General features: G+C 47.3%; 1 protein-coding gene across 3 annotated transcripts; it reads left to right on the top strand.

Annotated features, from left to right (window-relative positions):
- Window positions 1-30,817: 30,817 nt before the first annotated feature.
- On the top strand, window positions 30,818-114,756 carry TIAM1 (TIAM Rac1 associated GEF 1; the record flags this gene model as incomplete). 3 transcript variants are annotated; one of them, XM_084272003.1, is made up of 25 exons in its annotated part: window positions 30,818-31,786; window positions 47,232-47,679; window positions 50,002-50,174; window positions 54,366-54,590; window positions 56,015-56,200; window positions 58,630-58,776; window positions 60,831-60,905; window positions 61,917-62,087; window positions 67,925-68,029; window positions 71,866-71,947; window positions 77,023-77,109; window positions 80,210-80,434; window positions 91,998-92,101; window positions 100,190-100,369; window positions 100,796-100,864; window positions 101,207-101,332; window positions 103,011-103,119; window positions 105,980-106,159; window positions 106,291-106,409; window positions 107,621-107,729; window positions 109,261-109,319; window positions 110,277-110,379; window positions 111,102-111,189; window positions 112,061-112,233; window positions 114,272-114,756. In XM_084272003.1, the coding sequence occupies 25 exons, from the start codon at window positions 30,818-30,820 to the stop codon at window positions 114,754-114,756; spliced, it is 4,797 nt and encodes a 1,598-aa protein (XP_084128129.1). The 3 variants fall into 3 exon arrangements, with proteins under 3 accessions (XP_084128129.1, XP_084128128.1, XP_084128130.1); XM_084272002.1 differs by having other exon boundaries at window positions 91,995-92,101; XM_084272004.1 differs by lacking the exon at window positions 60,831-60,905.
- Window positions 114,757-142,443: the final 27,687 nt, after the last annotated feature.

Here is a 142,443-nt window from a genome sequence, read left to right as displayed (position 1 = left end):
CAGCCACTTGAACTGGGTAAACCCATTGGCTGTCTCCCTAGGAGCCCCTTGTCTTTCCTTGTCGGAGCAGCCGGCAGTGCGGGCTGTCCCCCCTGGCAGGGGGAAAGCTGGTGCCTCTCTGCTGAAATGTGGCCTCCAGCCTCTCTTTGCAGCAAGGGAGAGGGAGGAGGTAGAGGGCAGAGTGGGGGCAAAGTTGCACATCTGCATAGGTACTCAAACAGCTGGAGTCTGTATTTTGAAATAACATTAAGTAATGTGGGGAGTAAGCAGAACGTGGCTCTCTGGGAGCATGAGAAAACCGCGGTACCTACCACAGTCAGCTTTTGATTCATGCTTCCAGGCAAGAGAAAAGAAAGAAATGTAGGCTTTTTTGGGGGCGTGACTTTGAGAGTAAAAATGTCTCCAGGGCTGGGGGTGCTGAGGCTGTGTTGTTGGGAGAAGGGGCAGGATTGTTTTGAAATAGAGGCTTTGTGAGGAAGGTCTACCTGCAGCCTTGCCGGGCTTACCGGGCTTCACAGCTAACAGAGAAACCTTGTGTTTCTTGAGGATCTTACAGCTGTTCTCATTGGGATCTCCTTTTCCAGGGAAAGGTGTTTGGTAAGAGGGCAGGGAAGAGCTGGCAGTGAACAGACGGTGGGGAAAGGCAAGGATTTGGGATGGGATGGGATGGGATGGGATGGGGCTGGAGGCGGACAAGCCAGAAGTAGGTGTTGGTCTCTGGACAGGACATATTGGCCAATGCTGCAAGGGGCTGGAGTCTCAATGAGTGTTTTCCTCTGGAAAACAGGAGGCTGAGCCACGTTACTCCTGCCGGTAGCCTGGTTTCCATTGCCAAATGGTATGGGCTGGTTCCCCCAAAATATAAGTTGCTACATGCGAGGGGAGCTGGGACTGCCCCGTTGCACGAGACATGGTCTTGCTTCTAGCTTCCCCCACCAGTAACCAGTAAATGGCAATGAAATAATTGAGAGGCCTGAGCCTGTGATGCTGCAGATGACAGCTACAGCTTTGTCCGAGCTCCGGGACCAAGGATCATATATCCTTGTGCGACTGTGAAGCAGCCAGGAGCTCCAGTTCCAGCCCACACTGGAGCTTTTAGGCGCATCTGCGATCGGTATAGATGCAGCAAGGTCCGTGGCCATGTCTTGGGAGGTGAATGGGCTGGATGGTGTCTCAGGAGGAGAAACATTTCAGAAGAACATGCCCCTTGTGTGTATAAAACACAGCTATCACAGCTTGCTAAGCATATAGGAAGTATGTCAGTGGGGTATGCTATTTCTGCATAAACGTGGAACCTCGGAGGAATGTGTCTGGTGAAGGCAAACAGTGACGTGCTCTGACAAATGCTTCTGTGGTGCCCAGCACAAGTGTGCAGGGGGAAAGGAGGCTGAAGCCTTTGAAGGCTGATTGAAGGAGCCCAGTAAAAGTACAGCTCCCAGACAGTGGGTGGTCAGGCAGGCAATGCTGCAAATATATCTGTTAAGGGAAAAAAACCCATCCTATATACTAAAAGTTGCAGAGCTATAGAGATGGAATGACAATAAAAGGCTGGGGACATTTTAGTACGTGGTGGACATAGAGGAGCAAAGAGCAATGAAGTCACTATCCAGGGATGGCACCTTATTCCTTGCAGACTGGCTTTCCTTCTGGAGCTGCTGACCGAGGCTGTGTTAGCTCAAGGGCTGGGGTGTCGCTTCACAGCGGTAGTGATTCTGGGGAGGTAGAGCCTTGTGCTCATGAGATGAGCACGTAACACTAACACTAACTTACATGTACTGAGCGATGTTATGCAAGTAAACCTTCAGGTGCCTGATCTGCACTCAGGGCTTTGCTGGAGTCCTTTCCCTCACCAAAAGCTTTACTTTTAAATGGGTTTCACTGTTGATTTCCTGCAGTGATGAAAGGGGGCTGCCTCCAGCAGGGAATGTGGTCTGGTGGTCCAAGTAGGAGATCAGTATCCACCACTGGTGACTTGCCCAGAGTTCAGACGTGGTTCCTTGATGCCTCGGTGCCTCTGTAGAGGAAGGTGGCTCCTCACACACAGACTTTGTGGATTAAGGAACATTTACAAGGGTTTTCTGATATTTCTTGAAGGTCACTTGCACGTTTCCAGTGCATTGTATAGTAAGTTGTTTTAGCCTAGAGCTGTTGCCTACAAGAGGTCTGAGAAATTGACTTTGGACTCCATTTGGGGTTCAGATAACCTGATTTCCAGGACGTTGATCTGCCTGCTGGCCCCTGTCAACACATGTACCTGCACACTGGGACAGGGTCTTAGTCAGAGCTCCAGGGTTTCCCAGGGCTGGGAGGCGAGATCCTGGTTGCCACCAGAGCCTGCTGCAGCTTACCTTGCCGTGCTTACCCCAAGCTTGTGGGTCAGCCATCCTATTTTTGTATTAGCTCCCCAGCTCATGTTGGCTGAGATGGCTGGATATCCCCATCCAACCGGGCTTTTCCTCAGCACCGCGGGTTCAGGAGAAGCACAGTGGCCATCCTTGCCTTGCCTGTAATTTAGAGGAGATTACAGGCGCGCTGCAGATAGCCAGCTTTTTAAGAGCAATCACAAACCTGTTCATCAGGGTGTGCATCTCACTTCAAACTTAGCAAGACGTGCCAGCTGCAGAGGTCTATTTCTGTACAGGAATCCCTTTAAAGTTTAATGTACTTTTTGCTCACTGAACCCCAAAATGAGTCACTTAAGGGAGCCGCCTCGGATTTTTGAAACCTCTGCCCACCTGTTGCTTCTACTGACTTTTCTGCAGCATGCTTTGGTCCTAGATTATTATTCAGAGAGAAGTAAACCAAATCCATCAGAGTACGGTTTTGGCAACGTGTAATACCAATGAAAAGGAATTAAGGATTAAAGCATCTTCAGCAGGTGTTTAAAATTATACTTTTATCAAATTCTCTTAATTTTTTTTTTATTTAAATATGGGAGGATAAAGGCTTTTAGAAGGTTTTATTCCTCCCAGAGCTACTGATTCATTCTCTAAATGGTAATAAAACTTCTTGCCTCGCTGCAATCTGCAAAAAGATGTTAGTCACATCTTAACATTACTCAGAATTTCGTACAGAAGGAGAGACAGCAACTTTATCGACTTCATGCCTTCCTAGCAGCTCTTGCTTTTCACTACCATCTTTGCACCAGAATGTACCACAACTTGTTACTGTGAGGTTTTTGGTGAAGTTCTCCGGGGGGGAATGTCTCAGAAATGAATACATTTCTGTGGAGGTTTGTCCAGCCTCTTCACTCTCCCACTTACTTGACTCCCCACTTGAAGGGCTTTCAAAAGCTGGGAGGATTGCATGGATTGAGCTGGTGGGTGCTCAAGGTTGGGCCCACCGCTCCTGAAGCTCAGTGAGGCTCCCAGACAGAGCTCTTGAGAGGCAGAGGTTTGGGATGGTGGCACATAACAGTAATTTTTTATTGCTAAAGCTGAACCAAATTTCACATTTAGACTCTCTGCTAGTAAAATTGATAGAGCAATAAGAGGATTATCTTTGCCTGACCTCTCTTTTTTAAACCTATTAGATGAATGCCAGGGGCCAGGGATTCATATTCCACCACGCCTGACCTACAATTTATTGCAATATTATCTCAAAGTAATTGAGTGGGTCCTACAAGTCTCTATATCAGACTAATTCTGGTGGTCTCTTAAGGAGGTGCATATGATCCCTTTCACTTCATTTTAGAGAGGCCTTTTATGCGAAGCAAAGGGATTTAGTGGTTTTTGATGCTCTGATGAAATCATGAGGTGTTGAGCACAGTCCCTTCTGCCTAGCTAGGTGCCTGTCACTACTGCATCACCTGCTCAGGCACCTCACCTGTATAAGTGGATTTATTCTGACTTTATTTCACTGATACAGGAAAGTAATTATTCCATCTGTAAAGGGAGGTTTGAGACACGGGGAGATTTAAGGTACTTGCCCGTGAATCCGTGGAAGTTTGAGAGCGGAGCCCTCACTTTTGCTGTGAGATACAGCCTCCGTTGAAGCTTTGCAGCTAACTAAACTAATAAACCTGTCAGGAAGCCTGGGTGCCCTACGCCAAAATTCTTGGCTTGCAGTTGAACAGAATCCTCTAGAAATTAAAAATTCAGAGGAAAGGGGGCCTCGGCTCTAGAGGCACAAGCCCTTCTTTGAAAAACATCTCCCCCGCGCATCGGATCTGACTGTTCTCCTGAAACCCTGTTGAATACGGGGAAAATAAGCGGCGGTGTGAAAGCGTAAAGAAAACAACAGGCACCCGAGCATGCCCGCTGTAAGTACTGCTGGTTGTTTCATCAGGCTAATGACAGAAAATGGGTCTGCCCGATGGGACAGCATTGTATAATGTTGTCAAATTTATTCAGCGGTACAGAACGTGATCTGAAACGCTACCTGTTAGCAGTAGCTGTTTCACTCTAAATGGTGGGTTTGAAGACTTGGGCTTTGTGGTTGTTTCTGGCTGAATGTGATTATCTCAATAGCTACACTTGAGAGCCATGATTTATTTTCATTATGACGTTGTAATAGAGCTGAAGGGATTAAACACAAATGTACGTGAAAAGCTTGACCCTAAGAGTATGAGACAAAATTGTCTGCCTGGGCAAGGTTATCATGATTTCATATAGAAATTGAGGGTTTGGGGTTTTTTTTTTTTTGACTAAATGACTATTTATGCTTCCAGCTTGTTATAGCCCGGTGCAGATAGCCATTTTCGTTTAGCTTTTGTCAAGGATGTGAACTGGGCTGTGTCCTTGGCAGTTGGGCAGCCAGCTCTTGAAGGCGCGAGGATGCACAGAGGGCTGAGCCAGTGCCGTGTCCCTCTGGAAATGCCTGGAGATCCGTAAGTCTCCCAGCTTGTGGTGAGGTCTCCCTTCAGTGCCATCCGTACCAAGAACATCAGCGGAGTTGATTTTTCTGTGCAAAGGGGATTCAGCTGCAGCAGCAGAGGCACCTGTACATTGATACCACTGCATCTTTCTCTCTGCAAAACCACTGTAGAACTGACTTTTTTTATTTTGCTGGCAAAAAAGGTTATATGGAGACCAGAGTTCAGGTTTCTTCATGCCTCTAAAGCTCCCACCAGCTGAGAAGTGTTTGAGGTGTGTGCTGGAGTAGCCACAGGGCTATAGGATCCAGCTGGGGCAGCAGCCGTGCATGGAGCACTTGGTCCTCCAAGCACAGGAGAAAAGGTAGCTAAGGGTGTTGTCTTCTGTAATAGCAAATTAAACTGGGCACTGAGTCACCGACTGCCCGCAGCCATCTGTACTGGTCCTCTATTGGAGGTTACCGCCCCTGCAGCAGCGGTGGTGAAATACAGCATTAAGCTGTACTGCTCAGCCTGTATCCCCACATTAAAATCAGAGCAGGGCACTTGGGTACACCCATGGGGATGGTTTTACTCGCCGCACCCTAAACCGGCCTCCTGTTGTTATTCATGATCCCTTGCTAATAGGTGAAAAGATGAAGACAGTGTGATGAAAGCACAAAATGGAAGAGTGAGGAGAAAGGAGAAAATGCTGCGTTATCTAAAATTAGTGCTAGTAAAATTTTGTATTTGTTGTATTTTGAACCTCACTTGAACTATCTGATCAAGTTCTTTTAGGTTTTCTTGATGGGGCTAACACTGGGGTGGTTTTCCTCGCAGCAGGAAGCCTCCTGTACCTTACAGCATAAGACCCTAACAGGTTTTTCTTCTAAGTCCAATAGATTGTTCTTTTAATTAAAAATGCAGCAGATTTAAGTGCTTTATTTTTAAGGAAGAGAGCATTGGAAATATTCTAAATATAATTCTTTGTTAGCCCAACATGTGACCGTTCTAATTTGAAATCAACAGAAGTTTCATCTGGGTTTCCATAACAATTATTAGTTTTTAATTAGTTTTACCATTTTCCCTGATGAAAAATGGACTTATTACTCCTCTAATTCTAAATCTAATTCTGATTACTGACTTGGAGTATAGAGTTGGTTCCTGGTTTCTTTCATGAAAGTCGCTATAATCTCCTTGGAAAAGCTGTGTGGCTGTTGAATCGATGCTTCTAAGTGGATTTGGAAAATACTGGTAGAATTTTGAGGTTTTATTTAAGGCTGGTCTAACTAACAACCTTCCAGTGTATTTAAGCCTGACACTGAAGCATCAAGCTAGTTTGTGTGACATTAGTTGCAACTTTGTGATCAGTCTTCTAGTCCAGGGTGTCATGTTTGGTTATTACGTCAGCTAAATTAAAATGTATGGCTACCTGTCACGGTACCGAATGTGATTTATCCTGATTTCTTCTCCTCTGTATGCAAATCCAAACCCATTCTGCTGCGCATCGCCTGTACTTCAGTGCAGTGGCTTTCACATCCCTAAAGCTGTTCCAGAGGAGCCCAAAGTCCCTTAGAAGTCATCAGTGGGCAGCGTGCTGCTGCCTGGCAGCTGTGGCTGGGCTCTCCCAGTCCCCTTCTGCAGATTCCCATGGGCTGCAGCAGAGACCACAGCTCAAAGCCCACCGCAGAAGCTGCCGATGTGTTTGAACACATGGAATCGAGGTATCGCTCCTGTGCCGTTGGCTAGGCTGGCTTTAGTGTTTCAAGTGTTTCCTTGTGTATCTTCAGCTAGTGCAGGGATGGTCCTTGTGAATTACATCCTTTCCACAGGAATTTATCAACCTGTTACACATGACACAGGACAGAAACTTTGGGGTTTTCACTTTACATTAGTACCAAGAACCCTGTGCATTGTTGTTCTGTTTGATTTTTAATGCTTGCCTTAAATACAGGCTAAGTTAGAAAATACATCTGGTGGGACATCTTACTTATCCGTTCACACCATGTGACCTCTGAATACTTCTCTCAAACTCCATTAATGAATTAATTGTGCAAAATCACCCATGGCAGACAAAAAAGTTCTGTTTCATTTTGATAGATTATGTCTTTAAGCAGAGGCACGGCAAGAAAACACCTAAGTAGTGTTCTTACAGGATCAACAATTCATAATTCAATTTAGTCCGGAGTCAGTGGCTGACAGGCTAAACTGAGAGCTGTCCTCTTGTCTCCATTAATCTTCATCTGAAAGTTCCCTGGAAAAAAATGCTAGCTGGGGAATGGTTTCATTGCTGATAGGCATGCTAGCAATCCTCACTTCGCATTGATCCACATTTTGAGCCACTCACTCGAATTGGGGACTAATTCTGCCTGGAATTCTGCATAATTTTTTAATCTCGTTTCTTTTTAATAAAGTTACTTGTCAGGGTGATATGTGAAATAATGACCTCGGTGTAGCATTGTGGGAAGATACTTAATTTCAGTCACACGAGCGCTCATATAAAAACATCCCTGGAGTGCAGAGGGAGCCGACTTCCATTACAGCAAGTGCTGAGCTTTGCTCGGGTCTCGTGTTCTGACATTTAAATATCTTCCTTGGGGGTGAACGTCAGATTTCTCCGGGGGGAAAAGAAGATGGATTCTGGAAAACTTGCATAAACAAATTACATTTGGCAAGAGGGATGCTGCTGTGTTTTCCCTGCTTGTTCGAAGTTCCTGTATAAAGGCTTGTTGATGAGACAGAAATATCCCAGAATATAAGCTTGGTCAGAAGAAACGGGGAGCCAAAGCAGGGCCGTACCTTTTTCCCTTTGAAGCACCATCCCGCCTATGTTTGCATTTTCTGCATTTTTCATGATGTATTGACAGAGAAATGTGAGGATAGGTTTCCTGAAAACAAAGGAGTGAGTGAATAGAGCCTTTTTCTCTATAGTTCCCAGGGACCCTTTTTCCCCCTAAGCCTGTTAGGTTGGGCTTTAAAAAAGAAAGCCCAAAGCCCAAACAATACAGCAAACCTAAAAGCGCTGGAGCAGGTGTTGCCCACTTGTTAAGGCAGGTATGGGATTCGTTTCCTTTTCAAAATGTGGTTGGAAGTCACGTTTCAAGGGGGAAGATCAAAATGCAGCTACTGAGCATAAACTTACAAAGTTGGCCCGTGCCCTGAAATGGTGTATTTACATGCGGCGCTGTAAGAAGAGCGAGTTATTAACCTCGCTGAGCTCCTGTGAGCGCGTATATATCCCCCCACAAAACCCTCCTAGAGTTTTCCCAGCCTTTTTGCCCGTTAGAAAGATTAACTACAATCCTTTTCCCCCCTCCCATTTCGATATTCTGGATCTCGTTAGCTGCTTCATCGTCTGGGCTCTTCTCAACGCTTCGTGCCTCAAATTAAGCACTGGCTGTTATGAATGGCTCCGAGATGCACTTGTGCTACTCGGCAGAGAGTTGGCGTCGCTTTCTGCCTGCCCACAACTAAATTATTCCACAGGAGACTTTTCCCTGCCAGCATACGCACCTCCACGTTGCAATCCTAGAATGGTCTGGGCTGGAAGGGACCACAGGAGTCATAGAGTTCCAACCCCCATCCCACAGCCAGGGCCATCAGCCTCCAGGCATGGTCTAGACAAGGTTGCCCAGGACCCCATCCAACCTGACCTTGAACACCTCCGGTGTTGGTTAGAGCCATCCAGGTTGGGGGGGGGTTCTGCTGATTTTTTTAGTAGATGCTGAAAAATGGTCACGGCGCATGTTGGGTGTGCACTTCTGCTGGGTGCTGCAGGGGTTGTTTGACCAAAATCCTGAACTCAGCAGCCTGGGATGCATTTGGGTGTGTGTTTGTCTGGAGCTTCTCGCATCTCCCGTGTAAATGAACTTATTTCTAAAAAATTTCACCTCCATGTTCAGATTTCACCGGTGCATTTTTCCTTGCTGGTATCGAGAGCCGTCAGCAGAGGCCTCTGCCTCGTTTCCCAGTGGGGCCATGGGAAGCTGTTTCCCTTGCAAACTTTGAGGTGCCCGTTGTGTAAAAGGTTTTGAGAGTTTCTGCTGGGAAAAGCGCATGGCGGGGCAGACTGTGCAAGCTGGAGCAGAAAGGTACCCTGCAACAGTGATTATACATTCCTTTGCGTGGTTTTTTTGTTGTGTTTAGTGTTGGGTTTTTTTTTAAGAGGCAGAGAATGCGTCCAGGCATGTTAAAACCTGCGTGAGAAGCGATAATCGAGTGCCTCCCTCCTTTCCCACAGCTGGGCGTAGATAAGACGCGCCAAACTTCGTGTCTGGCTTCTTTTGCTGGCAGCCTTCTCCCGCGGGGGCTGCTGCGTGGCCTCTGCTTTGAGGCAGAGAGGGGTGAGGTGGTCCAGAGGTGTGTTGCCCCCCCTCCATCCTCCCACAGCACACAAGCACCCTGATACCCATGCAGCACTAGTGCCCATCCTTGTCCCCATCCCGGGGGGGGGTCGGGTCTGCCCCCTCCCCTCACACCATGGTGCTTGCTGTTGACCCCAGGTGGTAAAAACCAGCCTCAAACCCCATTTCCAGCCGTGGCTATAGTAGTTTATTTGTTATATTTTGAGACCACTGCAGGCATGGCTGGTTTAAATTACTTCTCCCTTGCGACCTGCCGTGCCGATAAGTGGTCAGGCTAAACAATACCCCGCACATTAATTGGTGCAGTGGGATTTCGGGTGATGCTTGGAGGCGCGTCACTCTCGGGTTTAACGTTGTTACTCTTCAAATGTTTTTATTATCTTTAAAAGGCTTTTACTGCCTGCACACACATAATTATTAATCTAATAATTAAATCTGAAATGAACCCTGAAAGTTGGTGAATCTGTCTGAAACACTGCAAACAAAGGGAGCCTGTCAGCTTTCTGTATCTTTTATAAATAGAAGCCTCCAGAACAAGCGAATAGACAGAAATCCCACAAAAAATGTCACAGTTAATGGATTTACAGTTTGCCACACTATATAAGATTACAGAAGTAGCTAATTAGCTACTGGTAGGTAATTGCAACCGTACAGATGTCACCAGGAGCACGGTGTAGTGGATGCTGCAGCGGGTAAGGCAGGCTGTAAGGCGAGGTGATTTTTCTCCGGCCTGCACTCCTTTCCTTTGGCTCTCAAGAGTTTAAAGCAATGAACACTTTTTGCAGAAGTACAAGAGAGCTTGGTTGCCTTTTGGGTACTCTGCCTGAACGCAGCTGCTGTGGGAATTTCAAGTATTTTTGAAAATACATACATAAGAGTGTTTTCAAAAAGCTTGTTGTGATTTTCCTGTAAAGAACACTTCTTTTTCTTTTTTTTTTCTTTTTTTAAATGGGAAGGTGAAATGTGCTGCACTGAGACTGCTACCTGGGGTGATGCTAGGAGCTGCTAGCCAGGGAGAGCATCAGTGATGCCTGCCACCTTCGTTGCTTCTTCCTCCTCCTCCTCCTTGCTGGGACCATTGAGTCTCCCAGGGAGAAAGGGAGAAGGGGAAGGAAGAGGATGAGAAGGATGAAAAGGATGATGAGGAGGAGAAGGAGCAGCCTTCCCTGCTGTCAAACGCTGGTGGAGCAGCCCTTGGGAGAGGGGTGAGTGGAGCTGGCTTTAGAGGCACAGCCTGGCTGGTGAGGGGTCTGTGGGCCAAAGAAAAGGGTGCTAAAAATGACCACTAGGGAAATGTTTTTTAAAAAAAAATCAGAGAAAGAACATCTTGTTTCTCTGAAGTGCTTTTTCTTCTGTTCTTTGTGCTCTTTTGCCTGTTTCTTTTTGGTGTGAAAGGAGGTACCCGACGCAAATAAGAATTTCCAGTTGCAACTCAGAAATTGTGGAAGCCAGGCTAAGCCTTCTGGAACGTCATTACTTGCTTGCCGGCCTGATCCAAAGCCCACTGAATTAATTTTCCACTGATTTCACAAAGGCTTTCCTGGCGGGTCGGAAGTGAGGCGGTTAGGAGAGCTTTCTGCGGGCGGGAGGGTGTTTGGGTCACTCATGTAGTGGCTTGTTCTGAGTGAGACCGATAAGCATAAGCTTGACGGCTTCCTTTTGAAGAAAAGGATGGTGTCAGCACTGTGGAGGGAGACACTTTTTTCTTCCCCGATAGACCAGAGGTTTCTGCTCACCCTCAGCTCAGCCAGAAGCTGGCGGTCTCGCAGGCAGGGAGCGATGGGCTGCAGTATGGCAAAAAGAAGCTCTATCGTTCCCCTTTTCAGCTGGACAGAGGAGAAAATACATTTTGAGAGGTTTAGGAGTCAAGATAAGGACAGAGAGAGATCATCCCGCAATCAGCATCATGGTACAACAGATTCAACACAGAATAAAGGAAACAAAACTCTCTAATTTATGACACTGCACTGCACACCCACTGACACCAGAGTCGGGTAATGAGAAGTGTGACCAGATCTTAAAGCACCTTACCCCCGCCCCCTTCTTAGGAGACTTTAGTCAGGATTTTGCTCCCTTCTTCCCCCTGATTGTGGCACAGGGAGGGGCAGGGACTGGGGGAATGGGGGTTTTAGTCAGTTCCTCATGAGATGTTTTCCTTCTTAGCCCCGGGGTGGGGTGGGGAGGCATTCCTCACACCTTTCTGCTGCTGCAGTGTAGGGTCCTACCCACGGCAGACAGTCCTCCACGAACTTCTCAAACGTGAGTCCTTTCCCATGGGGCTTCAGCTCTTCACCAGCTGTCCCAGCGTGGGTCATTGCTATGGGGTGCAGTTATAAATCACAGAATGTCTCTCAGGCCCAGACTGCCCCAGCCTGGTCCTCCCTGGGGTCACAAGCCTCCCCCAGCAAACCTGCTCCTGCGTGGGTCTCTCTCTCTCATCTCTGTGTCTCTGTCTCTCTCCATGGGCTGCAAGTGCTGGCAGGGGCTTGCTCAAACGCGGGTCACAGCATCTTCTGTATGTCTCCACCTGCTCCAGTGTGGGGCCTCTCCACAGGCTGCCGGGGCATCTTTCTCTCCAGCACCTGGAGCATCTCTTCCCCAACTTCTCCGCTGAACTTGGTGGCTGTAGAGGTTCTTACATCTTGTCACTCCCTTCTTTGGTGACAAGAAGTGGCCCCTTGTGTTTCTTTTCATCTTAAATGTAATTCCCAGAGGCGCCGTGACCGTCACTGGTGGGCTCGGCCTTGGTCAGTGGCGGGTAGGGCCTTGAGCCAGCTGGTGTTTGGCTCTGTCAGGCCTGCAGAGAGCTTCTGGGTGCTGCTTACAGAAGCCACCCTGGCAGCACCCTTCCTCTGCCAGAACCCAGCCACGCAAAACTATGACATTTGTGTTGCTGTGTGTTGCAGCGACTGGAAGCTGCTTGGAGCAGTCCTGGCTTCGTGCAATGGGGAGGGACTGGCAGAGGAAAGAGTGGCTTTCGCCTTGTAGCAAGCTGAGAGCACCAGGGCTGGTGGAGGAACAAAGAAAGAACCTGAGGGCAGGTGCAGGAGCTGGGGTGCAGCAGCAAGGCCAGAGAGGTGTTAAGAGCACATGGCTGGCGTGGTGCACCAGCACAGCCTTCTCACAGTTGTACAAAGGCTTGTTCATGCAGCTGGCACTTATGCCAGCAAAGTGGTGCTTTTGCTGGAAGAGTTTACCCTAAGCTTGTTTTCCTTTGGGAAAAAAAGAAAAAGAAAAAGAAAAAGCAAGTGTTACTGTAAGTCATGTCACAGTTTTGCTCCTATAACTGTATTGCGGTGGCCTCTGCAGGTATCATCAGAGGTCATGCTTCATCAAATCTGTGACTGACGTATCTGTGCTGGCAAATGCTTGTAACTTAGGTCTGGCCTGACTCTTGAGACAGTGCTTAGATACCTGCATTGCAAAGAGCTGTCTTTCCTCATTTAATCTGCAGGGAATAATTTTCCTGGCAAAGATTTTGTAAGATTTGAGGTGATTGAAAACTGTACACAATAAACTGCAAAATGCTGCCTTTCCCTCCCACTTCTCCTCTTTCCATTTAGGTGTGTCAGCTCTGAAGAAGGGTGGAAAAACCCATGTAAACAAGAAGGGAAGGGAATTGCATTTGAAGTGTTTTGATTTCCCTCTTGGGTGGCTTGGAGGGATGTGCGGCCCATCAGTGCTGAGTGACATGGTGATCTTTGATGATGGGGAAGACTTTCTCTGATGGCAAAATGTCCCGAGGTCACCAGAGCACCTGTAGGCCAGACTCTACAGATCTGAAAACTTCAACACTAGAGACCTCTGAACCAGCACAAAGACTCTTGTCTTTCAAAAAGAGGTGCAAAGGCTGGTGCAAGCACTGCAAAACCAAGACGTCTTTGTTTAGCTCAATTGTAAAGGTGTCCTTCTCTTCTCTTTTGGCCCCTCTTTAAAAGGGGTTCGTTCCCTTTAATATTCCTTTTTGAAATGGCAGTAGTCTCTTCTTTGTCTTTGATGTATATCCAGTTGCTGCAAAAAAGTTACTCCTTCTGCCCTAGGTCAGTGGGATCAGTGTGGAGGTACTGCGAGGCTGCGGCTGCTCATGGAGTGGACAGCGTGGGGGCATCACCTCTTCTGGTGGCCTTGGCACAGGAGGGAGGAGCCGTGGCTTTAAAGAGGGCTGAAATTCAGGCTCCCTGATTTATTTATTTATTTTTAACACCCATTTGAGTAAAAAACCCTTTATCCAGTAACAGAGTGGGGGCACTGTGCAATACAGGCAAAACCCAGTGCTGGACAGTTACTGGGAAAGCGTGGTCTCTCTTGCAGTTTGGCATTGGTTCCCTTTGTCAGACAGATGCCACTTGTGCGAATTCAATAACTGCTGCCAGCTCAGGCGGGCTGAACAATGCACTTGTAAGGTGGGCATAGGTGAATACGGTCAGTGTGCCCACAAATACACCCTGTGCACACTTACTGCAATATTTGTTTTCATTTGGGCTGGGAATGGTGCCACAGAAAATATTGGTAGCTTTCTCGGCTACTAAAGTCATCTACTACTCTTTAAATTTAAAGAGGAAACCAGTTGTTTTCTTTTAGGGCTATTTTGGGCTACAAACCAACGTGAAGCATTGAAATGATGGAATGACACTTACTCCTGCTGAAAATGCCAAGTGCTGTGTAGATCTGCTGTGTTTTCATTTGATTGTGTGGCTGGTATTTCACCAGCCTGGCATTTTTTAAGGGGTACAGCTATTGTTTTGTGAGATGTTTGCATCTCTAGCGCATAATTTCAAGTTCCTAAAAAAAAAAAATCCCACTTAAGCACATTATAATATTTTAGCACTGTATAATGTTTCGCTTATGTGGCTGTACCCTGCAGTAACTGCCACCAGTAAGAAAAATACTCTTCTTATAAATATTAAGGCAGAACATTTTATTAGTGATCTTCTTTGGTAAAACAGGCATTGAAACAGAGTTGGCAGTAAGCAGTTTTCCACCTATGCTATGATCGTGCTTCGGTCAGGTGGCATCTGTAAGGACTTTCTCTAAGAAATATCTCTGCCAGGTGACTTTCCAGTAAGGTTTTGCTTTGGGATAGGCAATCAATTTTTCTTTTTGGTTATTTCTTCTCCCCCCATTAATGGTTTATTCACTGAAACGTGGGGTTTTTTTGAGTTTGGGACAGCTAAGAAACTCTGGAGCTGGTTATAAGCTACAGAGAGCTGTAAACAAGTGATGTTGTGTCGTTGGAGCTCCCAGGCTGGGTTAGGCACACGTGTGGTGGGACCTGAGGTGCTAAGCAATCACTACAACCACAGGTTTGACTTAAACTCACCTCTCCCCCCTGCATGCATGCATATGCCCACGTGCTCTTTTCCATCCTGTGCCCAAGAGGACGTCAATCCTCCAAAACCAGGGAGATCCAGATGAAAGTCCTCTTTCTGATGAACCTAAAATCTCCCATTTTCCACTTCTCCTATGGGAGGCACGTTTGCAGGAGGTTTTCCTGAGTTACTACATGAACAGATGCTCCTGGAAGAGTTGTCCTTAGTTTGTCTTGTAATTAGTCGCTTATGCTTTTTGTGTAACATTTAAATATTGAGGCAGTAAGAGAAAGTGAGAGCTTGGTGCTGAAAAATTCCTGTTCAGGGTTTGAAATACCTCTTTTCTCTGGTGATACTTTTTGAATTGTTTTCAAAAGAAGAAGAAAACTGAAGCTTCTTTTTGTTGGTCAGGTCTTTAGGATCTCAAGAGCTGAAAGGTACAAGACACACAGCCAGCCATCCATCACTGCTGGCTTTGCATGATAGCTTGTGAGTACCAGCAGCAACATTTTGCCATAGTTTGCAAAGCCAGAGGAGAACTTGAACCAACTATTGTGCCTGCTAAACTATGGAGAATTAGCCCAGCTTCATCACTGGTTTGGTTTTTTCCTTCATATTTCTCAGATAGAGCTTGAGTTTCACACTTTTTGAAAAGTTGAGCTCTCTCTCTTGATGGAGCTGTGGTCCATGGATCCCACCAAGGTTGGTAAGTTCATGAAACCCAGGGCATTGATGATCTCCTGAACAAGCCAGCTGGATCCACTGGGGTTGATGGTGCACAAAGCTGCCTCTCGGTTACATGCTCGTGTCCTGTTTGACTTCAGATTTGTTATTCTAGAGGCAAAGTTTAGCCTGTCCAAAAGACACTATTGTGCAAAACTTGTACAGTCTTCAGTCCTTGTCCATTGCAACATGTCTGAGATAGGGATCACTCTGGCTTGCTCCTTCAGCTCCCTGGGCCAGCACCGGTCATGCTGGGACGGTGGGAACCTGCCTGCCGTGCATCTCCCTTGTCCTGCGTGATCCCCCGCACACGCTGGCGGCTGGCTGCTTTTGGGCAGGTCTCCCTGCCGGAGACAAGTACCAGGGAGGGCTGCCTGTCTTGAGGCTGTTTGCAAAGGGGAGAGGGAGCAGGAAGAAGGCATGCTCTGTTTTAACCCTGCCTTGCTTTTCCTGTTAGGATGAAATTACTATGAATGCAACTATTTGAATTTATGATATCTTTTAACCTACCCTTTTCTGGCAATGAACATAAATCACATCCTTTTGCAGCCTCTTGTTTCCCCACATGAGGCAAGTCTTGTTGTGTTCGCCACTCAGAGCACAGCTCTGTGCTTCATTGTGCCTGCCTTGCTTTTCTTGAAGGTAGCCTGGCCCGTATTAACCTTTGCCATGGATGACGAGGATTGCGCATGTTATTCCAGATGAGGTCAGTGTCTTCTGTGGCAGTGTTCACTCCTGTTTCTGCTGGGCAAGGCTTGTTTGGTACATCCTTTGATTTCATTGGCTTTTTTTCTCACTTCTATCACATTGGGGCTTATGGTCCTCCGGGATCAATACAAAAGGTCTCTGTGATTGCCTAGCTTTGTGTCATCAGCACAAGTCTCTGGTACATTTTTGTTCTTTGCACGTCATTGCCAAAATCATTAAAAAGCCTGGTCCCTTGAGCCAGATAATTCTTCTCTCAGCACAACCTCTTTGCAGAGTTTCTTATGCATATCATAATTCCTATGCCAGGTTTTGTCATCTTCAGTTTAACTAGTAGTTTCCTGGAAAGATCTCTTCTGCCTTTTCGTCCCCTGGAAAATGGCCATCTTGTTGAAGAAAGAGATCGGAGTTCCGTGCCACAATCTGTATCGCGTTTTCCTCAGTTTCCCTTTCTTCCCACGTTGTTCCCTTTTCCGTCTCTCAGGTGCATTCTCAATCCTTGTGTGCCATTGAGGCCAGCCAGATGTCTATGTCCTTGCTGGGATCACTTGTTTTCCAGTCCCAGGATCCTGATCTGCAGGTTTTAACGTAAAAATTCTTGTCTGTACCCCTGTGGTTGCTTGCACCACTGCTCTCGTAGCTTTGGGGTACGGATTCAAAACTCCCCCTGACCGATACATTTTAAACTCTTTGAATCTTGCTCCTCGGATACCTCAGAGGTGGTGATTCACATGCCTTGCTCCCCCGTGCCCTCACTGAAAGTGAAGGCAAAGTGTTCGTTTTATTCCAAGGCCGCACTCAGGGCTGATGGGCTCATCATGAAGCTGCTTTAGTCTGACTTCTGATAGCGTTGGCTTTTCCTCTGCTGATCGGTCCATTCCTCCACTCTGTGGCTGGACTCGGTCCTCCCTGCCTGCATTTCTTCAGGGTGTGGGCGCACCCCCTGAGCCCCAAGGGTGTCTTCTCCCAGGATTACTACCTCTCATGGGTTTTGTCCCCTCTTAATTAAAGAAACAACACCTGACATGTGGCCTTTGGCGCCGCGCCGCGTGTTCCTCCGGCGGGGGAAGAGCTTCCAGCAGGAGCTGTGTCAGGAGATGTGATGTACGAGTTGTGACTAAAACCGGTAAACCCAGATAAACTTCACTGCGGTGCGGATGCATCTCCGGGACGGCGTTTGAGCGATCAGGTTCTGTCAGGATGTGCGAGATAAAATCTGAGTGCTTAATTTAACTTTGACAGCGGCAAACTGGTACAGACCAGCTGAGTTTTGCATGAAGGCTTGCTTTTTTTTTCTTCTTCTTCCCTGCATGCTGGAGAAACGGCAAGGGTTTATCCTGTGGTAATGCCAGGCTGAGAAACCTGCTCCTTTGTGGCTGGTGTCATCGCACTAGGTGAAAACAGCAGCCATTTGGTCACATGCTCGCTTGCCTCTCCTCCCAGGCTCTGAATAAGCAGTAGTTGTAATTCCCAGTGTTGAGTTTTGTGAAGCACAGCTGCCTCTTCACCTGGGGCTCCTTTTTGTTTCTCCCGTCCTCTCCGGCAGTGCCAGCGGCAGCGCTCTGCTCAGTGCAGGCTGAGGCTGGTTGTCCTAGTGGGTTTTGGCCTGAGTGAACTCCTGGCATCAGGCGTCTCCACTTTGTCCTCTCCCACTGCCACTTCTACCTGGAGATGCCAGAGCAACCCTGCCAACATGCCCAGCAATAAACTCTCTTATTTTCAGGAAGCGTGGGATGTTTAACATGTGCTTTCTGCTGGGTAAATGTGGCTTTCCTCCTTGGAGTTGCCCTGTGTCCTTTTAAACTGGGGGTATGGCCACCTTGGGTCTTTCTGCAGTAGACAAGGGTGCTCTATATTTGTGATTAGCAGAGAGGAAAGGAGCGATGGGAAATTCTGAGGTGGCAGAGGAGGCAGGCTGCCAGGCGGTAACAGTGCCCTGCTCTGCCGCACGGCAGCTGCCGGCCTCTCCATCCCAGCCTGGGCAGTGGCCACAGCAAACCGGTTCAGCGAAGACCCAATCTTGCGGGGTACTGATTTAAAAGCAGGAGCTCACAGGAAGAGATGCTGGTACCAAAACTTGCACAAAGTGTGCTGTAACCTGAAAAGGACATCCTCTGCTTCCATCCTTTTCCCTACTATACTTCCCTTGTGGCCTCATCCTGGAAGTCGTCGTTACTTTTATGTCCTATGTACTAACTATACAGTATACTCTCTAATGCTTCTGTACCTTAGAGGGGTCTCTGTCAGAGAGACTGTGGCCAAAATGTGGAAGCTACTCTGATAGTTCATCCACCAGAGTTTCATTTGCTGCCTGTTTTTCAATAGACCTCTGGAATCCCTTCCTGGTATTTAAGTCGGGGTGTCTAAAATTAGATACTTGTCTTCATATCTCAGGCACCATCTTAATGATCTGTGTGAGGTCTTTGGCATTGCTTGAAAATCAGATTACTTACCTCTGTGCTTAAATGAGGATATACACGAAACACTTCCTCTCCAATTCCCCCCTCTCCCAATTATCAGCCTTAATTTTCTTTCCACAACATTTTAATCCTTCCCGTCCTGCCTGCAGAGGCTCCCTGGTCAGTCAAGCCAAGGGTTTCAATTTTTATTGCTGGAGATCCTGGTGCTGGGTGGTTCTTCTGTGCATGCATGGTCTCTGCCATGTCCAGCTCTGCTTCTCCCTCCTCCGCCTGCTCATCTGGAGACAGGACAAGGGGCAGTGGCCTCAAGTTGGAACACAGAAGTTCTGCACCAAGATGTGGAAGAACTTATTCACAATGAGGGTGACAGAGCCCTGGGACAGGCTGCCCAGAGGGTTGTGGAGTCTCCTTCTCTGGAGATATTCAAGACCCGTCTGGACACCTGTCTGTGAGACCTGTTCTAGGGAACCTGCTTTGGCAGGGGAGTTGGACCCAATGATCTCTTGAGGTCCCTTCCAACCCCTGCAATTCTGTGATTCTGTGATCCTTGGCTGTGCAGCGGATCCATTCTCTGATGGATCCATTCAGGGCTCTGCCTCCTGCTCTGAACATTTTCTTGTTACTTCTAAATAAAGCGTTGGTTTCTTTAATGTGTTTGGCACATCCCATCCTCACTGTGTATCAGCAGTTCCCTGCTCGCTTGGCTCAAGCAGAAAGCGAAGTGTAATAACAATAATGCATTACCTTAAGGTAAATAAACAAACCACACCTTACTTCTATTCCAGCTGCGTTTTGGGTGTTCTTTTTATTTCAGTAAATGCACACGCAGCCCTTGTAGGAACCTCTCTCATTCTCACCCTGCACGGAGGCCAAGTGGACTCCTTCCTTCCTGCAGCCCCTTACTGCCTTACTGCTGGCTGCAGCTTTCCCCCCCCCCCGCAGCCCAGAGCGAGTTATAAAACCCCTCCCACTTCCCAGGACGCAGCACGCAAGCTGCTGTTCGTCTGCCCCACAGGCTCCAGGGAGTTGCCCCTCTGGCTTCCCATAGATTTGCTTATGTCTGATGATCTGAAATTAGAATCCTTTCCCTGCTTTGCCCTTTTCTGTGAACGTGTAAAACCTTGCAGATTCGCCCTAGGGAAGAAAAGGGGATTTTCCCACCATTAAAAATAAAAGGGAAAGGAAGGAGAAAGACTTAAAACGCGCGTTCAGATACTTGTAAAAATGATTTGAAAACAAGTGAACCCACAACCATATCAATTATTCACATCCCCTGGTATAAATATAGAAACGCTGAAGAAGGGGCTTTCCCTTGGGCTACCTGCGTTTCTCTTCCATTACTTTATTACCAGGGCCCCCCTGTGCTGTGTCAGGGCCGTGTTTCTGGCTTTGTTTTCTTTAGCTGTGATTGGGGGATGGCTGACTGTTGGCTATGCAGCAGTTTTAGGTCTCCTAATGGACCTTACTCCCTCCCTGTCTTTTTGCCCTTTCTTTCTTTCTTTCTTCCCTCCCTTAGAAATTCTCATAGGCATGGTGCTGCAGCTGGAGGAACAAGGCTTCCCACATCTTTCCTTTATGAGATCTCCACAAAGAGAACGTGGGTTTATTTTTCTTTCCCCTCCTCTTCATCTGGAGTGATCACCCAGCATTGTTCTCTTAACTGTGACAGACACGAAGGTTGCACATTAGTGAGACAGTTGCAGGGGGGGTTTGGTAGTTCCAGCTCTGAAGGCTGATTCTTGCAGAACTGCGGATGGTCCCTCCTGCCTTGTCTGGACAGTCATTGTTGTCAGACACGGGTTTCAGGAGCAGCCGTTCACTTCGACAGGTACTCTAAGCCATGCTTGGTTTAAAATTTGTTTTTATTACAACCTGAAGGTTTCTATGGCATTTTATATATCACAGAAAGAAAACAGAAAAAGGACCGTGCTTTTCATTTACTTTCACTAGTTGGAAAGTCAGCCAGCTTCTGCAATCCGTTAGAGTTGGTCTTGGAGCTCAGTGTCGTTCTATACACAGTGTCGAGAATGGGAGAGCTTGGGACATTTCAGAATCACACTTCTGAATCCATGTGTGCACCCAGCCCTCTCATGGAAAGCCCTCTCAGACAAAGATCTGGGCATAGAGCAGCCTCCACCATCCCTCCCTCCCTCTACCCATCTCTCCGCCCACCCACCTGTGGATTGCAGTGTGTCATTTTGAGGAGGGCAGCCCAGGGTTATGGGATGGGGAAAGCCGGAGTTGTCAGGGCATCGGGCCCCTGGAGCATGCTAGAGCACTTACCTTCTTCTCGGGGTAGGTGATTTGATAGATTGATTTCGGCAGCAATCCATATTAACTAGAGGTAATAAAGGCTAACAAAATGTGCCCTCCAGTGATAAATAAAGGACCTGATTCTCCATTTCAGGAGACAGGATCGAACAGCGGAGTTACAGTGGTGTGGAACTGGGATTGTGGGAGGGGAATGCAGCCCAGAGCCACTGATTAGTAGTAAATAGTTTCTGTAGGAAATGACTACTGCTTTCTTCCTATGTATATACATCCTGATGGCTTATGTTAGATTTACTGAGGGCTTCTCAAAGCTTAATGACCAAGTGATCTCACATCTGCAGTTGCATTTGCGATCTGACAAAAAAAATGATGCATCATAAAATCAGGAAGTAAAAATAGAATTGAGAGAGAGCTGTCATCCTTCTAGCCAACTCCTCGTGTTCACCGGACAAGGGGATATACTTGCATACTAATTTTTCCTAGCTGGAAAGAAGAGGTTCTGCTTTGGAAAGACGGCTTTCAGAAAACTACAGCTTCCATAGTTTCCATCCATTAATCTTCATGTTCAGTGTCCACAACCAGAAAGAAAACAGGTGTGCCAGGTTTTTCTCCTAATCTCTTGGCATGGCAAACTCCTCCCAGCATGCGAAAGTCAAACCTCTCTTTGCCGTACCTAGAATCGCCGGTAGCAGATGTGATGAATAACAAGGAGCTCCTTTAATTTATTCTGCTTCCCGACCATGCATTCATTTAATCCATTCATGGTGGTTTGCTGCAAGCTTCCTCAGTTTGGATTGACCTGAGTTGCTGTGTGATGAGCCCTGTGGGAACTCCTTGGCCTGATTTTTCAAGGCGCCGGTTTGTGGTTATGGAATAAATACAGCTGTGCTACTTCCAAACTGCCAGAGAACGAGAGGGGATGCACTGATGTATGTAGATGTCGGCATAGCCACATGCATTCATGCATCATAGATGCAAACATACATATGTGAGTGCACATGTATGTTTGCAGGAGTCGGCTCTTAAGGCTGAATACTTTGTCTTGAGCACAGAAGTTTGAAAATCGTGGTTTGATGATTCTTTTTTAATGAGATGAGCTGTGCTATGTCTGAGTGTTTAGGAGTGTCCATCTACCCTGAGAACAGTTATGGGCAAGTAACCAGTGGTCTGAACATGTGGTCGGCTTCCCTCTTGGTCAGAGCAAGCATCCACAGGAGGAAATGCGTCCTGTGTGGGAAAGGGCTTTGTGCTGGGAACCAAGTAATGGGGCTGTGCTCATGTTTGCTTCTGCCTTTCCTCCTGATGAAGGAGCATGGTCATCCCCTTTTGTCAAGACTTTGTGAGGGGGGGACCTAATCTGAGGCTGCTTTGGCACTTCAGACCTTCAGAATTGCTTCTGTGGCCGCTCTTGGGCTGTTGGGTGAACTGGAAACACAGGGATAAGGACCATTCCAATGCGTATTAACCACAGACAAAGTATGGAAAACTGCTGTTCTTCATGAAAAGTGTGACTTGTTTACATTTGGGAACATCTCTCCCAAGTTGTAAAAGTTATTAGGAACAAAGCTTTTCAGGAAGGGATCTATGGAAGGTGAGAAGGATGGTCACAGCGAAGGATGTTGCCAGGCCTTCAGATGTACTGGAGAGTAGTAAGGATTTGGATAATCTGGTTCCCAGTTGTAAACATCTACTTTGGATCTCCCCACATTTTTAACAAACAACTGCAAGAAGTATTTGCATGAGAGGCACAGGCAGTGTGAATGACATTGCATTTGGTTTCTTGCAGAAGTGACCAGAGTTTGCTCCAGCCCACAGCAGATTTTTCTGAATGAGTTACACACTCATCAACAGCCTCTTCAGGGTGGAAAATAATGCTTGGCTGTGTCTGCTTTGGTTTTTTTCTACTTTTGGACAAGTTTTCTGGGGCAGCAGCAGGCAGATCTGAAAAAAAGATGGTTGCAATGCCTGTTTCTTTGGAGGTGAGGAGCACACATCGCAGGGTTGCTCATCATGCAGTGGATGCAGGTGGGAAGCCTCTTGCCTGTAGGACCTTGTTTTGTCAGCAAGATTCCCGTCTTGCAAATTATTGGCAGCTGGCATGGTAATGAGTCCATTTCAATATAAATGAGCTTCATTTTATTAATTTCTGTCAGCTCCTGAGCAATTCATGAACTGCTTTTCAGATCTCAACCAACAGCTTGGGGGAAGAGAGGGAGGTGGGGAGCAGAGAGGGGAAAAGAAGGAGGGGAAAGAAAATGAGAATGTTTTTAATTTAGAAAGGAGCCTGTGACTCTCATCTCTTTTGAGATTCTGGCCAAGGCTGAGAATCACAGTTTCCCCACCAAGCAGCTCTAATAAGATAAAGGGCATCGGTAATCTCTTCCAAGGTTTCCTGTTCCTTGAGACGACTCTTGGAAAAGTTTGTAACTCTCAAAACTCTGCACGCAGCATCAAGTTGATGCTTCACTGCCTGTGTTTGGCTGGGAGAAGAGAGAGTTGGGTGACTTGACAGCCGGTTTGGGCAGAGCACCCAGCCCTCCCGTGGGTTTGTGGTTCTTGGTATCTCACAGGACCCGACCTCGAGCTGATGCACTTGCAGGTGTGCTTGCCATGGGTATCAAGCCAAGAAGGGGCTGGGATTTGGTACCCACGTGAGTGCACACTGCTCTTCTGAGTTGTCTTGGAGCTAAATAGGCGCAGACCTGTCTCTCGTGTCCCCGCCTCAGTGAATGCAATTAACCCAACGGATCCTTTCACTGTGCACAAAAATGCATGTAAATGCTCTGCCCTACATGGCTGATTTGCCCTTGAAAAATGTTAATGAAATCCCTGCTCAGATAACTGCCCTTTTCGTAAATGAGGTGGTCTGCACAGAGAAATCTCCGCTGAGGCCTTCCAATTTCAGGCCTATTCCCTGGGCGCTGTGGTTCCCCCCTTTGGGGCCTGAAGTTAAACTCCACTTTACTGGAAGGTGCCTTTCTTAGCAGTCATCCTTGGACCACAGGTGTGTCATTGGACCTGAGGTTTTCTAGCTCTGCCTTAGACAGACTGTCCTCAGCCACAGGGTCTTAATGTCTGTGGGGATTCGTCTTCGGAGGCGGGTGTGTTATCAGACCCGAGGTTTTCCAGGCCTGCCTCAGCCAGGGGGTCTTAATGTCTGTGGGGATTTTTATCATCTGGAGTGGTAGGAACAGCAGCTCTCTGCATTCAGTACTTCGGGCTGATGGTGCTTGACTGGGCTTTTCATTTATTCCACCATCAATCAGAGACAACATTGGGTTTTAAGCACAGCACTTGTCTTGTGTTACACAGTGTTTCTTAGGTAAGTGATGATAACAGGGCCTGTGGAAGACGCCCTCCTGTACAGCCCATTCCTGCTAACCCTTTGTCTGATTTATTATTTTTTTCTCTTTTCTCTTTCTCCCCTCTTTCTCCCCAGGTTTTTGGCATATAGTCATAGACTCTGACGCGAGAGTAATGGAGTCGCTGAGTGGCAGGTGCTGACAGCTTCTGCAGTCCCAGTAACTGTTCATTTTGGTGTCATTTGCAATTCTATACCTCTAAATGCCACAGCTCTCTTGGGGAAGGTTGCGCTGGACACCAGTACTGCCTCGGAAGGTACATGTGTGTCCGTATATTTTTCTTCAGGAGTTTGCTGTGTGGTATAATGGTTCGCGGGGAGGGGAAGAATTGGACAAGCTGCATGGGGATTATGGTTACGCCCGTTTAGCAATACAAAGGCATTTAAATGGCTATCAAGCAGCTACTGATGACATCTCTTCCTCCCTCTCTCCTCCTCTTATTTGAATTGCCTGCAGGGCCTTTTTGGAGTCCATCCCGTGCTTTAACATATGTAAGAGCGGCTTGACAAAAAAGAAATGGCTGGTTAAAAGGTTCTGATTTGAAAGCAATTAAATATGCTGCTGGAGTTTCCGAGAAACTCAAAGGCTTAGTGTGGAATTTCAGCCTCTCTCCTGCCCTTTTGAAAAAGCACATTTTAATTACAATAAAATGTGTATGTTCACACTTGGTTATTAGTATTGTACATTTTTCTATGTGGTTCTTGTGAGTTCAGTAAGAATCTTTGTTGTTGGCTGGCAGATTTTAGCAAAAGTTTATTTCTGTAGGCTCATTGCTTGCTGTGGATTTAATCATTGTTCTGGTTCTCACAGTCTTCAAGCTCCACTCCAGGAGAAAAATACAGATTTGTCACCAGGGCCTCCCACTACAATCTAATTTTAAATTTGCAATCTGTTGTCTTGCGAGGTGCTTCAGATTTGGTTGGAAAGTTAATACATTTCAGATTTTCTTCTGGAATGAAAAGGCCCAACTTTTTGCACGTTTGAGAGTTAGTAACTTCAGTTTGGCTGAAATGAGTATTTTGGTTTTGTAATTATTTTAAGAAATATTTAATTCCAGGGAAAGGGAAGATAAAGGAATTTTCAAAGAAAATCAGAGTCTTTGATAGGGCCATCTTCATCCGTGGCCACCTGGAATGTGATCATCTCTCTGTGTAACCATTTTCTATAAGACTCATCCAGCGAAAACTCAGCAGTTCAGCTAGAGTTCAGTTTGTCTGTCCGGGGTAGTTGATGGGAGCACTGTTTTTTCCAAAGCTTTCCTGTGCAACTTGTGTTCTGCCTGCTGATATCCTAATGCTCATATCGATATTAAGTTTCAGTTTTTAAAAAAAGCCCCAAACCACCACTCAAAGCCCTGTACTGTGTCAATAAGCAGGCTCGTGATTTTCTTGGCCCTGGTCCCTTGAAGACTTCCACAGTTTTGCCATTTTCCCTGCTGTGAACCATGAAGGAGCAGATCTTCTCCGGGAGGATCCTGTCCCAGAGCGGCCGGTAGTTTGATGGTCAGGCCTCTTATCAAGGATATAGAGGAACAAGTTGCCACCCTTCATTTTCCTGGCTTGGGCCGCAGATACGAATCTGGATCTTCTGAGTCTTCGCAAGCCACTGAGTCACCCAACTGGTGCCTCGTCCAGGAGACGTGCCTGTCTCCCCGCTTCGGTTTACAAGCCTATCCCTCTTGGAGCAGAGGAGCCTTTCATCAAAATCCGTCTATTCCCATGAAAAGTTTGGGTTTTGATGAATCAACATTTTCTGCTGAAACATTTCCAACTAGTTCTGCTCTGCCGTGCAGGGTCTGTGGGCGCTAATCTCTGCTGGCTTCGGAGAGTAATTCAGAACAGATTTCTGACGCGTCACAGTCCTTGGTCAAGCGCGACAGACCTGTTTAAAGTACCAGGACGTGTCACGCTTGATTTATGTTGTATCCTGGTGGTACCTTGATAGGTCTTTAATGGTCACCTCTGGTTTCGGCGGCTGAGCTAACAAGGGGAGCCTTTGTCCTACCGGCATTTGCGTGCAGCTCCCATTAACATTACTCATTTTCTTAATTTGATACAGATTTTTTTTTCATTGACTGTGCTAAATTCAGTTAAGCCGTAGACAGGCAGCATCTGGCAGTTGTAGTTGGAGCAGCTTAGGAGGTTTCTGCCCCCGGGGTGTCTGGCTGTCCCCTGGGATAGGGAGGTTGGGGCTCCCCTCCCCAGTGCTCACTCCTGCTAGCTGGAGACCCCAGCATCTGCTTCAGTGCAAATTGGCATCTTTCAGCGCTGCCTTTCCACATCTGCCTGAGCTGACCTTACAGCTCGCTGCTGCCAGAAACTGGGGGAGGTGTCCCTTGCTGTCCTCTGTTCCCCAGCTCCCATGTTACCCTCCAGCCATGCTGCCCCATCCTCACCCCACTGCATCCCCAGGTGGGCACCCTCTGGCACCTGCTAGTTGAATTCATTATCCCAGCAAAAATAAGCTAATAGAGGAAAATCTTGTCGTGTCCACCTCCCCTCCCCCCCCCCCCAGGTTTATTTGCTGCTGTTTTAGCTGACTCAGGTGCATGAGCACTTGAGCTGGTTGGTGGAAAAGCTCAGCCAGAAATTCAGAGGGGAGGCAAAAATGGGGGTGAGAAGGTAGGAGGAGGGTTCCTTCCAGGGGGAGCTGTTTTTCTCAGGCACCCCACAAGCAGCCACCTTCAGATTTACTCAAGGTGGGCTCAGTCTGTTGTGCCCTTGGGCATCCCTGATGAGGGATGGTGACAAACTACCCCTCCTTGAGTGACAAACTACCCCTCCTGGCATTGGATCAGCTGCACCATTGCTACCTGCAGCCCCATTGCACCCACCCTGTGAAGAACACACAGTGTAGTGTCGGGGAAATCAGTGGGATTAGGGTAAGGCTTCCTCAGTGTCCTAGGTAGCAATGGGCTAATTGCTGGGATAGATAGCCGTCTGGGGGATTTGCAAATGTGTCCTCACCTAAAGCACCAATCCACAGAATTAAAAAGGGACAACTCTTTACTTTGAAGTCTGTCACTTCTTGCCACTATCTGGCAGATACTTCTCATTGTGTGAAATCCCTCAGTAAACATTCCTGCCACCATCTGTGGAGAAAAGACTTTCCTCCTTCCAGGAGAGTGTTGCTTTACCAGCGTTATTTCCCCACGGGACGCACCCAGAGCTGCTGCTCCTTTCTGCGCCAAGACGTTTGTGGTTCTGTTGCTTTTTGGCTAGATGAAATTTTGCCTGGTGTGCATGGAGACCACATCGAGGTGGTGGCACAGCGCTGCTTTCTGTGGCCATGCTGCCCAGCGTCTTCATCATCAACTGTGCGTTGCCGCGCGGTGTGGTGTGCAGGGGATGCTCCTGCCCTCCAGCAGCTCTGTTTCTGCAGGTAAAGAGCCACTTTTCAATCCTTGGGGGTTTCAAGAGTACTTTCAGAACTGCTCTTTCTCCTTAGATAGGTACTGAAGTGATGGCTGCATGGCTGGAGTCTGAAGATAAATGCTTGCATGCTCAGACGGGCTTTGCAGCCGGTGGAAATCCTGTCGAATGAGAGTGTGGTTAGCAGGGATGTCATAATCAAAGCAGCTAAAAGCATTACCCCGTGAGGGTTCCTTTTGCAGGATGGGGAGTGTTGAGATCTGGTTTTAGACATCAGTGTGGAAGACAAAATGCAGCTCTTGCGCTATAAAATGTTTTAGAAGCAAAAGCTAGCTGATGTTTGTTTTTCAGTCCGCTCCATGTCAAAGGGCTGTAGCTTTTAAGGAATAATAAACCCTGTCTTGGGATTTATAATGCCGTCATTTTTTTCCAGATTAAAACCTGCCCCCTGTTCAGCTCATTTATTTTTCTAAACAATGCATGATAACCAAGTTTCATGACAGTCAATGGGAGTTCAGCCATTAATTTCAGTAGATGTAGGCTATTTCCTGGTGTACTTTACATGACATGCATTTATATTTATTTTAGATATAGAAATGCCCAGATCTTTATGGAAGTGACTGTTACTCCAGCACAGAACAGATTTTTACCCTTGGATGTGACTTACTTAGCTGGGTGGAAGGGTAGAGAAGCAGAGTCCTGTGACTTGCCCCTGTACTCAGCACTGGTGAGGCCGCACCTCGAGTGCTGTGTCCAGTTCTGGGTTCCTCACCATATGAAGGATATTGAGGTCCTCAAGCAAGTCCAGAGAAGGGCAACCAGGTGAAGGGTCTTGAGGGGGGCAAATCTTATGAGGAGCGTCTGAGGGAGCTGGGGATGTTCAGCCTGGAGAAGAGGAGGCTGAGGGGAGACCTTATCACCGCCTACAGTTACCTGAAAGAAGGTTGTAGAGAGGTGGGCAGTGGTCTCTTCAGCCAGGTGACAGAAGATAGAACAAGGGGAAATGGCACAAAGCTGTGCCAAGGCAGGTTCAGATTAGATGTTAGGAAAAAAATTTTCACTGAAACAGTTTTTGGGGCCTGGAACAGGCTGCCCAGGGAGGGAGTTGAGTCACCTTCCCTGGATGTATTTAGAAAAAGGGTAGATAAGGCACTTAGGGATATGGTTTAGCATCGGATGGGAACAGTTGGACTTGATGATCTTAAAGGCCTTTGCCAACCTTGTGATTGTGTGATCCTGTGATCCTGTGACTGTGGTCGGAAGTATCACTGCAGAAGTGCAGTTCCACCGCACGCGTCCAGGGCTGCCGACAGCAGAACTGCTGTGCCTGTGCTTAGCACAATTGATTCCTCACTTCCCGGGTAATTGGTGTAGGGCTGATTCAGTTCTGTGCAGCAGCGATAGTGAGTTTTTAGATAGCGAGGGAAATACACGAACACATTCGTTCTGTCAGCGTCTGGCTCAATACCCATCAGAGCATCCTGTTAAAGGAAATTGCCCCAAGAAATTAAAAACTCCAGACTATTTTACTGTCAGGGCAGCTTTTTCTTTTCCCAAACCAATTCTAATAGGAATACCTCCAAATGAGGACGTTTTGCCTTGGAATTTCCGTTCAAGATATAGGGACTATTTATCTTGACATAATTGTCTTGTGTGTAATTCAGGATCTCCTATTTAATTTCAGTGGCTACGTACTTTAGCATTTACTTTTCTTGTTCTTCTTGCTTGTTGGCCAGAAGGAGCCAATGCTACTGATAACGTATTTCTGACATTTGTTGAGTGAGATCACAGACCTCAAAGTGTTTTTCAGGGTTGATCATCACTCCCATCTTCTGAACAGGGAACCTGTTTCACAGCAGGACGTGTGCAACTGAATAATGCAGGAGGCTAGGTATGGAGATAGGGACAGAAACCCAGTCCCTGTGTTCCAGCTCAGTTTTCCCTTTGCTAGATCAAAGTGCTTAGATCTAGTTATCTGCTTCAGAGTGAGTAGGAAGGAAAGGTTATTTTTGTATAGTCTGAGTCACTCATGCTAATTTATTTTTCATAATATGGCTTTCTCGTGTGGGGCTCTCTGTACCTGCTTAATGTTGCGCTGGGTTTTTTTGTTCCAGAAATCAAACCTATCATTATCTTGCTGCTGAACAGCTGAATTTGTACTTTGCTATTTGGTGCTTCAACTTACAGTTCCCAAGGGGAAAAAAAAAGTGAAATCTCAGATAAAGGCGAATATCCATCTACTTTCTGGCATCGCGTTGCATGCAGATAAACAAGAGCTGTTGATTTTCTTGAGTTTGTGGTCTTGATTGGGATTGCAGAGATAATGCTGAGAGCCAAGTGAGTCTGTGCAGAGCTGAGATTGCTGGTGCGCACTGGTGGTAAACTGGCTCCAGTTCACACCAAGCTTCCAGGTTCAGTCCTTTCCTCTTTTACACTCTTCTGCTGTCCTCTGGCTTTTTCCTATGTACTGATTTATCTGAGTTGGATTTATGAATTTGCTGGTATGGTTGCTGGCTCCCTTAATTAATTCTGTGGGATTAATTGCTGCTGTTAAAGCATAAAATCATAGAATCACAGGCTGGTTTGGGTTGGAAGGGGCCTCAAAGCCCATCTAGTTCCACCCCCTGCCATGGGCAGGGACACAGTCCATCAGACCATGTTGCCCAAAGCCCCATCCAACCTGGCCATGAACACTGCCAGGGAGGGGGCAGCCACAGCTTCTCTGGGCAGCCTGTGCCAGGGCCTCACTGCCCGCACAAGGAAGAATTTCTTCCAAATATCTGATCTAAATCTGCCCTCTTTCAGCTTAAGACCATTACCCCTTGTCCCATCATTCTATCCCCTTGTAACAGCCCCTCCCCAACTTTTCTGTAGCCCCCCCTTTTAGGTACTGGAAGGCCACTATAAGGTCTCCCCAGAGCCTTCTCTTTTCCAGGCTGAAAAAGCCCAACTCTCTCTGCCTGTCTTCACAGGAGAGGTGCTCCAGCCCTTGTGCGCTCCTCTGGACTCGCTCCAGCAGGTCCATGTCCTTATGCTAGGGGCCCCCGAGCTGGGCGCAATACTCCAGGTAGGGTCTTACCAGAGCAGAGCAAAGGGGGAAAATCACCTCCCTTGACCTGCTGGCCACGTTTGGTTTTGATGCAGCAAGGACACAAGTTGGCTTCCCGGTCTGCAAGTGCGCATTGCTGGCTCATGTTGAATGTCTCATCAACCAGTACCCCTCAGTCTTTCTCTTCAGGGCTGCTCTCTGCCCAGCCTGTAGTTGTGTTTGGGATTGTGCCAACCCGGGACCTTGCACTTGGCTTTGTTGAACTTCATGCAGCTTGCATTCATGTCCTGCAAGACCTGATGGAAGCTGTGGTGTAGGTTTTGGGACAGGTTCATTAAAAAAAAACCAACGCTCTTTTCGATGTATTGGAGCATGTATGTGTGTTCTTGCCTGCATGTTTGGTTGCCACCTTTAATGGTCCCCACTCTCTCCCCTTGCAGACTGTGACACCATGGGAAACGCGGAGAGCCAGAGTGTGGAGCATGCCTTCTACGGGGACAAGCACGCCAGCCTGGGTCGCAAGCACACTTCCCGCTCCCTTCGCCTCTCCAATAAAGCCTCCCGCCGGACACGGCACGCTTCTTCTGGAAAAATTATCCACCGTAACTCGGAAGTGAGCACCCGCTCCAGCAGCACCCCCAGCATCCCCCAGTCCCTGGCAGAGAACGGCCTGGAGCCCTTCGCCCAGGAGGGCAACCTAGAGGACTTTGGAAGCCCCATCTGGGTGGACCACGTGGACATGGGCCTGCGGCCCGTTTCCTACCACACCGACTCCTCCGTTACCCCCAGCGTGGACAGCAGCACCGTCCTCACCGCTGCCTCGGTCCAGAGCATGCCTGATTCGGAGGAGAGCAGGCTGTATGGGGATGAGCCCCCCTTCCTGGCGGAGGGTGATGGGAGGTCCCATCGATACACGACGAATGGGACAAACTTCATGGAGACGGCCAGCTTCAAGAAGAAGCGCTCCAAATCGGCTGACATCTGGCGTGAGGACAGCCTGGAGTTCTCGCTTTCTGACCTGAGCCAGGAGCATTTAACGAGCAACGAGGAAATCCTGGGCTTGGCCGAGGAGAAGGATGCTGAGGCCACCCGGGGAACAGAGGCTGGTGACAGCCCCCAGCTGCTGGTCACCTGCCAGCGCGCCAACTCTATGAGCGACCTGTATTCCCCCAAAACCCCGAGCGCTACCGTCAACGGAGGCCCGCGAAATGCCTTTGGAGGGTACTGCCGGAATTTGGTGTCTGACATCCCAGATATTGGGAGCCATAAGATGGCATCAGTTGCCACTGAGGATACACCTTCCTACAGCAATTACAATACACTGCCCTGTAGGAAATCCCATTGCCTTTCTGAAGGGGCCACCAACCCACAAATTAGCCATAGTAACAGCATGCAAGGCAGAAGGGCGAAAACTACTCAGGTAAGGCGCTTCTCTTCTATGTGGCGTTTGCTAAGCTGTTTCTGTAGGTAAAGGTATTCCAGGCTGTTGTTTTCCTTCAACACTCCTTTTCCAAGAAGGGGGCTGTACCTGGGAGAGAGCTGAACTAATTGGGCTCTGGAGCTGGCTTGATCCCATCTCTGTTCCGTTCTCTATCTGCAGCTCTGTTAAGGTCTTTTCTGCTCTTCACTGTCTCTGGAAAAGAGCAATTTGCATTTGCCAGCTAAATATTTTCCTGCAGGCTCTGCAGTGCTGACGGTGCCCTTTTTCCCAGGGTAGCTGCCAAAGCTGATGGCTCTGCTCGGGGAACTTGAGTGTGATGGTTGTGCCTGCCCTCCCTGACCCGTTGCCCTCCCCTGCCTGCACACGTGCAAGTGCTACTCAACTCTTGTGTCTGGAAAGCTGCGAGTGTTTCCTCTCCTCTCCATCATATACACACACGTTGGGCAGAAATGTCACTTTTCGCGTTACCCCGGTGTTTGCATCTGTGCAGACCGTCACCCAGAAGTAGTGCTGTCCCCTCACAGGAGACTGACAGTCCTGCAAGCTGCAGTGCTTGCCTCTGGGAGCTGGAAAATGAAGGGGAATATACAGAGAAGATGGTGCTTCTCCTAGTCAGGGAGGATGTCCCATCCTTTTAACAGCCATCAGGGAGCCAAGAGGAGCTTTCCTATCTGGTACCCTCCCACGCTCCCAGCGCCATGCCTGTGACCTTTGCTTGGACGGCTTCTGGAAGGTCTTTATTAACATTGTGCAGGGCTTTTCTTGGCTGTGTTCTGCCTGCTCGAGTTACACAGCACCGCCTTGCGCTGCAAACAGCAATTGTGCCTACAGCTAAGTGACAGGCTGCTCTTAGAGAGGGGGAAGAAGGAGCTCCGAATCCTGCCCACCTGTACAAGCCGCATGTGGCATACACGTTGCGGGCGTATAGCGCCCAGTTTAAGTTAATTTGATGGGCTTCCTGGACCTTCTCCGAGCAGTGGTCCAGCTGCCTCATGGAAGATGCTGGCTGTGGGGTATTTTACGCTGACAGAACGCAGATGGAACGGTCGGTGACACGGGCCGGAGCTGCATGCCAGCTTGCACGCTTCAGCGGCCCCACTGATTCTGTTGGGTGGTTTCCCCCTGCATAGGCCGGGCAGCGCGCGCACACCGTGCTGCGTGACCCAGAAAGAGGAAGAGAAGCGGCACGTTGTGTCAAGGTCGGAGACCGTCAGGCTCGCGTCGCGCTGCCAGGCTGGGCTGTTGGCAGGACACCAGCGTTGGGGAGATACCAGGCTGGGCAGCGTGAGTCAGGCAGGTCGCAGCGTGCCGCAGCAGAGCTGCGGGGCTGCGGAGGGCTCTTGGAGGGCAAGGGGAGTGTGTGTGTCCCCCATCGGCTGGCGCTGACTTGTGAGAGCTGATGGGAAGGGGTTGCTGAGTGACGTACCGGCTCTGCTTGATCTGTGCAGCGTCGCTGCTTCTAAATATAAAAGTGTCATGCTAAAGCAGATGCTGCTGCAGCGTCCCACAACAGCAGCTTTGTACTTCAAAATCAGCTCCTTATTTTTGGAGGTATTTTACGTTGCGAGCGCAAAAGCCCTTTGGTGCTCCATCAAGGGAGTGCAGGATAAAAAGCAGGAGGACAACAGGAAGCACAAAGACTCGATGTTATTTGGCAGCCTTGAACGTAACAGCTTTCATGAAGATTGTTAGGTGCAACTGCTGCCTCCAGCCCTCTTTCAAGTGTGTTTAAGAAAAAGAGAGCAATGTCGCTGGTGAACAGCAGAGCATTTGTTTCTCTTCTTGGTGCCTATCTTGGCATTAAGAAGATCCCTCTGAGGCACTGAGTGAAAGTCACGAATTCGCGTAGCATTGTGCGAGGCTTCGGCTAAGCCCAGGGCAATCACTTTGTGGGGCTGGTTTCACTAGATGTATCTCCTGAGCTTGGAGACAGTGGCTATAAGGAGTCTCGGCAGTGATTATTGCCACATATAAATTCAACAAAATTAAAGCTTTGGAAAGGTCAAATTTCCTTCCAGGTCTTTAATCCTAGCAGCAAATAGTAAGTATAAGATACTTGTCAGCAGTGAAGTCATGTTCGCCCAAACCTACCCTTAGCAAGCTTAGGGAAATGACTCTCATTATGTGTTTGATAGAGTGAAAAGGGAGACCAAATTTGCACACAAAGTAAAAGGACTAGTTCCTTGGTGAACCTGATTAGGTGGCTTTGGATGAGGTGAGAGGAGGGAACCTACCAACCTGTTGCCAGATCTCCGTCCTGACCAGATTCCTGGTCAGACAATATCTCAGCACTTCGCACATTTCTACAACACCCCTTGTGTGGAGTCGAGTGTGGTGGCTACTCTAGCTGAGACGGTGGGAGCTGAGGCGAACAGCGGATGGCCTTACTGCTTTGCTGTTGATGTGCTCGTTGCCGCTGTGTTGGCCTCTGCTGGATGATACTTGGTCACATTTTGGGAATTTTTATTCCCCCTGCCCTTCTCAGTCTTTGAACACTTTCTCAATGGACTTCACTCCCTTGATTACCACCTTGAACATTGTCCCAGAGCCTGCCATATGTGTTCTTATCCTGTAAAACATTTCATGCTATTAGAATCATAGAATCATAGAATGGCATGGGTTGGAAGGGACCCCAAGGATCATAGAACTCCAACCCCCCTGCCACAGGCAGGGACACCAACCTCCAGCCTGGATCTACACAAGGATGCCCAGGGCCCCATCAAGTGGTTTAGTGGACTGAAGGAAAACTTAATGCTTTTTCCAACTTTTTGAACTGCCTCCCCCATCGAAATCCCATGAAATAATGGTTATAATAGGGCCACAGGGCACTGCACAAAGGTTACGCAAGGCCAGGTGTAATATGGTGTTGGACACAATTTTCCCTCTTGGCCTCCAGGCCAGGAGCGAAGATTCTGCCCCTACCATTATCTGTGGTTGGGCTGGGTGATCTTAAAGGTCTCTTCCAACCTAAGTGATTCTATGATTCTATCACTATTGCCTGTCATCACAAGAATTTGGGTTTGTATTTGCCAGTGGTTTGGTGTTTTTTTCTCCAGTTTTTGGAAATTTATAGCTGGGATATTTACATGATTCTTTTAGTCTCACCTGCCCTGGTGCTAGAAATTCTGACGGGTCCTGATAGCCTCTTGTAGGTAGCTTTTCACTAGTCTAGTTCCCACAGAGGTTCCTGAAAGCAGGAGATGCCGACTGCAGTGTAATTCTGAGACCATGACAATCAGCTGGTGCCCCTGTGTTTGAGTCCTGAACCCAGCCACAGTTCCATGCGTGCTCAACTGTATGTACATCGTGGTGTTTTCTGTACAGGCTAAATTTATTAGAGGTTGGCCATGGCTGTAATTTTTGACCACCTCTTCAGAGAAAAGGCATCCTTGAATGTGTCACAGAAAGGAGATGCCGGATTCACAGGCATACATGTTTTGTTGCAATACCATATCCATGGGTTCTTCTTAAGTATGTGGTTTACATTAAATTAAAAAAAAAAAGAGGGAAAAAAATCTCCCTTCCAAATCTAAACCTTAAATTGAACTGTGGGAGTCACTTTCCACTAATTGAGATGGAGAGGTTTTTAATCCTGGAGAGAGAATTATATTCAATATGCACAAGCCATTAATATTCACAGGGTGGCTTTGGGGCACCCACGCAGCAGTTCTGTTTTTCGTAACATTTTAACACTAAGGGTTCAGATCTGCTGAAGAGAGACTTCCCAGGGAGCTCTGCTGGGATCATGTTTGGCTTTTGGAGCTGACGTGGTGTAGGTGGGAGAAGCTTAATTGGCTGACATTTTCACCCGTGTTTGCTCGAAGGGAGACAAGCTCCCGTTGGATACAGCTTGTTCTGACTGGGGGTTGTGAGATCCCCAGGATCCTACAACCTGCTTGTTGGGATCCAGATTTTGTGAAACTGCCCTGCTGTGTCCTGCTTGCAGCTAAACATCTGCCTGCGGGAGATTCCCCTCCCCACACCTCCTCCTCTTCCTCCTCCTCATGGCGGATGTTGAGGCAAATATAACCGCATGCTCCCCTGCTGTTAAGAGTCCTAATTGAAGACTCAGGAGGGGAATTAGGGAATGGGAACCCTGAGATATGGTTTTGTGCCACTTCCAAGGCTATCTTGTCACCTCTTTATTGCACGTTCCCCCTCTGTGGGTAATTTCCAACAGTTCTCTAGACTATCAAATGGGGGGGACAGAGCTGTGCTTGGGCTGTGGGCCTCTTCTGACGTTTCAAACTCCGCTACAAGGGCAGCCAGGCGGAGACACCCAGCCTCTACAGAAGGTGTTCTAGTCGCCTGTGCAAAGGCTGCTTGCCAGGCCATGGTGCCAGCAATGTGTCCATCCATGGTGAGTGCTATGGGTCAGCACAGGCCAGCCCTACCTCATGCTATAGGTCCCACTCCTCCCTGTGTGGTTTTTGTGATGGTCAAGGTGGTGATGTCAGTGGCCATCAAAGCCAGAGATGTCTGTTAGCTTCCAGTGCCAGTATTTGCTTCATGGGGAAGACATTAGGAGTTGTCCCAGGAGGAAAACATTAGGAGTAGTCTTTAGGAGGTGTGAAGCTGTGGGTGGACTGTATTTTCCAGGGGAGTGATGGTATTTCACAAGCAGTATTTAGAGCCTGATCTGATTCCTGTGGGCATTAAAATCCAAGGAGACACGATGGCCAAAGCATTTTTGAATGGTTGTCCACTCACATACGGGAAGGTTGGCTCATTCCTCTCTGAGTTTTATAGCCCAGTTTGTGATTTCCTCTGGAAAGCTCAGTTCCAGCATTAGCATAACAATGGTGCAGTCCAGGTTTTTTACATAACTTTGGACAAGGAGCAGCAAGAAGATGTCCCTCAACTGTGCATGGAAAGCAAAGGTTTTCACTCCAGTGTTTGTTGTGAAACTGAGCTGGGGGAGAGCGGACAAGTTTCCCGCCTGACTGACTTGGAAACTGCACCTCCTTCAGCGCCAGCCCCAAACTATGTCCTTGGCGTGTTAAATCCCCTTTTGTCCAGTTTTCAAGTTTATGGCTATTTTTAGGCCTCTGTAGGTAGCCTGGAGGAATTTGGGATCTCGAGCCTTAAAAAAAAATACACAACCCTGTACAAAAAATTTTGCAGAATATGCAGGAGATGAAACCAAGGGTTTTGTGGGAATTAGATCAGGACGTGCAGAGCAACCAATCTAAAATTAGAATATCTTTCCAGTCAATATTATTTTTTTACTATCTCAGGGAATTTCAGGGCAGGTTATAGTGTTTCATTGCGTTCTGTTGGATGGCTAAGCTCCAGAGAGCTGATACTTGGTTTTAAGCCGTGTAAAACCTTTCTGCAATTTTTTTTTGTGGCATGACCTCAAAATATAAAAGGACCACACTGGGTCAGGCACATGAGAGCACCAGGCAGTACCTTGTACCCCAAATACCAAGTACTCAGGAAAAAGAAAGAAGTGTGGAAGAGTACAGGGTGAACTTTCCTTTAGGGCATCCTTCCCGATCCCAGAAAATCAGCGATTTGAGTCTTCCTGAGCGAGGAGTGCATCCAAGACTGCGGGGTTGACCTGTCCCCCATGGATTCTCTTTTCTGAAATAATTTTCTCCTTCTGGCTTCTCCTGCATCCTGTTAGCTCTCTACATAGCACTTGTAACCTTACAGCGGGCTCTTACAGCCCTCCTCGGTCATGGCTTTTCCAGGCAGCCTCTTCAGCAGCTGAAGCTCTGCTCCTATGAAAGTCATTCCGTACATCTCGGTCTGTAGTTTGGAAAACACAGCTATTCTCAACCTAAATATGATTGTTAATCGGGTAGGCCTTTCATCTTAGTCATCTGACTCCAGATGGAATCAAGGAAAGAAAACAAGACAATGTCGTGTATCATTAAATTATAATTAGTGACAAATAGTTTAGTAAGTGCCTACAAGTAAGATGTTCCTGGCTTTCTGCTGTAGCGTGCAAGAGACTCGCTGAGTCGAGCACTGTCTTGCAGTGCCTTTCAGGCAGAGGTCTCAGATATAGCCTGAGCTGAATCTCCTCATCTCCAAAAGCTGGGGATCCTTGAGTGGGATGATTTGGCCTGGATGACTCAAGAGGCTGAATACCACAGAGAACGCCGGTGTCAGCCGGCCCGTTTGCTGAACCTCCAGACAAACAACCCCATTAAAACCGAACCTTGTGGTTTTCAGCTGCAGTGGACTAAGTTGAAGGAAGGGGTGGAAATGGGCTTGGGGGAAGGGATAACCACTCATTTTGGATGCAGCCTATGCTTGCTCCAGTGTAAACTTGTGAATCCACATCTTGGGTCCTGCTGGCTGTTGGTATGGAAGTTCTCAGTGGGTCTGAATGACCAGATCCGTTTAAACCATGGCTAACTGGAAATGGATTCAGTGTGATCCTGGAGGAAGCTTCAATAGAGGGCTTCAGACCCAAACTCAGAGGTCTTCCCTGCTCTGGCACCAGGCTGCCTTTCCCTGATTGATGAGGTTAGATAAGATAATGCCTGTTCAGGGTATATCAAAGCAAAGAGCAGTCACCCTCTTCAGAGCACACAACTCTGCCCCAATATTGTCAGGGAAAGGAGCATGTGGAAAGGAGTGTTTTGGTCTCCACTGGCAAATATTTTGATACTCCTTTGAAGATTTTAATTTGTTTTTCTTCCTTCGCTCTTGGTCTGACGCCAATGGAAAGCAAATTAGCCGTCCTGATATCTGATCTAGCTCTATTCAGGCATTTTTAGGTTTTTTTTTAAACAGTAGGACTTTGTCATTTATACATCAGAGGTGCTTGCAGCATTGGCAATAACTGTATTCTCTAAATACACAGCCTTTTTTCCCAGTTTCGAGTACTTTCCACTTAAAAATCACAGACAGGTTGCCCCAGCTGCTTGTTAGCTAGGCTGTGCTTCCTTAGATGGATGCAATTTTCAGTAGTGGTCCTTTCCAGTGAAGTGCTCCATTGAAATGTTTCTTTTCAGAGAGCTTCAGCGTGTGATCCTGTGACTAGTCATCATCTCAGACAGCAAACATTTCCCTCCTCCTTTTAAGTGAGGTGATTATGCAGGTGAGCACCTCCCAGATGATACGTTTTTATTTCAAGCTGCTGTTGTAGCAGCTTTCCCCTTCCCCATTTCTACCCCCTCTGCTACATTTCTCAGGAAGAATTGCCTCTTCTTGGCACTGAGCAAACAAAGAGTAATCTAACCCTGCATTTTCCTTGGAGGATTTTGGTCAGGCGTGTTGCCATTTGTTTAACTCCAGCGCGGTTAAGGCTGCTAGCTCAATCCCTCTAGAACCTTGCTTCCTCTGGGTGGTCTGTGGGGATGAAAGCCAGGTAGGTTTTGTGGGGTCCTCAGTATATCATTTGGGAGCAGAGAGATGAAACGCTGCAGCGCTGAAGAACCGAGACTTCCTCCCACTGTTGGGGGACGGAAAGTGGGCGCCCACCCCAGATCTGCGCAGGTGCCGGAAGCTGTGTGCAGGGACCACACGGCAAGAGGCTTTACTGGATTATGGATCAATTCTCATTCATGGTTTTACATCCTTTATCAGCTCTTAAAAGTTGGGGCTAAAGCTGTGGGAGTGCTGGTTTGCTCATGTCCCATGGTGGTGCTTGGTCCCGATTCCTGCTACGGGCTCTGTTGCCAGTTGTGTGTGCCCTCACAGGCTTGGATTTCTTTCACATTATTGAAAAGCAAAATCAAAACCAAAACATCCTCCCCCTTCCCAATACTTTAGCTTTTAGGGATGTAAAGCTATCTTTCTCAACATGAACAGATCACAAACTGGTGCCACACCTGTCCTGAGTGAGTGAAGAGCTCTGCATGGTGCCTTGGAGAGAAGGGTAAAGCTGTTGCATGTGTTTCCCTGCAGTGTTATGGGGGACAGTTTAATTTTCAGCATTTTCTATTCCCACAGCTGACAGGTCCTCATGGGTTGTACTTTCCTTACTGCTTCAGGAGTCCTTGTAGGTCCATAATTTGCCTTTAAGGCATCTAAATCAGCCAATAAAACCAGAGTCCTTGGGGGAGCAGGGTGGTTTAGAGAGATTAACTTTCTGTGAGGGTCCACAAGTTAGTTGGAAGATGGCCAGGGAGTCAATCAACCATACATTGTTCCTCACCCCTGTGTTAGAGTCACCAAACTAACGTGATAGCTTGACAGGGAGCGAAGGAGCCAAGTGTAATACTGAGATAACAGCCTCAGTATCAGTCAGAGTTGCCTGCAAAAGAAACAGGGTTGATGAATGCTTGGTACATTGGTATTTGTGATCTGCCAGTCCCACAGGAGCAAAGTGGATGCACATCTTTCCATATTCAAGTATCCTCTGAGTCCCTGGCACGCAGTACCTTGTCTGTCTTTCCAGGGTGCCAAATTACACCAAGACAAGTTCACAAAGGAATCCTGGAACCCAAATCCATTGAAATCCATGCCTTAAGACTTTCCCAGGGAATAGTGCCCAGAAACCTGTGACTGTGATTCATCCTTTCATAATAAGGGTGAAGCTTAATGCTAGGAAAAATATCTAGAGGTCTGGGCTAGTAGCTTTTTTGTCGGGAGTAAATTTGATTTCAGAGAACCATGGCCAAGACCTGCTTGGTTATTAAACCACTCTGAGCGGCTTTAATGACACATACAAGGGTTTGGGTTTTTTGTTTAATTGCAACTCTTTCAGACATCTGAAGAATTGCAGCACCAGAGTGGTGAGTGTGCAGGAGCAGGAACCAAAGTTGCTTGTGCGTATCAGTATCTGATCTCCATGGATTCTCAGAGATGACAAACCCAGCATCTCAGTCTGGTATCCACATACAAATTGCATCTGGCTTGTAAGTGGACCTTACTCCACTTGGGAGCCCTGCTGGGAGGTGCCAACAAGACCCAACCAATCCAACAGAAAACTGCAGTTGACCCATGTTGGTTTATGGCTGTCAGCTTAGTTCTCCAAAGCCTGCTGTCAGTCTGGTGCATCCTGGCTCGTTCTCATGTGATACTGTCCTGGTGTGTGCAGGCCTGTGGGTATCATCAACACCTCCTCTCCCAGCATCTGGTTGAGGGGCTTTGTTCATTGCTGCAGTAGCAGATCTCCTTCCCCTCATCATTATTATCATCCCTTTGCCTTTACAGTGAGTTGCGTGGACACAAAGCAGTCTGATTCCAACAGTCTTCAAAACTGCATCCCAGACTGAAGGAGCTATGGAACAGCTTTTGTGTTTCTCCATTGCAGCTTTAAAGCCATCTCTCCCACTGAGGTGGCAATTGCAGTTTATGGTTAACCTTTGATTCTTGGAATATTTTTGACTCTTTTCAAGGCGGATACGTCTTCTAATGCCTTCACTACCAGGTGGTCAAATTACTCTGGAGAAAGGATTTTATTTTGATTGGGAGCAAGTCATACCTTAACAGACCAGCTTGACCATCGAATGATGGCAGAGTCAGTACTGAAAAGAAAGGAAAAACACTTATCAAGCCAATCTTTTTCTACACAGGAGCTTCAGAGAGGCACCAGGCACATAAAAGCATGCAAACCACCAAGCTGCTTACCCATCTCTTTTAAATCTGTTCTGTGGTGCTTGCCTAACTCGAGCCAGACAGGTTATGTGCAATTTCAGGCTGTTGCTGACTGTGAACACCTTATTGCTCTGTTGTTAGATGGGACAGGGAGCAGAGGATTTGCATTCTCTTGCAGGGAGCCCCTTTCAAGGAAAAAATACCCCGCTTGGTCGCCTTTTTCTAATGAGTACTTTTAATCTAATGGCTAATTTATAAGGAAGTATAAACCACATAAGGAACTGTTTATACGAGGGAAGTAGAGAGTTTTCCAACTAAATCAGTCCCATATGCCTAAAGTGCCCATGAATCACTGCTGTCAGTCAGGCAGGAGAAAGTGATTCACCAATCCATTTTAACAGTGGCTGTAACAGGGCTGGCTGTTGGTGAGCAGCTTAGTCAGTGCTTGGTTACTGCAGGTGCTCTGAATGTGCCCTGTGGTGAGCTGGGGAGTTGGGCAAGGCTTAACCCCTTCACTGGTCTCTTGCTGGCAGAGGCCAGTACCAAATATGTTCAACGAGGGGACAAAGATGCTTGGAACTTGCCCCAAAATTTTTCGCCTGATTTTTGCTTGCTGAAGTCAGACGTTCTTTCTAAAGCAAAAGGAGGGGTTTTTTTCTGTATACATTCTAAATCTAGGAGGCTTTTTTTGTTTAACAAACATGTCTGTAGTGGATATACAGATTCTGAGTATCACATGAGTATGCAAAAGCTACAGCACCGAGTGCGTTAGTTCGATGTGACTCGCATTGCAGCTTGATTCCCCGCTGGCCTGCTCTGCATGGAACCCAGCGTTCCTGTGAGGGCACAAGCCATCTATCTACGTGGGTCGCTAATACTTTCACTAATATTTTACCCAATTGGTTCATCAGTTAAATTGTTCTCTGCGTTTGATGGGGCTGTGATAATTCCACTTCATTAAGCTCGAATGCTATTAGCGCTGCTGTAGCCGTCCTGGCGCGTGGCCTGCCTGCTGGGCCTCCTGTGCTCCTGTTGGTGAGGACGGCTGCGTTCAGTCTGTCTCTGGTTTCTCTTTCCGGCATCAGGCATTCCACTTTTCCCTCCTGTTTCCCTCTTTTACTACCTGCTGGCCCTCCTTTCCTAAACCCTAGGCATTTACAACCAATATGGTAGCATTGCCAGAGTAAGAAATGGTGTTGCTCCTTCATCATCTTCAGCAGCGGTGCGGATCTCGGATCCTGGTGGAAGCTGTGTCACTGCTTAGTGCCTCCCCGTCAAGGCACACATTGCGGCACAGTCGCTACAGCCTGTTTAGTTCCCTTCTGTGGCCTTCATCAAGGAACTAAACAGGCTGTAGCGACTGTGCCTGCTTCCACAGCGCAATCTTAGACTAAAGGGCAAAGCTCCCTGTTTTCACAGTTTGTCGTCTCCATGAACTAGGACCCGTCGTGTTTGCAAACTGCCAAGAACTGCTATTCCCACGACTTCCCCACCTCTCCCTCTTAGAAGGAAATACGCTTTCTTTTCTTTGCTACATGCTTTCTACTTGCTGTGACCAATTTAATGATTTCCACCTCCCTCTTGCTTTGCCCTCTTGTCCTCCCAGGCCTGAAGCTAGGTAAACACCAGTGGGAAGGCAAAGAGGGGAGGCACAGATTTTAGTTCCAGTCTTGCATTTGGTTCCTGGGATGGTCTCTCCAGGCAGAACTATTTCTCTGTGTGGAGACAGCTGTTTGCCAGCCTGAAAATAGAAAATACAAGATCTCTGGCGAGGTGCAAGATATCAGAGGCAGTGTCCTGAATCTTACACAGAGCTGTGTGAAACTTTTTGAGTTTTTAACCAGTAAAATAAAGCAGAGCCCCTTGAAAGCAGAGCAATTACAGGTCCAGAGTAACAGGCTGATGATTTTTTATAGTGTGTGTATAATGTCCAAACCTGTGGGCTTCAGAAACGTGCATTCTGCAGTCTTCAGCTGTCTCCCAGCTCCCACGATGTGTGTGGCACATGCCATCGGCATCACGATGAAGAGCCGTGGGGATGCTGGGCAGGAGTCAGAGGGGTGAGTCGTGAAGGCTGAGCCATGGCTGTAGTTCACTCTCGGCTTTGAGAGTCTTTGTGTGGGAACTCCTTCTGCTGAGGACTGAAATGCCTGTTTCATTAGCAAGTGTTTGTGGTGCATCCCGTCATGGACCCAGCATGGTAATAAGTCTTCCTTGGAGGAGAGAGACGTTGCTCTTGCCCGTGAGGCTCTTTGAGAACCTAAGCAGGAAACGTGAGTAATTTTTAAATAGCTGTCATCAAGGTTAACGCAATGTTTGTTTTGCTTCTGGGCAGTAGCCTGTGGTGACCATGTCAGTAGGCACTTTGAAGCTGGACACCAATGCTAGGGGCCCGTGTATCCACATGGATCTCATTAGCGGAGAGCCACGCTGCTCACAGAGGGAGTTGGGATGCTTAATTTTCAGCATCCTTGTTAAAAATTAGCAGGAGTAGTTCTGTGCCTGCAGTGATGTGTTCATCAAACCCTACTATGGTTTGTTGCTTGACTTGGGGCTGTTACCCCCTCAGCCTCAGCGCGTTTGTGTGGAAGCACAATACTGAACCTCTGCACTTTCAGCTGAACTCGGAGTTGAATGCTCTTCAGTGTGCGGCTTATGGCACTGTGGGATGGCCAGAGCAGATGCCCACTGCTTCTTGAGGGCTTTTCATACCCTCCCATGAGAACGAGCTGACACTGCAGCAGGAGCTCAGAAGTTGGAGACCTGTGCAATGAATGCTCTTAACCCTACTAACCCCGGGACCGATCTCTGCATACAGCCGGCTTCTGGAAGCGCTAAGCTCCCTCAATGCCACGTTTCATAATTCATGAGCCAGAACAATATTAGCAGGCTGTAGGTTCTGAACCATTCTGACCTTTGAAAGCTCAGACCCTCCTCCTACCAAAGGCCTTGAATGAGTTGGCTAGGAAGTCTTTGATAAGGGATATTTAAGAGAGGGAAAGGGAGTGCGGGCAGCGGGCAGAGATTAGGGTCAGGGCTGTACCATGACTCTGAAACGCTCTTTTGACCCATCCAGCCTATCATTTGCATGGTGGTAAAGACTATAAAGACGTTTGCAAAATGTGCTACAATTTAAGCTCATGAGCGTATGTAATGTTCACTCAGAGTTTTCCCTCCTTTCACCTTTCAATAGATAGTGAGCCGTTCTCCCCGTGTATCAGTTATGAGGTATAATCCCCATTTAGGGACAGGGGAACGGGCAATTAACGCCGTGTCTCACCAAGGTTACGCAGGAAGGTGGCTGTGTCACGCTGGGCACGAGGAATCTTGAGAGCCTGCATTGCAGTGCTGTGCTGGAACACCTCTGAGAGCGCTTCTGGTTTTGAAAAAACATTCCCTCTGCTGAAAAACACCGAGAAAGTTTTCTGCATGCCCTGGCTGGCAAAATTCCAGATCCTTCTCCTGCAACTTGGTGGTCAGCTTTAGTAGCTCTTTATGTTTTTAAGCTGATGGATGCTAGTTAAAGCATGAGATATGGATTAAAGCTAAAGGAAGGAAGGAAGGTTTAAATTAGATTTTAGGGGGAAGTGTTTTACAGAGAGAGTGGTGAGGTGCTGGAACAGGCTGCCCAGAGAGATGGTGGATACCCACTCCCTGGAAGTGTTCAAGGTCAGGTTGGATGGGGCCCTGGGCCACCTTGTGTAGATCCAGACTGGAGGTTAGTGTCTCTGCCTGTGGCAGGGGAGTTGGAGCTCTATAATCCTTGGGGTCCTTTCCAACCCAGACCATTCCATGATTCTATGATATGCTCCCTAAAAGTTACATCAGTTGAAATTTTGGAGTCGGCTCTATGCATTTTGTACTGCATGGATAAAAGAATTGTGAGACAGATTGTGTATTTATTAAATCATTTACCTAAAATTAAAACAAATCTCAAAAGCTGAAATAATTTCTGTTGCCACCCTTACGTGATGTTCACTGCAGAATGCAGATTTGTGTACGCGGTACGAGTGACACACTTTTTGCCTTTAAAAAATTTATGGAGGAAGGAGGCCCCGGAAAACAAGTGCAAACCCCAGTCATCCTTGGGGAGTAACTATCCCAGTGAACCTGGGGGATCCAGTTCAGTTCTTCAGCGCTCTGGTTTTATGCCAACGTAGAGAGCGCCACATGGAGTGGCCATGCTGGTCCAGGCTCCTTGATGCGTGAGGTCGCTGATGGAAGGCTGTGATCAGAAGTTGGGCCGTCCAGCTTTTCAGGCAGGAGCGTGTAAACTCTCTCATGGCAGTGTTTTGTAAGCACTGGTTTCTGAGCAGCACCCATTACCCTCTCCAGATACCCCTCCTTTGCAGTGCTGCAAGGGGTGGGAAGACAGTCAGCTTCCGATACACAAGTATGTTGGAACGGCAGGAAAAAAACATGTGGTTGTGACAACTGCTCTGTAGGGGTAGGTGAGCACACTTCCAGGAAGCCCTGCCCAGCTCATTCACACGCGGTGGGACTAGAGGAGCATTGGCCTGCCCAGGACAGCTTGTCTATCGCTATGCCTTGTGTGAAATAACCAGAGTGACTAGGATAGCTGTGCTCATTGAGCGGGGAAGGAAGCGCTTATTCTTCCAGCTGGACTCCGAGTTTCCCTTGAGAGGTAGCCTGTATGAAGAACGAGCCCATCCGTTACAAATTAATGCCTTAAAAATTGGCGAAATTCAGCAACACCCCTCCCCTCCCCCTCGGGTTTCCTCATCCAGCTCTTGCTCCACAGGACGAAGGTTTCAGACAGCTCGGCGGAGGGTTTCTTGGTTTCTGCTGAGCTGCTCTCGGATGCAGAGAAAACTGGTGCTTGAACCAACACCTAGGGAGGCTTGTTTTCTCTCAAAATAAATCCTGCATTCTGCCACCTCTTCTCAGAGACTCCTTTTAAGAAACACTTGTAAATCAAGCACCAGCAGCTTTTGCAGGAGAGGCAGAGGCTGCAATTCCTGACGTTTTGGCTGTTTTTCTCACCTCTTTGCATCTTCCCTGGCTCGCTCTTCTCCTGAGTATCTACCATGAAATATTTGTCTCCACTTACAGGGCTCGGCCTTTATTTTTCCTCCTTCAAAAGCTGCCACCAATGGCAGTGGTTAACCCCCTTTGGGCACTAGCCTTGTTGCAGGGACCAACCTGAGCCACAAAGCCTTTGAAAACAGAATTTGGTCACGTTGTCTCGTGTCTTGCCCAAGCCGGCTGTATTCTTGTCTCTTCTGATCCTTCAGCTGGAAGGTCTTGAGGACCAGGAAGGGTCTTCTGTTGGGGTATTTTGTCACGGTCTATCACCAAGGGTGTATCACGTGGCCGATCTTTAGGGTTTGTGATGTAGAAGTGACACAAACCAGAAATAATCTCAAATGCCTTAACTTCTTTGCAGAAAAAAAATAATAACACAAAACCTTTTTAGTTATATAATTTTGAAATGCCAATCTTGGGATGTCTAAAATGTATCGTCAGCTGTAGGTGTGAATGTACAATGTCAATGTTTTCTTTTCAAAATGCGTAGGTTGATGGCTGCTTTTCTTGACACTGCCAGTTTTTGCTACCATATGTTCTCCTTTTGCAAAACCTTTAGCACTGTTAACTTAGTTAATGTAAACAGATGATGCTGCATCTTCCATTCCAAAATGCTAAGGCTTCAGAGGCACCACCTGAAATAGTTGCATGTGTGACTGGTCTTTTCTAAACTGTGCTGGAAGTTCTTCCCACCCCACCTTTTCTTCCAGTTGTTTGTCTTCGGAAGGAAAAGAGATGAGGGATTTCCAGTGCCAGACAAATTGGGGGTGGGTAGAAATGTGGTGCCACCTGGGCGTTTTGGGTTCTTTTGGTATCCCCAGAAGTCCAGGCTCGGGGCCAGGCTCTCCGTCTCACACTGTACCTTTCTTGCAACTAGGACGTCAACGCAGGCGAGGGGAGCGAATTCACCGACAGCGGGATCGAGGGAGCAGCCACCGACACCGACCTCCTTTCTAGGCGCTCCAATGCTACCAACTCAAGCTACTCCCCGGCGACCAGCCGGGCCTTCATCGGCAGCGACAGTGGGAGCAGCTCGACGGGCGATGGGCTTCGCCAGGGTGTGTACGAGAACTTCCGCCGGGAGCTGGAGATGAGCACCACCAACAGCGAGAACCTGGAGGAGGCCGGCTCTGCCCTCAGCGACGAGCAGAGCAGCGGCACCCTCAGCTCCCCGGGCCAGTCTGACATCCTCCTGACGGCTGCCCAGGGCACGGTGCGGAAAGCCGGTGCCCTGGCAGTGAAAAACTTCCTGGTGCACAAAAAGAACAAGAAAGTGGAGTCGGCCACGCGCAGGAAATGGAAGCACTACTGGGTTTCCCTGAAAGGTACAGAGCAGCCGGGCAGGGGTTGGTCCAGATGTGCGTCCGTGGTGTCCCGTGGGTTGTATGTTGCTGCAGATGAAGACACCAGTAGCCTAGACACTTAACAAAAGCTGCCATGAACTTTACTATAATTAACTTCAAGTCTGGGGAACTGTTCCTGATGTTTTTCAGAGGGAGGGGGTTATTTGATGGTTGTCCAAGACACACGACTGTGCTGCACTGAGGTGGGGTTCACACCCTGCTTTGAGTCCTGGTGGCACCACCTAGGGTGGCTTCTCTGAGCAGGGGGTACTTCCTTTAAGAAGCACATGCCTGTGGCTTGCTGATGAACAAAATACCTGTGTGCAGCCACAGGCAGGTGGGAGTTTGCTAGTGATGACACAAGCATGTGTTCTAACAGTCTTTGTGTGAGTTCTTCTTGTAATTCTGGTGGTTTGTGGCATGGACCTCTTCTCCACAATGTGCTTCGTGACTGTGCACACCCAGTGAGTTGCAACACATTGGCAGTGTGGACAGGAAGCCACAGTTTGTCATCGAGGCTGGCTGGTGACTTGGGAGACGTTGGCTCTGGCTGTGTCACCCATCTTGTGGTGGGAAGCCCTTGACATTCTGCCGTCCTGCCAACCTCTTTGGCTGCCCAGGCCACAGACCCTTTCCTCTGAAATGTTGCAGTTCCTGTTAGGAAGGCACTTTAACTCCGTTCAGGCACCAGGTCCTTCTAACTGCACATATGTGTTGATGGAGCAGCAGAGCTCAGGATCTGGCCTCTTAAAGCCACCTCTAATTAATCTTCATGCGACTGGATCAGCATGAAATGGAAAGAAGCAACGATTGCAGGGTTTGGGGATTCTCCTTGGCCACGACCAGCCTGGTCTGTGAGCCAGGGGAGGCAGAGCCATGGTTCTTGCTGTAGGTGGAATTACCGAAAAGCTCAGTATGGGTCAAGCACTGCCCTCAGAGTGCTTTTTTAGAGCATTGGGGTTTTTTTCTGTGTGCGTTTTGTTTTAAGTTTGCAGCACTATTTAAAAACTAACAGCAAAGTTAGGTGCCAGTTTTTCCTAGGGGTGTTAGAGAGACTGGAGAAATGGAAGCGGGGAGGGCAGGGGCAGGGAGAGCCCTAATCCCCTGGGGGGGACCCCTGTAGGGGAAGGTCTTGCTGTGAGAAGCAGGCAAACAAAGGGCCATCTGGGAGGAAAAAAGGGGAAGGATGAGCAAGGAGGCAATGTTATTTTAAAGTGCTTTGACTCAAGTGAAGTGTTTGCTCCTTAGATTGCTGTGCCTCAATAATGTCAGCGTTTAAAGGAGGCTTTGAAGTTAACAGCTGCTATTGTTTGGTTGGGAATAGTTTTGGAGAGGCTGGGTAACGGGGCATCCCTGGGCGGGTTCCAGTGGCAGGGAAACAGTGTGCCAGTTGCGCTTTAAAACAACTGTAGATAATGTGGGAAGGGAGGAGAGAAGGAGACCCTTTTCTCAGAGTGTCCCGAGTTGCAGGCTTGCTATGCCATCTCCCACCACCCCCAGAACTGTTAAGATTATCTTGCACAGCCAGGTGGGCTCTTCGCCGTCCCCAGCTAAAGTGCATTTTTGGTTTTGGCTGTAAGGCCTTGAGTCGGACCTGAGACGGTGTAATGGAATAAGGATTTGGTTTATGCTTTGTGCTTGTTTGTTGGGTTTTTTTTTTTCTTACTTCACTCTTTCGGGGAGCACAGCTCATCCCAGTCCATTTTTCTTCCAGTTATTCATCTGCATCCAGTAATTAAATCACTTGACCTTTGCCTTGCAGGGACTGTAGCAGCTCGCAGCTGCGGGAGGCTGAGGCAGGGCCGTGGAGGTTTGCCTGGGGGCCCGTCTGCTTAGCAGTCCCACACGTCCAGGGGTGACGCACTCTCACACCCACATCTTCCTTTTGGTCCCCTCAGTGGGATGGGGTGGCCAAGGAGGGCCCCCACTTTGGGATTTACAATGATGTTTCTCATCTGGGTCTGTATTTTACTGCCTGTGACTGTGTTGGCTCACATCTGCGGCTGTGTTTTAGCAATCCTGGGGTGAACGAAGCAGCTCACTGGGGCACAGCTTGACGTACCCTACAGTTTGTGATGTGCCCCTGTGGCATGGAAACCACCACCTTGCTGGGCTAAAAAACTGAGCCGTTTCTGGTGCTCTCCTCTGTGGGGCTGAAAAGATGAACAGGCCCTGCCAAATCCTCCTTCATCGCTGTGATGGTTTTATGGATGATTTACAGTACCAAGTATTAGCACTGAATAGATGCAGGGTGGCCCTTGGGTTTGAATGTGCTGCTTGCTAATATATGGTCATCTCTTTCAGGATGCACGTTGTTCTTTTATGAGACCGATGGCAGATCTGGCATCGACCACAACAGCATCCCAAAGCATGCAGTCTGGGTGGAAAACAGCATAGTGCAAGCGGTGCCTGAACACCCCAAGAAGGACTTCGTCTTCTGTCTCAGCAACTCCCTTGGGGACGCTTTCCTCTTTCAGGTTGGTCCGATTCAAGGGGTTTACAAATTTGTTCTCTTTCTGACCAAGGAAGAAGCTGTAGCTGTGGTTGAAGTCAGTGGAAAAATCCTGCTGATTCCAGTAGGCTGGGGGATTTCCTTTGGTAGCCCTAGGGGAAGGACACGTATTTGGTTAAAGCCACTCAAGGAGACCCACCACCGCATGTGAGTTGCTGTCAGATCTGCTAGTTTTTGTTGAATGACCAGACTCTATTTGTGTAGATGGTTGGAGCAAAGTAAGAATTAAGAAATATTCCGATATCCTTGTAAAAACTGGGAATTCTGCATGGTTTGGCAGCCTGCTTGTAAGACACAGACCAGGCTGGTTACCATATAGGACATGGAGCAGTGCATTAAATGTGCTGCAGCACTATCTGTGTCTTGTATGAGACACGTATCAAAGACAGGACCTTGTAGAGAGGGTCAGGGGGTTTACAGGACCAAGGGGTGTTCGAAGTGTGAGGGGTACTTGGACCTCCTGTTGCTCTCCCAGTGCTGTCACAGGATCCATTTGCCTCTTATTCAGGCAGACCTTGGTGAATATCTTCCTGTTGCCAGAGTGAAGACCGAAAGTGCACGTGTAGGTTTTTTACTCAGAAAAGACAAATGTCTGGATTTCACAGGGTACATGTCGAAGTGTGAGGGGTACTTGGACCTCCTGTTGCTCTCCCAGTGCTGTCACAGGATCCATTTGCCTCTTATTCAGGCAGACCTTGGTGAATATCTTCCTGTTGCCAGAGTGAAGACCGAAAGTGCACGTGTAGGTTTTTTACTCAGAAAAGACAAATGTCTGGATTTCACAGGGTACATGTTAAAAAAATCTGGTACTTCTGTCAAAGACCATAGATCAGTTTATGTGTTTCAATGAAAAAGATGTCTGTGTCTTGGTAACCGAGTGATTTTTTAGGTTGGTGTTCCACTTATTGCAAGTTGTCACTAATCGAGGTGGGATTTTTTTTGCTGTGTATAGCTGTCGGCCTGTGCTGAGGCAGTGCCATTCCCTCGTGTTTTGATTCAGTTTCCTTCATTGGAGGAATTGTTTATTTATGTCCCCTTCCTGTGACAATGCCTTCAGTTTGTTGCCTTCTTAAACCTACTCTGTGGTAGGATGTGCCCCCACATCATTGCTGCCCTGTATCCCAGAGCAAATCTTGAAAATTACGCTGCCTTGTAGGTCCTTGCAACTTTCCTAAACAAAGGGGCTAGATCCTCAAACCAAAAAAGCTGTAGTGACTCAAAGGAAATGGTGCTGGTTTACACCTTGAAGAGACTGTGTATCTTGACTGCATACTGGAAAAAAACATGTCTTTTTTTTGTTGTGGACTGGCTTCCCTGCCACTTCAGTCTGATTTTTCCTCAGCTCATAGTGTATTACTGCACTGCCCCTTTCTACTTCATGGCTTTCCTGGACAGGGTACATGTATTTTTCCACCCGGAGAGCTTAATCCAGGAGGTAAGTGTGGTGCTTATGGTCTCTGCATGTGCCTGAAAGGTTGCGGAGCACCACCTCCTCTGGCTCTACTGATGGGAGCTGTAAAGTCCTTTCCATGCAGTTTTCTAAGGAAAAAAACCCTTCATTCTCATACTAAATACTGAAAAGGTCATGTTCAGTACATTTCTTTTGTGGCAACACAGGGCCTTAGTCATTAAAAGCTCTGTGTCATTATGCCATGGGTAGATTTTCATGTAATTTTATGGGAAAAAAACCAAAAATGAGCCTTTTCTAATGAAAAACAATCATTTATATTGCCTCGCAGAAACGTTTCCTTGATGTTTTCTTGTTCTGCCACAGAACCCATGCATTGCTAGTGAAGCAGAAGAGAAAGAAGGGATGGGTCTGGGGAGAAGGGAAGGAGACCAGCTGCAGCGGTGATGTGCAAGTGACCGTGCTATAGGGCTTGCTCTGCTGGGTGTGGAGCAGCCAACGCACGTCTACGGCTTTTCAGTGGTGTTACTTAACTGCTCATGTCACACACACCTCCCTCCATACATAACACAGTGTTGTAGTAGCAGTTTTGAGAAGAAACAACAGGCCTGCAGAAGACTTATTTCTGTCTTGTGGAGACTGTGTACTTAGGAGGAAAAAATAGGGTTGCTTTGTAGTGCATGCAGACATTGGACATCTTGTAACGAGCCTTCCCACTGCTTTGCACCTAGAGACATCACGTACCTCCCACACGATGATTCCTTGCTCAGTCAGTTCTTACCGTGCCTACACAAATCCATTATTTGCAGATGTCACATGCATTTTCCAGGAGCTCAGAGCAACTTGTGACACCACATACTTATGTATCAGATGTTTGCAGCTTGTTTATGTGGTCCTTTCCGTTGAGAAGCAGAGTGATTCCCCTTGCCTACTCATCTACCAGAAGAGTCTTCAGCTCCTAAAATCCATTCTAAATTCTTTTTTTCTCTCCTTCTCCCTGGGAAACCAAAATGAAAACTGAATCTAATGGTGTACAGATAATATTTTAAAATTGAGCAAGATAAAAACATGACCTTGCTGTTAGAGTTCTGCTGGGAATTAATAAAACCCTCCATCTTATTATAAGTCCAGTGCCATTCTCGTCTCTACTGGGGGCTAGGTTTCACCACCCAGGCAAAGTGTCTTCCATTCTGCAAATAATTCCTCTATTTTCAGCAGAAATTCCTCAGCGAGGGGGCTCAGCATGTCTTCAGCAGTGGCAATAGCATGTTGTAAGCCCCTATCTATGACTGAGAACTTGTTAATATTATTTCCTGGGGAGGGAGCCTGACGAGTTTAAACAACATACTTTGTATGGTGCCAGCTGAAGACTTGGTGATTCAGGTGTAGACCCTGTCTTCTGCTCAGGACTTCTGAGCTAAGGAAAGCAATGTCATTATGGGACATGTGTGTTTCACCTGCTTCAGTACCATGGAAGTTTTGGGAGCATCAGCCTGAAGTTCAGCCTGTATATATGTGATTCCCAGAGTTGGGCTTCTGAAGGAATCTCTCCTTGGCTTAAGTAAGCCACGTCCTTTGCTGTTAGTTGTGTCTGCCAGGAGAGCAGTGAGGATGACCTTCTTCATCTATGCTGGCAACTGGAGAAGTCATACTGTGCTGGCTATTAATAGATCAGGTATCATCAGAAAGTTTAATGAGAACAAGGTGGTTTGGCACCTTGCTACTTTTTCAGCCACGAGCCGAATACCAGTGTGATTACCGCTGAAGGCTGACACTCAGAGAAAGTCCACTGCAACCCTGAGTTGGCTGTAAGTTTTCTTTTGCAGCCTACTGTAAAAGGGAGTGAAGTGTAGCAAGAAGGCTGAGAGGATCTGCTTTTGATTTGAAAGTCGGAGCAAAGAATGCTTTGAAATTATGTTCTTTCTGTCCCAAAAGTCTCTTGTCAGACTAGTGCTCTTCTAGGAAAATGTACTGGTGTCCCACAGCCCAGCCTAATATAGCATCACAGAATGGTTTGGGTCGGGAGGGATCTTAAAGATCATCTAGTTCCAACCCCCCTGCCATGGGCAGGGACACCTGTTGAAAGCCTCATCTAACCCAGCCTGGAACACTTCGAGGAAGGGGAAGTGTTTCGTTTTCCTGAAATATCACACACATGCTTAGGAAGTGACAGTACCAAAACCATAAAAATTATGGTGAGCATGCCTATAATGGTAAGGGTTGTCTTCAGTGTGCTTTGGGACCTTCAGAAGTGGAAAGCTGGTCTGTCTGTGCATTGTAATAAAGCTACTCATAGGTGTCATGGTCACATTCTATACCATTAATTTATTGCCAACTGTTGCGTGCCAAAAAAGCTCTCCATGCTGTGAAGAGCACAGGGGCTGGTACATTCCCCACCTCAAGGAACTGGGAGTTTAGAAAACGTCACTAAACGTTGAGCTACAAATGATGGCAGCATTGTATTGAACAAGGAAGGTAATTCCTGAGACCTTGCTGGGAAACATTGTCCAGCTGTGAAGCACAGATATAGGTGTCATTCTGAGTGCTGAATGCCTAGTGCTGCCTTAAAAATGGCCTGCTTAAGAATGATGGGGGTTTTATTACTTCCCCCATAAGGGATTTAAGGCTTTGAATCTTAAGATCAAAGGGAAAGGAAACTCCTTGGAATTGCATTTGTTAATCTCCAATCAATTTTAAAGAGGATCCTGACTTCTTTCCCCCCTCCCCCCTCTTTCCCTCTCTCTTCAGACCTCCAGCCAGACTGAACTGGAGAACTGGATCACGGCCATCCATTCAGCTTGTGCAACCGCGGTAGCAAGGCAGCACCACAAGGAGGACACCGTCAAGCTCCTGAAAACAGAGATCAAAAAGCTGGAGCAGAAGATTGATATGGATGAGAAGATGAAGAAAATGGGTGAAATGCAGCTCTCCTCAGTAACAGACTCCAAGAAGAAGAAGACCATACTGGATCAAGTAATCTCACTTGTGCAAAATAAGCCCCTAGCAAATATTTAAGGCCTTCTTCAGATTAGTGGTATCTCTGCCTGTGCACTGGCAGAGCTCCCCAGAGCAGGCAGGACGTGTTGGTAGGAGAGCTGTGCTGGCTGCCTTAGTTGCACCTTTCTCTGAACAATGTGCACTGAAGTACAGCACAGGTTGTCTTCTTCTGGCCTCCAAGCAAGGGGTTTGGCTAGCTGCTTGGAGGTTGTGCAAGGGCTTTAGGGGAGTAAAGAGGCTACTGGGCCACAGGAACAGGATGCCTTAGGGAAGAGCTGGTCATAGACTGAACAAATGCTGCTGGTGCTATTGTCTAAAGTGTGAAATAGGCTGGTTCTTCTGCTGGCAGATGGGATGAAGAAACCATCCCAGGTCTCTGCTTGTTGAAAGGGCCTGCCTTGACTTCATGACTGCAGCCCTGGCTGTCCCTTGGGACCGCTCCTTCAGACTTCAAGTGGACAGCGTAGTTGCGTATCAGAAGCAGAGCGCCTGGAGCAGATGTCTCTCCCGCTGCTGCCACGGCACCTTATTTTAGGAAACTAACATATGGCTCCTGCCTCATTAGTTTGTAGCTTTTACCACGGCTGCCAAACGCGCCTGTAATGCAAACCATAGGGAGCGGCTGGGGCCCTAATGCCCCAGGCTGAAGAGATTTTGTACCCCCTTGGAAGCCCGTGGGAAGGGGGGAGAGATGGGGGGAGACGCTTGCCTCTGTTGAAAGGGCTCTACTCAAAGGCTGTCAGTCACAGAGAGAGGGCAGAGCAGCCTCTCTTTATGTAACTTGAGTTTTTCTGAAAGCTTTGAAACTGTTTCCTATCAGCAATTTGAATTATTTAAATCAGTTCTTACGTAGGCTGATTATAGTGCTCTTCTGCTGCTAAGATTAATTATCCCCAGTGTACTTTTTCAAGTATGGCAAGCTCTGTTGATGCTTACAGCAATGCTGCTGCTGTGGCTGCTGATTTGGGGCGCTCTGTATGTGGCATTTGGTGAGGTTTGGTCTTCTTGTTTCTTGGATGCCCTCGATTCATGAAAGAAGGGTCTTAAGGGACTGCTTCGAAGAGAATCTTGGAATACAAAGAAAATTAAAACTGGAATTTTAATCCTATTAATTAACATTGTATCAAAGGAGCGGTTGTCCCAGGAGGCGGCTTCTGTCATGAACATACTAAAAATGTTGTTCTCCATCTAGTGAAAAGGTTTTTTCAGTATTTGTATCCTCCTTGGGAGGGTAGGGGGGAGCGGGAAAGAAGGGGAATCAAAGTTTCTTGAATGAGATCATTATTGGTGAAAGAGATGCAGGAGTGGGAACAGTTTTCTCAAGGTATTTACTGCTCTGTCCTTCCTCCTCTCCCCTTTTCTTCTTGTGTGTCTCACTCTTCAATCTTCACTGTACACAGATCTTCGTTTGGGAACAAAATCTTGAACAGTTCCAGATGGACCTATTTCGGTACCGCTGTTACTTGGCCAGTCTCCAAGGAGGGGAGCTCCCAAACCCTAAAAGGCTGCTTGCTTTTGCCAGCCGTCCAACGAAAGTTGCGATGGGCCGTCTTGGAATCTTTTCAGTCTCGTCTTTTCATGCACTGGTAAGTTTGAACAGAGGCCAGGGGTCACCTTTGCCAACCTGCAAATCACTTCATGTGTCCAATGCAAGGATCATGTCGACAAATAGCAGTCTGTGCCGGGGGGGTGAGCCCTTACCTCAGCCTGCAGAATAGTCTGCTTCCTGGAAGAGGTGTGCGTCCTGGTTACAGATCAAAAAGCAGGTGCTTGCAAGCCACAGCCTTGTGGAGGTGAACAGTGTTCCTCCTAAATGTGTGGGTTTGAATTTCCAGATCTGCTCTGTAGACATGCTGTCTATAAAAAGACCTTCCTCTTGCAAGAGGAGGCTCATCTCTAATGTCCATACATGGGTTTGATCCAAAAGTCCAGGGATGTCGGTGGGGGTCTTTCTGAGGTCCTCAGCATGTGTTGGCTTAGACCTTCCTGGGCATGGCTTGCTTTCTACCATATGGATGAATCTGCTGACCAATTAGTCTAATATCCCGTCTCTGGTGATCAGCACCTGATGCTCCACAAGGGAAGGGAAATGTTCTTCTTTGCTACTTGTGGCAAATCATGTTTAAAACAGTTGCTTAAATTTAAATAAGGTAACACCCCAGTTCTTAAAAATACAGGGAAATGTATTGCAAAGTGGTGTTTTTTTAATGAATTTAAATCAAGTTCCTGTAGTTTCAGCTTGGACTCCTGGAGCTTCACAGAAATAGCTGAGCTCCGCTGTTGTCTTGTAGATGTCAGCTGTACCCTTCAATTGAATCCGGAGCTGTAATTCAGTCAGGGGCGGTTTTATTCTTTTATATATGAAAAGATTAGCGTCATCATCCTGATAATTGCTGGTGGATTTATATATTATTTTTTTTTTAAGTGGCTGGCTGTAATTTGCATTTATGCTTATTTTTTTTTTTTGCATCTAGCAAAGCAGCGAGTGTTAGCCTGAAAAACAGTCTGCCTCTCCATGCTGGTGTCTCTTGAGAGCCAAGTGGAAAAAAATAAAAATGTTTTGAATATGTTGTGTTGGAAGAAACACGTGCTTTCTTCTTTTCCTTTAAGCAAAGTCTCGTGTCCTCCTTTGCCCTCAACTGCATGGAGATGGCGGGGCGAGTCTCAGAGACTCGGTGCTGCTTGGTGGTAGCATGGCATCCTTAGCTCTCTTGAAGATGTTCCTTGGTATGGTAGTCAGAGGATGTTCTGAGTCTCTCAGGTGCCTCTGCACAAATGTCCCAGGTACACCTAAGATGTGTCTCACAAGTCTGGGCTGTGGAAACGGAGACACTTGCAGTAGAGTTTCTCCTTTTCCTTGATTCCTCCACATTTCCCAAGGAGAATCACCATTACTCATACAGTGATGGTTCCCTGGGCACATAAGCCAGCCTTCTGCTCCTCCTGTCTTTGTACGGGTTTTTTGGTATCTGCTGCACCCAAACAACCAGTTTCTCAGCTCCGTAGCTTGGGGCATTGCTCAGCCATTTGGGTGTTCCCGCTGGGGTTGCCAAACGACAGTCACATTTGGCTAGTTTCAGCTGTGGGAATCCAGTACAAAGGTGTTCCAGGAAGCATACAGCCAAGTCGGCAGGGTGGGTCCGTCTGTCTGTCTAGCTTCGCCTTGCGCTCCCGTTCGTACCTGCCATCTCCTGCCACTCCCTTTTTTGCAGGAGAGGAGCTCCCAAGCTGTATCAGAGCACTTCACCTCTGACAAATGTCCCACGAATTTCTATCAGAGCTTCCTCATTTTGGAAAGGCTCCCCAAAAATTTGGTCTCCTCTTCTCACTCCACATGGGTGGCCACAGGCTATTTCTCAAGTACCCAAGCAGTTAACGATGCTGCTCTAATCAAGAGTCATTTCAGCTCCCATTTTTTCTTCCTCCATTTGGCTCACTCCTTCAAATGCTGCTGTCTTAAAGAAGTGCGGGTTTTAAATGCCCTGACCCATTTGCAAGCTTTTATCTTGCCTTGTAACAGTTATGAGTCAGTTCCAGGATGCCCAGGGTGCTTCCACAGGAAATAGCAAAGGGGAAGACTGGGTCTTTCGGAAGCAGCAGATAAGTATGGAAATCTCAGGTTTTGTGTGTCCTTGGAAACCTTCTTAAAGAACAAAAAACCACCCTAAAAAACACCCCAACCCTTCACTGGTGATGAGGTTTTGCTCTGTGATAATTAAGCTACTTCAAACCATCTCAGATTAAATGCCCCAAGAGTGGGAGGAGGAGCATTGTCCCTTTTAAATTTTTGATGTTTCATGTTGGAAGAAGCAAGTTAAATTGCGATGAGAAGGAAGTAGCCTGGCAGCATCACCATTGTCCCTGTTGTGAGTACACATTGTTGCCATAGTATTTGCCTTTTTTTTTTTTTGTTAAATTTTATTTTAAACCAGATTCCACTGTTTGTTAGATTATGTAAGTTGTGGTGCAGTGGGAAGCTGCAACCTTTGATTTTCAAACCATGTGGCGTTGACAGGTGGCGGCTCGCACGGGGGAGTCCGGCGTGAGGAGAAGGACGCAGGCCATGTCCAGATCTGCCAGTAAACGGAGAAGCAGGTTTTCTTCTCTCTGGGGGCTGGATACTACCTCGAAGAAAAAGCAAGGGAGGCCAAGCATTAACCAGGTAAGTGTGTGGATGTTTGTGATGCTGGTAGTCTCAAGGCTTATTTGCAGGTGTGCAGAATGCAAAAAGCCACTCGCATCAAGCATCCAACCTTAAACTTGCCTGTTTAAGCTTACATGGCGGATAGTCACGGCATTCCACATCCTCTTCAAAAATCAGGGACTGTAATAACAGGTAAGTAAGTGTACAGCAGCTCCCATTCAAACCAGGTTTGGAGTTAGCACCTTTTTTGGCTGAATTGGTTGCATTTCTACTGTTGTTGCATTTCTGACGCTTCCCCTTTTGCTGGAGGCACTTTCCCTAAACAAAACAGATACAACTTGGGAAGGAAAAGAAAAAGTGCAGACTTTTTTGTTTCTTTACATTAAAATGATGAGTTTGTAGAATACTTTAAATTTATCTGAGTTTGGAGAAAACATCCAAAAGTAACAAACAGCTTTGCATTGAGGAGGGACAGTCCCTGTTTTGCAGCAGGTTTTTAAAAAAGTAAAAGCTTAAATGTTCCCACTCAGTCACTGTTCGGATCCTTCTCTAGAAAACGTGTTTAAGTGTGGTAGGAAGGTGCTTCCCTGTTATTCTTTCCAAACATCCCTAATTATAGCTTTCAGTTTTTTGAGAGTCATACCTCATCTAATTGCAGGAAACGTAGGCTTTGCTTTTCTTTCTCTTCTTTCACTTTTTGAGGGGAGAAAGGCTTGGGACACGTGTTGTTCTATGCCCTGTGATTTCGTCTTCCTTCTGTTACAGCAGCAGTGGGTGTTTGTTTTGTTTAGCAGAGGATGAATGCCTCAAAATTGTTTAGCTTGTTTTTAGTGAGACATTAAAAGTTCACCTAATATTTAGTGGCTGAGCAAAAGCTCAGGCTTTTGCTGGGAAGCAACAGATGCCTTTGTGAGCACATTCCAATTCTTCGCACTGGTGCTGCAACATCCCAGGTGCTTTGTGCTTAGTTTCCCCAAATCAAGCATAATCCCTTGTCCTGAGTTAGGATCCTGCTCATGCTGTGTTTTCACACCTGTTTTGGGTTCCCCCCCCGCCCCGAACTTACCTCTTTTTTTTTGCCTTTCTGTGAGGATAAATGCATTCCTCATGCTTCCTCCCCTCCACCCTTGCCCCTGCCCCCCCTCCTTCCTCAATAAGCATGGGCATGAAAAGGGATTTTGTCCCAGGTTAAAGAAAAGTCATACTGGAGAGAGTCAAAGAAAAAGTAAAGTTTTGAGGAAGTAGCAGGACGTCTGAATGCAGTGGCTGAACACATTTCCCTGCTGGTGTGCAGTAGCCTGCAAGGCATTGCCAGGCTAAAGCAGTGAAGTGTAAATCCCATGATGGAGGAGACCTTCTCCCACCCTATATAGTCCCTGCTTCGTTTTAGGTACAGAGTAGTTAACGACCAAACCCAGCAACTTGACCATAAACCCGTGCTGATGTGGAGACATAAAACTTAACTTTTTCAGTTTCAGTTTTAAGTTTCTGCTGCAGTAAGAGCCCTGTTTGCCTGTCTGATGCAGTCCTGTGCTGCCTTGGGGTGGATCCTATAAATATTCCCATTCTGTCGTTCCTCCTGGCCGCAGTCCTGTTGATTTTGGCTCTCTGGCTCGTGCTGGGTTACCAGCTCCTATTTCATTAGACAAGGGATATGCTGCCTTGCGGTGCTTGAACATTTGCTAAGTATGTTTTGGAAGTGGGTTTATTACAAAGCCATCCAGAACTGGAGCACTTCTGGTTTCTCAGCCTTAGCTGAGGTGCAGGTGGGGAAACTGAGCACAAAGGCAGGTAAAATTTGTACAAGTAACGCAGTGACAGACCACTAAGCTGAACTGGCCTCTAATCTTTCAACATAGTGCCCCATCACCAGCTTGTCCTTCACCCCTGTCCCCCCTTCCCTTTTAACAAGCTGATATTTTCCTTTTCTGTGTTTTGAGGTGAATGTTTATATTTTTTAGATTGATTTCCATGCTACATGTCAGATACCCTGTTCTCCTCTTAGCCCATGCCACTGGACTGTGTGGAGGCTCATTCAAGTTTTAAAGCAGAGTTGCTCTGTTGTTCCTCAGGTGTTTGGTGAAGGAGTTGATTCAGTAAAGAAATCTCTTGAAGGAATCTTTGATGATACGGTCCCGGATGGCAAGGTAAAACACCAGCTCCCCAGCTGCCTCCTTCCCTATTTGCAGCCAGCCTAAATGCCGTGCTGGCTCTGGGACACGAGAGGAGACGCGGAGTTTCTGGGTGGGGAGGAGGTTGAGCTGCTTGCCCATGGTGAAAAGGGCTCATTGCCCATGGCATCCCAAGTGCAGCATGGAGGTGCCAGACCCAGCAGGGTATTTATTAGCACAGCAGTCGAGGGAAATGCCTGCCCACAGCAGGACCTGGATGCCACTGGTTCTGGAAAATGGCTCCTTGTGACAGAATTTCACCATTTATGCAATTATTGGCGCAATTATGAAGTGTGAGGCTTTCTCTGTTCTGTTCTCAGGCGCCTCTGAACTTTGTGTCTGCAGCCACAATTACAGCCAGTTTTCCTTTCCCCAGAGCAAGTGAGCTATAAACCAGCATTGAGAGAGTGCTGAGAGGCACATCCTTCATATAGTGAATGCAGGTCTAGCTGTGTGAGCCTGCTTGCAGCCAATAGGAATTGTGCTGCTCCGTCCCTTCCTGGGGATTTACAGCTTGGAGAGCAGTTTGGATGTGCAGTAAAGACAGTAAATTAAAAGTGAATGCTAAGATTAGCGATTTTGCCTTTTCTCTGTATAGGAACTGTAGTATCTACAATAGTTTTCTTGGCCTTGGACTGATTTACCCAGAAATACAGTGCATCTAAGGTTTAATTTTATTTATCTCTTTATCAGTATTATTTTTTGTTGCATTCCTAGCATTCCCAGTAGCTGTAGGGTGAAATCCCAGGATAAGTGCATTGCACCAGTGTAACTTTGTGGGTGGCATGGGAAGGCACACTTGACACTGCTCAGGTAAAACAGCAAAGTTTTCCTGTCCAGACAAGCCTTCATTCTATGCTGATGAATAATCTGTCTTCTCTGCAAGAGGGCTGTTTTGATATAGCATAGAATGTTGCTTACACTTGTTATTGGGAAGGAGGAGAGCCTATTTGGCTGGTAGAGTTGTAATGAATTTTATCTCTTTAGAGGGAAAAAGAAGTGGCATTGAGCAGTGTCCATCAGCACAACCCCGACTGTGATATTTGGGTTCATGAGTATTTCACGCCGTCTTGGTTCTGCCTGCCGAACAACCAGCCTGCTCTGACAGTCATCCGTCCCGGGGACACCTCACGAGATGTGCTGGAAATGATTTGCAAGGTAAAGGCTGAGAGCGTGCCCTGGAAAGGGGTGAAACATCTGCAACCCCAAACCCTTTCGGTGGAGCCTTATAGTGAGCTTCTCATACACCTGTGCTCAGGCTGCACTGTCTTGGGTGATCAGTTGAATGTCAGATGAGAAACTTGAATACACCGACTTGTTTCATGCTACCACACAGGAACAATTCCTACGACTGGAGCTAAACTGGGCGTGGGTGTAGGAAGAGGAAGGCATACCAGGTTTTGCCTTTCCTACTCCAGCTGCTGTCCGTGACCCTCTGATGTGCCTTAACACCCTGACTCTGCCTGCGCTGCCACCTCTCACGTACCCACCCACCCACTCCCCCTCCATCAGAGGCCAAGCCGCGTGCAGGACCCTTCTCCTCTCCCTCTCTGCCCCCCAGCATCCCAGTCCCTGGCCCCTGACGTGCTTCCTTTTGCTATCTGTCCCCACAACATGGTAGTGCTGCCACCCCATCCTCACCCACCTACCCCCAGTGTCGTCCATCCCCTCCCCTCTTCCTCTACCAAGCCCTTGTCCCATGGCTCATTCCCTCCTCCGTCAGACAAACAGGGTGATTTCACTCTTTCCCAGGTGCCAGGCTGTCCTGTTTCCAGGTGCTGTTCCTCCTTCCTGCTTCCTCCTGCTTCCTTCCCTCTGGCTGGCACGGGGGAGGAATGCACGGGGAAAACATCAGCGCCAGGAGTAGGAGAAGGTGCCTGTGTTTGCCGTCTGCATTGCGGAGTCGGACTCGCCTCGTGTAGGTGGCAAGAGAGTGGAAAGCTTTTATCTGCATTTCGGGGGTGGTGGAAGAAAAACCACCTGGATTTCTTTGCAAGATGAAGTATCAGAGTCGTTTGGCCATTAAAACAAGTTACATCTCAGCAGAGAAGTTGGAAGCTTTGACAAATTAAATACAAGCTTTCAGTTCTGGCAGCTACATAATGTATGTTTTCTGCTTTGCCGCCTGGCTGCAAGCTAGACCCAACTGGTGTCATGTGCCCCTCTGAAAGGCGAGTCCTCCTTTTGTACAACAACAGCAGCAGCAAAAGGAAAGAAAACACCTACAGCTATTGAGAGCTTAACTTTGGGGACTTCTAGAACATGTTGCACGTGCTTCCAAAGAGAGGGGAGGCGAGAGAAAGGCGTTTGTTTGTGATAGCTGCACCGCGTGCTCATCTCTCTCTGCCAGGTGCACTGTGAGAGTGCTGCAGCTTGTGAAAGCTCTTCATTGTGTTCAGGAAGACATGACATTTTTGGGGAGGGCCATAATAGAGAAGCTGGATGACACATTATTAGTAATGATTTATTTTTAGGGTTTATATTCTCCTTTGGGTAAGGGTGATTAACTCAGTGGGCCAGATCCTTAGCTGGAGTACGCTGGTGTAGCTCTACTGTTTTCAGTAGGTGCCTGCTGAGAATCTGGTCTCTCACTGAGTATTTGATCATTGTGGGTGGTAGTGTATAAGGAGAAGGGGAGGTGGGTGAGTGTTTGTTTTTTTTGAAGAGCTACTATCTGTTTCTTTCCTTTCTCTAAGAGTTTTCAGTCTAGAAAACACTGATGGATGCCTTCTTTCCTGTAGCATTTAATAATCAATCTCTTTCTTCTGTCTCTTGCATTCAGCTCATTTTTCCCCTTTTACTATCTGATCCACATCATTTCACATCAGTTTGCCATCTGCCATCTGAGAACCAGTCAAGTCCTGGTATAGTAAACATTTCAAGATCTACATTTCATATAAACCTCTTGGTGTTTGTGGATGTGGTTAAATCTATCTGTGCTATTAAAATGATCTTGATTATTCTGTTGGAGAACATTAAGTGCAGTTGTAGAAAACGTGTCCTTATGCTAACGTTCGTTGCTGCTTGTCGTTATACAGTGAGTTAGGTTTTAGAGGCTGCTTTGTGACACTTTTATGATTCAAGGTTGGGGGGAGGAGAGTTTAAAGCATATTTTAAAGTGGTTTGTCAAAGATTTCTCCTAAGATTTAACTAATAACTTCACTTGGAAAGGTGGGAAAGTGAGTTTATATGCATTAAATTGTTTCCTATGGATAATAGTGATGAGTGTGAACATGTGTATAAGCATTGCTAACATTTGTGTAATGCTATGTCTAAAAATTGAGTATAAAACACATACGGTCTATATAGATTTAGGCAGAGCCAGTATGGAGAGAATAACACTGAAATTCAAGCACAGATGACTTGATGGCATTTAGCCTTTTGACTGAACTGGTTAAAAAGTGAGAAGCAGCACAGGTTCTGTTCTCTCCTGATTCGCATTTTTCGAGTAGACCCGCATGAGGGCCAAGAAGCAGATTCCCCCAAGGTCTCTGAGTCTGTGCACAAAGTCTCTGAGAAGTTAGGTAAGCCTGATGCTCTTCAGTCTTGCTTTAATTCTGAGCTGGTGTTTTTCTACTGAAAAAGCTTGGAAGGCACAAATGCAAAGCAGGAGTAACACGGTGGGATGGCTAGTGTGTTTCTGTGATGCTGTCATTTCAGTGCTAACACAAGTGCCCCCTCCACCAACCTGAAAGAACATGTCTTTTCTTGTACCTCCCGGTCCTCTGCCAGGGTGGGCGGCACCCAGCAGGAAGGTCAAGCCCAACTGTCTCGGCTGTGTCCCACAACAGGCAGAAGGGTTCTCTGGAAGTGCCTGTCTCTTGCTTTAGCTAGAAGAGAACCAGAACAACCGAATGGTTTGCGTTGTGTGCTGTGACCATGTTACACCATGTGGAGCCTGTTGAATCAGATCACGCCCCAGACTGTAAATTCTTCTTCAAGAGCACACTGGTTAAGCTGTTGGGTTGTGCTCTAAATTGGGTTAGCTTGCTTAATTTAGTCCAGACGTAGCCAGAGTTATTAGGAGAGAAATAAATAAGCCGAGAAGCTTATTTGGACTCCTAAAAGGTATTTTGGGTGGTCTCAAAAGGATATTAATATCGTTAAAGCTGCACTGTTTCTGCTCCCACCTCTGGCATATGGATGCAGCTAGACCAGCAGCAACAACAAAAAAAATCAGGTTAATGGCATGGCTTTCAGAGCAGACTGGCTGTCTCCTCTTAAGGGGCATTTTCCTTTCACTTCAGTAGCAAATTATGCCCCTATTTGAAACTGAATGTGAAATTTTGAGGTAGACAAAGCTTTGCTGCAGCTCCACAAATGTTAATTAACTGAACAGTGTGGCTCCTGCGCTGCACCATCCCAGCTGTAACGGTGATGGCTCCCATTGTCTGACTTGGGTGGGATCGCAGTGTAGTGGAGGAATGGCATCCGCCCCTGCTGGTGGTGGTTCTTGAAAGAAATGAGCAGCTCAAGGTACACGTGAGTGTTATCCAGTGACCTCTGCTGTGCTGTGGTGTAGCTCAGGGCTTCAGTGTGGCACTGGTCATCTTGCGTCTGGCTCCCTCCCACTCCCCAAAATGGCCAGTGTGCAGAGTTCTCTCCTAAGGAAATCTCCCTGCAAAGACTGGTGTGAGAACAGATGTGCCAGCGGCCATCTCCGTGCCGATGCAGTGCCTGTATCAAAGCCGGCAGAAGCCCTGTCATTGACCATGGGGATGGTGGATCACACTGTGGCCTGCAGGGAGGGTGGCTCTTCTGAGATGCTATCGGGGTGCAGGCTGCAGAGTGGGTTGCAGGCAGGCGTGAGCTGGCAGCTGTGTAGCTGAGGGGTGTTGGGGTGCCCCCAGCCCTGCGGAGACCCTAGGGTGACTGGGCATGGGCTAAGGCAGCTCCTGGCCAGCACCCAACGTCCGGAGGCCTCAAACAGGGTAAATCCATATTCCTCTTTGACAGGCTGGTATTTCTGCTGGCCTGGGGCTGGCTGGAGCGGGTCCCCGTGGGTCTCCTCTGCAAGAGGAGGATGTTCAGAGTCGCTGTAGGAAGGCACACGGATACCCAGCTGCAGATGGGGGCTGTCTCCCAGCCCAGGGCTGCAGTTGATGACAGGGAGCTTGTCAGCATAGGTCTGGCCGACTGGTGTTTGCGCAGCAGCTGTGCCCAGTGCTGCACGAAATGCAGGACCCGTACGGGAGCTTTGGCTTTGCTGTAAATGGCTCAAGCATTTTCTAGACTTTCAGAGAGACTTATCATGGGCTTTTCCCTCCAGACATGGGGTGTGCAGTCTGTGGGTTTATGTCTCCTCTGTGTGTTTGTGTTTAATTAGTGTAGAAGGCACTCTTTAGTTTGTGTCTAGGGATAGTAAACTAATCTGACCAGAAACTAATCTAGGACTCTTATGTATCATTTCAGAACAATTAAAACCAATTTTGCTTCCCTTTTAATTTCTGGGGTTGTTTGTATGTGTGCAAGGGGAAAAAAAAAGTGGAAACAGTCAGTAACCAATGAGCAATGCATGCAGAATGCTTATCAAAAAAGAAAAAGGGGGCAGAAGGTGAGGGTCTGCTGCATTCAGCTCTTTTTACTTCGGCCTTTGAAAGAGTTTGCATTCCATATTTAATTAACTAAGTATTTGTTGGGATTACGGAGGTTATCCCATTCCAGATACTCGGTTTCATGTGCAGATAATTTGGTCTTTGAATGAATATTTGAATGTAGCGCTGTGGAGAGTGCAGCAGTAGATATTTTATTTGTCTTTGTTTTCCTTCTTACTGGCAGCTTTTTTTTTTTTTTTTATTCATGGGCTGATCTAGACTCTGAAAAACATTCAGTGTTCTCTGAGCATTTCCTGAAGGGTTTGCTAGGTCAGCGTGTGATCTTTTCCACAGGTCACTTGGTGTACATTACTCATCATCTGTGCTGTGTGATCTGTCAGCTGAGTCCCGGTGTATCATCGTCTTGGCTTGATTTGGATAAGCAAGGCTTTAAAAAACAGGCAATAACCACATTCTTGCATGAATTTTCAGATGAGCCATTGTTTTTTTAGTACAACCTGGGAAACTTTGGTAATTTGCTTGTATAAAATGAAAAGGCCAATGTATAAAAGCATATAATAATGGGATTTCAGAAGTGACAGTGAGGAGAATTTACCTCCTGTATTTGTGAATCACGTTGGGGTTTATCATGAGCTTTAGTCAACAGTTTACGAACTTTGAAAGTAACTTCTGAATGACAACCTTTGTGTTTATCATAATTCTAATGTGTTTTGATTACACACTGCATTAAACTCTGCTTAAATCAGGCTTATTAATCATGCTGAGAAAAGGTCGTTAACATCTCCCAGACCAGATGCCGTATCCTCAGCTAATTATAACTAATTCATTAAAATGGTGTGACCTGTTTCCACTGGGATGTAATCCAGTATGCAACTCTTGACTTCTGTAGCCTTATAAAGCCAGTGAATCTTGAGCTGGTTGGAATTTAGAGGACATACAGATTTTTATTATTTATTTGTTTTTAATTTATTTAACCTTACTTGAAGCTTACCACATCATACTTACTCACTAATTGGTGAGGATGCTAAAAAAAAAACCAACAACGCAAAACAAACTGATGAAACTTTCCTGTTAGCAAAACATTTCCTCCCTGTGATTTTAGATGCCCTTTGTATACAAAGGTGTGCTCTGAGTCGTCTGCTGCAACAGTGTTTGCTTATTCCTGCAGTAGCATGGCATGGAGCAGAACTGCCAGATAAGCAGAACCGAAGAGGCTGCTTAGAGAACCAGTGCTGCCCTTGATGTCTCGTCCCTGGTTAAAAAAGGGAGTTGGGAAAAAGGCTGTGGAAAGGGAGGAGGTCTGGGTTAGGAGATGACGGGTCTCTCGTGCAAGGTGGTTCCGGGGCATTTTTCCTTCGATGAGTGTCAGGCCGTTCTCGAGGTGCAGATGATGGGAGCCATTGTTTTTCTCTTCTAAAGCCTCCTCTCTGTTTCTTGCAGACACACCAGCTGGATCACTTTGCTCACTACCTGCGTCTTAAATTCCTGATTGAAAACCAGATTCAGTTTTACGTGCCAAAGCCAGAAGAGGATATCTATGAACTGGTAATGCTACCTACTGAGCAAAATTAAATGACACTTGGTAGGACACTATTAATTAGGGTTTATCTGACACTTGTAATATGCAGAGCTCTGCTTTTTAACCTGCAGTTATAGTGCTTTGCAGACCATAGCAAATTGGCCCTCAGTAATCTCTCCAAACATTTCATCTTGAGGAGACACTCTGTGTTTAGCCTCTATTTGTGCATGTGTATGTCTGTGTGGAGGGGAGAGAGGAGGAACAGCCACAGGTAATGTGTGAAAGTCACTGTAACATACCTTTAAATTTAACTGCTCTCAGGGTTGACTTTTCCCGTTGTTCATGCTGTCCTTGATGGTTTGAAGGACATTGTGTTGAGGCCTGAGTATTTCTTATTTAGAAGGATCACTTTGCTTTGGTTTTTAAAGAAGGGGGAAATGCAAAAGCAGTTGGGGTTTTTTGTGTTTGTTTTTTTGTGGGGTTTTTTTTTGAATTGATTGGTTTTTTTTTCCTAAATGGGAAGGTAAATATTGGGGTTAAAAAGCTCTGGAGTTACATGTGAGAATATACTTTACTAATTGCTTCAGTTGGATGTTTTCGAATCACTCATCTCAAAAGCAGACTTCAAAGGAATTTTGAAATGAGAGATTAAAAAAAAGACCAAACAGAATTAGTGTCATGCTTCAACTCTATGATTTTACACATGCATGCTGTAAAGCTTTACAAAGTCTTTTGCACTGGTGGCTGTTTCATTTATAAAAAGTAAAACTTTGCCAGTTATGGAGGCTTCTGCTCATTTAGTAAAGAAGTTCTGGGATTTGCCATTAACACTGTCAAAAAAAAAATAAAGTGAGAAGGTGCTAGTGGGGTACTGAGACAGGGAATTGAAATATAGCTGGGAAAAATTAAAACTCAAAGGAGACATATTTTAGCTTTCATTGCCTGGAAGGACTTTGGTGACTTGTCTTCAGAGGATGTAGGATTGACATAGTCATCATTTATTGTTTCTTTGGGAAAAATGAAATTAAACCAAAACTCTGCAGTCTATGTAGCTGCTGAGAGATTATAACCTAGGTAGGTGCTGCAGGGTTGTATCTAAAGTAACATCAAAACAACGTGTGTGTGACTGTGTAATGAGAAAATTTGAGTTACTCTATTTGTGTGTTCAATTGAGTGGTTATGGTGCAGTGTGATAAAACTAATGCCTCTATTTTTTCAGTCTCCAGAATAGCTGTTTATAATAGTATCTAATGTTGATGTCAACTTGCTAGAGGTATCTTCCATCTACTAAAATGCTTTTACAGACAAACATTGCTGCAGAAAATACGAACATAATTTCTTGGGATGATGCTCCTTTTTCTTGCAGCATATATTAGACATATTTAAGTAGAACATGGAGAAAAATTATCCATGCTCCATTCCTCTGCAAAGCATTAATGGTGCTGCTCTGTGCTCTGACAGAGTCTTTCAAAAATTCCCGAGTTCAGTTTATTATATGTTAAAAATGTTACTAGGGGCCCAGGGGGGAGTATTTAGCATTAGGTGCTGTACCAGGCAGTTATGCTTTCAAGCACCTTTTATTGTAAACTAAATGTTGGAGTGTTTTGGATGAAGCTTCATGTGCCAGGCTTTTTGCTTTGGGTAAGATAGCACCTTTTTTTTGTACAAAAAGATCAGAGGCCTCCCTGAAAATTTGCAGGTAGCACGAGGCAGGGATGATGGCATTGGGGATGCTGGAAAAGGTAGCCCTGGGAAAGGGTGCTGGGGCAAGACCAAAAGTGGTAGAGGAAAACAGGACAAGGGGGGTAAAATATTGAAATAATGATAGTAACAGTAACAGAAACAATAAAAATAGAAACATGATTCTATTTGGATTAGATTGGCTCAAAAGGACACTGCTGCTGCTGTCAGGAAGAAATCCTGTCCCTGGGCACTCCCTGGTGCCTAGCAAACCTCCTGGGGTGCTCCTGGTACTGCCATCAAACCGCTCTGTGCAGTGCCCCAGGCCCTGTGCCAGGTCCCAACATGCAGTGCCCAGGATGCCGGCAGCTTGACAGCACAGACCACCGCAGCCCAGACGTGCTGCCTGCCTTTGTGGTGTCGGGGACAGCAGGTCCACGGGGCACTGAAGTGTAAGCAACACCTCAGGGCCGCTGTCGGGCTGGCTGTGTGGTTTGGGCAGCTCAGGTGCAGTCTGTCCATCCCACATATCTGCCTCCTGTTCAGTAGAGCTTCTCGCCTGGAAAGGCTGTTCGGGACGCAGGCAGCGCGCGGCTCCCGTATCCCTGCGAGAGCACATCAGCCTCGCTTCTCGTCCTGCACGTTCAGTTTGGACAACTGCAGGGATTGGACTCGAGTTTTCTTGGGAAAATATGATCTTCTCTCCTTCTTTTCTTTCTCCTCTTTTTAAAACCCTTGCTGAAATCTAGCTGAGATTTCTCCAAATGTCATTTGACTCTTTTTCAGGTTCTGGATAATATGTTCCTGTAGCTAAAAACTGCTTTTTATAAATACTGCTAGCATGGCATCCTTACATACCTGTACCTTTTATTTTGCTACACAGGATCATTTAAATGGGCACATAACTTTTCTGTGATACCTAATATTTCCAACTAAACAGGTATGTAAGTGCCAATACGAGCAGGAGACAGAACTATATTTTTATTAAAGAAACCCTTTACTAATGCATTACTCTTCTTTTAAAGAAACAGTTTAAATACTCCAGTCCAAACACTAAGATGACATTTAGTTTCAAAATGTTAATTATCCTGAATCCCCTTTTTTCCATGCTCATGCCAGCATGTAAACAGCAGGACTATTTACCCACAGGCTCTCACTCACCTGTGGGGATGTTTTTTCCAAAGACAAAAGGATGGTTTTTCACTTAAGTGCTAGACTGTGTTATGGAAAAATCAGCTTCCAACCTCGTCTGAGACAGACCTTTCCAGAGCATGGGGACTGTGTCAAGCAATAAGTCAGGGCTGACTCCCAGAGATGTCAGCTCAGAGCTTCTAAATACCTGGTCTGGGTGACTTTGTCTGGAAAAGTGGGATTTCCCTGCCTTGGTGGGGTGACAGGCCCTTTGTTTGGACCTTGGGGGGAAGGACCCAGCTGCAAAAACAATCCACACAAGACAGGAGACCGTGATTTAAAAGCAGAAAACGTGTGAGCTGCACCAGAGGGGTGTAGCCCCGCTGAGGTGTTGCTTGGCTCCAGAAATGCAGAGTGAGTGAGCTGCACCAGCCTGTGAAGGCTTCTGGGTTATTACCTAGGTGTGAATTTGTGCCGGTCTCCCAGGAAGGATGTTAATGACCATTTCAAAGACTTGGGGGGGCCTTTCTCGGTACAAATAAACACAAATGTGTTAAAAAGGAGATTTCATGCTAAGAAAGTGCTGTGCATCAAACCTGATAGTCTTCTACCAGCCGAGAAATGTATTTGGGAAACAAAATCCCTCCTTGTGGTTTTAATGCTGTCGAATGATCGAATTCCTGCAATGCCTTAATCAATACGATATAAAAAGGTTAAATGATGACTACCCATAAAATATGAAAACAGGAATGAAAGTGCTTTTTCTTGTGCACTCAACATGGTATTGACCTAGTGGAATAGATATATCCTTGCTTTTGTGTTGCCAGTAGTAAAACACTTCTGCCTCCCCTTTGACTATGTTCTGACAGTAAAGCACAGTGACACTACTAATGCATCTCACACGTGCAGAGAAAAACTGTTTGATGAATAATAACCATGGGCCATTTCTTCCACCTGTAATAAAATAAATGAAAAATCAGCTCAAAATTATTACATTTGATGTATCCTCCCACAGTAACATATTTTTGTGTTTGTTTTTTTTTCTATTCAGCTGTACAAAGAAATAGAAATCTGTCAGAAGATTACACATCACATTCAAATAGAGAAGTCTGATGCATCATCTGATATTTATGGTGAGTTTCTCTCCTTGATTTGTTTTTGCTTTCCTACCAAGTCAGTTTTAGTGTGTGCAGGTTCTTGCTTGCGAGTCACTGAGATACCTGAAAGGCCTGTTGAACACAGTCTGGAAAACACATCTGATTCCTGTGCCATCCACAGAAAGCTTGCTCCCCTGCCCTGAAGCAGCACGGTTTTATTTGTAGTGCACCAAGCGCTGCGTTTCCTGCTGCTTGAGCTTGTAGGATGTGCAGCTCTTTGATGAGAGCTACAGTGGCAGAAAGGACAAATGTTTTCTTGTTCTTGTATTTTCTCAAAACACCACCTACAGAGGTTGTGCAACTGAGCGCCGGTGGAAAACAGCATCCTTTGCCAGTTGTAATGTCTTACTTGAATGTCAGCATCGTGGCATTCATGGGGGCCCTGCAGTGGGTCCTGGGAGAGGGCTGCCACTGTGGCTCGCCGCTGCTAGCAAGTTCTCCCACTCCTCACCCCCTTCCACCAAGCGTGATGGCCAGGATGCAGCCAGCAGCCCCTCCGTGGTGGGAGGCATCTTGAGGTCTGTGGCCAGGCAGATGTCCAGGAGAGGCTGCTTGGCCCTTCTCCTCGCCTGTGGTGGGCACACAAGGTGGGTCCCTGTCTGGCCCTGATGTTCCTGAAGCTGGAGGAGCCTGGCCCCAGTGAATGCCCAGCCCTCGAGGATGCTCCGAGGACTCCTGGAGCCAGACTCTGACTCGTCATACAGATCTGTGTATAAACATAAACCAGGAGAAGTCCTCCCTGTGTAATTTCAGCAAAATCCCTAATCTTTACCCAGGGGTGGTCATATTTCTTGGCTTTCAAGTATTTGAAGTTACAGACCTCCGGCCGGGTGAGTTTGCCCTTTGGTCCAGCAGTTGCAGCTCTGTAGTGTATTTTAAAGTTACTTGTGCAACCTACACTGCGGGAAGCCAATCTTCATCTTTTTTACTGTTTATCTAAATATTCTGATTTAATGACTAGAATAATTCTGAATCCCCAAACTGCTTAATACACAGCTGCAGGCCATGGTGAATATTGAGCTCTGCAATGAAGTGGTGGTACTGACTGCAATTGGAATATGGAATGCCAAAGAGAGAGGTATTAACCAGCACAGCAACGGCCCTGGGTTCGATAATTATGCCATGCCTGAAAGCACAGCAAGAGTTAGGGGCATCATGGTGTTTCCTGTTTATTCCTTTTTCTTCTCTCTTTTTTTTTTTAAATGGTAGATGGGAAGGACTGGGAAATGCCTTGTCATGTCCTGTGAAATGAGATCAGCTGCATGAGGCAGAATGTAGCAGTTCAGGGGCTCTGACCCTGCAGGGAGTGAATGCTAAGTGCACCCCAAAAAAAAGCTGGCTCTCAGTGAAAGAAAATGGCAAAACCTACTTGGATTTTAAATGGCAGCAGAAGTCCTGAAGTCTGCATGTGTCTCATAGGAGCAGTCCCGTGTGTTCACTTGGTGGCAAGTGTGCGCTGAAAGAAGTGTGTGCACAGGCGAGCTGGGGTGAAGCACTGATCCTGTCTCCGTGCTGACATAGGCGAGGTTTCCTCCTGAGATCCTTTCCCATCCTGTACATTGAAGTTTTTAGGCTCTTTACAGAATTAGCATTGCCAATACGTACTTTCCAGTCCCCAGAGAAAGCGACAGCACATCCACCAGCTACGGCAGCACGAGGATCAGAGCTTTAAAGTTTTGGTGTGGAATCTTTGCAGCAGGGTTGAAGGTTCTTGGTGCTGGTTTCATTTTGAAAATCAGTAATGGGAGTGCACAGCCCCCAAGGGTCTGAGCACCTGCCTAAGTGTTGGTGTGAGACTGGTTCCCAGTCCGCTGGGCAGCGCTGGGAGTTCAGCTCCTCCCAGGCTCTTCAGCAAGTGCCGGGAACAAGGTCAGGGGCTGGTACCAAAACCAGGTGTCTCGAACGCCAAGGGACTTCTTGTTAGGATGGTTGTTTGGGCTTTTTTGGCGTGGCTTTGTCCAAGCCCCATGCTTCTAGGCCGTTGTAAGAGCACATCTCCAAACTCCCTGTGCCTTGACTCCGTCAGAACTGGAAAAGTCTTCATTTTGAAAATGGAGGAGATTATGAGAATCTTTAGTGATGTTACTTGTTGCTGTTGCTGGTATTCCAGCTAGAGCAGTAATAATACTTGTAAATCACTTTGAATTTTCATGATACTTCACAAGCAGCTATTCATTAATCCCGACAAGGTAGACTTAGTGCTGTTATCTCCGTTTAACAGACACGGTATCAGAGATAGGGAGGTTAAATGCTTTCACTATGGGTGCAATTAGACGGGTCTGTTCAGCTCACTAGCCTGGTAGAAAGGTGAGGTGATAAAAGAAGTGTAAGCTGTTTGGGCCAGCTAAGAGATCCTGGTGCTGGGGAGGGGGCAGAGCTGCCCCTTCAGAGCAGCTTCACCTGTGCCTGAGCACACCATGAGTTGAAATGATGTAAAGGCAGTGGAACAGGTGTTTTGGGGAGATGAGAGCTCACCTGGGAACCTTTCGCAGTGTTTCTACTCCCACCAGCGTCCTGTGAGAAGAGGCACTCCTGGAACATCTGCCCAGCATGTTGGACCTTGCTAGCATTAGATCTGTCAGTGTGATGCTGTTGCTGATGCGTGGGCACCTGTGTTCTTGCTTCTTTCACTGGTACCAGCCTCTTTGCAAAGGTTGTGTGGGCTGCGATCAGGCAGCAAGAACCTATTGCTTCCAGCTCCGCTGCGTACCGGGAGCGCAGCGACATTTCTGATAGCAGCTGTCTGTCTCAGGGGGACGAGGTAATGTGCTGGAGGCAGATTTGTTCAGGTATTATGCTGGGTCGGTGAGGCTACGTACACTCACAGACACAGGCACTCATTCTCCCTTCAGCAAAACTTTGCAGGGAAGAAAAGGCTCTGGCTGGGTCACCGCCCATCCCTTCACACCTGTGGTTCAGAGTCCATGCACAGCTTGATAATAATCTTTTTGGCGGTGATGCCGGCTTATGCAATCGCTGTTGCTTCCACCCACCCCTGCCCTTCCTCTCATTTACTGCTAGTGCATGGGCTTGTGGGGAGCACCTGCAGAATTCAGCCAGGTGCAAACTCTGCATTCGTACTATACATGTAGCTATACAGACTGTACATACATGTTTATGCATATCTACGAGTATATAAACATATCTCTGAATATGTGTATGTGAGTATACACACACACACACACACAAGTAGGCAGTATCATATATCTCTATACACACTTGACTGAGGTATTTCCCATCTGGATGAGTTCCCCGCTCTGCTTTACTGCGTGGCAGTGAAAGCACAGCACTGGCACCGGCACTACGGTGGGACGGGAATGCTGCTGGTTATGGCATCCAGCCACATCACAACTGTGGAAATAAAACAGTTTATCCACACTTGGGGCTTGGTCACATCCCCTGTCTGCAGAAGGGTTAAGTGTATTTGCAAGATGACCATTTCAGGGCTGTTGCTCCTTACCCATCTCTCATCCCTTAACAGGTAATGACAACACACATGGTTGTTCCTTACACCCTTTCTGCACTGGGTTTCTTTTTTTGCCCTTAGCCCTGGCAGACTGGAGGAGGCAGAGGTCTGCTCTGGAAAAGGATGTGAACTTGGGACTGCTTGGGTGTGCTAATCCCTTCACAGTTAGCCACAGTGAGACCTTGAGTTGTAACTCAGCCTTGTTTTAACTGCGTGGTAGTTGGCTGCAGAACAGTGATTCAGTTGCAGAGGGTGATGGTATTAGTAACTGATTATTTGTGCTGACTCAAACTGAAGTCTTGGGCATGCTTCACCACTTCTGGTTAAGGGCCTTCCAGGTAGGCTTTGTAGTGATGACAACCAATACCTACTGTTTCTTTACAGCTGCTCTTTTTATTTAGTCAAAAGTTTTTCTCTCTGCCATGTGTTGAGTGAGCTTCCCAAATTTCATTTTATGCAGGCTGAAGAGCTCGCATACGGGTTCCAAGTAGCTCAGTAAGTCATGAAGGGCCATATGCTCCTCACTTCTAGGCTGCCACATTCTTCCCCCTCCTTTCCTTTTTTTAAAAAAAATGATGGATGAAAAAATAACTTCTCATCCATAAGCACCAACTTGAAGGGAGATCGAAGTCACAATAGGCTCCCAGCACATCTGCTTCCTCTTGGCTGGTGGCTGATTCCATGTCAAATGACCATCTTCCCCCAGAGGTTTGTAAATGTTTTTCTAGTTGGAAAAGGAGAGAGCAAATGGTTGCCTACACACATTTAGGGAGTAATGAAGTTTCAGAAAGGCAAATGTTCTGCTTTAGAGAACTCTCAACAGTAAATAAATAAACCCTGTTTAACTAACCACATTGTATTTCCTTTACACGTTGTTATCTTACACAGTGTCAAGCACAAATGGCAGGAAAATCACCCAAGCCCAACCTAAGGGTACCACTCACTCTGTTTACATTGAGGCTGTCCCCGTGCTTCCACTGTAAGGCTGGGCTGTGGGTCTCTGAAGTAGCTATAAACTCGGTCTCTAGCTAAAACCTCTGCGCTGAGCTGAGACTTAGCAAAGAACAGTCGTGTCAGGAGCGGCCAAGAATGGAAAGGGGGAGAAGGGGAAGCAGCACTTTTACAGACTTCCCCAGTCCAGGAATTAAAAGTAGTCCAAATGGGCATTCTGCTTTAGCAGGTGCTGTTAGGCCTTGTCTGAGCCCAGGGTGGCGTGTCAGCCATCGCCCTCCGTTTGCTGGCTTTGTCAGTTTGGGTCACAACATGCATCTCTGGGCAGCTCTTGTCAGCAAACAGCAAGACTTCTTGAAGTGACCTTTTGTGGCAAGAGACTTGGAAGCCTGTTCCAAGACTTTGCAGCTGTGGTACCCTCAAATAAAGCTGTGGGTGACTTATGTATAAACTCAGGAATTCGGTGCAGGTTTTTGTTACAGCCACTTTCATTTTTTTTAACTTTCCCTTTACGTTTGTGAAGGTTTAGGGGAAAGGAGAGGGGAGGAATTCCAGCCTCCGTGGTGCATGCCATTGTTAGGACATGCTGGAAGTCGTTGGCTGCTTCTGACTGTCTCACTGGGCATCTCCCCAGGTTTCTCGCTGTCCTCTGTGGAAGAAGAAGGGATCCGCCGGCTCTATGTGAACGGTGTCAAAGAGACAGGCCTGGCTTTCAAGAAAGGTAAAAGACTTCTCAAAGTGCTTTGCTTATTGTTTGCTTAATCTGGGTATAGACTGTGAGCTTGTTGGGATGGGAGCTTTACAAACACACCACACGAGGGGCCCAGTCCAAAAGAGATCACTGTCTTTTGGGAAGGATCTGAGGTACGTGGCTGCTCTGCTCTTGGGATCAGTTATGCTGTATAGTCAACCCCTTCATTTCAAGTCACTGTATACGTAGCAGGGTTGGCATGTCCCTTGCAGCTAGAAAGAGGAGCAGGAGCCCTCTCTAGTCGGTCACTGCAAGATAAATGGGTATGGTAGAAGTCATCACAGTGCCATGCTCTGCGGCTGGGATTACTGCCTTGACAGGAAGCGGGACAGCACGTGGACCAGAAACTGGCAGTGATAACAAGGCAGCCAGGCCCATCCCAGGGCAGAACAGGATAGGGTTTAACTGCAGCTGACCCAGGCTGAGGTCAGTCCCAGTGCTGCCATGCCTTTACTGCTTTTCCCATTCATTGCCCTCTCCAGTGTGCCGGCAGCGCTGCTCATGCAGTCACAGGGTGGGCTGCTCAGGGAGCCAGGCACCTGAATCCTAACCAGGTTTTAAAGTACAACATGGGGAGCGCTGAAGAGGGGCACAGACTCATCTCTTCATAAACCATCAGTGCATGCAGAGTCCCCAGAAACACCTTCAGAGCTTTCTTGGCGAGTGGATACGTGCTCTGGCAGAGCTCATTCAATAGTTAGCTGTTGCCAAAAGCGATGGGGGCTGGTCTCCCCCAAACTGCTTGTGCTGACTCTGGCACTCTGGTGAGCCGATTCAGCTCTCTGTCTTGATAGAAAGCTGCCACGGCAGACATGGGTGGATGGCCTTCTGACCCAATAGCAAATGGAGTGGGCTTGTGCTGCAGTGAAATGAGTGGCTGAAGTGGATCGGTGGAGGGATGGGACTGCAGACAGAAACAGGGGGGGCTGCCAAAAGGCCTGAGTGAGGGCTGGAGGGTGGCTGTCTGCCAGCCTGTACCAGGGAAATAAAACTCTCTGGGCTTCTTGAAGGGAGCAAAGACAGTATGAAGGGCTGGAGGGTTTCAGCAGGGCTTCCTTATTTTGCTTTTGGAAGATGTTTCTGCGGCAGTTTAATTGAATGCATGAACACAGACTGCCTCCTGTGGGGCTGAAACGCTAAAACACGCTGTCAGTCCTTGCTCTTGTAACTGATACAAAAAGCCACTGCTGTATGAACGGCATTTGGCAGGGTGCTATGACAAGATGCCCGTAGTTAGCAGAGTGCAGGGAGGAAAACTCTCTCTTCCTCCCATTATTTACATTCATGCTTGCATTTGACTGCACGTGCTACAGCAAGTCTAACCAGAAGAGAGTCAGTATTTCATTTTCCATCTCTTGTCCCATGTGAAAACTTAAATTTTATTTTCTCCTAATAATTTTTATGATCAATCTTTTTATTTTTTTCTGTTGGTCTGTGTCAGCCTAGACCATTGTTGGAATCTGATGTGCTCGACTGTACTAAAATAGATAGAATACTTTGTCCCAAATGATTAAAACCAAGGATTACAAAGAGTAAATGAAGCCCCAGATACGATGTTTATGGTTGCAGGCATATTAATGTGCTGCTGTTATGACATGGCATCACTAAGTAGAATAAATGAAATAATGCGAAATGCTTGACTTGCCTTGTTTTGTCCTTGTTTCAAATATGATTTTATGGTCCATTTACTTGGTAGCTGTTCTATCTAGTTCATTTTATTCTCTCCAAAACTGCATGCCACACAACAGTTTATGGGCACAATTACATGCATTTAGAAAGATCTGTTTTCCTGAGGAAGACTGAAGCTCTTTAGCCTCCTCCCTTTCACATTTCATCACTGTGGGTAGGTAATATATTTTCTGGAGGACACTACTGAGCTCTGCTTGCAGTTTGGGCCTTTTTTTGAGTCTTAAGGGTGGCAAGACTCATCCTTTTGCATGATCCCCTAGCCAGACGACTGCACGGCACAAGGGCAGCTCACCCCCACTAAGCAGCTCTTTCAACCCTGTAAATTCCCACTTTCATCCCTGTAAACTCCAGGATGGTGACTGAGGTGCTGCAGCAATCCCATTGGCAGCTTGGTGGCCATGGCAGAGCATGCATTCCCACTGGCTGTGTCCAGCGGGACGGCTCCTGGGGGGATGCCTCTGTGGAACTGGCATTCTGATGTGGAGACATAAGCTGCAGTGGCAGGAGCTGCCCCAGCAATTGAGGCTGTCAGCACCATCATGCCCTGGTGCACTGCTACCACACAGATTATTTGGGATTAAACCCCGGTCCAGCTCACTGTTGTTAGTTGGGGAACAGACCCGGCTGGCTGAGGGTAAGGTCAGGTGTCCTGCAGTACCTTGGAGGGCTGCACTTTGTTGGCATTGATGTGTCACCTCTGAAGTGAGTGGGAGTCATCTGTTTCTTCTGCAGATCCCCTTTTCCCCTGGGCACTGGTACTATAAATAGCTCCTGAAATCAGATGGAAAACCCCACTCTGACTAATTGAGCAAGCGCTAAACTTTGCCTGTTGAAGCTCTGTGCACTAGGGCGCGATTCGGACAGGGCCAGAGAGGGAGCTCTCTGAAGCATGCCCCACCTGAGTGGGAAATCTTCCCTCCTCTTAGGTGTATGGGTAGGTGAACACTACACATAAAATCCTTCACTTATATGGTAGGTTAAAAGCAAGAATCAAGAGAGCCCAGCTACTCCATCCTTACCCCATCCTGTGTGCAGCGCCTCAGAGGTCTGACTCTGTTCTTGAGTCAGATGCTGATTTACGAGCAGTGTGTTGTGTAGGGTGGCTTGCCTTGCAGTGGCTGCTCCCTTGCAGAGTGATGTGAAGAAAAAGGGGATTATCTTGTTGCTGTTATGTTGTGAGGGACTTCTTGAGCACCACACTGTAGTACCAGCCTGACAATAGCTCTCACAAAAGGCCATCAAATTTCAATATCATTTGCAGTCATAAATGTTTACGTCTAGACATCACACTGTCTGGCACTTCATAAACACCTGCCTGAGCTCCTTGATGTCTGCAGGTAACAGAGACATCAAGTCTTACCTGTTCCTTCCCGTGTTGCAGGCCTGAAAGCTGGCGATGAAATTGTGGAGATTAACAAGAAAGCTGCTGACGACCTGGACTCGGCTTTGCTGAAAGATGCCCTCGTTCAGCCCTCACTCCTGCTGACCGTGCGCACCTACCCTGAGATAGAGGAAGGGCAGAAACTAACGCAGGCACCACCACGCCGCTTGGAAAACCCATCTGACTCCAGTGACAGCACACTGCTGTTTGCTGGGAGCAACCAAGGTATTGGATTCGATGTAGAAATTACCAGGAGGAGAATTTATGCTGGTAAATCACAGAATCACAAGGTTGGAAAAGACCTTTAAGACCATCGAGTCCAACTGTTCCCATCCTATGCTAAACCATATCCCTAAGTACCTGATCTACCCTTTTTTTACACACATCCAGGGAAGGTGACTCAACCCCTTCCCTGGGCAGCCTGTTCCAGGCTCCAACAACTCTTTCACTGAAGGATTTTTTCTGAACACCTAATCTGACCCTGCCCTGGCGCAGTTTAGTGCCATTTCCCCTTGTCCTATCACCTGTCACCTGGCTGAAGAGACTACTGCCCACCTCTCTACAACCTCCTTTCAGGTAACTGTAGGTGGTGATAAGGCCTCATCTCAGCCTCCTCTTCTCTAGGCTAAGCATCCCCAGCTCCCTTAGCCGCTCCTCATAGGATTTGCTGGTGTAATCCCATTGATCCCTGCATGTAACTTCTGTGGTGGAAACAAGAGGAATTACAGTCCAAAGGTGCTGAGTAGATGCTATGTGGGAGCTCTGAAAGCTGTAAGGTGTAGTCTGTGGTAGCAATGAAGAATGTGTACATGGTCAGGCTCTGAAACATGTCATTATCAAATGCACGTCACAGCATCTAGCAGTGCTTCCAGTGAGCTGCAGAACTCACTCACTTCTGGACTGCTCAGGAGGTGTCTTTACCTCCGGATTTTCCCACAGGACATACATATGGCAGGGAAGGAGGAGAGAGTAAACCCTCTCCGAGGTTAGCCAGCAGCAGAGGAGCCCTGTCTGTGTGATGATACACGGCAGTAACTCGCGAGGACAGTTTTCACACCACCTAAAGGTAGGGATTGGCATTACAGCCAAACATACCTATCTGGCCCCGCAGCAGCGCTGCCTTGCTCAGAGAACTGAACTGGCAGAAAACGAGTCCCTGGCACATGGGAATTGTTTGCCAATAGTTTTGCTTCCTAAACCGGCTGAGGAGAAGGCCCCGTGCTGGGGTAGGAGAAATGGCTGCAGAAGAGGAGTGCCTCCTAGAAGGTTGGTAGCCGTTGCCTCTGTAAGCTGGACTTGCACTGGGATAGCTGGAAAGCTCCTGCACCATGTCTCCTCGTACTTGTCTGCTTAGTCAGCTCTAAATTGCAAGCTTCTAAATGCTCCCTAACTTGAAAACAGAAGAGGATGATGGACATACCCAGTGGCTTTAGTTTTTTTGGAATAATTTAAAATACAGGAAAAATGAATGGCCTGGCCAGACAGAAGCAGTTTCTAGAGAATCAAAACTATTCTGAGCTGAGGTAAATTTTGTCTTCCAGTCAAAAGTAAATGGTGTATGAATACGGCAAGATACTTTGTTTTCTCCCCAAAATAAAGGTTTCAGAAATGTCAAAATAATAGGTTTGACAAGTATGAATTGGTTGTGTTTGGTGCATTTGGAATCAGAATCTGGAGTGGAAAGAGATCTGTTAATGCACTTCACTTGGGGTTAAAATCAGCCTTCTCCCAGGACTGGGATGAGTCTGGGGGCAGACTGGAGCTAACCCAAGAGCAGTATGAGTGCATTAGCATGATGCTGAGCTGGAGCAGATGAGCCACAGTGAAAGATAAGTTTGCTTGGGCTCAGGACCAAGCTGACTCGTCTCTGCCTGCAAAGGGTCAGGGAGGTGCAGCGTGCCTTTCAATGCTTCTGGATGCTGCTCTGATTTTGTTTAACATATTTACTGCAAGTGATCTAGCAAAAATGTCATTGTTCAGGTGATGGGAACACGTAGTGGGGAAAGGGAAAACTGGACCCATGGTCTGATTTTGGGGAGTGTGGTGCTTATAGCAAGTGGAATAGCATCAACAAGAAAGCTTTAAAACAGCTCTATGCAGATATCCCTGAGAGGACTGATAAAAGAAACCACATATAAGATATGTGATAAACCCCCAAAGGCAGTTAAAATTAAACATTTCCAGAAGGACATTTTCCCCTTTTAATTTTCACAGAACTTTTCCCAGTTAGGCTTTTGTGCTGAAAAACCGAGCTCATCTGGTACATTTTTATGGCTGGCCACAAGATGCCTCCATTTCCTACCTAACACCAGCTCTTCACGGGCTCCATCCTCTTGTCCTTGCCTGTGCTTTTTCACTGAAACCCGATGTGCTGAGTCCTTGCTTGTACCCCAGATTACCACTGTAGCGAGTGCTGCCTGCCCTGGGTGCAAAGAATTGGCGACTGGGACTTTTGTGTTTATGCAGCGCAGTGATTTCTAAGGCAGAGCTGTCGCACCGCCTGACTCAGGGCCTCAGCAGCGGCTTCAACAAGCAGTTTCTCTGCATCATGGTTTTGAGGGTCTCCGAGGAGTCCTTTTCCTCACCGAGGGTGAGATGGGGCACGGTTTGCCAAATGTGTCTGCAGAGGCATTTGCCTTTTAACATTGTCCACTGACGTGGCACCGTGTGCACCGTATGCAATGAAGACACGGGATGTGGCTGAGGGACATGTCACGGCACAGTCAGACCTCCCACCTCTGCTGCTCTGCAGGCACAACTTCCTTTGTGCTGCTCCCACCTCGAGTCATGTCTGTCCTCCTTTGTGAGCCTCTCCCGAGCCGGGCTTTTGTAGTTATTGCAGTGGTGTGGAACGGCTGCCTGTTTCTCTATCTCCTGTGGTGAGCATGTGAACTGTCTGCTGGGCCAAAGCACCTGCTTCTTAAATAGCTCCCCAGGACTGGGGCTAAGCTTCAGGGCGTCCTTTTCCCTTCAGATTTCTCTCGGTACAGCTGCTCCTGACTTCTGGTGTGCTGTAGTCAGATCCTTCGCTCTTTATTTCACCAGACAGGTGGTACAGGTGCTAGTGCTCTCTGGACGTTTGCTTGCCTTCAAAAGGCAGCACACATTGAGGTGGGAATCACCTTCATTGCTCCTGAAAGAGGGAGAAACCCTTCTTTAGCCAGCAGAAGCAACACAGGAGCTCATCAACAGACAAGCAGGTGTCTGGCAGCTCCTGAAAGTGCCTGTAGCTGACATATGAAACATGCCTCTGAAGAGTGATGTTAAGATGGTGTTTAAAGCTAAACAATGCTGATGCGATAATTTGGGATAACAGCCTGGGCTGGGAGCGAAGGCAAGGATCTGCATCCAAGTGTGCAGTTGGGAGGCAGGTGTTTCAATCTTCCCCACCAATTTCTCTCTATTTAGGTGTTTGTAGAACATAACGTTTTACTGAAGCCTTTCTTCTGTCCCTCTGCTTTTTCAGAGATTTGTTACATAAAATGAGATTCACAGTAAATTTTGCAGAGGAGTGTGTGCTTTTATTTGGGAGGCTGTGGATGTATCTTATATTTTTGGTCTCGGCTCCACAGCTCCTTGTAGAAAGCAGCCAAGTATGAAATACCCGCTGACCCATTTATTTGTGTCCTTGTTGATTACTGGCAGTTTGGCTCACTAGGCAAATCAGCTCACTGATTTCTGTTATATGCTAGCATGCAGATTTTTTCCTTCAGTCCTGTAGTAGTATAGCCCCCCCTTTCAGCAGGGGGGTGAAACGCTGGTGGGTCAGAATGCCAGCAGGTATAAATCACCTGCAGGCACATCCATTCTCCAGAAATTCAGGGTCTGGTTGACCGATCACGCTGATGTCCTATCATTATCTTCTCCACTGGCAATTCTTCTTCAGCTGTGAAGGCAGGAAAGGGTAAAGTTTCTGTGTGAGGCAAATCACATCCTGTGCTTTCGACAGAAAAATGCCGTGTTATAACTTTATTTTTTTAAGGAAGCTTTCCTAATGCCTAATTACTCTGTGGGAGGTCTTCCAGGAGCAAAGTGCGGCTGTGTTTCTGGGACCTGACCTCCCTGCAGTGACTGCCAGTGCTCCTGTTAAATACGACCTCTCTTATAGCTGTTTCATTATCTGTAACTGCCTTGTATACGCCGAGGTCGGGGCTAGAGCTGCAAATCAGCTCTGTGGCAGCGGTTACTTCATTGTGTTTACTTAACAGGTTATTCTTGAAATGACCTTGGGTTTTATAGCTCTAATTGATGTGAAAAATATCATCTTGGGTATGATATATACTTTCCCCTAGGAATTCGCGCTGCATCAGGACTGCAGAGACACTTTTGTTCCTTTCATCTTTTTTTTTCTTTTTTTTTTTCCTTTTTTCCCAGCTTTCAGTCTTCTCTCCTGCTAATGCAGTCTGCATAAATCTGGTTGAGGAGGACTAACTCTCATTCTGTCTGGAGCCTTGCAGCATGCTTTCCTTATTGCCTAAAAGGATCAGTAAGAGCTGTCTCCCATCCCCAAGAGGAGTGTTTTGTCTTCCCAGCCTGCTCCACTCAATCCAGGGAACAAGAGCCTGAAAGCTGGAAATGCAGCCTGGCATCTCCCCAAAATGATAAAGGAAATATTTTGTTATTAGAAGGGGATGTGGGATTTGGAAGCGGGACCAGGGAGCAGCATCAGTATTTGTTTGTGGTCTCCCCACAATTCAATACCTTTTTTTTACTCTGAGGTTTAGACTTTGCACACTCCTGTGTTTTGGAGACCTTTAGCATGAGGGATAACTCCACAAGAATAACCAAGAGCCATATAAATCACTCTGCAGAATGTATAAATGATAAAGAAAGAAAGTACATCCCTGTTTTGAATGGGTATATTAATCTTCTAGATATGAAGCGGGGAGGTATTTGTAAGGAACCTTATTATTTTGTCATTCTGAAAGCAGAAGAACCAGAGGCTGAAGTCAACACACACTCTAAAGACTGTGCTATAAACCGAAACCAACTTGCTCTATATGAATGGCCATTATTTTTCATTCCATCCTCGTCCTGTCACAGGTCCCCTCAGGCTAAGTAATTTGGATTTCAGAACAAGCTGAGACTAACGGTAACCTTAATTTCTTCAGGGTTATTTTCCTGAGGCAGAAGACTAATTTCCTACCTTTTGTAGCATGTTAAAAAAATATTGCTACCAATTTTTCAATTCCAGGGGCATTTACAGCAGCAGCAGCATAAGGGTCTTGCACATAATCAGAGATATGCAGAACCCTTCTTCCCGAAATCTGTTTTCTAAGAGCTTAAAAGCCAAAGCTCAAGGATGCTGCTTCAGCCAGAACCGTGTTCAGAGGTCTCACTCCTGGCTTCTCCCAGGACCTGCCCGAGCTGCTGCTGAAAGGAGCAGCGTGGCTATTGCCACATTAGCTTTTTGCTCTGGGGCTTTGGGTTCCCGTTCAGCTGTGGTCAGCGTGCCTGCTCCCTTACGTGCCCATTTCTAATCTTTTCTGCTGTGTTGCCGCTGCCCCTGCCAGCTCTGCCAGCCTGAGGCTGCGGCACCGCACTCGCAGAAGGCAGAGGTGGGTTTTTCAGATGGCAGCGTCCCTGGTTTCAGAGGTCCCTGAGCACACGCTTCATTTTTAAGGTCTATGAAAACTGTTTATTCCAGAGGGGCTACTCAAGCGTGTTAGGAGAGTTTGACTAGGCTCCTGACCTGGGGACAGTGAAAAGTGCCTGCGGTATGGTTGGTACTGGGAAGGCTTCATTGAATCTGTGTTTTTCCCAAGAAAAACAAATTAATTCAGTGACATTCAGTATAGATTTTTCTATACTTGTGCAATTTATTACCTACTTGAAATGGAAAGGGAAGCAATAGAGGTCTTTTGAAAGGAAAATTGATTTATGGGGTTTGCTCTGTAGCGCTCCAGGAAAGGGGGAGTTCTCTGGCTTGTTCCTATGCTGCTCTCTGGTCATGCAGTGGATTGTAACTGTGATAGTTGTAGCTGGGTTTTACAGCTCTTTGGAGAAGTTATCAGCTCTGTGGGTCTTCCCATTGGGACACAATACCCTAGTGTAAAGGTGCGTTTCCTTATTTTATGTTTCTAAGATAGCCAGAATTATTCTAAAGAAGGAGAAGAAAAATGCATCCTTACCTTTTTTATTGTAGAATTATAGGTGACATTTTTTGTCAAATAAAAATTTAATCTGAGAGAGATTTCCCTAACAATTTGTATTAAAATTGTTACGTTTGTGACAGATTCTCTTTTGAAAGGTACTCTGTTGTCATAACAGGGCCGTTCGCCAGCAGCGTTTAGAAACAGCACTTTCTGGTTTAGGGAGTTGCTGTTGAGCTGTCAAAGAAAGTGATATCCTCTTCATTCAAGACAACAGTCACATATGAACTGGAGCTGTTCAGCTTTGAGAAAAGAAGACTTAGAGGGGATCTGATTAATGTTTATAAATACCTTAAGTGGGGGAGACAAAAGGAAATGGTGAACCTCTATTCAGTGGTCTGTGAGGACAGGACAAGGGGCAATGGCCTCAAGTTGGAGCACAGGAAGTTCCGCACCAGCATGCGGAAGAACTTTTACACAGTGAGGGTGACAGAGCCCTGGGACAGGCTGCCCAGGGGGGTTGTGGCGTCTCCTTCTCTGGAGATATTCAAGACCCCTCTGGATGCCTACCTGTGGGACCTGCCCTAGGGAACCTGCTTTGGCAGGGGGGTTGGACCCGATGATCTCTTGAGGTCCCTTCCACTCCCTATGATCCTGTGATTCTGTGAGGAGCCATTGAAAGCACTTGGCTACCAAAGACTCTGCAGCACTTCTCTCAGGAGCCCAGGCACCCAACTGTCTTGGCTGGGATTTGGCTGGGGTAGTCACATTCTGCCTGGTCCATATTTCTTCCATGGTTTCAGCTCAGATGGGAGTCAGTCATTATTTCTCTCTGACGTGGGGTTAAGCAGAGTGAGAAAGCAGTCGCTATGTTTGATTTCCAGTGTCACCGAGTTTCATCAGTGATAGGAAGACGGAGGCACACAACGCACCTTTTGCAGGGAGGGACAGTGTTGGGTGGACAGGAAAGGATTCCGGGCTGAGCTCCTTGGTCCCTGGCACTTGCTGGCTGGCTGCAGCAATCCCTGCTGATCTCTACCTCATAGCAAAGTATTGTGTGGGGCACTGATAGGTGTAAAGCAACTCGCTTAAGAGACTGAGGCACCTTGGTTAGAGTTACAAACCAAAGCTTTCAACTGTCAGAGTCTGCTGTTGCTTCTTGCCCTCGGTGTGCAACATGCTGGCAGGCAACTGCTCGGGCCAGCACTCCCCCCTTGCTGCCACTGAGAGGACTAAATTCAGTATTGCCCTTTCCACATGCGTAGGAATAAGGTACCGAGATGCAGAGTGTTCTGATTTACGTGCTGCTTTTCGTGTTAGTCGAATGTGCCCTCCTGAGCTTTGCACCACAGCTGACAGAGCTTCACTAGGTGTATTATTTCCACTGCATAAAAAAAAAAAAACCCCAACAAACTAATCTTGCACCAAGAAGCAGGCTTTTTTTAGAGCAGTACCAGATATCGTGGAAGTCTCATTAAAATCTTGAGCGACAGCAGCCCTGCAGATTGGAAGCAGCAGTGGTGGAAAATTTTAGCCAAGCGTTGGCATGGAGCTTAAGCTTTACGTGATTCTCCAGGCCTTTAAGCCCCAGCACCTTTGCTTCAGTGATATAAGACTTCCTTTTACTTTGTTACTTGGAGCCATAAGTAGGGGTTATTTAATGGGCATTAGTCATAATGTCACGGATATTACACTGCTGAGGCAACCTGGGAGCTCGCCTGACCTCCATCTGTGCTGGTGGCCGCATGGATTTGACCCTCTTTTCCCACTGGGTTTTTTTTTTGGATTTCCCTTTTTAATTCCTCAGTGTGGAGTGGAGCCCACGTGCTCTCGTCCCCAGCAAATGGTGGCGGTTGGGGGGAGCGTTCAGGTGCGGCGGGAGGAAATGAGCACATTGTCCTCAGCGCTCCTCACAGAGCTAAATAAAGATTCACAGGGCAAAAATAAAATGATGTAACGAGCCTGACAGAAATGGGGCGGTAACTGGGGGTATGAAAAGGCAGGAACGGGTGGTGTTATCGAACCGATTGCCTCCGTTTAGCAACCGGCAGATAAACCTGCTAAAGTCGGCGTCGGCTTTGGCAGCTGAAGACATTAGAAACACCCTGAGCACATGTACTGTGTGAGTGCTCATTAAGGCCTGAGTGAAAGATTGCTGTCTACTGGGTAAAAGTGTTTAGACTGCAGGAAACAGATTAAGTGGTGTTTTAATATACAGGAAAAGGAGAAGTGGTAGCTTAAAAGCAAAACCCAAACTCCCCCAAACAAACATTATTTGCCTTGGCTTGGGGTGAGAAGCAGCTGTAAGATGTATTTCACACAGCTTATAATGGGGAATTAATTGCAGGGAAAAAAACACAGACTACTCCAAACAAGTTATGACACAGGGCACATTTTTTCTCTAATTTTTCAATGGACAGCTTAAGGTTTTTAAGAATTTTTTCACATATTTATACGAAGACCAGAAAGCTGGTCGTCCAGGTTGACCCAATCTGAGCAAGGCTCAGAAAACCTAACTTCTTCCACAGAAAAATCACTTCTTCAAATACATTTTTTGTCACCAAACAACCCTTACAGGCACATCTTTTTAAAAGGTAAACCCTATCTTTTCAGAAGAGAGGCAAGTCTTCCAGAAGCTCAGCTATGAACTACCTTTTATGTCCTTTTGATTTCATTTGATGTCTGATTTAGCTCCATCCCAGTATGTGGAATACGTTCTGAATTTATTTCCAGATTTCTGCATTCCAGCTTTCCCAAATTATTTCCAAACTCAACAAAGTGGAAATCTTGTACAGTCAGGAAAACTGGTTTTTTTTTTTTTTTTTGTAATGTTGGCTGAAAGCTTGCAAGAACACCACCTGAAAGCTGGGTACTGAGGAGCCCAGACCCAGATCTCTGTCCTCAGTCTTGATGTAGAGAACCATACCTGGGATGCGTTAGTGAATCAACATTGTGCATTAACATATAAGTCCTTGAAAGAAGAGCAGTGACTCTTCAATTGCAGCAAAAGGCCAGCAGAATTTTTCTTATTCATGTAGAAAACATGTTTCTTATGGACTGTCATTTCTGTAACATGAAATATATTTCATTCCAGTATAAATACAAGCAAGTATATACTAGATGTGTGTAATCAGGGTTTGGGTTTTTTCAATATCTCTTCATTTTAAAGCAGTTTGCCATTTAATCTGAATTAAAAAGACCATCCATGCTATTATAGCCTTTTTGGCCAAGCCACACAGTGTGTAGCTGTAAATTATCAGTGTAACAGATGTGTGTTATCATCACTGTGGCCTTTTTACTCACAGCATTGCTGTCTAGCCAAATACTCCTTATAGACAAATATACGTGACTTACCTAAATTGAAACATCTAATTGAAAAATAGCAAGTAACAAGAGAATCAGCATGGGACTAACATAGAAATGGTGCTGCATCTGATGTGCTTAATCACTGTTCATTGTTGTAAAACGTCCAGGTTTCAGCCTAGTAGTGATTAGGAGGGGATGGCTGCTGGACCACTGGCTCCTGACAGCACAATAGGATAGATAGGGTTCTGTTGAGCTGCTGCTATTTGTAGGGTGAAAACAACCCACAACACACTGGTTTGAAAAAACATTTCTATTGTGATACTGTGAAAAGCATCGGTTTTCATAGAATCATAGAATGGTTTGAGTTGGAAGGGACCTCAAAGCCCATCTAGTTCCAACCCACTGACATAGGCAGGGACACACTCACTAGACCAGGTTGCCCAAAGCCCCATCCAACCTGGCTTTTGAACACTGCCAGGAATGGGTCTTCCCTCACTGGGCAACCTGTGCCAGGGCCTCACCACCCTCATAGTAAGAATTTCTTCCTAACGTCTAACCTAAACCTACCCTCTTTCAGCTTCAAGCCACTGCCCCTTGTCCTGTCACTACAGCCACTGGTGAACAGTCCCTCTCCCACTTTCCACAATGCTCCATGCTATCAATGCAACCAAAAATTATATTAATATAGTTTGTTGAGTCTTGGGTTTTAAAAAGCAGGGATTTCCTGTGTTGCTGCATCCACTGATTTTTCATTGTGTTTTTCTGCATTACCTGAAGAATAAATGCAATGGAATAGAAGGTGTAATCCCTAGTGGGACACTGACTGTCCTGTTTATGTCCAGGATGTGGGCAGGGGTGCATGCTCAGAAACCACCCTTCCAGCCCCAGAAGTGGCATGGTAGAAAAATCTTGTGGTGTTGAGGGGAGGAGAGGAGAAAGATTAAAGGAATTAGTCTCTGGACTCAGCTGCTGTAAAATATCACTTTATGCTGGCTTGAAGGTCAGTTGAGGCATGCAGGAATTTCCTGGCAGAGCTCAGTCCATCACCAGTAATTATAATTTGCCACAGCTATAAGTTGAATGTATATGAAATGTCTTCTTCTGTGAAGACGGCCTGAGTTGTAGGAATACTGTTTCTTACAGTTATTTTGGTCAGAGAATGAGATCACCGCCCAAAGTTATTTGTGCACAGAGCTGTCAGGCTGGGATTGTCTTCTTTCTTTTGTTACTTGTAGGTTATTCATCTTTTACTTATGAGAAGTCGCAAAGGAGTTGTTAGCTGTAACAACACCACAGTCTCCAGAGGAGTGCTCAGGCACAGGGGTGCACAGTTCTTGCCACATGTGCTGATGGAAAGGAAATTTACTTTTTGATTAATGTAACTGGCTACTAAAAACTGCTAAACCCACGATTGTTTCCTTAAAAATCAACATTGAAACTCAGTAGTGGATGTGTTAGGCCAACCCCCTGAGCAATTTAAAATCATCATGTTCAAGTCAGAGGATGGGCTGACAGAGGAAAAAGGCCTGGGGGTGTTGGTTGACACTCGCCTAAACACGAGCCAGAAGTGTGCCCAGGTGGCCAAGAAGGCCGACAGCATCCTGGCCTGTATCAGGAATAGCGTAGCCAGTGGGACCAGGGAGGTGGTCATCCCTTTGTATTTGGCTCTGGTGAGGCCGCACCTCGAATACTGTGTTCAGTTTTGGGCCCTTCCCTACAAGTAAGATATTGAGGCCCTGGAGGCGTCCAAGAGAAGGGCAGCAAGCCTGGTGAAGGGTCTGGAACACAAGTCTGACAAGGAGCAGCTGAGGGAACTGGGGTTGTTCAGTCTGGAGAAGAGGAGGCTGAGGGGAGATACTATTGCTCTCTACAACTCCCTGAAAGGAGGTTGTAGCCAAGTGGATGTTGGGCAGGAAAGCTTATTGCATCAGGACTAGATGATCATGGAGGTCTTTTCCAACCTTAATGATTCTGTGATTCTGTGACCAAGACCTGCTTCTTGGCACAGCCTGCCCATCCACGTACTGCAGTTCCCATTCGAAACCACTGAAGTATAAAGGCAGGTGATTGCTGGCCAGCCTAGAAATGAATGCTAAGGATTTCAACATGGCCTTTGAGCCTTATCTCTGAATCAGCTTTTGTAATTTCCAAGTAAATGGCATATCTGGCCACAACCTGTTTATTTTTACCCCTGTAGTTAAACCTGTCCCCTGCTGTAAACCAAGGTAGTCCTTTGGAGGTCCTTGAGTGCCTGCAGCGCAGCGTCTCGTTGGCATGTAGGTGTGTGCAGGAGGGGGTCTGACCGTCTACAGCAGCTCCACGTCTGCACCCAGCTGTTTGAATGTTTGGAAGTGCCATGGGGTGTTCAACATGTGTCTCACTTTCAGCAGGGCACTCGCTTTGCGGCGACCCCGACGGCTCCGTGGAGACGGCTCCAGAGGAGGCGGAAGCGCCAGACTTGGAGTCGTCGGATGAGGCTGAGAAGATGAGCAAGGTGAGATAGTTTGGTTTTCGCAGGAGAAGGAGCAGAAGCGTGCTGCAGTCGCAGCTGCCGTGCTGGCTTCACAGCTGCACACCATTTACAGCCTCTTCCCTGCCAAAATGTTAATCTTACTTTTAAGGTGTTTACGGATGGCACCGAATGTGACAAATTGCAGCTCTGATTATGGCACATCACTTCCTCTTAAGCAAGACTTGTACCCTTTTGACAGGGTTGGCTCACATCTTTTGTCCCTGATGATAATATTCCCACATCACAGATTTTAAATGGGCTGGTTGAGCATCTCCTTCTCCAGAGTGGGGCAGCTAAACCAAAAGATTGGTTGGATTATAACGATTTCTTATACTTTCTTGTTTCCTAGGCATAGGAGGAATAGAAGTTAAACAGTATTTCCTGAAATCAATAGCAAGCTAGCTTTTAAATGCAAACTAATTATAGCCAATCTACCTTAAATTGAAGCAAAACTCTCCAATTACAGCTAAGAGGTTGTGCAAGTGGATTGCTAATTGCTGTCTATTAAGGGATGGGTTTCGCAGTGGTTGGTAGTTTGCCTTGCTCTGGTGCTGGGGAGCTTTGCACATTAGGTGTGATGAGGAGGGGCTTTTGAGGCAGAATCAAGTGAGTTTTTTTTTTTTAAGACACTGTTTGCCTTTAGGTATAGGTGGTGGTAAGAGCTTCCAGCTATGTTTTAGCAGAATTCATGTTCTAATGAGGAGCAGATCTCACCCAGTTTGTGCTTATGTCCAGGTGTGGTTTTTCTCAGCTCTTGTTTTAATTAAAACATGTTATAGTGCGCTCTGAGCTGTTCCCTGTGCTGTTCTACTTTTCTACTTGTCATTGTAGGGAAAGGAAGGAAAAGACCTTGGCCTCTTGTTTCCTGATCTCTTATGTCATGCTAGCCTGTAGTTTTGCCTTTGATAGCCAGACAGTGGAAGTCAGATAAGAGAAAACATTCCTATGCATGCAACATATGCAGAGCTTGTGTGCAGAGAAGGTGATTACTCGTACAGGGTGTTTCCAGGTTTTATTGCCCAAGTTTATTCTTGTAAGTACAAAGAATTTCTTCCTCAGTAAGTGGAAGGGTTTATTGATACTTTGGGATTTTAAACTGTAAATATGTGGGATTTTCAAATGCTCAGGGTAGAGTCTCTTCTGTTAGATACTGAAGCTGTGGAAGAGCACCGAGCATAACGGGTAGCTGCTTGGGGAATAAACGTACTCGCTATGTTTTCCGTAGCTTTTCTATCTCTGAACGGTGCCACAGGCTGTGGGGTTCCAGTTTGCATCTTGCCTCCTGGATCTTCAGAGCCGTAATTGCCTGAAGCAAGGCGTAAGGATTACACGATTAGCCCCGTGGCTCAGCAGATTTAGTTAAACTGAGAAATGTGCGTTAGCAGCTCTGATGCTTAATATCCAGATATTGGAAGGGTAACTCATAACCGTAACGAGCCTCGGTTTCTGAGGAGAGAAACATCTGTCTTTCTGTAAACGCTGACAGCAGTGCATGTTTTGTTTTAAAATTCAGAAATATGCCTTGATCTGTTTGTGTGATATGGAAGGGAGGGAGGCATCTTGGGAGGCGTCTGACTTTGCATTCTGTGTGTTAGGGGACAGACTGCTTGAAATGGTCTTCCACACAAAAATGACATGTGTATGTATAGTATATATACGATGCGCTCAGTTTGGTAAACTCTTGCATGCTGCTGTCCCTGTTGGCACAGAAGATCTCTGTGTATGGGTGGGCTTTCTGATGAAAGCTACAGAAATGCCCGGATTATCCTGCAGTTACTCCAGTATATGATAGAGGGGAAGGAAAAAAAAGTGCTCTGTCAATGGGAGGGTTTTCCTGATCCCTTTGTGTGCTTGGGAAAGCTGCTCTGCGTGGGGAGCAAGGAGGCTGCAGCACACTGTTTTTCCATGGGAAGTCACCACCAGCTGGTACGGTGAAGGGAAAGCAAAGGTGTTTCCCTGCCCACCACTGCCACACCTTTCCCTGCTCCTGGGATTATGGCGCGGAGGGTTAAGCTGATGTGCTCAGCGCAGCTTCACACGGGTTATTTTTGTATGTGGGAAGTGAAGCACTCTGTCCTTGTACCACCAGGAGGGGCATGTCCCCCTCCATCACCATGGCCGCCACAGCTCCCAAGCTCTCTCGGATGCTGGAGTTCAGGGGAGACTTTCACCATTTTCTGCCCTCCTTGGCAAAAGCAGGGCAGGTGCACTCTGACACGCTCACTGCTGGGCAGCAGAGCAGATCCATTTTCACAACACACGAGCCTCCCAGCTAAATGCAGAGCTCCCTTCTTCCAGCACAGATGCAGCATTAGCAACTGAAGATCCCAAAATAGCGTTTGGGTTGTCTTTTGCCTTGCGATAGCAAGATCCCGAGGCAGGGCTTAATCCTGCGAGCGCTGCCGCTCCGCGCCGCGGTGCAGGCGGTCTGCTGATGCCCACAGAGCTCTGCAGAGGAGGAGACCTTCGAGCTTCTCTGAGGAAACTTCCCAGCTCACCAGCCAGCAAAGCGATCCTAGGGGAGAGTTAATAATTCATGGGAAAAGGAGAGGAATGCAGTGCTGCAGCTCTCCTTCATCTGCTCTTGTAGCACAGGCCGGGTAGGCTTTTCATGAAGGTAAGCGGTCCGAAATCCCACCAAAAGCTGAACCTGGGTCCTTTTTGACTTACCTGTAACTTTCTCATGTAGGTGACAGGTGGATGTATAACACAGGAGGTGCTCGAATGTGTCTTCCATTCTCTTGCTCCTCCTCCCTCCCGGCTGTCTCTTTCCCTTCCCCCAGCTCAGCATGTGTGCACGTGGGTGTGTGTTTCCTTAGTAGTGGTGCATTTGTTTCTTAATCTGCAAAAGCCTCCAAGCTGTTGATGGTGGTGAAGGGTTTGGAGGGTACATCGCTAGCTGTGAAGATTCCTCCCTTTTCTGAAAATCTTCTCTTCTGTATATCCTACAGACCTGGTAACGTAGAGCTTACTTCTCCATTACTATTGTCAAGGGACTCGTAAGGAGCAAAAATGAGATGTCCATAGAACTATTCTGATAAAATACTAGAAAGCTGTTTCCAAGGTATGCTGAGGCATTGGCAACGCAGTGGTGCAGGGTAGCTGTTGTTCTCTGATCTAATTTCATGGTGTGCCTTCCCTCCATCAACCGTCCCTCTTTGGTACAGTATCTCTTGGGTGGAAACCTTGTGAGCAGTGGGAAGTGGGTATGTTTTCTGGGCACAGCTCTTTTCCTTTAAGACTTGCAACTGGCAGTAGCCTGAGCTGTGCTCCCAGTTGCTTCTGTTCAGGCATGGGGTCCTGACTTTGCTTTCTCTCCCCATTTCGTGTCAGAGCCGGGAGGGAGAGGAGTGGGGGAAAGGAAAGCCTGCTCTCTGCCACATCTTCAGGCTCCTTTTTGTCTAGCAGGTGAAGTCACATTGCTGGCTGTTGATGGAATATAGGTGATACCCCTGTCAATCTCCAGTTCAACAGAGTATCGGGAACACTTCATACCAAATGCATTTCTTAAATGGTTTGTTGCCTCTGTGGTGACCTGACTGCTTTGGCCTTTTAAATACCGTAGAATAATTTGAGGTTCAGAGGAGGTACCCCTAAAACTGAGTACATGTGGGTGTTCTTAACATTGCTCTTTACCCGAGGCTAAGATAGCAGCTGCATTGCATCTCACCATCAGTCTTTGTGCATATTTTTTCCTGTTATGCTCCTTTGAATTTAACTGGGGATGTGTTTTTAAAGCTGTCAGCAGTTAAAATATTGCAGGACACTCATTTCTCCCTGTTTCTAATTAAAGACCGCCTCTTGAAATGAGAGGTAATTACCTTGCAGCACTTGTGCTTGGGGGAGCATGCTGTAATGGGCTGTGTGCATACATGCTTATACCATTTAGAGGTGGGGTGGGGTTTTTCTCTCAGAAAATAGGTCATCTTCTCTCTGCAGCATTATTCAAGACCGGAATTAAGTCTCAAAACCTTCAACGTGTTGCAGTAGACGTGAAAGGATTAAAACAAGGCTTTGAGGGGTAGGTTTTCGGGCAGCGTGACTGCCCTTTTTTCAAGTTCCTTTAATTCTGTGCCTCTGTCCCTTCGGATGTTTAATATTCTTCAGCAGTGCCGCTCGCAGCCAATCGGCTCGTGCTCAGCTACAGGCAACAGACATTTATATTCCCGGGCTGCCTTCACCTCTGCGTTGCTGCGTTTCAGCCTCTCCGCTGAAGTTTCCCTCCTAACGGGTCTGTGGAAAGCAGCGCTGGGTCCTCAGCTTTGACTGGTCGCCGGCTCTTCGTGCCAGCTGATGTGGTGAGCGAACGAGGCCGGCGGCAAATGACACACGGGGAAAGGCTTCGCCTAGAGAGACGCGGCCACTGCCCTTCCTCCTTCAAACGCGGCCGGCTTCCGCGCTGCCTGCCGAGTAGGCAGCGCAGAGTGTTCTGTCTGGAGAGGGAAAGCCTTTGGGATCAGCTGAATATATGGAGAGCTGGGATTTTCCTCCTAGCTGAGTGGCAGCTCGGGCAATACTGCCTTCCCAGCCATGTCAGCTCGTTGGAGGGTTAACCGTAAACTCAAGAGCGAAAGCGCTGGGAGAGCCGGCGACTCTCTCTACCGTATGCTGTATTTGGTGAGCAGAGCTACTGTGCAACGCGACTAGTCTAAGCAATTAGCAGTTAAGCGAATTTTCATGCTGTTTTAATTTCCAGGTGATGAATCTGAGGCTGAGCTGTAAGGTATACGTCCTGTAGAGGCTTTTTGTTACTGTGTAGTGTCACTAGCAGTTGTGGCGGTGCATGAAAGGGTGCGATTTGCTGGCGGAGTTTTGTTTGGGAGATGGATACTGCTTAGAGTTTGGTGCCCGTGGTGGAACAGAGATGCTGTGTGCCATTCACAGGGCAGTCTACCTGGTGCCCAGGCACTCACCTGTCTGTATATGGTCAGTGCCAGAGGAAAGGGCACTCCGCTTTCAGTGGTGCAGGGCAGGTAGCCAGAACTCCCTGCTATGGGCAGCATCGACAGGCTTGGATGAGTTTAAGGACCTGCTCCTCCTGCGTGGGAAGGATGTCAGCTTGGCTCTTCTGCTGAGCCCCCTGCAGAGGAGGGGTTAATGTACTCGCTAAGTAAACTTTGCTTTACAGCCCAATTGTGCCAGTCTCATTTTAGTGTCTCATTTTGGGGTTTCTAGCTGGGAATTGCTCACAGAATTGCGCCTGAAGTGTGATGCTGTAATTGTCCTGGAGAAATCCTGGTTCAGTGCTATCATTGATGCAGCTGGCAAACTGAGCTGGTACTGGAAAATAAAAGGATCTGTTTCTATTCCAGACCTTCCTTACTCTATATGTTTTCTTTAGGAAAACTGGGACAGAGAAGCTTTTGTTAAAACTGCTTGAGAGTTTTCAGCAAAATAGCTGTGTTCTGCACCACCCTGGGTGCAGTATGTATTGCTTCCTGCCTGGAATTGTTGGTTTGGTTTGGTTTGGTTTGGTTTGGTTTTTTAAAGTGGATGCAAGGTAGACAGGATTATGTTCAGGAATGAAACAAGATGTTTTTCTTCACTGAACAAGCAAGAGGGCAGGTTTGTGAACGTTGTTGGACAGATAAAGTCTCAAGCACAATGAGGGTCAGGTGAGTGATCCTGGGGAAACAGGTGGAAAGACGCGAGGTGAGGCAGTGGCAGGGCAGAGCTCAGCTGCTGCTGGCCGGAGCTGGGCACAGCTGAAGTCAGCCCAGCAGTTCAGTAAGCCTGCATGAGCGGAGATAAGGGTTTCAAGGGTCTCACATGCTTCCTTTTTGGCATATGGGGGGGCAGACTGTGCACCTGTATGACAGTTACCCGAGTTTCAACTACTTGTTAGTGTTCAGCTGCCATTCCATGGTCTAAGTCGATTTCCACGCTCTCCTTCGAGGTAACCTGTCTTCTTACTGCACTTGTGTGCACAGGATGGTGAGGGGTCTAAGGGGTTTAAGCACGAACTCCTTTAAACAATTGATCTGTAGAGTTTGGTTCCATACTGTGTTTTAGACACTGTAACTATTTTTATGCATACATTTGGCTCTTAGAATGCCAAATTTGTTTCCCTCAAATATTTTTTTCACTGGATAGTCCTAACAAAGGTAAACATTTCTGAGCAAGGCCCTGCCTACCTTGGGGCTCTGCAGGCTCAGACTGACATACATTCATTGTTCTTTGTTGCTTTCCAGCAGAGCAGGTAACTCAGGCAGATCTTTCTCTCTGCACTGAAGCCAGGTTTTCACCTCTTGCACTTTATGGATTTGGGGCTGTTGGGATCAGGATGGTTCCTGTTGACATCTAATGCAAACTTAACCTAAAAGTTTGGGTATGCTTTATACTTAAGAGTATGGCGACTGTAGGCGTAACCTTCCTGAGAAATAAAAGGAATTATTTTGACTAATGCATCTTAACTCTCAGTGACATGTGCCAAGTTAGACATGTGACCAGAAGCTGAGTTAGTTGGAAATAGAGTGGGTCAACTGTCTGCTTTGTCCTGTGCTCAACTTGCAACATCTTCCCTTTCTTCCTCATCTGAGTTAGACCTCAGATACTGAAGATGAATGTTTCCCCTGCAATAAACTCTGTCCGAGACGCATTTCTGTATAACAGTTATAATTAATTCAATGCTTATACTGGTGCCCTGAAGAAAATGATCCTCAGCATAGTAAGCACCTTTACTACCTTGGTGTGTGGCGGTACTCTCAGGTGAGCCTGAAAAAGGAAATCCCTCACTTGTCACTGGCATGGTTGATGTCTGTCTTGAGCTTCACAGTGTTGCAGGTATGTGTAGAAGGGAAAATAGCAATGTGTGAGAAGCCTGCACTGCTTGAACAGTGTGGAGATTTTTCAGCTCTGGGTCATCATGAAGGTGTGGGGTAGTGCAGGCTCCGGGTGAGGTTTTTGCTACTGACTGGTGTGAGTGATCTCCAAGGGGCAGGGCTCTGGCTCCAAACTGAAAGGTGGTGGTGTGCTTTTTTTTCTTTGGGTTTTTTCCTTCTTTTTTTTTTTTTTAATCCTTTCCTCACCTCTATTTGCATATTTGCATTTAAACAAACTAATTTGGTTTCGTTCTTGTACAAAGTGGAGGGGTACGGAGGCAGTGCTGGGAAGACACTAAATCTGGATTAAGACACCATGGCAGGATTAGACACAGAAGGTTAGAGAGGCGTGATCAAGTGCAGCAGTTCTTTTCCCTCCCGTGCCCTTTCCAGATCCCTGGGAGGGATGGACATAGGGCACACCGCTGCTTTGGCAACCCTAGAAGCCTGGGGCTGTCGTCACTGACACCAGAGACTATACCTGCTCCAAACTTTTCAGCGTAAGGGAAGATGCAAGAAGATGATCTAACATGAGGAGGTGAAGAGAGGATAACTGTCTTTATATATAGACAGCTGATTAAACATTGAAGAAAGCAGCTAGATGTAGCAGTTCTGAATAACCTGACTTGTGGGGAAGAAATTCACCCCACCAGGCACGCTTCCAGGCACAGAACAGGTATGGGGATATGCAAAAAGCTTGCATAGGAAGCCTTGAGAGGCTTTGGTTCCCCAGATGGCTCTGCTTCCCCCAAAAAACCAGTTTAAACAGTTTGTCTCCGCATTGTCTCTTTGGCTGTGTTGACACAGCTATTCTCAGGGCTGTGGTGAGTGAGATTAGGGAACTGGCAGAGGGCTGGGGTGTGTGTTTTGTTTGCATGGTCATTTTTGGTTCCCAATTCTTCTTTGCTGGTTTTTCAATCTTAAGTGCTGGATTAGCCTATTTTAATTAATATTTGAGCTTATCTGAAACCAGGAATGTTGTTAAACAGCACTTCAATTAACTTACATTGTGCAACTCATTTATTTATTTCTTTGTTTATTTATGTATGTATTTACTTTCCCCACCCCAGTCATGGAGAGATTGGATAGACAGATACATGGAATGATGTGTGCACTTCTGGACTCTGGCACCTGTTAGAAAGACCCCAGGTTGCAACTGCTTCGCTGCAACGGCTTCTCGGTTCCATCATTCCTATAGCTCTTACATTAAAATATTACCGCTGGTCTTTCCTCTTCCTTCTTTTCAAAGAGCACAGAGCAGGTCGCTGCTTTCTGTCGCAGTCTGCATGAAATGAACCCTTCTGATTCAAGTGCTCCTCCTCAGGAATTCACAGGACCCCAGCTGGCCACCATGAGACAACTCACAGATGCAGATAAGCTGCGAAAGGTTATCTGCGAACTTCTCGAGACAGAACGCACCTACGTCAAAGTAAGGGGTCTCCACGTCTTGTTTCAGTCTGCTAATATTTTCTCCTCCTTCTGGAAAATTCTGTCAGTTTCTTCTCTAATGCCTGCATGAAAACGAATTTGAAGTATCTCTTAGCTAACTTAGATTCGATTCTACAGTCTGTCCCTACAGTCGTGACATGAGCCTCTGAGATAAGTAGTCTTTCCAAATTGTTAGGGTGCCATTTTGAGATGGCTTAGCTGGTGTGCAGAGGAACACTGCTCAGTGAGGTCGGGGGTTGATTCTTGTAAATTGAACGGTGTAAATGTTTCCTTTTACTTTCTTAAGTTCTGTGAAATCCAGCTATTTTTGTCTTATGTGTGAAAGGGAATATCTCAGAGAGTAGGTGATCTTTGACACCTCAGTAAATACTCAGAAGCAGATTGAGAATCTTTCTCTGATTTTTAGGACTTAAATTGTCTAATGGAGAGATACCTGAAGCCTCTACAAAAAGAAACGTTCCTGACACCTGATGAGGTATGTTAACTGCTGCTCATTTTTTTGCTAGATGGCTTATGCACACACCCTTCTGCTCCACTCCCCCCGCCCCACCACCCAGCTTGACTTCCTTGTCTGAGCATGGGCTGTGGAGAAATTCTGAATTCCTTTCTTTTAAAATAACGGCCTGGGAAGAGTATAAAGGCACTGCTCAATGATGTGTGGTCTGTAAGGTTTTCTCCCCTGACTTCACACTGATTATACAGTTGGACTGAGAATTACTGAAGTTCTAGAAGAAGCGATGTAGCTGCAAAGCAGTGTTTTCATGAGCTCGCCTTTTAAATTTATTTATTTACTTACTTATTTTTCCCCTCCTATTAGCTGGATGTTCTCTTTGGGAATCTGACTGAAATGGTAGCATTCCAGGTAGAGTTCTTGAAAACTCTGGAAGATGGAGTAAGGCTGGTTCCAGACCTGGAAAAGCTTGAAAAAGTCGAGCAATTTAAGGTAATCTCATTGTTTACAATCCGAGTAATCCTTTAACACTCCTCATCGTATTTGTCTGATGATTCTTACCGTTCATGTGAAAATTTCCCTCTGCTTACACTCAAGATTAATTTTTAGCTAATACTGGAGCTGTTTGAAAAGCATCCTGCTACAATTGTACTTTATGCCACATGTAGCCATATTGAGCCCTAGAAATCTGTAACACCCTGTGCTTTTGGGTGCTGTTCTTGCCCTTCTGCCAGATTCCTTGTCTCAAGCTGTCAGGAAAAGATAGAAATGGAAAGTTACATAAAATCTCTGTTCTGACAAGTCTAGTGTAGCAGTTTGGAAGCCCACTGAGGCTATAGATCAGAACTGTAAATTAAATTCTGTAGTTGGGCTTTTGACACATAGCAGAGCTGTATGGCAAGTAGTTCCAGCTATCAGCAGGTATTCATCCAAGACAGAAATGTAAACTAAGTATATATAAACTTAATTTAAAAGAAAAAGAAGCAAACAGGAAAATATGGAAACAGATGTTTTATTTCTCATGCAGTCACGCATTAGATACATGGCAAGTAGCTAATACAATGTTTTGTCTTTGTGGAATTTTACTCTTGCTTTGAGTACTCACCTTGGCAGAGGACAGGATGTCTTGGTGAATAATAATAATAATAATTCCACTGGGAGTGCTCTTCAGCTAACATACAGCCCTGGAAGAACTACTGAAAGAATTTGTCTTTTTGTGCATATGTGACTTTGCCACCGGGTGCTTGGTTAAAAAAAGCATCCAGCATGAACACTGCCCTCACGTAACTAGCACACAGCTTTTGTTTTGAAGGAAATGTGCCCTTAATAAAGAGTGCAGAAGACACTTTTTGTAGTGGGGGGAAGCCTCTGTGACCACTGTGTGCTCTGAGGTTTCAGAGGAGGGTGTGGAAGAAGCCTCCTTATGGAAAGAAGTCTGTCTTCCGAGTGCTGCCACTTCCACCTCCTTCCATAAAGAGTGCATCAGCTTTGCTTTTGGTTCTGTCCTGTGGGTACAGCCTGAGAGCAGAGTGCAGAATGGGACTTCAGGGCTTCGCAGTTTCAGTTCTGCAGGGAGTTTGTCTCCCTCCCCTGACTTCAGGCAAGCTGCTGATGCGTTGCCTCACATGTCTCGTCCCTAAGCGTGTAGCAGAGCAAACGCTTCGCTGTGGCATAGACGTCTTGGGGAAGGATTGTGTTTGGCCCCTAACACCAAGTCAGTTTTTAGAGAGTGAAGACCTCAGTGTGTTTGTGCAGGGTGATGACAGTCTTGCTTGCAGCTCCTTAGTGTCTCAATCCATTGAGAAGTCAGATACATCCAGTCCTTTCTGTGCCCTCAGGTCATTACTTAGATCAATAAGGTTTTAAACTCGAGTATTTCAATACAGTTCTGGAGCTCAGTTCCCTTTATAGTCAGTAGTGTCTCTAAATCACCTGAACCAGAACATGGCTAATGATGTTATCACGTGGCCTGGATCCAGGCACCAAAGCTAGGCCTGTTACTGACTAGGTGGTGTAAAAACACTTTAAAAACTCACTGTCCTGTCACCCAAAAGCTAAACAGAAACTTCAGGTGGTCTGGTAGAGGGGAAAATAATTAACTGGCTTTCATGTGCACTTCTTTCCTAATGCTTTTTTGTTTGGCTGTTTGGTGTTTTTTATTAAATCCCAGAAAGTGTTGTTTTCCTTGGGCGGATCCTTCCTTTACTACGCCGACCGGTTCAAGCTGTACAGTGCCTTCTGTGCCAGCCACACAAAAGTCCCCAAAGTACTGGTGAAAGGTAAGAGCCATGTGTTGGACAAACAGACCTGGGCGTGCAGAGAGAGGTGTCGCAGCGACACGTTGGTTTGGGCTGGCTCGGGTTGTCCTCGTGGATGATGAGATGTGGCCACCGCAGCCCATACCGTGCAGCACAGGTTCTGGCAGAGGGGCTAATGCATGCCTGGTTGTGCTCTCTGTGCCTTCACAGTAGGGAAGTAAGTCTGTCTGGCTTGAGAGCTTTGCAGAGAGCTCTGTGCCATGCGTGTTCTTGGACCACCATGGATGCAATGATACCTGAGTAGCTCATTATAAGAAGTCATTAAACTCGCATGTAGTTTTTCCTCCCACACTTAATTTATTCTCTGCTGACATGCTCAGTTTCTTTCCAGTCATGTGGGGAGTGGAAAGATTTCATAAATGGGCGATGTGGCATGTGTTAATGGGTCACTGTGTACTTTGGAGCCAGGAGTGGTGATGCTTCCAATGACCTCTGGATCCTCATAGAATTTGTGCCATGAATCCTTGCCAGCAGCAATGCCACTGAAGCTCTGGCCAACGTGGTTGAATGCTGACAGCCACTAGGAAAGGATCAACCTGGGAGAGTGTTTTATGGAAGCTGTCTAAATATTTTAACTTCACCACGCTCTCTCTCCTCTCTTTTTCCTCTCACCTTCGTTCCAATTTGCCTTGGAGGTTTCCACATATGAATTCCTAGTAGATCTTGGCTTGCTGAGATGGAGATAAGTGCGCTGTGGTCTGGCTTATGGGCTCATGGGCCTCCTTGCCTCGGAGGGATGTTTCTTCCCCTGTGGAAGCGATAATCTCTTAGAGTTAGCAGGCTTCATGCAATTAATTTTTGGCTAACACATTAAATAAACAAATGGCTCCAGTTGTAGGAGCAGTGCCGTTAAGGGAGGAGTTCTTATTTTTCAAAGAACATTTGTATGCCTGACAATCAAAAGTTTTGAGGGGTTTTTTTTTTTGCTTTTTTTGGCTGGTTTGGGTTTTGAGTTTGTTTTCACTGCACACATTTTTTTTCATTTCTATTTGTAAACTCTTATTTACCGTGCTGCTAAGAGTACTTGGCAGCGCTGCGGAATATATGAATAAGTGACTTGTCAGTCACATCCATGCTTGCTTTTGTTAGACCTTAATGTTGAGGCCACAGACTAGGTAGATCTGGTTGTTCTGTTTTGCCTTTTCATTGATGACCTTATTTATAAGTGAAAAATGGTTGTGATTGAATTAGGGTGCAAACAGAACTTAAAAGTGTTATTCCAGTGGTAAAGCTCTTTAAAAGCCTGGGCATGTGTTTCAAGTGTAATTTGGTGCCCTCAGCTGAGGTGCAGGAGGCTTTTGGATTTGAAGCCAAGGGTGCTTTATTGAAATCAGGTGACTGTCTGCAAAGAAACTGCCCAACCTCAGCAGGGGAAATGACTCTAATAAAAGCAATTGTGTGGAATTGTTCCTGTGCTGAACAACCTGTATGTCTAAAACCTGCCCTCCCTGTACCAATTTATGTTCTAGTAGAGGGAGCAACAGAGAAATTGCTGTATTTTAACTTAAGTAGCAGTCAGGTAGAAAAGGTGATCACAATCCTGTGTCCAGTCTGTATGTGCTCCCAAAATATCTATATTATCATAAATTTACTGCTTCTTGCCTCCTTACTACCCCTTGATTTTTGTTCCTTTTGTTCAGTAGCACATTTTAAGGTTTAATGAGGCAACAATAACCACACTGCCAAATATTATACGTGTACCTGTCTAACTAGATGCACAAGTAGCAACTTCTTACAAATATCCAATCTGAGCCTCTTCTTAAAGGAAACATGATCAAAACAATTTATGCTGCTCTAAAGTAGTTGCAAGGACAAAAACCTGGCACAATCCCAAGCACAGCTCCAGGCTGGGCAGAGAATGGATTGAGAGCAGCCCTGTGGAGAAGGACTTGGGGTGTTGGTGGATGAGAAGCTCAACATGAGCCAGTGATGCATGCTTGAAGACCAGGAAGCCAACTGTGTCCTGGGCTACATCAAAGCTAGTGTGGCCAGCGGGTCAAGGGAGGGGATTCTGCCCCCTCTGCCCTGCTCTGGTGAGACCCCACCTGGAGTGCTGCACCCAGGTCGGGGGTCCCCAGTACAAGAAAGACATGGACCTGTTGGAGTGAGTACAGAGGAGGGCCGTGAAGATGATCAGAGGGCTGGAGCACCTCTCCTGTGAAGACAGGCTGAGAGAGTTGGGCTTGTTCAGCCTGGAGAAGGTTCAGGGGGCACCTTATAGCAGCCTTCCAGTACCTGAAGGGGCCTACAGGAAAGCTGGTGAGGGGCTGTTTGCAAGGGCATGGAGTGATGGGACAAGGGGTAATGGCCTTAAGCTGAAGGAGGGTAGATTTAGATTAGATATTAGGAAGAAATTCTTCCCTATGAGGGCGGTGAGGCCCTGACACAGGCTGCCCAGAGAAGCTGTGGCTGCCCACTCCCTGGCAGTGTTCACGGCCAGGCTGGATGGGGCTTTGGGCAACCTGGTCAGGTGGAGGGTGTCCCTGCCTATGGCAAAGGGTTGGAACTAGATGGGCTTTGAGGTCCCTTCCAGCCCAAACCAATCTGTGATTCTGTGAAATACTGTGTATAGTGAAATTAAAAACTGCATGTATTGATAAAGTAGGTGGGTGCCTGCTGTTAAATCATAAACAGCGTATCTGTGGCAGAGTGTCAGTAACTCAAAACCTGAAGTGCATGAATCTAATACCGTGGGCTTGATGAATCTGCACTTCCTTGCAAAATGTCTCCGGATAAATGAATTTAAAGCTGGAAAAGTCACTTTATCAGAGCAGCTGTTATGATTTTTGATTTATCCCACCGCTGCATTTCAATCTTCCAGCCAAGACAGACACTGCTTTCAAGGCATTCCTGGATGCCCAGAATCCCCGCCGGCAGCACTCCTCCACCCTGGAGTCTTACCTCATCAAACCCATCCAGCGGATACTGAAGTACCCTCTCCTGCTGAAGGAGCTCTTTGCTCTGACCGACGTCGAAAGTGAAGAACATTATCACCTGGATGGTAAGGAGCTAACCTATGGTTCTCTTCCCTGTTTAATCTCTGATCTGGAACTGTCCTCCTCCCCCTTCCTCTGGGAGGCTTACAAACACCCTTTGACTCTTCCCCTCCCTATCTCTTGGTCTTTCTTCTAGTGGCCATAAAGACAATGAACAAAGTTGCCAGCCACATTAATGAAATGCAGAAAATCCATGAAGAATACGGGGCAGTGTTCGACCAACTCATAGCAGAACAAACAGGAGAGAAAAAAGAGGTAACAAATGATCACATTTAAGAGAAAAAGGCTGTTAGTTTGGTGCCTGTAGCATGAATGTTAAATTGTATCAAATATTTGCCTTTTGTGCTGTGTCATTAAAGTGTATCCTGCTGCCAATGTAAGTCCCAATCCAATTCAAAAACTGCCTTTCCATGTATGGTTCAGTGAGTGGGACCAGTGTAAAGAAGTAGAGGGTGAATTCACCTTCAGTATTGTGCTTGGGTCAAAATCACATCTCAACCTGCAGATCCCTGTTCTGATGTCCATGTCTTGGCTCTCCTCATTTCACATAAATAATTCTGCCCCATCAGTCTAAGTGAGGGCAGAGGCTAGGGTTGGTGGTGGCAAGCAGTTGTGGAGAGACCATGTCTGGGTGTCTGCTGGAAGAGCAGTCATGGTTTGGTATTAATGTGGGAGAGTTTAAAAATGAACAAATACCTTAGTGTTGCTCTTGGTTTTGGGGGGACCTCAGGTTGTTCTTCTGATGGTATCTATGGAACAGCCCAGTGCTGCAACGAAGAATACTTGCTTAATAGTCACCGAGGCTGTTGAGTTTTGATTCTAACTTTTCAAGGCTTCACTTTGGCAAAAATCTGACTTCACTGAGAGGAAGGTAGAGGAATGGGGTAGCACGATCCCTAGACTGGGGAGAGCCCCCAATTTGTCACTTTGTGAGACCATAAATCAAAGTGAAAGATCCGGTTGCTGCAATCTGAGCAGGCATTTCCCAACAATCGTTACTAACTTCTTCATTAGTCCATTTCCAGCAGTGTGGTTTCCAGAGATGAGCCTGAGGAAGTGCTTTGGCTGTTTCACGTGCTGTGGTCTCTAATCCTTACCTCAAGCTGCACGTGAGAGATGGGGGCTAAGCTTAAATGCTCAAACAAACAGAGAGAAACAAAGGGGGGGAAATGGAAGGGAGGCGTCTGGTTTTGCTCTGCCTTCCCACCAAATTAAGAGAGCCAGACACTTGAGTCTGACTTCTCCTATTTTATGGTCACCAATTAAGGGTTTATATGCATCTATTGCAGACTGCCACAGTCTGCACGTACCTGCAGCCATCTGATGAAACATCCCAAAAGTTTGCTTGTAAGGCATTTTCCATTTGTTGAGGAAAAAACTTCCAAGCAAGTTTTCTTGAGCTGTAAATTGCAGTAAGAACTGATGACACATCGTTCCTTCCTTTGTGCGTGCGTTTGCCTTGGCAGGTTGCAGACCTTTCCATGGGGGACCTGCTCCTGCACAATACGGTGATATGGCTGAATCCTCCTGCTTCTCTGGGGAAATGGAAGAAGGAACCTGAGCTGGCAGCGTTTGGTGTGTATCCTACTGGTTTTATTTCACATGCCTAAGAGACTGCTAGCTGTGACTTAGCAGATACTTGTTGAAGGTAGTTGAGCTTTGTGTTCTGCTAGGTTGGAACTTAAATCCCTATTTGTCTCTGCTGCAACGGTCAAACTCTGTTCTGTGTTGATCTAAAACTGGTGGAGAATTTGAAGATGGCTGCTGTAATAGTGCAAGAGTTTCTTAAGCCCGTGTCCAAGGCTGTGAATTGAGAGCTATATAGAAAGGTATTTGTCTCTGAAAAGCTAGTGCTTGGTAGTCTGATTGATGCCAAGTAATTCTCCTCCCCATCCTGGAGAATGGGTCGGGGGCTTGCAGAGGCTTTACCTGTTTTTGTCCGTGCCTCTTGCCAGAAAGAACTTGTATATCTAAGCCTGTAAAACTCCTTAAAAGCTAAGCCAGGACTCCCAGTGAGCTGCTTTGCAGAGGTCTGTCTCCCACTAAGTAGTCTATCTTGGGTGGCCAAACTAGAAACCGAAACTCTTGGCATAAATCTCAAGGTCTTTCCAATGCGTTGAAGTATGGTCCCTTAGAAAGGTACTTGATAGCTTGTGTTGGCTAAATCACATCTCTTACTTTCAGAATTGTTTCAAGTAAAGCCCTGTATGCTAAGTTTTCTCTCTTTGTTCCTGAATTTCTTTACACACCACGGGCTTTTCCCTTCTTTTTTCCAGAAGGTGATGCTGGTTAGGAAGGCAGTGATTTTCAGTTTTGTTTTATACCAAGCAGATAATGAATGAAGGTTCTTTCAGCTTTGCTCTGGAAGAGCACATACAAAGTGACTGCTTTCCTGTAAGTTGGGAAAGCACCTGCTCATACCCTGGAGCAGAGAAGCCTCACTAAAAGCTGCTGGTAGTGTGCAGCAGCTCTTAATTAGTCCAAAACCACCTTTAAACTGATTTCACAAAATGCCTAAAATTAAGTATCTGTGCAGTTCAATCTATAAACAAAGGGTCATCTTGAGACCTGAAGAAAGAGATCACAAGGAAAACTGGAGTCTTGGAAGATAAATTCCAGCTCCATGTGGATGTTATGTGGGAAAAGAGGAATTGGATTGCACCTCTGCCTGTCGGTGGTGCTCGCTTTTAAATTCAGTACAGGTCACTGTCCCACCGGGGAGGCATTCACATTCTGTCCAAGCACAGTGTCATCTGCCAACTGGCTGTGTGTAACCAGATGCTCCTCACTTGTCCGAGGTGAACTTAGACAGAGGGGTTAAAGTTTTCTAAATTTTTATGTAGAGCTGTTGCTGTTTGAATAGTTGTCCCAATAACTGTTAACATAAACTCACAAGTTTCAAGTCACTTTGGAGTAACTTGGTTTTGTGTGGTAGAAGCTGTTGAGCTTGGGTGTTTTGGGAAGAATATGCAAGAGGCTGGTAGGTTTACTCCTGCCTTTCCTCCCTGGCTCTGGTGAGGGCTGCCTGAGGAGTTGGAAGGTGCTTGGGCGTAGAGGAGACCCACTCCCAGCCTTACTGATGACGTGACTTTTGTTTCTTTTCTAGTGTTCAAAACTGCTGTGGTCCTTGTGTACAAGGATGGCTCCAAACAGAAGAAGAAACTTGTAAGTTGCACGGACTACTCCAGTGATGCTGTGTGCCTTTGTGTTGCTGCGACCAGGATGCGCTTTCCCGCTCCTTTGTGCTTTTGCATTTGCCACCCTTGTTCTGTGCCCCACAGCTGAGGCTCTCAGCAGTGCTGAGGGGCCTGCTGTTCAGCCTGGGCACAGCTGCCTGCGAGCAGTCCTTTAGGGTATCCTTTGCCTTCTGATGGACTGCTCGGCCGTGTTGGTGCCACATCCATTCCATGCTGTGGAGTGGGCTTTCGTGAAACAAGGTATCACCTTGAACATCTCGCTTGTGTCCGACTCTTTGGTCAGTGTATGTGAGTCAAATGAGAGAGCTGGTGCCTGTCAGCTTCCTTAGTGAAACACAGTGCCCTTGTTGCAGTTCTCTTGCATGCCACTGAGCGAGTGCTGGCTGCTCACAGCTAAATTTGATGTGTATTGGAGATCCAGAGATCCTACTGGAGTTTGGGATTAGGGAAGTTAAAGCTAAGCTTGGCAGTGAGCACATACCTTGATACAATAGGAGACCAGGTTTCTAGTATTATGGAAACCTTGTTGATTCCTGGCTATGGCGTAAACCAAAGTGTGATTTGAAATGCTTGTGTGGCTAAAGTTTAGTGGCCACAAGGTAACTTTGGAGTGACCAAAAAAACCCTGATATGCGTGTTCATGAGCTCATGTGCACTCGGAGGAGAGAAATGTAGCATTGGTCTCAAATGGCTTTTGGAGGCGTTGATAAGAGTGGATTGGCCTCGTGGTTGCTTTTGCCTGTTGTTTAGCGAGGTCTTCACAGATAGGCACTCCAGTGGTGCAGGTTACTAAGGTGGTGCAGTGAGAAAGTAAGAACTGCAGCAAGTCTTCAGCTGGACGTTCTCGGTGCGAAGCACAGGAGGCTTTTGTGTCTCAGTGTCCTAAGGTGTCTCATTTCCTAACGCTATTTTGAAATTCATCCAGGGAGGATCACATAGAGCTTCAATTTATGAAGACTGGGATCCGTTCCGCTTTCGCCACATGATACCTTTGGAAGCACTGCAGGTTCGAGCCTTGGCGAGTGCAGGTAATGTTCCCGCTGCATGAATTTGGTTGGGTTCTTAATGCATGGTCACTGACCAGTCTTTGTCCTTAGCACGTGTGTATGTGGCTTCTGGGGCCTGAACCCACAGCCTCAACATCTGTAATAGCCCTGGAGAGTGATGGATAAATGAGCAGAAGCTCCAGCTGTGTATGTCCAGCTTGTCAGTACTTTTCTGAAGCCAGGCAGGGTTCTGGAGAATCAGGGCGAAGCTGTTGCTGATTCTGGTTCATTCCATTCCTCTTCTGGAGATAAGAAGGCCATCTTGCAGTTGTGGGATGACAGCTCGTGGTTGTGGTTGACAGCTTCATGGGATGTTTACAGTATTAAAAATTTCAGAGTTTTAAACAAGTTGCTCACTTTCTAGTAAGTAAGTCGAAGTGCAGAAAACATAGGAGGCAGCTGTAAGACGTGCCCAGGCTTTATGGCATACCTGAAAACCTGGGTCAGTGTAGGGTTTTTTCCATACTTTTATGGGACTGAGGCATTTAAAATGCCACTAGATTTTGGCAGGTTTAAGAGTCTGCTGTTTCATTAGTCATTTGCCCCGCTGCTGCCTTCCAGCCACAAGTTAATATTATTTGTTGTGTATTACCTGTTGTCCTGGATGGTCTTAAACCATTTCTTCAGGTTTAGGGAATAAATACGCTAATTGAGGTTAAATATGAGAAGCTGTTACCTGAAGTACTGCTTGCTTTCCACTTCAGATGCAGAGACCAATTCTGTGTGTGAGATTGTCCATGTTAAATCTGAGTCTGAAGGCAGACCAGAGAGAACCTTTCACCTTTGCTGTAGGTAAGTGTGTTTCTGTATTTTCAGAGGCAGCTGCACCTCTAGATCCCAGCTTGCCCGTGTCTGTCCTTTAACTCAATCTGGGAACAGCCAGTAGGGGAAGTGGGGAGAGGCTGTTAAATCCTTCCTTCTGGCAGGCAGAATTTCATAAAATGTATTAAAATGAAGGCATGCATTTCATCAGCCTTGCACCTTTGTGGGAATATCCTTCTTAGAATTTTCCTTTCACAAATTTACATCCAGTTAAACACCAGCACTGGATTTCTTTTATGCCAGATCGCTGCTGGCATAAAAGGTACCCATGGTTCATTGGGTACCTTTCACACCACCAAATTCTAACTCCTGCTCTTAGGGCATTACCCTTCCCTAAGCAAACCCTGCCCAGCTTCATTGTGGTGGTTGCCCTGGCGTGTTGCAGGGTTCAGACCACAACTTGGTACTGTTACCAATCCAATTCCTACTACTAGGTAGTAGGGGGTTGCAGGACTTCTGCTTGGTGTGTGTTTACAGGAGACAAACTGAGATTGAATTTGCCATCGTGGGTCAGCTTGATGCGTATCAGACAAAGCGAGGTGCGCGGTTGGCCCTGGAGGAAAAGGAATCCTCCAGAGGGGCAAACGGCTACACGTTAATTGTTAATGAACGGGGGGGGGTGTGTTGCCTGGGGTGTCCATTGCAATGGCTATAGATCTAGCTTTGCTTGGAAAACACTGCACTGAATTGAGTCTTCTCTGGGGAAGAAGTCTTCTCATGCCTGTGGGTTTGCGCTGCCTGAAGTTGCGGAACCGGTTGTTGTTTATCTGGTGTACAGCCAGCCTTTATTAGCAGCTCCCGAGAGATAACGCTGCTGCTTGTGTTGTCTCCTGTTTTTCAGTTCTCCAGAGCACAGGAAGGACTTTCTGAAGGCCGTGCACTCCATTCTGCGGGATAAACACAGAAGGCAGCTTCTCAAAACCGAAAGTTTGCCCTCATCCCAGCAATATGTCCCTTTTGGTGGAAAAAGATTGTGCGCTCTAAAAGGTGCAAGGCCAGCCATGAACAGGGCAGGTACTGTAGGGCTACAGACTTTCAAGATCCCAGTAACCCCGGCACTGTTGTAGGACACGTGGTGGTGTCTGTTACCCGTGTGTTAGGATTAGCTTTCTCTCCCGCCTGTGTAGAAACTGCTGTTTCTCCCTGCTTCGCCTCCTCGAGAGCCTTAAATTGCCTCTTTTTACCTTGCTTTGCACTCAAGGCTCAGCTTCTGAGCGGTCCTTCTGGCACGGGAGGAAGAAATGGGATTCCTGTCAATACCGATGGGCTGTGCACTTTAATCTGGAAGCGGGTTTCGGCTCTGAACAAAGCAGGAGCCCACTGCACACTTTCTCAAAAGCATGTACAGAATTTTGAGCAAGCCCTAGCACTTTGAAACTAAAACCCAGGAGAAAAATCAGCCCCACACCCCCAGCCCCCCCTCCCCTCCCCGAGTGAGTGGTTTGGTTTGAAGAGATAGCTTTGTACCTCCTCCTTTTTAGCCTTTTCAGCTCTATTGCTAGAGGGCACGGGCTTCTACTTCTCACGTTTTGAGAGGCGTGCACTCAATGCTACTATTTTTGCCATGGTCTATCCTAAACGGTGGATTTTCCTTTCAAGTTGACTTCAGGCAAAAGCAGTGAGAAAATCCCAGGGGGAAAAGCAGGTTTTTCATTTTCAAAACACTAGATGATGGCGGGAAGAAACATTTGCTTCCAACTGAAAAGTCTATGGCACTGCTGCGTGTTTGGTTCTGGTCTGTTGTTCTGGTTGTGGTTTTGGTGGTGTTTGGGGGTTGGTTTTTTTTTTCCTTTTTTCTGCTCGTTAGATCCAGCCAGGCTTCCTATTCCTCTTCGGTAATGGGCAGGCCAGACCAGTAATGTTTGCAGCAGGGCTTCTCTCTCGGGGCGTTGCTGGCCATCTGCCTCAGAGATGTGCAAAATTGTTAGGAAGAAGAGTCAGAGGAAGGCCAAAATGCAACTGCTGTAGCACAGCGGTCGCTCAGTCAGTCTGTGGGGCTGATCTGCTGTAGATGCCAAACCTTCTTTGGGTTTGGCTTCTTGGTGTGTTTGCATGGCGAATTCTGCAGAGGTTACAATCTCCTCTTAGAGGCCAGGCCTCTCCTGACAGTTAAAATCTGCAACTGCCAAGCTGTTGCACCTACCGCATGTTTTGAGGCCGAGGGGTATTAAAATCTAATCCCTGTCCCCCCAAAAAACTGCTAGAGTTGAATAACTAGGTACTGAAAGCACAACGGTGCTCTTCAAGGGAGAGGGATGAGCTATAACCTCGGTGTTCGCCTGCTTGCGACAGAGCTGCCTGTGTGAGCATGTAAAGCGCTGGAAGGCCTGCAGGTCCTTCGGCTGCGGGATTCGCCCCCCTGCTGTGCCTCACAAGCCTCTTAGGAAGGCCTTCCAACATGGGAGGTGTGACTTTGCTAACTGGGCCAGTTCCAAAAGCTAGCAGCCCAGCTGATGCTGAGTAAGGAATTTCTGAAAGGTTTTTGGGTTTTGGGTTGGGATTTTTTCCCCCCATAGGGAGAGAGCAGGGAAGGAAGTAGGAGAACTAGACCAGGGAACTTACTTCCCCATAAGTAATGCAACGATTGCAGCACCTTCAGTGCTGAGGCAGGTGCTTGGAAACCTCCAGTGTTGCCCTTGCCCCAGACAAAGCAATTGCCCATGTTGAGTGAGGCACAGGGCTAGTTGGTTTTCCCAGTGTGCCTAGGGCAGGGCACCGCGTGTGAGAAGCTGGGCTGGAGAGACACACTTTGTGCCAGCCGCCTGGCTGGCTGCCTGACGCTCAGGAGGAACAGTAAGTGTGGGCTGTTACCCCAGCTGTGGGTCTGAGTAGCAGAGACTCCTTCTTTCAACTGGAGATTGACCTGCGCTGCAGAGCTGAGCAAAATGTGACTTGCCCGCAGGGAGGATGCGGAATGACTAGGTCGGTTTTTGGGAGTCTACCTCTTTGTGCCTAGTGGTGTTAAATAAAGGGCCCTTGGAAGGCTCGCTTTTTAAAGAGAGTTGTACCGTGTGTAAAAAGCCTGTGGGGTTTTATCTTTGTGTGTGCGCAGTGTCAGCCCCAAGCAAGTCTCTTGGGAGGAGGAGGCGGCGGCTGGCCCGAAACAGGTTTACCATTGACTCAGATGCCGTCTACACGAGCAGCCCCGAAAAAGAGCCCCAGCAGCCCACGCACAGTGGGGACACTGACCGCTGGGTAGAGGAACAGTTTGACCTTGCTCAGTATGAGGAGCAGGAGGACATCAAGGAAACGGACATCCTCAGCGATGACGATGAGTACTGCGAGGCCATGCGAGGCGCTGTGGCCGACCGAGACCTTCGGGAGCGGCTGCAGGCAGCCTCCATCGCCAGCAGCCAGCCGTGCCGGGGGGACCGCCCGCGCCCGGCCATGGACACGCACGCCTCCAGGATGACCCAGCTGAAGAAGCAGGTGGCCTTGTCCGGCATCAACGGCGACGTGGAGGGCCACGGCAAGGAGGTCATCTGGGTCAGGCGCGAAGACTTTGTCCCCAGCAGGAAACTGAACACGGAGCTCTAAAACGGCCCCTATCCCCCCCGCCTGGTTGCGTAGGTCTCCCTGTCCTGCCCTCCGTCCCTCCCTCCCGCCCCCCGCGCACCGCGGAGAGCCGATCCCCATAGATTGCACACTTGCACACACCATTTCGGCAGCTGAATTGGTCCGAAGCCATGCGGCCACACTTTAGGCAACTGTAAAACGCTCGAAACCCGGAACGGAATAGGCTTAAGGTCCTGTCTCACGTTACCAAGGGCTTTCACACACTTTTATTTATTCTAAAGTAATCAGGGGCTGACATTTAAGTATGAGGAGAATTATCATCCCCAGGAAAAGAAATTAACTCTGGATGTCTTAACCTACGTGCAGCGAACTAGCTTCCACGATAGCACAACGAGCGGAAGGTTGTATAGCCGTGAAACGCCAGACGTGGGTTTATCTCCTTAACGAGGAAACCGCCTTTTTAACGTGTACAGTTGCAGTATTCTTATTACTTTTCCCTCTTTAAGTGTAAGAGAATATACATGTATTTTAGGAGTGCGTGAGGAAAGGTTTGGGGTTTATGTTGTGTTAAGTCCTCTTGGTCTGTGGCTGGTCTAATTTAATGTCAATGTTGGAAGCTCTAGTTTTACATAATATTATAAAGATGCCAAACTCTCTTAAAAGAGATCCCAATTTAACACTTGAAGAACTATTTTTTCTATTTTACCTGAGATGCAGGGGCACAGAGGGGTAAGAGTTTTACAGCGTTAGCATAGCTCCATGTCTAGGACCCGTGGCTAGCTTTTCGCAGAGGGTTAGGAACGGTGGGTTTATATTGAAATATGAACTGGAAACGCTTATTTAGGTATAACTTTCTTCAGGAAGAGGATTACTGTATATGTTTGAGACTGGAGTTTAGTTAGATACTAAAAAGAATAAAATAAAGTGACATGACTGAATTGAGGTGGACCGAACCGATCCACAGTGTAACCTTGCCGGAGCCAGGGGTGGAGCAGCATCACAGATCCATTTGGTCCACTCTCTCTCTGGCAGGGTTTAGGCTTAGGGGACAGGGAATTCATGGCCAAAAAACTGACCTCATCCACTCTCCTACTGTGGGTGAAACTAGTGTATTTTAATTCCTTTATAAAAGCTTTTCCACTGCAATAGAGTATGAAAAGGTTCAACAAGAGCAAACCTCTTTAGCATTTTAAATCTTTTATTTAAACATCTAAAACAGGGTAAAATGTGACTAAAATCTTGTGGTTTTAAGTAGACTTCCAAATGCAAAACACAAAATAGCACTTTTTTTTAAGATTTATATAGCTTTTCCCATTTCGGTTTCACCTATAGGAAAAAAGGAAGATTATATGAAATTTTCTTTTTTTTTTTTTTTGTTGGTATCTATTGATGTTTGACACATTAGTAGGTACTTTGAAAACCTGAAATTTTATAATAGCTTTAGGATTATATTTTATAAAATCCACTCTGACTATATTTTAAAACATAACGAGAATTATTCTCCCCCCAAATCCATCACTGTCTTTGTGTCCCAGCTAGCATTTTCCCCCCGCCCTTGCCTTGCCCCCTCCCCCACACACCTTCCCCGCCCCCCTTTCTGGTTTCTGGTGCACAATACTTGATCTGATGAAAGCTTTCTCTATTAACTTTTTTGCTATCTTCTGATTTCTTTTCGTAAAAGCTTTAGAAAGGTTTCTATACCCTTTGTATTATCACATCGTTGTTTTATATCATCTGCCCGTCAGTTGTGTCCCGGCGTGTTAGAGAAGCGGAGGTTTTAGCTGTCCTGTGCTGTACCCAGCGGAATGCAGTCAGCGCTGAAATACTGGAAGGCTGGTACTGGGAAGGTACCGTTGTTCTTGTACATAATGTCATGACATGTCTATGTCAAAGGTTCTTATATATTTCTTTTATAAGCTGAAAGAAGGTCTATTTTTATGTTTTTAGTTCTATGAATGGAACGTTGTAAATGCCTGTCAGAAATAAAATACTGGGAAAAAAAAAACACCCCAACAAAACGACGAGTGAGTGGTATGTGTTCGTGTGTGCTCCAAGACAGGTGCCCCTCTCAGCAGAGGAAGCGGGCAAGGGAGCAAGTCCTGCCATAGACACAGCTGTGGGGATCGCTCTCCTGGCTTAAATAACCTGTAGGGAGTCTCCTTAACAGTACAGCTTGCACCCTTAGCGGTGCGTGCGCCCTGATTCCTGTGTGGATATCCCTTTAGAACAGCTTCAGCCCCTCCTGGCTCTGCTTTGTGGTGAGCTCTGGAGTAAACAGCGGTCCTACGTGGAAGGCTGGGGCAAGCTTGTTGGCCTCCCTTCTCTCCTATTGAAGCCTCATTTCTATTCATTTCTTTCCCCGAGGGACGGCCCAAGCCTGGAGCCTCCCCTGTTAGGAGGAGATGTTAGGATGTTAGGAAGGTCAGACACTAGGTGCAAGTAGCTGCCCACACCGTGCCTATTTGCCACGCAGCTTGTCCCAAAGGGAAGGCTTCCTGCAGCGGGACCACTGGCTTTAAACTGACCTGTTCAGACCCGTGGCCAGCAACGCCTCTCCCCAGATCCGTGAAACCGCATCCGCCTCTCCTGAAAGCTGAGCTCGGAGCGTGCTGATGCTGCTTGTGCGCTCAGCAGAGAGAAGCCTGAGCACGAACCAACTTGTGTTGAGCACCGCCTTTCTTTAGATACCTCTGTGTGCTTGCTCCCCCCCACCCCACAGTTCACATTCCACTAGCTACTGTCTCCAGCTTCCACATGCTGCACACAAAGCAGCTTTGCAGAGCCCGTCCTACCTGCACCAGCATCGCGCCTCGCGTTAAGAATTCTCGCGCTGTGGCTCGTTCGTCGCAGGCCGAGCCTTGCGCAGACGGTGCCATGGGTGGAAGGTGCCACGCCACGCAGCAGTCCTGGTTCTCTCACCTCCGGTCGCTGTAGTTCAGGAAGGAGCCCTTGGGTAAGGAGCAGCTCTCGTTTTGCAGAAGTGAGAGATGCCATTTTCCTCCTTGCCGCCCGCAGCCAGTCGTGCCTGTTGCTTTGTCTACGGTGGTCACAAACAGCCTTAAGATATTTGAAAAAAAAAAAAAAGAAAAAAATAATATTAAATTCCAGAAGAATCCCAGTTACCTTGGGAGAAGCCTCCAGTCTTGCTGTGGCTGGCTGGTTGGCAAAACCCCCTCGCTTTTGGGTGCTGAATGTTAGTCAAATCGTAAGGAGCACAATGTGGGTTGGTGTTTGGTGTGGTCCGGACCTTCCCCGACCTGTGGGTGTGGCCCTGACTCCCACCCCTTTTATTTAGGGGAACTCACATGGCTGGTGTACAGGCGGTTTGGTCACATGCATGGGCCTGGGCAGATTGTCCTAAGAAGGTGGCTGGTGGGCATGAGGGGAATGGCTTGGGAGAAAAGGTGTTAGGCCAGAGCTGCCAGCAGAACCGCACGCAGTCCCTTGGCCTCGCCTGCCCTAGAAGCAGCAGGAGTCTCATGGGGAGAGCACAGGCATCCCGTAGCACCCAGCTTTGGGAAGTGCTTTTCTTGCCTCTACTTCTACCACTCAGTTGGGATTTGGGTTTGGTTTTTTTTCCCCCCATTTGTCTTCTCTAGCAGCTCTGCTTTGTTTGCACCGGCCTCAGGACAGCACAGGAAATACTTTGTTTCTGAGGCTATTGTCCCTGCAAAGTAACATGTCAAGAACGTGACCCTGTGCCCTGTCTGTGGCTATTTTAAATGTGGCCAGATAAAGGTGGAGACAGCAAATGGCGCTGCCTCTCCTCACAGCTCGTGCTCCCCCTCCCCATGTCTTCAGCTTCTCTGCAACTTTCCCCTTTTCCTTTCCTTTCCTTTCCTTTCCTTTCCTTTCCTTTCCTTTCCTTTCCTTTCCTTTCCTTTCCTTTCCTTTCCTTTCCTTTCCTTTCCTTTCCTTTCCTTTCCTTTCCTTTCCTTTCCTTTCCTTTCCTTTCCTTTCCTTTCCTTTCCTTTCCTTTCCTTTCCTTTCCTTTCCTTTCCTTTCCTTTCCTTTCCTTTCCTTTCCTTTCCTTTTCCTCCTTTTCCTCCTTCCTTTCCCTTCCCTTCCCTTCCCTTCCCTTCCCTTCCCTTCCCTTCCCTTCCCTTCCCTTCCCTTCCCTTCCCTTCCCTTCCCTTCCCTTCCCTTCCTTTTCCTTATCCTTTTCCTTCCCCCTTTTCCTTTTCCTTTTCCTTTTCCTTTTCCTTTTCCTTTTCCTTTTCCTTTTCCTTTTCCTTTTCCTTTCCCCTCCCCTTTCCCCTGCCCTTTCCCCTGCCCTCTCCCCTTTTTATTACTTCTGCCAGTTGCAGGGGTACTTCCCCAGAACAGTCACCTTCTTCAGCCCTCCCAATTACAGGAGCTGTCACACATGTTGATTGAAGGCCGTCAGTGCCTCAGCATTGCTGGATGAATTCCAGCGATTTGGAAGCTCGTTGCGGCTCCTGCCTTACTCGGGGCGAGGGGGAAATGAGGGGAGAGGAAGCCTTGGAGAAACTGCTTCCTCCGTGTCCCTTTTCCTTGGGCCACCTCCTGTTGCCAGTGCACAGCACTCCTGCGCCATACCCGGGCAGGAGCTTGAGGAGCTCTTTGGGATAACGGAATCTTACGGCAGCCGTGGGGCCTGGGGAGACCTTTCCCATTCTAAGCCTGACAGATGAAGGAGGGGGATACGCGAGGTCACACAGCACACCCATGGCACAGGTGCAAGGCGTGCAGAGGGCTGTTTAGCCATTAGTCCTGCCAGCATTCCCTTCCTGTTCATGGAAGGAAGTGATTATGGGGTGCAGTGAGGACTCCTTTCCTGTGACAGGGTGACAGAGCGACCAGGGGAGTCACGCGGACCGCCCGGGCAGCGAGAAGCCGGCCTTCCCGTACAGCCGGCAGTACACGAACGCTGCAGGGTGCCCAGCCTGTGTTCTCCTCCTACCGTCAGCTTAATAAGAGGGGGAGGGATGAGGATGGGTCAGGGAACAGTTGTAACTGCTGACACGTTTCCCCTGTGACCTTCAAAACGAAGCTGCAGTTTCTGTGGTTTCACCTCTGGGCAGTGATGCTCCAGGTGATGCTGACTGCACACAGCCTGGGGGGCTCCAGATGATGCTGACTGCACACAGCCTGGGGGGGCTCCAGCTGATGCTGACTGCACACAGCCTGGGGGGGCTGTGCCTCGGTGCATGGGCAAGGGCAGCAGGGTGCCTGCAGAGCTCGTGCAGGCTCCGTCCGTGGGGGTTTCAGGAGCTGCGTGCAGAAAGCCCTGAGCAGCCTGGTCTCATCCCAGAGCTGGTCCTGCTTGGGGCAGAGAATTCCCGAGGGCCCTTCCCAGCAGCGTTGCCCTGTGATGCTGTGGCTCCTCCTCTGCAGCCCCTCCACGCTCAGTCACCCAGGAAGAAATTCAGTTTGTGTGTGGTGGTTTTTCCCAATCAGGAGCAAATGGCAAAATGTGTCTCAAGTTTTATTTCTAAAGACGAAAATACTGCCATGAAACCTTCCAGGAGATAAAGCCTGGTCACTGTCTTCTGCAGGAGCACAGATTTAGTGTGGGGGTGGGACAACCGAAGAGACCAGAAGTGACCTTCTCCTGATCCTCTCACCCCCCATGCTAAGTGCTTGCTGCAGAAGAGCCTGGTGGGTGTTTGAGGTCAGCATCCTGCTCAAAGATGCGGCTGTTCTGAAGGAGGCATCTCTTGGGAAAGGCTGACTGCAAGAGGCAGTGGAGGGCAGGCTGCGCCTCTGCCCCCTGCCCTGCCCCAAAAAGCACCCACAGACCACATGGCTCTCGGGAAGAAGAACAACATTTGTGATACTTCGACCTCTATGCTCCCAGCTCCTAAACCACAGGTGCACGGTGCTGTTTCCTGGTGTAGTATCTTAAAGCACTTCATAAGAATCCCAGCTCAATTCAGCTGTCCCCATATAGCTAGTAGTAACACCTCAGGTGTCTAAGAAGTCTGAGGCATCTATCTGCATGGGGATGTGGGAAGGACACGGGGCTTCAGGTGAGCTAAGCTCTTCTGGAGGGGCAGCTGGGGAATGATGGGGAATCCTGGGGCAGCTCAGAGGGCCTCAGTGACTCCCACCCTGTGGGCTTAGTAGCTCACCAACGACCTGCTCCAGGAGGCTGCCCAGTGTGAACCAGATAAGCTTTTCCATCCAGGTTTCAGAGGTCTGGCACCCAGGCAGGGATGTGCCACCTTCTTTTGCTCATTTGACACCCACCAGCTTTTTACTTTGGCAGAAACTGTGAAGAGTTAATCTCTGCTTTTCCCACATCATCCATAACTAGAACCTTCTGTCATATTCCTCATTAGTCAGCTTTTTTTCCAGACTGAGCCCCTTCTGGTACTCACAGAGCCATTAACTCTGCTCATTGACACCATGTGCCGCCCACCCCCCTGCCCCCGCAAAGATAATAAAAAGTATGAAGGTATGACTGTGAAAGGAAGTAGAAATTAAACCTCTTGAGTATGTTGCCAGCAAGTCTGACAAGGATTCTTAGAGTGCTAAATTTTGCAGAGCTCTGTGTCTCTCTAAGGGAAGACAACAAAAGGCACAGGAAGGAAACGGCATCAAAATGGGGTATGGTAGGTGCAGCAGCTCCTACAGCTGTGGCAAGTTAATGTCTGCTACTCAGGGTGGGATTGTTTTCAGTTTGCAATACCACTGGGCTAACCCAAAGCCTTCAGGAGGCCAGCAAAGTAAGGAAATCACAGAAGAGAGTCAGGGATATCAAGCAGAAAGCAGCACACGACTAGAAGAACGCACATACGAGCTGTGAGGAGCCGGCTCATCTGCAGCAGGTCGCTGCGAACTGCACCAGGTCTGAAATCCTTCCCAGTGCTTTGGCTGAAAACCCCTGATGCCAACCATCTCTGCATGAAAGAGAGGAAGGCAGAGGGAGACCTCCTCCTGCAGTTCCTCCTGCAAGGCTGCGTGTGGTTTGGAGAGGCCATGCCCACGCCGTTTTCGAGCGCCGCGGACCCTGTGCCTGAGAGGTGAGCGGGGTCCCGGTGGCACATCTGTGCAATTAGCTGATGACCCGGCTGCAGTCACACATTGTCACAACAGCCAAGCGATCCGCTCCCGGGGAAAAGCTGCTTGACATGAAATAGGGAACCCGAGGAAATAGGAAATAATTAGAAAAGGCATATTGAAAAAAAGAGGGAGCAAGAGGGCCTGGAATTAATTAATGTTGCAGGAACCGGATCAAAGCCAGAAACTGAGATTCATAAAGCTGCAGAGAGGTGTGAATGGAATATTAAGTACCTGCCTTGCTGCTGACAAAAGTGGGGGGGGAGGCTCCAGATCAACATCTGGGGTGCTGAGTGTGGCAAGGGAAGAGCCAAGTGCCCCTCTGTGCCCAAGGGCCAACATGCAGCTCTGTGTTTTCAAAGAAGAGCTGGGCAAACCTTTGCACTAAGTGTACCTGCAAGGACTGCTCTGGGTAGCATCTCACACCGGACACGCTCCTGCTTCTCTGCATGTTAATTCACAGGGTACACATGGCCATGGGAACCTTTTGCCAGTGGCCACAGTGTTGGGGGGAGAAACAGATCTCCTCAGCACAGACACAGGCGGTCTCTGGCGCTGTATTTTAAATCTAGTCGTGCAGCCCTAGTTCCAGCAGCTTTCCTGTCAATCCCCAGCGAAAATACCTATCGCTCTGAACAGCCACTGGGTCAGTCCAGGGCATGACATTGCTCCTCAGGTTTCCTTCATCAAAATGCTCTGCTTCAGCTGCGTGGCGCCAGCCCTGCACAGGTTTCCCCAGGCATGCTGAGGGCTTTGCCCTGCTCTGCCAAGGCAACAGGCAGAACAGCCCACCTGCCTGGTCCTCCTGGGTGGTATTTCAGCTCTAGTAGCTCTGCCAAGCCAATTGTGCTCCAAGTGGTTTGTGATGGACACAGAGCTGTGACTGCGAGAAGCCCACAGCCTGCTGGATGGAGTGACTGGTGCAGCTTGGTCCTGATGACCACAGCGTGAGCTCAGTCTGTTGCTCAGGGATAACTATCTGGGAGGCAAGGTAGCTCCAACCTCAGCATGAAGCCCCAGTTGCCCTTTGTGTCTCTGTCCCCAGGTAGCACAGCATCACTCATGACTGCCTGGGCTCCTCACACAGAATCACGGAATCATTAAGCTTGGAAAAGACCTCCAAAATAATCTAGTCCAGTCATCCCCATACCACCTATGTTACTAACTAAACCATGTCATTCAGCACCTCATCCAACCTTGAACACCCCGAGGGATGGTGACTCCTCCACCTCCGTGGGCAACCCGTTCCAATGCCTGAACACTCTTTCTGAGAAGACATTTCTCCTGATTTCTAACCTGAACCTCCCCTGGTGCAACTTGCAGCCATTCCCTCTTGTCCTATCACTACTTATCTGTGAGAAGAGGCTGACCCCCAGCTCACCACAACCTCCTTTCAGGGAACTGCAGAGAGCAATAAGGTCCCTTCAGCCTCCTCTTCTCCAGTCTAAACAGTCCCAGTTCCCTTAGCTGCTCCTCTTAAAACTTGTGTTCCAGACCCTTCACCAGGTTCGCTGCCCTTCTCTGGACATGCTCCAGGGCCTTGATGTCCTTCTTGTAGTGAGGGGCCCAAAACTGAACTCAGTATCCAAGGTGTGGCCTCACCAGATCTGAGTACAGGGGGATGATCACCTCCCTGGCCCTGCTGGCCACACTATTCCTGATACAGGCCAGGATGCCGCTGGCCTTCTTGGGCACCTGGGCACACTGCTGGCACGTCTTCAGGTCAGCCAACACCCCCAGCCCCTTTTCTCTGCACAGCTCCCCAGCCACCCTGCCCCAGGCCTGTTGCATGTCCCAGGGTGGTTGTGACTCTTCAGGAAAGGGCAGAGCAGCAGGCGTGTTTCTGCAGACGACCCAACAGCCACAGCCCACCCAGGGCTTTCCCAAGGTTCAGCTCCTGGCCACGCTCAGCTGCCAAACCTGGCAGGGGCTGCCCTGGGGAGAGCGGCTCTGCCTGCGGAGCGACGCGCTGGCTGCGCCGGGGCGCAAACCCACACGGCACCCGGGGGCCTCTCTGGACGACGAGGGGGCGAAGGCAGCGGAGGCCGCTGACACACGCTCGATGGACCTTCTCCTCCGCGCAGCTCTCGGGGGAGGACGTGCTGGCCCGGGGGGAGCCCGGCGCCGCGGGGCCGGGCCCGGCCGGACCGGGCAGGAGGCTCCGTTCCGCGCCGCGGCCAGCGGAGGTCACTCTTACCCCGCGAACAGCGCCGGCCTGCCGAGCCGGCAGGGGCTGCGGCCGGCCTACCGCCCGGCGGGGCCGAGGGGTGGTTCTGCGCTAAGGAAACAGGCAGGCAGGAGATAAATTGAAGGCTCCCGTGCTCTGGAGGCTGCCGGGCACCCTCCTCTTCCCTCGCCTCGCACAGGGCACCCAGCGCAGTTGAAGGGCGGCCGCTGACCTGGGCGCGGGGTGCTGGTCAGGTTTCACGTCATTCCCGTAGAGAAAGTAATTTCCAGGGATGTATTCGGATTCAGTTCTTCCCAGCAGGGATTAAACCCCTTTAACTAACTCCTCAAGGGGTATTGCATAGAGAGTTTAGCATCAGTTATAGTCATTCAAGCACTAATTGCCCCAGGTCCGATGGTTCCCTGATCTGCACAGGTCTCCCCTGATGAAGGAAGGGCAGATTGTCCCCGGTTCATGTCACATCAACTGTGTTGTGCAAATCTCCAAAGGGACCAAAGGATCCCATCGAGGATTTAGAAAGGAGGGACAGGGTGGGGGTAACACCCAGGCGAAAAGAACAGGCCCACCTGCTCAGCACCACCACAAGGCCTGTGTCAGTGCTTTAGGTGACAGGCAAACAGTGCATAAAGGAGAAGCAGCATTTGTACCCTCAAATCTTGACAGTGGCATATATGTCCCACCTCCCCTGTTGCTTCTGAAGGGCCTACAAGTCTGCACGGGATCCAGCTGCCCTTCTTCAGGGCCATTTACAGGTGTGCACTGAGCGCCTTCCTGCCATGCCCTGGGTGGGCAGTGTCTGGGTAGGTCCAGGCGAGAGCCTAGTGTCGCGGCTGCCCTGCTCTGGGAACCGCAGCGGTGAGTTTAGGAATGGCAAGTGAAGAGAATCTGAGAGCTTTCTGTGATACCTGGGACTTTTCTCCTGGAGAGTGTCCATCGGAAGGCTATGAAGATGATTAAAGGCCTGGAGCATCTCCCCTACGAGGAAAGGATGAATGAACTGGGGCTGTTCAGCCTTGAGAAAAGACAACTGAGAGGGGACCTGATTAATGTTTATAAATATCTGAAGTGTGGGACACAGAGGAAACAGCCAGCCTGTTCTCAGTGGTCTGTGGGGACAGGACAAGGGGCAATGGCCTCAAGTTGGAGCACAGGAAGTTCTGCACCAACATGCGGAAGAACTTTTTCACAGTGAGGGTGACAGAGCCCTGGGACAGGCTGCCCAGGGGGGTTGTGGAGTCTCCTTCTCTGGAGATATTCAAGACCCATCTACATGCCTATCTGTGCAACCTGTTCTAGGGAACCTGTTTTGGTGGGGGGGTTGGACTCGATGATCTCTGGAGGTCCCTTCCAACCCCTGTGATTCTGTGACTCTGTGACTTTGGGGAAAAAAACCCGTAGTGTTGGAGAAGGCAGAGGGATGTGAAAGCACGCTGGTGTACAAATGCAGTTCAAAGGAATCTACTCCATCCTCTCCCACAAGTTTTTAATATGGTATTTACAAAACCGCTTTATATCTCCAGTAAGAAATCCTACTAGAGGAAGAGGTCACTGCAATAGCAGGCTATTAGTTGAATTATACACTGGAATACTCCAGGAAAAGGAAATAAAGATGGGAAAAAAAACTAAAGCAAGAAATTGATATATGAAAATCCAATCCTCTGCACCCTCAAAACCAAGCATGAGAAAATGAAGTGCTGGTAATGAAATGATTTTTAAATGACCCCTCTTTCCCTGCCTCCTACTGAGAAAGTGAAGAAAAGGCTATTGTTAAAAGTAAAATATAACTCAGAGTGCTGGGATAGAAATTGTGCGGACAGCAGAGACATTTTGGAAACAGTAGATGGGGTGGGGAGGATTCATCTCAGTGTGTTAAAGACAAGTTGGAGCTCAGCTCTCTGCATTTCCCTAGGGAGCTGCAAGAGTGGATTTCAGGGAGATGATGGGAAAGGCCCAGCAGCGAGCTGTGATCAGCATTATTTCTGTAGGTGGCCCAAGAAGATGTTTCAGTGTGTTGGGGCAGGAGGTCGTAAACATTGGTGTGGAGACTGAAGATCAAGGCTGGGGGGGTTGGGGGGGGGGGGGCAACGTCTTTGACAACTGAAGAGAGAAATGAAGAATTTCTGGGAAAAGAAAGTGACATAGTGCCATCTTATGGGGGAGGACTTTATATTTAGGATATTTATGTTGAATAGCTTGAACCTGCAGAGTGCCACCCCAATCTGCAGTGAGGGATGTGGGGAATGGCAGCACAGCCCCCCCCCCCAGCACAGAGCCCCTCTGTGCTGGCAAGGGGTCTCACCTGCTCCAGAGGGGCTTTCCCTTTTTCTGCTTGCTGGGGCAGGTTCTCGCAGTCACGTGCTTTGACCCTGGGCTAGGCTGAGGCCTGCAGCTCAGGGTGAGAGCTCTGCCTGTTCTGGCCGTGACAGTCTGCAGGGATGTTGCTGCTTTCACCTGGTTGGTTTCATGGCTGGGTTCTAGACAAATAACATATTGTGGGCAACAGTTCCCTTCCCTTACACCTACACTTGCTTTTTAAAACTGTGCATGGGCTTCAAAATGCTGCCTTGTGTCTCTAAGCTGATAAATAAGTATGAAGTACACGTCAACAGGAGGCAAAGGGTGCACTTAGCATTAATCAAAGGAATGAGCACTTTGCAAAATGATTATCCCAAGTGCTCTGTCAGTCCAGAAAGGTCCCATCCCTGGTGTGACTTGTGCTGGGGAATGAGGAAGAAACTTGCAGGATAATAAAACATAAATCCCAAACATGCAGAAGTTAGGAGTAGCATCATGACATAGCCAAGTAATCCCCGCAGCTGTGAGTAAGAAAGAACTGCAGCATCGATGTGCAATATTGATGTCTGGCTGGTCCTACCACCTGCCAAATATTCTTCCTGTTATTGTTAATTGATGTTACATCTGGAGTGGCAAAACAGATCTGTTTGTGGGAAGCATAGTATATTGATTAAGCTTTCTCTTGGATTCTAGCTCTCTGGTCCTGAAAGCAACGAAATTAGGAAGAAATGCAGAAGGATCATCCCAAAATGTAACTATCTGTGTTGCTTCTACAGCTGCCAAAGAGCTGGAGATGTCTAGAGTCCTTAACAATGGTTCCACATACTTGAGAGCCATATCAGTTGATCTGTGATACCTGGTTTTGATGGTGCATTTTCTTCCCACAGCTCCTCCATCACCATCCTAGCAAATAGAGCCAGCCTCACTTGTAAGATGTTAATTGAACATCCTTGAGACACTGTACCCACTATGTGCTTCTGAAAAATACTGATGTTTGTTGTGCGAAGGGACGATGTCACTTTGCTAATTGCTGTAGTTTTGCGTGGCTGGGTTCTGGTGGAGGAGGGGGCTAAAGGGGTGGCTTCTGCAAGCAGCAGCCAGAAGCTCTCTGCAGGCCCCACAGAGCAAACACCAGCCGGCTCAAGGCTGGACCCACCGCTGACCAAGGCCGAGCCCATCAGTGATGGTCACAGCGCCTCTGGGAATCACATTTAGGAGAAAAAAAAAATGCAAGCAGCTGCTTTTTGCCACTAGAGACGGGAGTGAGAAGATGTAAGAAACTGTGCAGGCACCAAGGTCAGTGAAGGGGGAGAGGAGGTGCTGCAGGCACCAGAGAGAAAGGTTCTTCTGCAGCCCATGGAGAAGAACATGGTGGAGCCGGTGTCCCCCTGCAACCCATGGAAGATGATGGGGAGCAGAGACTTGACCTGCAGCCCATGGAGAGGCCCCATGCCGGAGCAGGTGGAGACATACAGAAGACACTGTGACCTGTGTTGGAGCAAGCTCCTGGCAGGACCTGCAGCCCATGGAGAGAGAGATACAGACACCCTCACCAGAGCAAGTTTGCTGGGGGAACTTGTGACCCCATTGAGGACCAGGCTGGAGCAGTCTGGGTCTGAGAGACATTCTGTGATTTATGACTGCACCCCATAGAAGTGACCCACGCTGGGGCAGCTGGTGAAGAGCTGAAGTCACATGGGAAGGGACTCATGTTGGAGAAGTTTGTGAACTGCCTGCCATGGGTGGGACCCCACGATGCAGCAGGGGAAGGGTGTGAGGAATCCCTCCTGCCTCCCCACCCCAGGGCTATGAAGGAAAACATGTCATGAGGAACTGACGAAAACCCCCATTCCCCCAGTCCCTGCCCCTTCCTGTGCCACAACTAGGGGAAGAAGGGAATGAAATCCTGACTAAAGTGGTCTGCTAAGAAGGGAAGGGTGGGGGGAAGGTGCTTTAAGATCTGGCTGCAGTTCTCATTACCCAACTCTGGTGTCACTGGGTGTGCAGTGCAGTGTCATAAATTAGAGAGTTTTGTTTCCTTTATTCTGTGTTGAGTCTGTTGTACCATGATGCTGGTTGCAGAATGATCTCTCCCTGTCCTTACCTCGACTCCTGAGGCTCTCAATGCATATTTTCTCCCCTGTCCATCTGAAAAGGGGAGTGATAGAGCGGTTTTGGTGGGCAGCTGGCCTCCAGCCCGGGTCAAACCACCACACTAATATAATAAAATTCAACTGAATTTGAGCCTGAACAAACTGTTAAAAAAGCATACTGTAAGAGAAATGTTGACAAATCAACAATGTGCATGTGTAAACACCTCTTGTGCTCGGGAGCTGGATGGTAAAAACCCATTGCAATCGTTTTCGTTGGTATCTGTTATTTTGGTGAAAGCAGAGGCAGCTTTCCAGGAGCTGTGACGGGGTTTAAGCCAATGAGAAGGTTTTGCAGTGGTTGCTTTCAGCTGGTGGTCCCCAAGCTAAGCTCAGGCTGCTCCCCTGGGTGCACTAGCAAGAGAGTCTCGGTTGCTGTTATTCCCACGTGGTGCAGTGGAGATGCCATCAATGTGGATGCTCTAGCCTACTGTGCTGTGAAAACTGCTGTCACCCCATCGTGGCAGGAGCTGGAAAACACGGTGGCATGATAATACCTGGAGTTCTGAGGAAGCCTTGTTGTGCCTTCAGATGAAATGAACTTGGATTGTATTTTTTTCCCCATAATTGCTTATCAAAGAGGGATGGATGTACCTAGCTGACAGTAAGCTCTGCACCCTTTGAATATCTTTCTCCCCTGCTAATGGAGGCGGTTCCACATCAGTTGTCCTGGCGGCACCACGGCTCTGTGGGTTGCTAATGCAGCAGGAACAAAGGAGGAAAAGTCTTGTTATGTGCCGATGTACACGCTGTTGAATGCTGAGCACAAAGCCCTGCAGCTTATGGCACATCATACCACACGTCCATGTGGCTCGCTGTGTGTCATTAGTGGGTTTTAGCGCTTTCATCTGGCTGTTTTCTGTGTGCTGTGGCCTTGTGCTGAGTACTAACTCAGGATGACGACTCTTGCAGTTCTCATTTCTGAAAGCTTCCAGAGAACGGCTGGTGGCTGCCGGCTGCAGCGCGCGACAGCAGGTTCCATAGCCCAATGCCGCGCGTTTGCCTCTGAAAAGCTTACCTTCAAATGATGGACAGGAACGAATTGTTAAAAAAAAAAACCCACCCCAATGCCTTTTCTTTCTTTCCTTTTCCATTTTTCCTCTGGACTTTGATTCAGCTCTGAGTTTCTTAAGAACAGACCCTGCACCGCCCCAACGGACTCTGTGGCAAAATCTTTGAGGGCCAGTTGGTTAATCTCTGCCTTTGGCATGGAAGTCCTGTTTCACTTGAAAGCCGGTACGCTGCATCAGCCAGGGGCAGAGCGGAGCCCTCAGTGCACATTTGAGTTAGCCTTGGAGCTGGCTCTGACCCTGCTTTCCCAGCCAAGGTCCTGAGCACCCCCCACCCCTCGCGCCATGGGGAGATTCTGGTGCCAGTGACCTGGTACCCCTTTGGATTAAGTGAAACTGGAGGACCTGCTCCAGGGGCACACCTCATGCACTCGGGCCTCGAGTGGGGACGTGAGGGTTTGAACCAGCAGCTCAGCTGCGCAGCTGTTGAGACCTCCAGGACTTGCTGTGGATGCGCATGTTAACAGAGGCTCAGGAAACACCAAGAGGTCCCACAGTGCTCTGAAGGGCTTTTTGGGCAATAGAAAGGCCAAACAGACCTTCAGCCTTGCTGTGAGATTCCTGCATGGTGAAGGAGGAGGGATGAGAAGGGTGCCTTGCCCCTGAGGCTAGACCATACCCTCTCCTAACTCTGCTACATCTGTGGGCCCACATCGCCTCCAGCCATTCCCCTGTGAGTAAAGCCTGGAGTGTGGTTTTGCTTCCCTATAGCTGTGGCTCACTGTCTATCCCCCATCCATCTGGCCTGCTCATTTGTCTTCTCTCACCCACAGCCACCAAATCCCCTGCCTTCACCATGAGAAAAGAGCAGAAAGCAACCTCCCAAACCTCTCTCCCACTGTCCCCTCTGCCACCTGTTGTGAGATGTGTTTGTTCCCACCCAGCCATCCTCCTTGAGGCCCGTGAGGTTTCCTGGGGGTGGTGGCAGTCGTGCTTGTGAGAGTGTTTGAGCAGGGGAAGAAAAGGGCCTGGGCACATGGAAGCAAAGGCAATGTGCATGTTCAGAAGTTAGCGTGATTGAACGCTGCTGGAGAGCAAGAGAAGAGGGTGAAAACGTAAACCTGACAAGGCATCTGGTGCTTTTCAGTCACCTTCTGACATCTGCCACCCTGCAGAGGAATCTGTGTCCTCATGCACCCCATCCATCCCTCCACACCCAGTGCAGCTGTGCTCCCTTCTGGTGGCTGCCACGATGTGGGTGGCCCCACTGTGTGCTGTGGAGATGGAGGGCAGGTCATATGGCTACCAAAGAAACCCAGTCCTTTCTTCTCTGGTCATGATGGAGAGGCTCAGAGGGGCTGCATGGAGCAGTGCTGCTTCCAGCCCTTCACCCTGCTCCTCAGTAAGAGGGCTGGAAGCACGCTCCACTTGAGACCTGCTGCAGGACCAGTGGGAGAAGTGCTATGTGACCCATGTAGTCACAGCTCATTTTGGTTTGTGAGTCCCTGGAAAGTGGAGACTCAGGTGATTTTCTTGGCACCTTCTAGTCACCTAGTTCAAAGTTCAAATGTTTGGAGGGAGGTCCTGGAAACCTGTGTCAGGTGCATGTGCCATCCCAAAAGGTCAGCCACTGACTGGCAGGTGTAGAGAAGTCATGAGGTTTTAGGGGGCAATAGCTACCTTCTTGAATGCAGGATGGGCTCCCAAAATGCCTTCTAGCAGTGACAAAGTTGCAGCAGTATCTTGTGCCTAGGTTGTACCACTCCATGCTAGACATGTTGCCATCCATGTCTCAAGGATATTTGGGTCCAAACACCTCTCCGTGCCTATGACCTCTGGCTGACCAGGGGCAGTGCAAAGACCCAGAGAAACTCATTGCTCTACCTTTCTTCTCAGCCATCAAAACACCCATGAAGGCCAGTGGTGGGCTGTCTGATGGGCTGTCCTGATGTGCCTGCCCCAATGGGCCTGCCCCAGCCATGTGACTAAGCCAAGGAGACATGCATGGGCCTAATAACCAAAACTGGAGCTGAAAGAGGGTTCAGGGACTTGGCAGTGTGGCATCATTCATCAGCCAGCAATTTCCCTCTTCCTTCACCCTGTCATCATGCATTTATACTGAGCAGCTGAGCACCTCCTGTCAGTCCCAAGCTTTTACTTCACTTGTGTCCTTCCACAAGTGCTATGTCCTTTCTTGTCTTTCATGAGGCCTATGGACACTGCACTACGTAGTCTCGTATCTGTGATGCCATTTTAAATATGGGAGTTGACAGGCAAGCCCTGGTCAGATTTGCTACATGGCTCTGAAAGATAACTGGCTTGCCTGTGAGCAGTTGCATTTGCCACCACAGAGTTGGCAGTGGGGTGTATTCATCTGCAGCCCCTTTCTCTGCCCACCTTAGCGTAGGCCACACAAGCAAGAAGGTTTCCTGAGCCTGTCCCACTGTGTGGCAGTGGGAAAGCTCACGTGCCTGTCTGCTCTGGGGCGAGCTGGCATGGGGGCACCTTGATGTACTGACAGGAGATTTGCTGGAACTGGTCTACTAAAGCCTAGGGGAACCTGAGGCAGGGCCACCTACTAATACCATGGCAATACCTTGCTTGTGTGATCGTGTCATCTCAAGCAGACCATCCACGCCATCTTACTGTACTACAATTTCAGGTATCTCTCACCCTGATGCCTGTTTGTGACACTGCAGATGGGACTGCCACCATTGTGCTGACTGTGTGGTGGCCTGAGGGCAGTCCTGCAGCCCCTCGTGAAAGCCTGCAGACTGAAGTTTTCCCCATGTACTGTATTCTGTTTAGAAAACAGAAAACTTTGGTGGTTTTTTTTTTCTTCACTCTAAGGTTGATAAACACACTGGAACTGGTTACCCAGAATGGTTGTAGAGTCTACATCCTTGGACATATCAAAAACCCAGCTGGACACAGCCCCGGGAAACCTGCTGCATGTGACCCTCCTCTGAGTAGGGGCTCAGACTGGACAGTCTCCAGAGATCCCTTCCAACCTCAGGAGTTCTGCTGTGATTCAGTGATTCTGCATTTCTTCCCCCATTTCCACGTGTTAGTAGCTCAACACGGCGTTGTCACCTCTCGGCTCTGTCCAACCAGACAGCAGTATTTGCACACTGCCGTGCTGTGCTCTAGCATCTCACGTGCTTCAGAGCCAGAGGTGTTTCTGTCTCTGGAAGGGAAATGCTCTGTGTTGAAAGGTAAACTTAGTTCTTCTATTTAGGAAGAATTTGTGTACAGCAGATTTAATATACAGGGCAAATAAGTGGAAAAACGTAACAGAGGAACAAGACTAAAACTGTTTAAGGGACCCTCTGTACGGATGCTATCTGAAGTATTATGACAGTACATTAGACATATTGGCTCTGACCATGACATGATTTGAAGCAATGTTTTAATAAGGCTTTGCAGCTGATTTCAGTGAGCCTAGCTTAGGAAACACAGCAGAACCTCAGAGACCGGGTATCGAAGCATTCCAGTTAATACCAGAAAAGTTTGGAACTGGAGATAGAAAATCCCTAGCCAATTATCTCAGTTCAGCTAGGTGAAACAGGATGGCTTCCCACGAGCATTTGCAAGTACGTTGAGCAGAACATTTCCCGAAGGCAGCAATTCTATTTCCAGAGATCTGGGTTTCTCTCTGTGCCTGTGTGTACAGGCAACATCTGTCTCACCCTGGAAAAGCATCTCATTAGCCAAGCTAGCTAAATAGCTACCACATAGTCTGATCCTGCCAGTAACTTCTGTGCTGCCTCTGAAGTTCAGAGCGTGGGGTGCTTCAGCTGATACAGCAGGTGAGGTCTGCGGGAGCGCTGAGACGGTCGCTCAACAAAACATCACAGCAAACGTGCTTAGGGGACAGGAGTCACCTAACAAACGAGGAAGCCTTGGCTGTTAAATTAAAACTATAACAAATCCAAAGGCTGCAGCACGTACCCACCAGAAATTTGGCATTGTAGACTCCAAATGCTTAGGATTCAGCCCAGCAGAGCCCCTAAGCACGTACTTAAACACAGCATTATTGATCTTGCAGGGATCACTTGCCAGCTTAAAGGTAAGCATATGCATAAGTACGTTAGAAATTCGGCTCAGAACTGTGATTCATAAGCTACTCTAAAACAGTGCATGACCATAGCAGAGGGCCAAATCGCAGATCGACCCAAATGGATTGTTTTCCAGCAGAATGGGGGGTGTGGGGGGGAAAGCTGGAGACATAAATTTTCTTTAAAAATGAAAGAAAGAGCTGGATATTTCTTAATCACCGCAGGCATAAATGGAAGAAAAAATTGCTAATCAGAATCCATTGATAACCACACAATTCACAATCATTCTATATGCGTTGCGTGGAGCTACAGCATTGCCTTTTAGAAAGTGTAAGGAGGAGAACCTAGCTACTGGGAGTTTGAAAAAGCAGCGTGGGCAAGTGGTCTGAAAGAGGTTTAGATACGATGAAGCATCATTTCAGGGTTTTCCTTGAATGTTTATTGTAGGCAACTTTTTAATTCTTTTTTTTTTTTTTTTTCTTTTGAAGTCAGCCTCTCAAATCTGCTACCAAATGTTAGTCCCATAGATCAGCAAACACAGTTTCCCAGAAAGCAAGCAGCTGGGATGAACCTCACATGGCCTCACGCCCCATCCTGTGTGTGAGGGACCTGCGGAACTTCAAAGACTGACGGTGTCCTGCTGCTTTCATTGTATGTAAGGAAGCTGGAGTGGGCTGCCAAGTCATGTTTGTGAGATGTCCATCTTCTAAAGGTGTATTTGTGCTTGGTTCTAACTCAGATTACTGCATGCAGTAGCACTTCACAACCCTCTTCTCCATCAAGAGATACCTTTATTCTCACTACAAGGAAAAGGAGTGCCTCTATGGACATTTCCAAATGGACACTGAAGAAAAGGAAACCTGGGACATGCACAGGTTTTCTCTGGCAGATCAGAGATGTAGCTTTGATGTGATAAATCCCAGCCAGAATCCTCTCTGTAACAGCCTTTCCATTCAGCAAAAAGGCAACACTGATCTGCATGCATGTGTATAGTGCTAGTAGCACAACATCACATGGGCATCTTTAAAGGAGGAGGGCCTTCCTCAGAGGATGAACAGAGGAGCCCTTGATTTTATGTGGCATGACCAAATGGGGTGCTGGGGGTGTTGCACAAACCCTGTGCTGGTGGGGAAACAAATTTAGACTTCTGCATGTGGGTTACTCCTGCAGCCAGAAGGGCTGCTACTCTGACAGACACATCCGTGGATGTTAAAGGAGTGGCTGGAGTGCCACCAGTGCCAGTCCTGCCCCGTATCTGCATCCCAGCCTGCTGCGATGCAGATCAGCCCCATCAGGCTGGCTTTGCCTGCATCATCTGCTCACATACTTCCCCGTCACAGGCCCACTGCAAGCGTTCCGTCCCGGTGCCAGGAGAAGCCAAGGGAAACCACCACCAGACCTTAGCCTCAGGAAGGCAGGCCTAATTCCCTACTTTGCTGATTAAAAAACTCAACTCGTAATGTAATTCACCTCTTCTGAGGCAAAGGGAGGGGAAAAAAGGAGACCGTTCCCCCAGTGTAAAACCGCCTTTCTTTGTGTATATGCAGCTCAATGTTAAGGGCTTCAGTGAAACCTGAGGTCTCTCTGTAATGAAATAATTCCCCAAAGAAATAAAGTGAAATTTGAACCTCTAATTTTCAATGGCTGTAGGAAAAAACATGCATGTGAGAAGAGAGGGACTTTCCTTAAGGCATGGGGAGACATGCATGGATAGCTGATCTCATTTAGAAGCTCGGAGCCCCGAAACCCCTTGTGTTCACCAATGACTTTGAAAGCGATTTGGTCTATAATAGCATTAAGAAGTGCCAAGAGAAATCAAGTGCTTATTGTTGGTGCTGCAGGAGCAAAGAGGGAACCCATTCCTTTCCTTTTGTGTTAGGAAAATAAACACGCCGAGAAATGATGGTCCCTGACCCAGGGAACAGACCATCATGGTACAAGGACATGATGAGAAACGGTTCTTTGCAGAAGCCCTGGTCCAGACAGACAGACAGACAGAGGGAAATGCAGGCACAGGCAGATGCAATAACTCTCTGTGTGAAACCCGTGTATCCTGAGTCCCCACAAAATGATGATAAAATGGTATGTCGACAAGAAGGATTTTCCTTGGCATAAGCCACAATGACATCAAAGACTCTGAACTAATTTGTTTTTTGTCAACTAGATAAAGATATTAGGTTAATGCCTTTTGTTCCTCGACAGAATGTTTTAGTCAGTGAACAGAATTAATTGTGTTGACATAATGGATTTGTTGTTTCAACAGAAATGCCTGTCTGTTTCCACGCAGTGGATAAGGGATTTGACAAAACTAATGCTGATACCAGGGGATTCTTATATATCTGAATTATCAACCTGATAAAAATGCCACTAGTGTAAAAGAGACCATGAAGGGAAATGAAGAGTCAATAGCCCAGAGGCATTAGTGCTCATGAAAGGTATACAACAAATATGTTCAATTTTATACCTCCCGTGGCTTTTTGTGATGAGCAAGGTGCTACTGATGCAGATCATTTGCTCTCATGGACCCCTGCTCACCCAGGTGAAAGCCCTCTTCCCAGAAACCTGTCAGAGTTGCCTGTAATCAGGATTTGTGGGCAGGGAAAGGACTCAGCCTGGGCTAGCACCAGCCTGCTCGGTCACTGCTGCTGTGGGCCACCTTTCTGCATGTCCCTGGGTGCAAATCCAGGGGCTCTGACAGAGAGCTGTGAACACTGGTGGTGGAGAATGGCCTGCAAAAAGCCTGCCCTTCAGAAGAAGACAGGCTAAGGCTCCAGCACTGACGCTGTGGGTTCTCAGCCGCACGGTGCCGGGAATCTGATAACAGACAGTGAAGGGTTTCTGTGAAGAGAAATAATTGCAGCAGCTGATAAAATGAATTGAAGGAAATTAAGTCAAAGTAACCACATGTAGATGAAAGAGCTCTTCATCTTCACCCACAAACAGCCTAGAAACAGTTTTGACAGAAAACTGTGAATAGGAACAAGAATACAGAATTTTCCTTAAAAAAAAAAAAGAGTCCTTTGGTATGAGGCTGTACGGTGACTTGATGGAGACAGCTCTGTTCCTCTGCAATGAGGATTAGGGCAATGATATCCCAAAGTCATTCCTGTTTTTCCTGATTTGTGGGTAGGGGAAAGGGGCTTAACACTTCCCCAGGTTAAAAATGAAGTGTTCCTACACATTTTTTGTCTGAAATTTACACCGACATGGAGCAACACAGAGCACTGACACTCCCTCCTCAGTGCCCCACGTGATTTCTTGAACTGCCCAAATGGCAGAAAAAGTAGGTAGCAAACTTAAATTGAAACATGTCAAAACAATTTGGGAGGATGTTCACCCTCTTGACAGATGTGTTTGTGTAACTGCAAACCTTGTAACCACTGGATTTGGAGATTATTTTATATGCTTCCATTTGGAAAAAGAGTGGGAGACCCAACTGTCACAGCCTTCCTTTATTCTGTCAAGTATTACCTTCCTTACCTAATGTTCATTTTGGCTTTGGTTTTGTTTTGTGCCTTGGAATTATCATAGAATCACAGAATCTCCTGAGTTGGAAGGGACTCATAAGGATCATCGAGTCCAACTCCTGGCTCCACATGCGGCCAGCCAGGTCAGAGCACGGGACTGAGCGCATCGTCCAGACGCTTCTTGACCTCAGCCAAGCTGGGGAGTGGCTGCGTTTGTTGTGACAAATGGCTGAAGTGATCCAGTAGCTACCAGTAAGCTGTTGTAGTCCTTCAAACAGGGTTTCCAGCAGTTTCCCTGGAGCCTGAGTGGTTTTTGATGCCTGTTTTGACATCCTGTTTTTGTGCAGCTCCAATTGCCTCAGGACAGGGCACTGAAGTCAGGCTGGGGACAAGCCGCCTTACACCCTGAGTTTGTGGGGTGCTTTGATAAGGGAAAACGGCCCAGCATGGCCCAGCAAGGGGTGTTTGCTGTTCCTGGGAGTCCCTCTTGTGATGGGCTAGCCATGACCGGGCAGGGCCAGAGTCAGAAACAGCATCAGCCTGACTCTAAGGGAAAACATCGTTAGATTCAGGGAGGTGAAAATTTGGCATGATGGCTGAGCCCAGATGGGTCAGCTAGGCTGTCTCATGGGGTGGGAGCCCTTTGGCTTCTCCTGTGTCTCACATGGCTCTGGGGAGGATTTTGGGTTGGCCAGGGGTGAAGGGCTTTGCTGCTCCATGGTTGATTTGGAATTGCGCGGTCGACCGATTTTTTGAGACATTGCATTATGTTTATTTTTGCTTCTTCCCCTTTTCCTCAAATAAAATGCACTTTTCTTGTCAAAAGCTCTTAGTGCCCATGAGAGAGAGAGGGAAAATCCTGCCTGCTAAGGTGACAGGACAGATTTACTTTTGTTTACTGGAGCCAGAAATAGACCAAGTGTGATAAAAGCTACCTATTCTGTTTCACATTATAACAGATTTGGAGCATGCATATGGTCAGTTCACTCATCACATTTACAGGGAGGGAACTTCTGGCTGAGGGAGCAATAATTTCAGCCATTCACATTGGATCAGCAGCTGCATGAACTCCATACACAGATTTCACTTTACTTCACAGCGCTGAGCAGCCGCGCCTGAGAAATCAGGCCCCTTGAAGGTACTGTCAGCGACACATCCAGTGAGGATGCAGTGTAAATCTAGTGGCATATCCAAAGTTACTAATTGTATTTGGGACTTTACACTAGCAATGGTTGGGCTTCATTACACATTTTTTTACATACATTCTCCCTGTCACTCTATATTATCTTTATTCCACAATTTGTTGTCTTTATTGGGGTTTTTTTTGACACACAATCAGGAGAGAGAAATTGCCGTAAGAATGACTAAAGCTTTTTCAGGAAGAAGGAGAGGATGTCTTTGTATGCTGTATTTGTACAGAGCTGAGGAAATTGGGGTCTGATCCAGAAAAGGGCAATTTTAGGCATGAACACCACATAAAGAAGAGAGAGTTTCTCCCATGAGCTGCAGAACTGATGAAACCTCTAGCTCCAGTAGCTTTCTTATACGTTTGTGTCCTTTTCCTTGTGCTAATAACGTTTCTTCCCTGATTATACTCTTCTGCCACTGCGAAGGACAAGGAACAATGTTGACAGAGGTTAGGCAGGGACCCCACTGCACCCATGGGCAGGTGAGGACATGCCAGCTCATTGGCCATGAAGCTGCTGCCAAGTGGAGAACAACTCAGCTCTGTCTGCCTTTTCCACAGTGGCAATGGTAATTTGGGTCTCTCCCCATTGCCTGATTTTCCTTTTGATGAAGCTTGTTAATTTTTGGGTTTAAATGTTCCTGTCAAATGTCACTGCACCTGGCCAAGAACCAGGCCTTGTTTAGGGCGGGCTGGGGAAACTGTCAGACAGGCAGATGGATGGGTAGACAGCCGCGTTTCCTTAGGGAAGAGAGAACAGCAATAATGGACAGATGTCAGTGGTAAGTAGTTGCTGCTGATGTTTGGGTAGTGTGTGAGCAAGCATTCATACTGTGGGTGGGGAGTAAGATGGTATAAAATGATAAGCCACCTGAGGTATTTACACCCGTATGGTGGAATCCTTCAACTTTTTTTGCTGTGAACAAGGAGCAAGAATATTGTAGGGCAAATGTTCAGGAAGTGCATTAACAGGAATGTGATTTGTCACCATAAATTCTTTAGGCAGGAATGAAGAAATCTGTATCACTGACTACATAGTAGAGTGTTAAATTCTGCTTTGAGTATCCTAAACTCTGCTCTCAATTACGTCTTGGAGACCCAATTAACTTTGCTGAGATACTGAGTGCAGGAGGAGTCCAGGCTAGGTTATTTGATCCAATAGACCAATAGACTTTTTTTGATTCCTCAGTTATAGATAGAAGGGAGGTTGCACTGGAAAAGATTGACAAATTTTACTGATTTTGAATATTTTGCCAAAATATTTTCTGAAGCTCTGCACTGAGGAAGGACACAAAGGACCACTCGAAGCTTCCAGCATTTTCTGTAAACTTTGCAGAATCAATACAGTGTCACTTCCAAATCCCAAAGTATAACTATAGAGAGAGACTTCTTGAAAACACCAATTGAATCAAAGGGAAAAATTCCAAAAACTCAATAGATTTTTGGAGCAGACACTGTGCTCTGAACAAAGACCCTGCAAAAGAGGAACTTTATGCAGCCAGCACCTGTTGGCTAGTTACATCTGGCTCAGCAGAAGGAAAGAGAGTTTCCCCTGTGCTAGAGCCATGCAGGAGCCTCAGTTGCCTCTTCAACTCTATTTTACTTTTTAAGAGGAAGACAACTGTCATTTCTGGTTCACATGTTTTATTAAGATTTCCGTTGCTTTTAGTCCAGGAAAGCATATCTACTGCAAAAGGCAGAAAAGTAAATGTGGCTGCTTCTTGACAAATCTGTGAAGGATAATGATGGGAAATAGGATTTGACAAAGCAAATTATGTAACAGAGCTGTTTAAAAAAAAAAAGGAAAAAAAAGAAAAAAGGGGGAAATACCACAGTGGTGGGGTTCTGTTTGTTACCTGTTCTCCACATCATCTCAAAGAATGCCCAGTGCTGATCAGGGGCCTCCTCATATGGACATCTGCCCTCCAGAAACTGAATCACTGCTTCACAGGTGAGGGTGATCTTACAGTCTCTGCTGCTTTGTACCACAAGGGAAGGGCCATCCAAGGCCAGGGGCCTCCCAGGTTCCTGAGCCAGTCAGCTGAAATGTGAGGATTCATCAGGAATCATTGATTTTCCCTACTACTGTTCATACCCCCCATCCCCATGGAAAGAAAAATCGGAGTTCAAGCAGGGAACAAGAGCACTGTTCAGAGCTCAGTTCAGGGCACCCTTTCCCTCTTGCAACAGTTACAGAACAGGACGAGAGATGTGCCCAACACACAGTGAACCTTTTCCTGGTGAGATCTGATTTAATGTCTGACAATGCATCCTTTATTTTATTGTCCTTTTCCATTTTTAGGGTGCAGCCTTTTCCCTAACAGTCTATTCTGGCTGCAGCCTCTCTGTAACAAAAACAAGCAAAGCTGCTTGGCACTAACTCGGAGAGGTACCACAGAACCTTATTTGCCACTAGCCCACTAATGCAGTTCCACCCTGTTGCTTTAAAAAGCTGGTAAGTGCAACACGTCTGCCTTAAATCCCCTGAAATGAAAACATCTTTTTAAGGACTTTCAGATTTCTGGAAAACCAGATAGATTTTATTCTTTATTGTCCAACTGGCTCATTAAAGAGCATTTTTCCATCTTCTGTGTGCAGAAACAATTTTGTGTCTTCTCCTGAAAGATGTGGGGTCACTGCAATAATGGTTTTCTCTTGTAATAATAGGATCCTGATTGCACATGATGGGTTTGGGTTGGTTTTTTTTTAAACCTTAATTAAGTTGTTCCATGCATTTGGCAGCAGTAAGTGATTTGATGGAAGTTCTGAAAATTTCAAAAGCACGACTTGTATGGCTTTCACTAACAGTGAATGTACAGGCTGAAAGGAATTTCTTGCATGGTCCTTTTACCCATTGAGAGGCAAAGTGCTGCACGGTCAGAGTACAATACAGTTCACTGGAGGAACTTCAACCCTGTTCAAGCCCAGTTTTGGAAACAGCTTAAACTTCCTTTGGAAATAGTGTTTACAGTGAGCAGAATGCTCTTGTCTTTTGTAGAGAGTATAGCATCTTCCAGAGCTTAACACATACTGTTGGTATTAGGCAACAGAAGGGAATGCTCTGTTTGGATAGAGTAGGAGACTGCTGTGTTGGAAACAGATCAATGAAAATAAATCTTCAGAATCTTTGCTCATCCCTTTTTTTTTGGTGGGGGAGGAGGTGGTAATCTAAAGTTTCTGTGTACCTATGTTTTCCCAGCCGTCACTGGGGTGTTTAGGAGAAAGATGGCATAACATCTGTGGCTGTTCCACATCTCTATCTGTGCCAGTGATACACGAGTGAAGGCGACCATGTAGGAAGAAGCAGCTTGGGGTTTCTGAGTCTCAGAGGGAGGATAATGCGGCTGAACAGCTTGGATTATCATGCTGGTGCTTTTGTCTACATCAGCGAGTATTGTGGTCCAGTGGGAACAGATGCGCAGTTGAAAACACTCGGTGCTGGGGGCTTTGTATCCACACTACGTGCGTTTTGGAAGGGCTACGTCAGGTTAATGTGTGCCCAGCCCCATGCACTGAAAGCCATGAGCAGCCAAGTTCATTAAGTGCGTCACTGTGCTTAGACTGACCCTTGCTTGGGAAGTGTGTCCGCAGACCCTAATGTGGTGTGTGTGTGTACCCCTGTCCCTGGGGCTGAGCAGGAATGCTCGTGCGACTCATCCTGGGCTATGAGCTCATTGGCTGAGACAGGAATCTGTGTGACAGGGTCATCCACTGCAGAATTGTTTTACAAATGTCCTTTGGTCTGGCTAGCTCTTGGTCGGTCCTCTCTTAACAACCATGAACTGAAAGAGTTCCCCAAGTCATGGAAGAAACTACATTTTCATCCCCACTGTTGGCTCGTGGCAGAAGACAGGTTCTATAACAATGCCTAAGAGGAAACATCACAGACATTTATAAGAAGGGTAGGAATGAGGACCCTTGGAACTACCGACCTGTCAGCCTCACCTCTGTGCCTGGGAAGATCATGGAACAGATCCTCCTAGAAGCTATGCTGAGGCACATGGAGGACAGGGAGGTGATTCAAGACAGCCTTCATGGCTTTACTAGGGGCAAGTCCTGCCTGACCAAACTAGTGGCTTTCTACAATGGAGTAACTACATCAGTAGACAAGGGAAGAGCTATGGATGTCATCTGTCTGGATCTCTGCAAGGCCCTTGACATGGCTCCCCCCAACATCCTTCTGTCTGAGTTTGAGAGATATGGATTTGATGGATGGACTGTTCAGTGGATCAGAAATAGGCTGGATGGTCACATCCAGAGGGTGGTGGTCAATGGCTCCAAGTCCAGATGGAAGACTGTGACAAGTGGTGTTCCTCAGGGGTCTATGA

Source organism: Gallinula chloropus (genome assembly GCF_964237585.1).
Source record: "Gallinula chloropus genome assembly, chromosome: 1".
Lineage (NCBI taxonomy): Eukaryota > Metazoa > Chordata > Aves > Gruiformes > Rallidae > Gallinula > Gallinula chloropus.
Note: the sequence above shows the minus strand (reverse complement) of the source record. Positions and strands in the feature narration are given on the sequence as shown.